Genomic DNA, 144,179 nt, shown 5'->3' with positions numbered 1-144,179 from the left:
GTTGTAAATTCTGGGAATTCCAATAAAAGGTGTGAGGCTCTATTGTTTTGTGGCCATCGGAAAGCAGATTTTTGTTCCCCCCTACAATACCTACCGCTTGTCTGGGAAAGAGAAAAATCCACTGGACGCCTGGGCGATATAGACGCAGAAATGTGGGTTATTTATGAAGAATAATTATGTGCAGATGTTAATTTTTAAAGAGTAACATATCAGGTGCACCCTAATGAAATCTTGAAGTCAAGTGGGAGAGAGAGAGAGAGATGGCAACATGGCTTGGAGCTGGAGTAATGGGTCAGAGGAGCACATGACTTGGCTCACTTGGCTTGTGTCCAGTCCTTGGCTGAGTTTAGCACCGACCCTGGAAGGCTCCTTTTAATAAAGCTGGATACCTGAAGCAACGGTTGAAACTTGCCATACATAGTGGGGCCTCAGGAAATGTTCATAGGAGTGGCCTAGGTGGCGGGGGTGCAGTATTTAGACGGATCAAATCTTTCGATGATCACACCTGTCCATGAATGTTGCACTTTGATGACTGAAAAGTGTGAAACTATAACTTCCAGCTTGCTTTTGGTCAAAGACTGTGATTGGGGTGTACAATTTCTGCTGTACAGACTAGAGACGGACCATTAAACAGTGTTGAATTAGAGATATTGTACTTTTGATATAGTTCCAAGTAGATATTTGGCCGCTTATTCCGTGAGAGGATTCAACGAGAATAAAGGAAATAAATGTTTGGAGAGGATGCATCTTTGTTTGCCAAATTTATATTTAGCAAGTAATAGCTCTGTAGTCTGGGAGGAAGACACAAGGACACATCCAAACACAAACCCGAGGCCTGCCAAGTCATGAGTTGCGAGATTAATTTCAAAGAGATGGCTGTGCCGAAGCCAAAGACCCAATTCCGGTAATCACCTTGCCCCCCCCGCCCCAACACACACACACACACACACGCACTCCTGCCAGAGACTGCAGACACTCAAGCTGCGTCAGGCTCTTTGAGCATAGTATCCTCATGGCTACCGGCCGTGTTGCCTTTCTCCATGGCAACCGCCGTATGTAGTAACCGGTTGGCAAATCATACTTTCCCAACACATCATCTCACTCCCCTGTGCTGTAAACAAATCCAGAGAAACTGTAAACAAATCCAGAGAAATTGTCTTTGGGCAGCAGTTGGCCATCCGCCCACAGCTAGCATTCCTCTCCGGTTCAGTGCGTCTGGCCCTTCGCGCCGCAGCGGGTTTCCTTGTCAGATAAATATAACCGGGGTCATCCGCTGGCATTGTGGCTTCAGATAGTCAAGGTCTGGCCAAGTCCCCACAATAACCAACTTGCGGTGTAACTAAGCCAACAAGGGCCGAGGGCTTTTTGTGGCCTCAAAGCACTTGTGCGCGGGCTGCTGGCTTATACCAGCTGAGCCCTAAAGATGGGGTGCAGGAAGGAGGGGGTGCAGGTTAAGGATAAAGGACTGTCCCATCTAGACTTTTCTGGAATTCATAGCATGGCCCTCAAATTGACCATCCGAGCGAGCTGAATCACATTTCCGAAGGTCATAACATGCTCGCAAACGGATATGTATAATGTGAACATGAAAGTAAAACCGTTTGAACGCCTTTTTGATTGGTGTGTGATTGATATTGCTCAAACATTTGGCTTGCTGACGAACTAAAAAAAAAAAGGATGCTGGGACATGTCCTAGGCAAATTTAGGACAAAACAATATGTCTGGTCAAATCCGTCAGTACTCTGAACACAAGAATGAAATCGGGTGTCTGCCAGTTGAATTGGGGCATCTGATCCCCCCTCCAGTTGTGATTGTTTATCGGGACTAGCAATCATGTTCCCAGTTCAATTTGACCCAGGAAGAAAAATTATTCGATGAAAACAGTGTTTGTCCATACACTTTTGTATCACTCTATGCTTGGATCGATTATCCTTTATTCTTAATAAAGCCACTCACTGCAGGAAATTGACTCTCAAACCATGTTGGGTTGTGCAGTTTTCAACCAACTGTCACTAGTGGCTTGAGGGAATAACACAGGCAGGCACCTCATGCGCTGTTCGAGCAGATGTTTATCTTGAACGAAGAGAAGGGCTGTGCTTGACAGCAGATTTGCGGGAGAAATGTTTATTTTGGAAGCCTTGCGTCAGATGTAGTTCATCACCTGTCGATAGAGCTCGCGTGTCTAAGAAACAACACCTATTTTCTTATTCAACAAAATGGCAGTCACAGTTTTAGACCAAGGAATAAGAAAACACTTCCTGTGCATCACACGGGACAAAATTAAATGAATATGATCCATATTTATTTCATGGGGGCATCCATTTCATAGTATTTTCCAGCGGAGCTTGACTTGGATGAAAAAATGCAATACTGTACTTGTTAACTTTTTTTTTTTACGGGGTCTGCTTTTAGATCGCGAGTCTCATGAGGACCCAATTGCCACAGAAATTACGGAAGACCTGCAGCCGGCAAAAATTCCACTCCTGACCAAAGACATTGTCAATAGTAAAAAAGTGCACGCCATGCGCAAGGAACTGAAGAGGAAGTTGGGGAAGCAGCGCTCCATGGGCTCCCCCATGGACTACTCCCCGCTGCCCGTGGACAAACACGAACCCGAATTTGTGAGCATCCGAAAACATACGCGTGAATCCAATAAATTCCAAATGTATCGGTGTGAAGTGTGGTCTTCTCATCTCAAAAGGGACCCTGCCGGAGAAAACTGGACGGCATCATTCAGGGAATGAAAGATACTTCGCGAGTAATGGCTCTCTCTTTGTACCTTCCCAACTGTGACAGAAAAGGATTCTTCAAACGTAAACAGGTGAGCCTTTCACTTTTAGATCCTTACATACCACTCAACAGAAGCGTGGTGATGCCACTGTGGAGTAAACTGTTGAAACGAACAAACACGTTTGAATGTACGTGTACTTGCAAATACATATGAACATATTTTGTAAATACGTTTGAACGTAAAACAAAGGCGCTACATCCAGTTAAAGTTCCATACTTGTAGAAATGATCAAACACCTAAAATATATGCAAATGTATTTGCAAATACAATTGCACATACTTGCAAATACTTTCGAACATATCATGATACGCGCGAGCTTCAGCCAGTTAAAGTTCTGTACTTACAAAAAGTTTCGTAACATGTATTTGCAAATACAATTGTACATACTTACACATACTTTTAAACGTATTATGGATGAGCTTCAGCCAATTAAAGTTCTGTCCTTACTAAAAGGTTCAAAAATCCTTGCAAAATTCTTTTAGACGTATTTGCAATATAATTGTGTGTACTTGTAAAAAATACATTTTGTACAGTGTAATGGTTTCAAACATACTAAAAGAATACATTAAAATGTATGTGTGAATATGTTTTCATGTACATGCAAAAACCTTTGAAAATATGCGAAGGTACTACACAATGTACAGAGATTTTGCAGCAGGTTAAAGTTCCATACATGCAAATACATTCAAACGTACTGGAAAAAATGTATTTGCAAATATTTTGAGCGTACTTGCAAATATGTTTGGAAGTATGTGCAACTATCTTCAAATGTATTACAAAGATGCTGCAGCTGGTTAAAATTTCATACAGGGAAATGTATTCAAATATACCGAAAGAATACGTTCAAATGTATTTGTGAACGTTTTCACATGCATACAGTATAAACCTTTGGACATATTTGGAGGTACTATAGAATGCATTACAGAGCCTCTGCAGCAGGTTAAAGTTCCATACATGCAAATACGTTTAAACGTAATAGCAAAATACTTTGTGTATGTGTAAACTTTTGGATGTATTTGCAAAGATGTTCAAACGTACTTGCAAATTATGTTTGTGTGTATTTGCAAATTAATTTGAATGGACTCGTAGGCCGAATGCTAAAAACAAGGTCGTTGTTGTCATCATCCTACGGGGACTTGCACATGCACAAAAAAAATGCTGAGTGGTCAAATGGAAAAAGAGTTCCACCGATAATGTATAATTATAGTGACGAGCAGAACAGTTATCCGGTTTTTCATAACTTTTTTTGAAATGTGTCACCACAGTGCAAGCCGTCCCGCGGGCGCAAGCGGGGTATCTGTTGGTGCGTGGACAAGTATGGTGTTCAACTCCCCGGCACAGATTACAGCGGTGGAGACATTCAGTGTAAAGACCTGGAGAGCACCAATAACAACAATGAGTAAAAGACAAAAATAATACATGGACTACAATCAGACGACACCCCCCAACCCCCACCACCACCACTCCTAACTCCTACGAGACGCATGGTCCATATTTCCTCTCTGAATGACACGTGTATCCTCCCATCTCACCTCAAGAGTTATGAACCCTCCTGTTACGTTGGATTCTCGGGAACAGCCGCAATTTTCCGGGGTCAATTTCACCCAGGCTGGGTGAAATCGTACAATAAAAGATCCATCCTAACGTCTTTTTATAGAATTGCAAACATGTGAAAAGAATTGATTCCACATAGTAAGCCAAGCGGCAGGAAGGACTTTACATGGGTCGATTGAATAAGTGGCGTAACAGGAGGGTTGAGCTATGCTTTGAAAGGCACAAAAATGAAAAGAACACCTGTATATTTTTTCCTGTCCGTTGTTGTCCAAACGCTCATCTTCAAATGAGGCTGGCTAAAATCGCAAAATATCCCGTGACTGCAGCCCCCTTCGTTGGCTGACCTTTTGCGGAAATACAGTATATGCGCCTAATGGATATATTTTTATAACTGGTAGGGGATGGGTCACTGGCTTTCAGGGAGTTGGGGCAGTGCAGCAAATGTATTCACAAATTGAATGCAAAAACACAGAATCTCAAATCTGTCATGTGGGGTAAAACAATGATGGCTACAGAAATGAGATCATGTGCACACAAAATGCTAATTTGTGGCCACTAAATAAAAAAAAAAAAAATGCACTTCGTTTGCTCGGCCGGATGTCATACGTCGTTCAAAGAAACGGCATAAAAACCACAACTTAGTATTTTAGGAGTACGAATGAGCATTTTGTGCACGCAGTTTGATGTATATTGTCAGGGGCTCCATACGCAAGTCCAAACAATAAAATAAGGGAAGTGGGCGTGATTCTAAGCGCTGCAGCAGTTCTATGCTTATGTGCTTGTGTTGGAGCACTTCAATAAGAGCAAACTTTGTGTAATGGCAACGCGTGGATGTTTACAGTGTGTTAGCCTGCTTTACTGTATAATGGAGAGAGCCTATTACAGGAAAAAAAGGTTCAATTTATTTCTCTCATTTGATTTTTTTTTTTTTTGTCTCAAGAACTCCTCCGTTGTAAAATCCGATTTGATGTTCGGCAACACAAAAAGGACTCTGATTGTTCCAGGTGGACTTGTGCAAGTGTAGGTAGCCTGAGATGCCAATTGTGCCTATTTTGAACGGACGCTGCCAAGCAGGGGCGCTGAGTTAGCCGGTGATATAAAAGGCAAGAGAGGGGAAAAAAAAAAAAAAGCTTTTTCACCTGACGGAACTCACTCTTGACTTTTTGAGTCGAGTGCACAATGAAACTTATAAAGTCAGGAGTGGCGTTTCCTCGGTTTCTTTTGTTGCGTGTGTGAGGTGTTTTGTTTGTGCTGTTTTATTTGCCTTCAGTGAAGAACAGATAGCCCACTTTTTCCGAGCCATTTTCCATTTCTTTTTTTTTTCGGTGTAACCGTGCTTTGGAATATAGTCATTGAATGTGTTTTTTTGTTTATTTCGAGGTTTGCTTAAAAAACTGGAGGAAACCTACATCAAGCAAAGGCAATTATCATTTCAAACGAGTCACTCTTCCTCTGTGAAAATTGTTCGTCCCCTCCAGTGCCTTCCTTGATGCAAATATGTTTCACTCTTTGAATTGCCAGCCCAGTTATAATCCTTGACGTCTACAGTCATCAGCGAAGGCGGGTAAAAATGGATTTTTGACATCTATAGTCATCACTGACGCCGAATGAGTTAAATAGTGATGCCTCAGTGATAGAGACATCACAGAGATGACATGAGCTTTTTCAGACAGCCCCTCGCAAGGACTGACACTTCATACGGGAGCAAAAGGTCAAGGATCGGCACTTGTACAATGAGAGGAACAATTCCGTTTGATTAGAAGTACGACAGACGGGCAGTTCGAATTGGAGGTCATGCCCAAAATGTTCTATGCCGCTCTACTAGGTTAACGAGACATTCAGTTTAATTTCGCACTCGTGCAATACGAACGAAGCAGCAAATGCGCACTCGTTTTTAATCCCTCTCAGAGCGTGGCCGTTTTGCCACTTGCCGTTTATGAACGTGACGTCACAGTTGCTGAGGACTCAGGTAACAACCAAACACGACTTACCTGATAATGTGATTTTGTTAATGTGATGTTCACAAGTTGTGATTGGTTGTTACTTGAGCCCATATTCCACAAATGTGATGTGAATGTGAATACCGCGTTTAGCGTATTGGGGCTGCATAGAACATATTGATATAAGAAAATGTGGCATGCTTTCCCTTCTACAATTATTTTCTCATTGTTTGACAAGTGATAAGCTAAGATTCATGTAAGCTTGTTTGTTATTGTTGTTGTTGTGAATGCCAATGTATAGTATTGCTTGAGTGCTCAAGCGAAAAACAATGGTACATTCACAGGCTTCCAGTTGTGAACGTCTGATAATTCCAGGCACTGCCCCACTCCCAGCACCCCATCCCCCACTACAACTTCAAAAGAAAATCATTATTAATAGCAACTTGCACTTATTTCAGGTAGCCACAATTGATTTTGATCCAATGTGGTGGTATCATTGTCAGTGTAAGGACCCTCCCACAAAAAAACTAACAAACAACCAACCTTGATGTTGTGTAATGTTGTGCATACCTTCGAAAAATTTATAGGTAATATTTGTTGACAGGGGCTCTGCAAGCCCATGCCTGGGACCGCCACTAGAACAGAAAAACTACACAGCAACAGGTGTTCTCTTTCCATCTTTCACAGAGATGAGAATTAAGCTCAAGTGGTTGCGGGGCTGATTATTTGTTTTGTTTTCTTTTTTTGTCTCAAGGCAGCAACATAGGAAGAGTGATCACCTTGTACAGTGGACATATTCAGGGCCTAGCCACTCGACCCCCTCATGGGGTCTCCGACAGCATATCAGTAGATGCAACTTAGTAAGACAGCATGACAGGAGGCAAGGAAATCTCGAGAATTCACCACAGCATCCAGTTCTGGATGACAATATTTGTTTTCAAGATTATGCTGATGGAACTAATTGGGCATGCATCTTGATGTACTGACAAGTGGCTGTCAGTGGTGAGGTTCTCAGATTTTCTTCGCGTCTCCTGATTTGGTTTTTAACTCACATTTCATACTTGGCTAGTACAGTAACGACAGATTTTTCTGAACACATAACACATTCTGGATGTAATGACACAGTACGATTGGTTACGATCGATTTGATGTTGTGAAACGGACCGAGGACGAAGGGGGGAATCGAAATGGTCAGTATTTGGAATGACAGTAAAAGACAAATAAGAATAAACGTCAAATTATTCAAGCGAATATCACTGTGTAATATTTATTCTACTTGTAATTTATATGTACTCTTGTAACCTTTGTCTTTTTTTTTGTTATGGCAAAGCATTTATTTAAATAAAGTTATGTATTCATTTATGCATCCGGGTGAGATTTTTATTTTTACCCATTGAAGGAAAGTAAGGTGGCGAGCAAAGATAAACCTTTGATGGGCCAGTCAGTCACCGATTAATGTCCGTTTGACCGAAGAATGACGAGGAAAAAAAAGATGAGTCAATCAGTGATGGAAAGGGGTTGTAATACATCATTGGAATTCATTTCATTGGTCCGTCGCTGGTGGACACCTGTTTTCCCAGCAAACCATGGACCAGTGAAACGCCCACTTGGTGGTGATGAAGTGACGATGAAAGCACGCGTAAAATTAAACGATTGACTTACAGCTTTGTCTGGCCTGAAAAAATGCTGACGTGACAAGGAAGACGATGAAGCGCAGACCAGAAAAAAATTGTAAAGCGCCCATCTCTGATGAGGTCTCAAATGATCATCAAGCCTGCTCTACTGCGTCCACATTACAGGGCAAAGTCAAGCCATATTTGGGCAGGATGAAAAATAATTCAGTGAAAATAATTTTGGCTCTTCTTCAAGTCAAAGCTCTCATTATGATACTAAAGTGAAACAAAGTAAAAGTCAACTCAATTTCAAAATGCATGTTACTCTTGCAATATTACATATTTTATACCCAAGAGAAAAATCCATGCTTTGCGAAATACTACTGAGTGTAAATATTGGGACACTAATGATAGGGACTCATTTTCACCAGGCTACACCACACTTGCAAAAAAAAAAAAAAAAAAGCGCCCAGTATGGCGCCTATTTGTTGGAAAAATAATTATAAACCTTGGTCACAGGAAGGCTAATAAGTAGCCTGAGATTGTCTTCAAATGCACAGTTTAAAGTTGATTCATCCCTGCAGTAAGCGGTGTCTAATCTCCCAGGCTAGAGCTGATAAACCTCTTAGACTTGAGTCTGAGACATCAGGGCTTGCCCACAAGGATATCATAGCGCATGCAGGATGTGACTTTGGAAAGCCTGAGGCCAAGTCACCTGCTTTGCAACACCATATAGTCAAAAATATTGCACAGGAACAAGGATGTCATTGAACACAAGTTTCAACTTCAAGAAGGGCTGTGATTAAAAAAAAAAAAAAAAAATGGAGATTTGGTGTTTTGACGCCCCCTAAACATACATCAATTACCACATCACTGACTGCTTTCAAGCGATTGCAATTCTTTAACTCAATAATTTCAAAATATTGTAAAATCAATCATAATTAGTCATCTTTTTCACCAGCCATAACAGATGGACTGTATTTACTTGAGGTAAATTTTAGAATACATGTAGTAATAATCATATATATATATATATATATATATATATATATATATATATATATATATATATATATATATATATATATATATATATATAATTTTTTTTTTGACCAAAGGACAGTGCAGGACAGTGGTCAGACTTGATTCTGATCATGGCTGCTTATTTTTGCATGCAGGTGTCTGGTCAGTTTTTCCTCTGCATGGACTGAATGTGACAGATTTGGTGGGCTGCAAAAATCGTAATACCCAAAGGGATGTGAAGAACTTTTGACCAAGTCCAGATGTGACTGATTGAGGTGAGGGTCATTAAAGGATACAGGTCCAACCCATTTCAGTCCAGTGAGCAGATCAAGGCTCTCAATGGTATGTGTCTGAAGGCAGTGCCTTTGACTTGAGGATAAACATGTTGAAGATTTGATTTGTGTGACCAATTAGGATTTCCCTCCAAAGCAACTGGTTACTGCACAGTACAACTTCAAAGCGTGCAAGGGCCTTTTATAACATTAATGAGGGCAACCATGTCGAAGGGCTCCGTCTAATCTCCGTGCATGCAACATGTCCAATGGAAGGGCCTTTGATGAGCATTCGCCTACGCTTGCGTCTTCTGCATCTGTATGTTTGCACTCGTGCGATGAAGGAATGGCTGGTTGTAACATGGGCATAATGTCGAACTTGCCGAAATTTTTCCAGAATAGCATGCCCTTTTCTCAACCCCAAAACCCGCCCTTTTTCCCAGTTCTGTACTTCCTAGTTTGAGAAAAAGCCCACTCTCTGAACATTATAGATGTGACAATAGCATAAGATTATATTATCCGAGCATATTATAAAAGAGAGAGAGCACTGACTTTGGAAAATATTTCTGGCTGTGTCGCCACATTGTTCACAGCATGCAGAAAAAAGGGTTTATCACAAGACACTATTTCATTTTAAATAATACAGGAAGTCACTTTTAAAAGTAAATGCAGAGACACAGGTCTGGATTTGTGGTCGAAGAAGCCATAACACGAGCCCATAAGCGCTCCCCTAATTATTGACAAAATTTGAGGTCTGTCTATTTTCCCTACACATAGTGTGTGACAATGGCGGCATGAGTCCATTGGGCATGCTCATGCAATTATGGTGGAAAAGCCATCCGAATGTTGAAACCATAAAGTGCTTTCACATTTACCACGTGTTGACATACAGTTTGCCAAATAGTGGTACTTTCATCAGGTAAGGAGTGTTTACTTTGTCAATGGTATTCTTTATTCCAATCAATCATTTGTAATTCAGTCTCTCCATTCTACAAAGAATGCTACATAGTGTCACCACCTCATTAGTGAATACACACACTCATGCACACACACAGGCATGACATGTAATGTCTACTGTCAGTAAACGAACCACTGGGTGCACTTTTAAAACAAACACTGCAATCACGCTTTTTGTGAATTATCATCTATACTAACGGATCTCCAAAAATGAAGGGCAAAAACATTTAAATTCAGTAGTTTTTGCTGTCTTGTGTGATCTATTACAAATAGAACAACACCTGAAATTATTACAAATCCTGAATCCATCATGAATTACTCTGATTAATTATTGTTATCTGAATGGCAATTGATTCTGTAGCTGTCAACAGTCTCACCAGAACAGTATAATAATAATTTGTGAAATAGGTCACCTCAGATAAAAGAGGAGAAAAAAAAACAAACTTTGAGCTTTGGAGTTTCCCGCAGTGCCGGACCTTTAAATGTCTTTCAGCTCATTGTTTTCAATTTCCTGCCAGCAACTCCACCTTGGGAAATGTTAAGCATCAACTCTAGTCCATAAAGGCAAAACACTACCTGCCCCAGTTATTTGGATAACAGAAAGATGCATTAGATCATGGCTCATCTGTCATGTGCCCTACTCCCCTCTCAATATAACAGACTTCAAGTGAACACCACTTCATAACCCAAGTTCAATAATCAAAACTCACACCAATACTCAACATGTCTCAGGTCAAATTTGTACTTACTTTCAATTACGTTTGAACGTACTTGAAGACTAAATGCTGAAATTATTTATGTCCATAATGCCAAGAACTATGTTGACTCACACATGTGCATTATCCCCTGGCATTATAGGAAAAAATAACAAACAGACTACATAATAAAAATCATAAAAATTACTAATGCCCAATGTCGTATGTCAAATAGGCAAAGAGCTTGGAAATACAGTATGTTTGCGAATGCTTGTCAAGCTACCCCAAAAAACAAAATGCGATCGAGTCTCCAATATGTGCATGCTGCCATCAGTTTTACCGGTGAAAAAAAATCAGTACTGAGACGAGGTATGTATGTGGTGCAAAAGAGGCTTAATGTGTACTTTATTAGCAGAAGGCGGTATGGTGGGTGTCGCTCCAAACTCTTCCTGAAGTTGACTACAGTTGAGATCTCCTTACTTTGGGTGTCGCCGGAATTTCCAGCCTGGCTATTGGGTTAACGCGTCAACATTCACCCCACTGGTCGTCCGTGGAGATGTTACACTGGTCAGGGCAAAGAAAAACACACAGGACAAGTCATGAAAAAATGAGAAAAAAAAGGGAGGGGTAAAGCCACACAGGACAATGGGGTGTGTTAATGAAGCATAGCGTATGGTGGCTTGAGAAGTGGGTGTGCAAGTTTGCGTGCGCATAATTCTTGGTGTCGGGAAGAGGGTGGGCAACCAAATGGATTGGGTAGAATCGGCCACGCCCAAAAACAAGCCATCTGTAGATCATGCCCCCCGCTTACAAGCCATCTACTAACACACGTACGTGACGGCGCTCACTATTTAGCCCAAGTAACCGTCCTGGCCCTAACCCGCCCTGTCGCCCCCGTGCGCCCTAGCCGAGCTGACGTCTACTCAGAAACCAGCTCGTGATTGAAGTGGACACAGTTTACGCCGCACGCCCAGGGTGGTCGGGAAGGGGACGACAAAAAGAATGAAGGGACAAGGGAGGTTTGGGGGGGGGGGGGGGGTGGTGGTTTCCAAAGAACTTTCCATTTTCTTCCTTCGATGAGAAAGAACAAAGATGTGACAGTTACAGTAATTACCCGGCGACAAGGAGGGACGAGTCCAAAAGGGAAGCGAGTGTTGAGGAGGTACAGTGTTCCTTCATGGGAACAGCGGAAACAATGCTGTTGTTTGTGACCAGTGATGAAAATTGGCCAAGTGGTTAAGAGCCCCGCTTTAGCAAATGCTGGCATCTGCTCAAATCTTCTTTTCTGCACGAGAAAACACTCCAAAGGTGACCCCATTTGTGCTTCTCCGTCACATTTGGGTGGACGAGCCTAAATTCGAATTCGAGCCCCTGTCGGAAGGAAGCACGCTTTGTTTCCTACCTTAACAAAAGACTTCCCGTGAAGTCCGCCAAACGCTTGCGGTGCCTTGTAACCGTGTGCTTCGAAGCTGTTACCGCGTGTGCGCGGAGACGCGGCCCCATACGTGTGCGTCTCATTGATTTCCCGGAAAGGGAAATGGCCTGATTTTTCGTGGCCAGGTGTTTCAAAAAAAAAAAAAAAAAAAAAAAAAAAAAAAAAAATATATATATATATATATATATATATATATATATATATATATATATATATATATATATATATATCACTAAAAACAAGTCATGACATCATAGCAAATACATTGGTGTCATGTGTTATCACCTGAGCTAATAAAAAAAATTCAAGTCTCATCATTTCTAATATATGGCCCAGATGTTGACTCCTGCTCATCGGAAAACACTTTTACCTGATTTTACCTGTGCTGAGCAGTAGCATGACAAGGTGAGATGCTAACGCTAACGGTGAATGTTCCACTTTCTGCCGCTGACGCAATCACAATCATCTTTGTTTATTACTTTTTTTAAGACAGTGTAGCTTGTGGCAGTTCTCGATGGCTGGTAAAACTAAAATTACATGTTTACATGTTACATCATATGTGATGTTTTTTTCCCAATTGTAACTAATAGCATAACATTTTATTTGACTGCAGAAACTGCTTAACTTATACCTGCCGTTTTACCTTTATTTGCATTTTGCAGTAATCAATTTCAAACAGCCGGATTAAGACAATGATGTGTGTTCTTTTTGACAAATTTATAAATAGATAGCAAGGTAAAGTGGAACATTTCAGCATGTCAACTTCAATGAAGAACTGTGTGAGCTGGAGCCACTCTTATCAAAGTCTTGTGTGGAGACGCCTCAACCCGGCACCTGCATATTTATCTGAAAGTGAGCAGACATACAAATGATTCGCTCCTATACAAGTACATATAGACACATAGTGTGCTTGTAACATACTCTACGGCTTGTGTCGGGCTGTGAGTGGGTTCAAAGAGATGAAGTCTTATGATTAGTTGGCTCGGGATGAGACGAAAGCCAAGGCGAGCAGATGCCTTTTGCTCATCTTGTACATGTTGTACACTTGAGCTTATCAGGCTGGAATCAAATCGTTGGTCCCTGTTAAACCAAAAGTGTTGACTCGCTCTTTAGCTTTGACCATGGTGCTTTTGTGATGAGAGACAGACCGTTTTGTGTCCTTCAGTGAGAGTAGTGTCTAAGGCTTTTTTTTAAAAGAACTTTCAAGGGTCCCTCAAATACGTTGCTTTTCACTGGGATAGAAGCACTGACAAGAAACAGGCAAGACCTATAGACATGTCGAGGCACACTAATGTAAATCCATACCGCTTAGATAGAATCAATTGACAGTTCACTGTATATAACAGGAGTGGTTAGCAACCTTTTTTAATGACATACTGTTCACCCCGTAAAAAAAATAAAAGAAAGCTAAGCAAGCCCTAACCAGTGCCAAGTACTTTTGCAGAAAAATACATATATGTGATGTGTTTTCACAAAACCAGGCTTATGTCTCAGAAAGTGAAAACTGAACTTAACATGTTCGAATTCTACACTTCATTCCCTTTAAGATTATATTCTACCTGTAGTTTTTAAGGGGTCATTTGGTGACAACTTCAAAGGGAAGCACTAGCGAGCTTGTTGGATTAAGAAACTCCTTAGCAATGGTGCACATGTCCTGTACGTTAACAAAATAATGTATATGTTAAACAACATAGCAATTAATGCAAACACATATTGTCCAAAAGCTATTCGTTAAACAAAATTGCAGTATTCAGGAGAGGCCTATCCATCCACGCCTGATTTATTATTGTATTGTATGTGCTGCATTTCTAGTCATATTCAGCAACTACACATGATAGAGCATGAAAAGAATGAATGCATCAGTAATCCGTATGAAATGTAAGAGAATTTACAAAATCTATTTGAGAGTTGTATCACAAAGGCTTGTAGTGAATTGATGTAAAGTACAAGTAGAGAAACATTTTTTTCTCTGTAAAAAGATGAATAATATTTTTTTTCTCTCTCATTAGTTCAATTGAATTTCAAATTTTTAGTAAGAATAACTGGGCTCACGGAATATTTGCTTCAACTTACTTACACCATTAAAAAAAAGAATACAGTCAAAGTGATGCGTAGACGGGATGCGGTTTTCCCCACTAAGAAGGCTAACTCCCACACTTGGGTTTACAACTGCTTCCTGTCCCACTCAAGTTTGCCTGCCGCTTTACGCCAATGCAGTTTGTCAAGCAAACAAAAAAATTAAAAGAATGACGTCTGTGGCCATATTTTTATAGTCTAGTTGTGCGGTGGTGTTGTCCGACTGGGTTTCAGGCTTGTAAATATATACTGTAGCAGACCGGCCAAATTCCAGATGTTGAGCCCATTCTACTTGACGGTCTGTGGTTCCGACTGTCAATATGTTGCAGGAGAATGCTTGGAAATGGTCACGCTGGCCACAGAACCTGCTATCACGCTAGCATCCCGGCCAAGCCGCCCCAGAATCCCCCATTGCACGGATCGCAAAAACATGACGCTGAAGGAATCTCCGGAGGTGCCAATTCGCAGTCTTCACATCAGTGGTTGTGGCTTCTGGATTTAGCCTGGCCAATCCCTCTAGGGTACCTGATTCCGACGAGTTTGCTTTTCTGACTTGAGTTTGTCAAAGAATCAACGCACCCCAATGGACTTTTTTGGCTTGTACTTTTACAAAGTCTGATTAGATCTTAAGTCATCCGGTTTGCAGGAATCAGCAAAGGTTGTAGCAGGGCAACTGGACTGTTCTTTTGGTTGAAGCCGTACTAAAGGGTGTGCCCAGAAGTTTCGGTTTTGGGCCTTGTGTTCTGTGTTGGACGGATTTTGCCAGCCCCGTTGTTTTGTCTGTGTTTTACGTAGGTTGCATTCCAACGCTGCGTTTATTTTTTGTTTGTTTGTTTGTTTTAGTCCGGTCAACAAGTCATTTGTTTGGGCCTTGTCTGTGTCAATCTTACAGAGGCCATATAAAGGCTGTGGTACTGCCAGGTATCACATTCATCTGACATCCTTGCATGCACACTGTATTTCTTGCTTTTATCACATAGAGTTGTACGAATCAGGCAAGGCAACATGGGTAAAATATTTGCTGCCTTGAAGCTCAAACTGTGCCCTGGGGCAAACGTTACCAACATGTGGATAAATAAGTGCTTTTGGTACAGATTCAGTAAATGGGCAACCTGCCTGTAGCGGGCAATTGTCAGCATGCTTGGAACACCATGTCCACTCATATTAATTCTCTTTTCAAGTTTGTTTTACTGTAACAAATAATAATAACAATAATAACCACAATGAAAATGAATATATAATTGTTTAAATTTCATGATAAGTGAAATTAAATAAGTGGCAAACTGAATCAAATGTCTGGTTTTGATCTTTCTACACATCTTGAAGCCCTGTGTAATACTTCTGAGTTATCCGTCCCCCAACTCCCATAATTTTCCTCCTTGTCATCAGTACTAATGCCATTGTAGGAAGGAATAACCACAGTCTTCCCCCTTTTTGCAATATATTAAAAGTTGTATTTATAAGTGCAGATATATTTTACAGAAGGAATGTAATACCTGCTGCTAAGGTATGTACTGTGTACCATCTGTGAACTGGGTTAGACTGAGATGAATAAAACTTAAACCACATGCAATAAAACCAAACCAATGAGATATACAACTTTAAATTGTAAAACCACCGTTAAGTGATGGATTCATTTTGTTTGACATGGTGTATATTTGAAAGAAAAATGTAAACATGAAGTATTTTGGCAGAGTTTTTTTTTTTTTTTTGCTGAAGATTACTAACAATTCTCTTGACTCAAACAGATGCTCAATGGATAATATAGCAATGTACACATGGAACGGTGGGGGACACCTTTGATAACTTTTTTCCAGTAAAGTTCCAATGCAGGTCGGAAAGATGTCTAGGTCAGGGCAAAGCAGTCGAAGCCCAAGTGTGCCTGGATTTTACATGTCAAAACATGTCACAGATTTCTCAATGCAAACACTAATGAAGAACGTCTCAGGTCAGACTAAGCTACTGCCTCAGGGTTCCACCACCACACCATGATCATCATCATCATCATCATCATCTTGAGTTCGAGGAAAAACATCACACTGGTGCAGGCGTGTCATTTCAAGAGAAAGAATGCAAGGTCGGCACTATTAATGGAAACAACTTGGCAACGTGGTAACATCTCCACAACAATGTATTTTATTAGCAGCAATGTTTCTCTTTCATTATTTTCTGTGGGGAGGCTAGCTATCGTGCACACACACCCTCAGATAATGACTGATTAGCACCGATAACATTTGTGAGAATTTCACAAGAGCAGCAGTAGTTTTCAGTAGAGATGTGAGATTTCAATTTTTTAATGCCCATGCGTAGCTGAATTCACTTCTGTTTGAGGGTGGTGACATGATCAGTATGTTTTTCTTTTCAAATCAATGAAAAAATGGTATTACAAAATCCAAGTTGATTGTTACTTTTTCTTGAAGACACTGTGGCTGACATCAGGTACTGATGGATGACAAAATCCAATTTTACAACCCCGCACATGGCTGATACGACTGATTTAAAAAAAAAAAAAGTTATTGCCTACTTTTATTATTTGCTCGATTATGGTAGTTTGCACAGGGAAGGGAACCGAATATGAATTTTATTGTGTGGTATTGCTATGCATATGACAATCAAACTCTTGAATCTTGAAATAATACAACTTTGATGACAGTCGGGTTAACGATTCATATTTTGATCTTCTGAAACACATTATAACAATTCTATTTTGGAGGACATAAATTAATCAGAAATAAAAACATAAGGCATTAGAACATTAGAATCAGTCAATAAAAAAGCTTTTTGCGAGTCAAATGGCAGGGTCTGCTTGGAAGCACAAGTCCGAGTCGAATACCAAGGAGTCGGAGTTGAATCTGAGACAAAACAAACAAACAAAAAAATAGCATTGAGTCAAGGCTGGAGATCAAACGGAAAACAGTGGTTTTAAGTAAACTGCCTGAGTTTCTTTGAACTTTGCAGTTTTAGGGGGACTGTTTTGAGAAGTTCATGCAGCTTGTTTGTTTTGGGTGAATACGTTTTCTTTGCATTTTTATTTTGTTTCTCTCAATGTCTGTCATTTGGAGTCTAATAGTGCTCCCCCCTCTTGGGGAGGAAAAATAAAACCAAACAAAACATCGGAGCAGAGAGCAAGCCCCTTTAACCGCCCTCATGTTTTGGCCTGTCTCTGGGTATTGCAGCTGTTTGGCCGTGTCCTGCCCGAGGAGAGTCGCTACCTGATTTTCTGCCGTGGGGTATGGCGCCACATTGGTCTATGTCACTCTGATTGCTGTTTTGTCATTTTAACATCGAGTCAACATAAAACCTGAGAGCAAACATTGTAAATCAGACCAATGATGAAGACGTTGGATGCTGACAAAGCAACATTTGCTATCTGCCTCCGGCTATGTGCGTGTGTGTGTGTGTGTGTGGTTGTGTGTCTGTAATTAGGCCTGCAAAAACAGAGGCAATCCTCTTGGGTTGTAAATTGAACATGCCTAGGAGGGACAAGCAAGCGCTGCGACAAGCAAAAAGTTAAGTGAAGCACGCTCGTGTGCCTGCTTGCAGGTGCTGAGGGTGGAAGTTGCCCTTCGCACCAAATAGTTGTCTTAACAAATCACAGGCAGCTCATTCTCATCTAATTAGATGTCATTATTTTCTGCCAATGAGGTGTCAAATAGCAATTTGTCCCTGGCGTTCAGGAAATGAGGACAGGCAGCCCCGTAAGCAGCACCAAATGGCATTTGTGTCGTGATTCAGTTTTTGACTCACTCGGCAGTGGCGGGTCGAAGTCGGAATAAATTCACATCACACATGCAATTGTCACCGTGTCAATCGTCACCTAAAACCTCATCTCATTGCAAAACGAAGCAAGTGTGTCACAGATGCAAAAAGCGCAGATGTTTTGGTTGTGTTTGACCGCCATACAAATACAGTAAACATAATTTTAAAAGTACCTGTGAGGTTGAAATGATAAAAAAAAAAAAATAATAACATAGAGAGTAAGGTCAACAACCATCAAAACGATAATTACAAAATGACAAATATAGGAAAAGAGATAAGGGTGGCGAACTTTTATAAATGCAAATACAGTGCACCCACCACCGTACTAGGACAGAAATTGGGTCTAGGAATATTTGGGGACTGGTGATAGGGGTGTTCACATACCTTCAGTGGGGCATGGACTTCTCCCAGTCCGCTCTGTAATTTTGCAGCCTTTTGAGTTTGTCTTTGTTCATGGGGTTGTGCTGCTGTTGGAATTACGCTCAAGATATCTGTGCCTCGAAAGGCGTGCCTGTGTCCTTGCATTATTGTCTTTTTCCAGAACAATAACGAGCTTGGCCCAATGACACGCGACTTCCCAGGAGTGAATGAGACTGAGATGCAATGATTGACGCTTGATCTGCTGTTGAATTGATATCCGATCTCGGATCAGGAGTGTGCAGTTTGCTGTACTTAATAGTGATGGATAATCACTATAGCGGGCATTTGAGGTTCCGTAAGGGACAAATCAGTTCTGCCCAATTAACAAGACCCTCCACGTAATACAAAACAGCTGGCAAGCCTACGAGAGATATCAAGCTGTTGTCACTGCTCTCCGTTTTCTCAAAAATAGATGCTATTTTTTTTCTTAGGCTAATGCATTCCTACATGAAATATTTACACGTATGGACTCCGGTGAAAGGAATATAACCTGCCGGGTCAACGCAGTACTTATCAAGGCCTCCGAAATCCTATAGACAGCTATCAAGGATCCGAGGTTCATGAATAGAAACAAGTCTTCAGCTTTACTGAGTGACAGTTCTCAAACTTTTCTTCGAAAACAGTGCTAGTATTAGATGTGTTTCATAATGCACGCTCACATTGTTAGGAATTCCTTGGCAAAGCTCCCGGGTACAACCTCTTCAGGGGAAAACGGATCCTTCTCACCCTTGCCCGTTTAATATAAGTAGTACGAGACAAAAACGATGATTGAGTAGAAACAGCAGTGTTGGGTTGTACCACCACTTTCCCTGGCAAGGTATTTATTTGTATTTCCTGAATTCTTCCATAAACGCCTCTCAAAGGTGGTTTTAGGGGTGGCTAAGGCATAGATGATGTTTTTGTGTGTGTGTGTTTCACTGTTAAATTCCCTTTCATGATCATTTGCTCTTATTGAATTACTGAATTTGGCTTCAAAGGTTATATATATATATATATATATATATATATATATATATATATATATATATATGGGAACAAAGAACCCCCCCCCCAAAAAAAAAATAAAAATAAAAAGCAAACAAAAGCAAAAAAACTAACATCCAGAGAACAGGCTATTTTGTGTCATACTAAGCCAACATTTGAGTACAATGAATCCCTCTGGCTCAACATTGTGAACAAATTACACAGCATGTTTTGCTTTTGGTTTTAATTACTGTTCAAATGATAAAGGAGGAGGGCTTTGCTTGCTCTTCTCCTCAGGGAGCGTATTCCCAGAACTGCAAGCACGAACGTGCACTCATCCACACTGCAAATTCAATGTTGCCTATTGAATACACATACCCATACATTTGTAGCACAGGGACCGATAAGCGAGCAAGTCGGAGCAGGCGATGACCTGACGGGCAATGGCTGTTCATGACAGCAGAAATGGAACAAAACATAATGAAGAAAATTAGACTTTTCTTCAAGAAAAATTGAAAAACACAAGTCTTAAGGAGTGATGTCTTTGTTTTGAATCCCACAGGAGAATGCAAAGACAAGGTCATGTAGCGGTCATTCAGATTAGAGTTGCTAAATAAAACAAAAGCTCCTGTTCAAATTTTTGCATGATTTTTTTCCCCCTTTTTGTCTAGTCATAATAGACCAAATGTATTTCATGTTTTATTCTTAAAATAAACACGGAGATTAGTGATTCATTGCAATTCGTGTCAAAGTGTGAAGTGAAGGGTTAGTTTTCTTGTGAGAAGTCCATTTAGACATAATGGGAATTGTGCCAAAATGGCTTCATTTAAGCCGCATGGAAAAATCTAAAAAAATCAATAACCTCTTAATGTCTTTAGAACATAAGCAAATATAAACATGCAGAACACTTTACACATTGGCCAGCAAACGTGTGTACACAGAATCTGAAATGTTTTGACAAAAGCTATTACAGCTATCAAATCTTGTCTGTAACCACTCATGCCTACACGAGGTCTTCGGCAGCTCCTCCACCCCACCTCTGCCCCCGCCTTCCTTCTACGTCGCTGTGTGACACTTTTTTAAGGTTTGATCCAGAGCTGAAAAACATCTGCAGTTGAATGGCGGAAGGGATGAGTTAAATGGCTCCTTACATTCAAAATATTTGATTCGTTAGCGGATGTCATATCAAAACTACTCGTTTACAACTTTCTAAACTTTGCTACTGAGTGAAAGATTTTAATGCTATAATCCAACAGTTGAGAACGAAAAAAAAACTCCTGCCATCTTGTTGAATTCCATGTTGATGGGGAGGCTTTTCAGTGGGATGAGCACGCTTAAGTTTACTGACATGTTAGGTCCATCCAAAAAGCGATTCCAAGATGGCCTTCGCCTCATGCGAGGAGCCTCATAAATCACGCTAAAGTAGAGGAAAAAGCTTGCGGCAAAAAAAATAATGGAAAAGTTTGTTGGCCTGATAGCTGTGAGGCAACTGGTAGAGGTGAATGATACCACAATGATTACACTGGCAGCGCAGTGTACTAAAACGTTCTTAGAATTGTACGGCGTGAACTCGAAGCGCGGCGTTTTGAAGAGTCGAATTTGAACAGCGGTCTGTTTACTCACGCGATTCTGCTTGAAAAATGAAAACCATCACAAACCTGAGAATACAAGGCTCTCAGTGCAGTCGAGTCTTGAGGTGAATAGCGTGTAGGCATTTACAATAGACGGCAACCTCAAATTGTACATTATATCAGCACTTGCTCACAGGGGAAGCCAAATCAAATAAAGTGAACAGAGGACAAACCGCACTGATATTTAGCGCTCATTTTCGGAGCTTTTTCACGCAAGTCAGACAGGATTGTTTTCAACACTGGCAACCATAAATCACCACTCTTACAGTATGTGCCATAGCCCATGCCAGCTGTGAGGTTAGTCCAGGTCTCCACGTTGCTTTGTTTTTCTCTCCGTGATTGACATGTGCGTGCAATTGGACGCGCCAACGTGGGATTTGACACAAACACAATGCGCTCGAATAAACGTCAATGTCGTTTTGGATGATATTTGTGTAACCGCAAGTGTAGTGTAGTTATACCTTATTGTTATTGTTACACTCATAAAAACTGGCACTTGGTTCTGGACACCGATTGGATTGCGATGATTGTGTGAGAACACACAGAAAAATGTTCATGTTTATGCTATCGAAACACACAAACATACAACAATGTAAGTGCCGCAAATACTGTGAACAGGGTTAAGATTATTTTCAGGTAAATTTAAAAAAAGGTCCACCCAACTTTTTCAAATAAGACTGATAGTTTTTGAAACCCTGAAGCTGTTGCTTTTTAGACTGACAAGAAACACACATCATTCTTCAACATGAGATATCTAACATCAGGCCACGATAGGGAAATATCTTGCTTCTCTGAAAGTTGCGTTATTGTTGGTAATCTTAGTCTAATACATTCCAAAGATATAAATCGATCGAAAATCTGTGTTTTCAGGGTTGACATCTTTTTTACAACTTGCTGTCTGCTAAAACTGACAAATGTACCATTTTGAGTAATTAAGCAGTTGAAAGTGCACATATCTGTTTCCCGGGTGTATGGAATAATCGTAAAATACTGTCTCAAAGATATATATGAGATCTGAAAAATCTAGTGCAGTAATGAAGTAGTTGTACTTCTCAACACTGTGATTCAGCTTTCTGTGATTGTAGTTATACAGCAATAAAGTACACATGAAGGCAACCATCTAAAATGGGATATGTGACCATTTGTACAAGGTCTGTAAATAATCAAGTACAAAATCACTAAAGCCATGTCTCGGCTGTTGGACACCAGTTAATAAAACATAACAACAACATGACATGGTACCATATCGATCATAGTGTGAATAATGCCAACAAGCATCTTTCAGCACATGCAGTTTCATGTACTGTATTCCCTACGTTGTAACTTCTCCCAGCTGCGCTGGACCACGTGGAATATTAGGGCTGTTTAAGGACGCAAAGCTCTCATTCTCTCACAAGCCAATAAATGAACTCAAGATTTACCCCACTTTCAATCAGAACCAGATGCCTGGCTAAATGGACAGCAACTTTATAGTAGGTGGAGATCAAGCTAGACTTGTCCAATTAAGTTCATGGAATGATGACATTTGAAATGGAATTCCACACTATGTAATTTATAATGTGCCTACACCAGAAAACAAAGGTGAATGATGGAGGAGCCATTATAATAGCAATGATCTATGAAGCAGGGATGAAGTCAATTCCACCTTTGGCAGTCACAGTCAGGTTCGAGTCAGAGGTCAGGGTCTGAGTCATGTCCGAGTCGTAAAGGTCCAAGTCCACGCCATTAAGGTCTGGGGCCAAGCCACAATGGTCAAAGTGCTTTATTAACCTTGTAAAGATAAGCAAAAGGAAAACAAACATACAAAGTAAAATCAATGCCATTTGTGTCTGAAAGTGTCTTCACAGGGAATCTGTAGCTTGTTTCATGTTTAATTGTATGCTGTAATTCATTGTGCCTGACGCCAGTTCTCAATAATTGGTGAATTCACCTGACGTGACCGCAAGAATATGGATTTATGCTTTGGTCTACTCAATCAGAAGGCTATTTTGAATCTGAATTCCAAAATGTGAAGACAAAGATGTTAATTTTCAGGAAAAAAAACAGTTGAACACATATTTCTGCTCAAATATCCCCATTGAACTGTGTCTGTTTGCATACTTTCCAGGTATTTACCATATGGACCTGTTGGTCTTTTTGAATTGTCTGTCTTCACTTGGTGTCCACATTGAGCCAACCTTTGAAGTAACTTGCAAGGGTATGTTTATCTCTGCACTGTGGTAGCCCCTGAGGCCTGGAAGCACCTCGCCAAGTGGACTCTACACAGCTCCCCTTCCAGTCACAGCCGCAGCCTGGCTAGCGGACTAATTCTGCGCACGAGGAGGTCATCTCGAGACATTCGTCCAAAAGCTCAGCCGTGCAACTGGGATGTTGCAAGTAAGGCTCCAACTAAGCAAAAGCGTGCCAGCTGGAGGCCTGGGCAAGCATTTAACCAAAGTGGCCTTTGGGAGTGCTGACCTCAAGAACAGTGCTTCTCAGATGGGGGTACGGGTACCCCTGGGGGCACTTGAAGGAACTCCAGGGGGTACTTGAGCTTTGCAAATAAATGAATAAATTAAATGTTTCAGGACAATATAAGTTCAGAAAACAAATGTTACGCTCAGTAGGTTATTCAATTTCATGATTTTCTTTTTGAGAACAGCAAATATTTATTTAAGTTTTTTTCCACTTTCATTTTATGTCGATTATTATTGTGTTGTTACCTATTATTTTTTTTTATTACTTTGCACTCATTAACCTTACTCTGCCTCGGCCAAGTAGGATTTTGCTCGATACTTATGCCTCGCGCATATCATAAACTTTTTTCACGCCTTGCCTTAACAAGTGATATTTGAGACCAGTTATACCTCTTCAAAAACTTACGCTGACTCAGCATTTCTTTATCAAATTCATACAACAGAAAACCACCATAAAGACTGCTGCTCCTTTCGTGTTGTTTTAGCAGCAGTACTTGAAATATATTTTACTCTGAGAGAGATGTGCTCGACCAGAAGCGTGTGGAAAAACAAAGTGATTATGCTGTGGTTTTTCTTAGGGTTGGGACAAGAAAGTGTTGACTTCCTGACTTCCCGATAGTGAAACAAAAGTTATGACATGAGGCTTTCCTCTTGGATACTCTGTTTCTTCTTCTTTCCTCCAAATCAGAATCATTTATTGGCACAAAGAAGCCGTGGAAATGATGGCAAAGTGTCAGTGCTCCAGGGATGACTGTATTAATCATAAAACAACCCAAGTGAAAAAAAAAAAAAAAAAAAAAAAACACGCCAAAGTGTCACAGAAAACTTACGAGTCGATTGTTTATGATGTTCCTGGCCATAGAAGCTATCAGAATGTCTGGTGATTTTGGTGTATGGTGTTTAATAGACCCTAGCAAAGGCAACAAGTCGCCAAAAGGTCAAATATCTGTCATAAAAAGATGACAAGTATCAAAAATCCCAAAGAGACACAACAAGGCAATTGGAGCTTTTAAGGTCTTTGGATACCCAACATAGGATCCACCAAAGACTTATTGTCTTGCATGGCCATCCCAAGGATACGCGCACAAAGATCACAAGCGTGTTTTTGACATCTTCCTGACCAAAGATGTCAAACACTACAATATCTGAAGTGTTATCCAGTAAGGCAAAACAGCATTTGTACGGTGCTGTCCAAAACGTGCCAGGCTGACAAAATTCCCTACTACGTCAAGCCAGAAGTCTTCATGTGCGTGGGGAAAGCCGGCAACTCCTGAGTCATGACTCCGGGAATTGTGACATGAAATGGAATATAGCCACTCAAGAAAAGAATTGACTTTAGACCAAGGAAGCAACTGTAAATAAAAACAGGCTTATATTTATTATTAGCGTGCTCCCCAGATGGCAAGAAGTACTTTCCAAAGCAAGACTTTTTTGATGACATCACTATTTTAGAACATTGTGGAAACGGCACAATTTATCTGGTAGGCCTTCATCATTGTCATTCTGCATACATTTGAATCAAATTGTCAGTACTGTAAATGTGTGTCATACATATCAAATCGTCTTCAGTGGGAGAGATTTATAACGATATATTTCATTATGGTTTTGTGATGTGACTGCCTGTGACTGGTTCTTCCTTGATGTATGTTTGCTTTGTTGTTATGCCATAAAGGTTTGACGCCTGACAGTATTTAAAGTCCCAAGTTCACAACGTCAGTCAGAACGGCAGGTCTATGGAAGTTCTCCAAAATTGTCCTTGTGTACTCTCCATTGTTTCTTGGTGGCTCCCCCTCCAACTGTACAACTTCCATGCCGATGGAACGATTTGAATTGATCTGACTTGATGCGTTTTCATCTTGTCCTGGTGTCAAATGAGTTTTGTTTTCATTTTTTACATCATTAATGTAAATACAATAATTTATTTGACATAAAATTAAAGTTGTTTTTTTTTTAATGGCGGTGTGTTGATGTTGTAGCCATGTAATATGTTGGCCAATAATTTGGGAAAAAGGAATTGTGAGCACAAGTTAAGCTAATCTGTACGGTAACACCACTCTGAGGAATAAACATGAAAATAAAAGCTTGCTAAAGCTATTGTACTATTTGGTGCGTTTATTTTGAAGTTGACCTACTGTACATAGCACATTGGTGGCGTGGTACATGATGTTTTGGGTATGCTAGTGCGCATCAAATCGATGTAAACTTTGCAATATAAAGTTTTTAAAATCCTCACATATTTTTCAAGCGGTTTTACACTAGTTGGCACAATCCTCCTAAACTTGTGGCTTACACGACCGATTGACATGACCACTACTCCAGACGGCGAACGCGCAATGTCAACTGAACACGAGAATGCATATATTTTTTTTCACCCACAAAACATTCGGGACATTCGGCGGGTGCTTGATTGATTCCCTGTTTAGCGATTCTTCGTGTTTACATGAGACATAAAGTCCTAAATTTACCAAACAAACAGCAATGTGAAACTGCTTGAGCCTTCTGTACACACAATCTTGAGCAAATATCCAAGCGCAACCTGCAGTGTGCATAATGTTATCGCATGATGAACTTTTTCAGCCAAGCCGATGTGGAGAACGCAGGCACATCTATCCTCAGCTTGCATGAATTAATTTTGGGGTGTGTTATAAAAAAGGAAAAAGAAAACAAAACACTGGGTCAGTAGAAATTGGTGCAGTCAGTAACGCTGACTTGATTTGAATCCACAGCCTCTTTGCCTGCATTAAAATTCTGACGCATCACTGTTGTGTTCCTAACCCATGGAAGTGTTTTCCATGAGCAGTAGAGACTGTTGCGTAGACGTCACTTAACACGCTTCTATTTGCACCGTTGCCTTGACCTAGCCATTAATTTGAGGCTGATGGAAATGTTTTCTTATGACCACTGTGCAAAAATTTCTCCACTCATTAAATGCATGATGGTGAAATTGTGGCTGTGCGTTGCTCGGCGACCCCCGAAAGAGCGGGCGACGGCCAAACAAGCTTGGAAATGAACACACGCTGCTGAGGGGCAATCATCCAATGCGGCGATGAGTGAGACGTTCTGACTGGCCTGCAGAAGGAACAACCTTTCACATGAGCCATTAGAGGCAACGTGAATAAAATATTGCTCAAATGCGGTGTCGTTTTCCACGCCATCAACAACAGGATTTGATTTGGTAAGGTTACGTACCCTGGAGAGGATCCACCATGACAAGATTCGAACCCCGAACTTTGGAACTGTGAGTATAACTTACTAAGCTTACTGAACCCATACAGCTAAATTTGTATTCTATGGGAAAGAACATGCAAAAACGCCTGAACCCTCCAAATGATTCCATTGAGGAGATGGGACCGCGTTGGCTTGTTGACATTGAGGCCTCTTGGTTCAAGTGTCTCCAGGGTGGCTAGGGGGGATGGGGCTGCATATGGAACATGACTTTGCGTAGCATGGGAATATTTGGGCCTGGTCTGGGAAAGGAAGCAGGCTGTCCGGGGCTGTTGCGCAATTCAATTAGCTCCGAGTTGCAGTGATAAGACCAGAAGCGCACAGGGGCTGCGAATGACCGCCTGGCCATCTGTTGCTGGTCCCGAATCAAGCAAAACAGCTAAACAAATGGTATGTATATTTTCCATTTTCCTACGCTTTATATGAGTATTTTTTTTTCCAATGACTTGTGTGATTCCACTCCAAGATATATGTAATCACTATTCCTCATATGACTCAATTAATTCACGGAATAAATAACGAGTCACCCGCGTTTCACATCTTGACTGAGGGAGTCTTGGCCACTTAAAAAGGTAATGTAATGACACTGTTGAACATTGAACAAAGATGACCGATGATTCGGCTACTCCTGACCCATGACCTCACTTTTACTAGTCAGTGTGCAACATTAAATGTGAGCCAAGGCTAGTGCACTAACTATATCTTTATTTCGAGGAATATGGTGTCAACCAGCATTGCCACGGAATGGGTTGTTAGAGCTGCAGCTAGGCAATATTTTTAGATTATCACTTTGATCAATGGAACAAAATATCTTTCACATTGAATTTTATTGAAAAATCGTATTTATTTTCCCAGATTGCTGTTTATCAACTAATTACTGTTGTTTATTTGGAATCTATCGTAATTCTTCTGAACAATGAGGTGCATGAGACTGTTGATTTTGGCGTATCGACTGGAACTACTGTGGCTCTTGCCACTGGGGAAGGTGCATCAGTTCTTAATCGAAACAACACATGCACATTTTTTACATATGGTTTCAATGTCTGCTTCTCACTCGATATGTTCATTATTACAAGGGAATATTCAGGAAGCAGGTGCTCATCATTTCAGGGTCTTGTTTTTCCACATCCCTGCATATGTTGTTTCTTTAGTTTGTTTATACTGCTGATTTTGATCTCAGACATGTTTATGAATCGGCTTCACAGGTGATCCTCCTTAAAGGAAAACTACTTAAGAAGGTTTTCCAACATAGTTAAGCGAGTCACAATTTTTATGCCTTCTTTGCCGGGAAAATCTTTATGCAGACGAGAAGCACAGAGGAGTCTAATGCAGATTGAGAAGAAAATTTTACTGTAAAAAAATACATATATAGAGAGAGAGAGGGGGCAAGAGTGGCATATAATGAATAATAATACAAAGAAGAATAATTTGGTCTGTCTCTGGATATATTTGTTGTTTTCAGTCCAAAATAGGAAATTGTATATATATACGAATGTGTGTAAAGGTTGGTATCTGATTGCTATACAGAACTAGCATTCATTAATAAAAGATCGAGTCCTAAGTATTAACACATTATTAAATCAAGAGTGGACTTCACTGTCACACTTCTGAGTCTACCTGAAAAAAATGACCAATAACGATGATGATGATGATGACGACGGATTGGTAGGTTAGCGTTCGACGAATGATGGACTGGTGACTCTTATTTAGTGTCCCATAAACTTTTTTTTTCGTTTTTCTTTTCCTTTTTTTCTACCGACGGTCTGTAATTAAAAGATGGAAGCTTAGTCAAATGACAGTGACGGAGCGACATGCTGACGGCAGGCAAGACTGGATGTGCTTAAAAATAACGGCAACAACGGATGCGTAGCCTGGCAGCCGGCAAAAACTGAAAGACACGACTGGCAAATTTGACAGTTATATCTGTGAGCTCATGCACTCATAAATATATCAATTATATTTTTGTCCCACCAGAGGATGTTGACTTCCTGCATCCTGGTGCTTGTCTTCTTTTGGACAGGTGAGGCAATGTGAACTACAAATACACACGTCACTTTTGAGCAGTCCAGTCACCATGAGACCATACCAGGCACTTTCAACATTTTCGTATTCTTACGTGATTATTTTTCCCCAAGTGTGTTGTGCAGTCACTCGCATGTGTGTTTAAATTCTCCAGGGTTATCTGGGACAATTATCCATCCATGTGACAAGCACATGTTTGATAGCAACATGCACATCTGCCGGTCAGCTTTTAACAAGAGCATGGAGAAAAGTGGCTACCATCAAGGATGCACATGGCCGGCAGTTAAACGGTAAAATGGATACTCTTTGAAATTCTAAATGATTTTATGGATCTTATGTGGGCATCTCCGCAAGTGACTGGAATAGTCAGTCTAGTTGGAGGACCAAGTTGGGTAAAGGTTAGCCCGTCAACCCTGTCAACCATCCATTACATTATTTTCTCATCAACAATGTTAAAGTTCCAATCGGAGCCACAGTACATTAAATAATGAATAACAGTAATTACATGAATGTTCTTTGAAAAAGATCTAGATATTTAGATGTTTTTAATGTGTGGGTTGAATAAATTATGTTAAAAAAAATAATTCTACTTACAATGTTTCTGGACAGCTATATGATATATGATACACATACCTCTCCCACCCTCCCTGCCCAGACTTTTTTATATAGATCTTTTTAGCTCCTTATGTAATTATGTTTTACAGATGACATAATTTGGGGCTAAGGCTAAAACTGTATGTTAGGGTGGAGTGTCCGTCATCAAAAGGAACCCATCTTGTTGATCAGACTTCCAGCAGTGAGGCTCAGTTTCCTCTTGTGGATGTTGACCTCACTAAATATCATGTCGTGGCAACCTCTCGTGAGATTTACGGCATACAAGTGAGCTCACGCATGTGTCTCCACCCAAAGCAATGGACAAATCCAAATTCTTGGCTTCAAAAGGACCGCTTCCACCGAGCTCCCATGTTTTGGCGGTCAAACTTGTGTCATAATAAAGAAAAAAAACAACAACAACATTTGCACCCCAATATATATATATATACATATATATATATATATATATATATATATATATATATATATATATATATATATATATATATAATATATATATATATATATATATATATATATATATATATATACTTAGTACCTGCTGTTTGTGTATTGCAATTGTGTCAAGACGTTGGCGAAATGTGTGTGCAGCATCTACAATGATCTGAAGCTGTGTGTGGACCACTGGGCTTCAGCATCTTTGTGTCGGAGTCGGGGCTCTCTTGTTGATGACCTCTTCAGTGAAGTTCATCAGAAGTACTTTTCCTCCTGTGGACAGGTGCGGGACCCACCACTCAGCATAGTGGTCATGCTAATTGCTCCACTTGTCATTGCCGCACTCTTTTTGCCACTCCTGTGTGCCAAACTGGCTACATGGAATACGGCCTGATCATTTGGAGTTTCCCAAGATGTCAATTTGAAAACACTGTTCAATTCTTACAGTTTTCGAGTATACCTTTTTTTGTGTTCAGGTTCTCATGGGGCAATAGAAGGGAGAAGAAGGGAGAACAGCTTTTCTTTCTTTATTGGTACACTACCAAGGCGGAGCAAACATTTTCAAGTGGTGAACTTGTTCGAACGTACTTACAAGTACATTTGAAAGTACTAGCCAAAATGTTAAAACATTGCTTAAAACAAAGCATTTTATCCTTTATGATGCCCCAGGATATTGACGAATAAAAAAAACTCTAAACTTTCTAGTGGATCTAATAATAACAGCACAGTTTTTAAACTTATTGTTTTAATAATAATTAGTTTAGGCTTGAAAAACACTTATTATAAGTAAGAATCCTTGCAGCTGCCAAAGTCGGGTAACATTTGCCGGTGACAAAGTTGTTCAAATGTACTTGTAAGTACGTTTGTAGGGCAAATGCTACAAAGATAGCACTTTTCCCCATAAGAGCACAGGGTATTGACTTGTGCATGCGTGTACCCAATAGCATTATAGAAAATATAATATAAATCATAATAATAAAAGTACAACGTTTACTGTTTTAGTTTGTACATATCTTGAATGGTCATATGGGCTAAATACATCACTTATTTTTTTTTAACCACTACTGATGTCATTTTACTACAAAATGGAGCAAAAATGATTACATTGACTACATTGTCCCTTGCAAACCGTTGACCTCCAAATTTGTGCCGGAGCATCTGCCGTTGTACGCATTGCGTGGAAAAGGACATCCTGTTCAACGGATGGAAATGAATAGTTGAAAAGAAGATGACAAGATGCTGCCCTGACCTCCTCGGAACAACGTGGTTTCATTTGCACATGAATGGCGTGCCACCCACGTTGTTATTGGCCAACATATAGCGTCTTACGAAAAGGATTTGTTGACATTGCAGACGCATAAATCAACTGTCGAGAGCCTCTCTTGTTTTGCCCAACTGAGATGGCATCAAACATAAAGAAAATTGACACTTGTAACACAATCGTTCATTTGTGTTGTTTTCCCCCCAAAGCTGGGATGACATATGTGGAATAGAATTTGGTTGTTCTTTTGTGTTGGCCCATGTCAGAATTGTAGATCAAGCAGCCATGCGTGACGCTTTTGACATTTCTTCCAGCGTACAGGCAGTATTTATTTCTGGCCCGCATGCGTCTTTTTTAAATCAATGTCAAACGTTGCTTCACTGCTGGGTGTGTCATTCTGTACATCGGTGCAATAGCTATACTTTGAAATTTGTTAGAACTTTTTATAGTCTCTGTAATGAGAAGCCAAGCTCGATAATCGACCCAGGCCTCGAGACCATCCAGGACTTAAAGGATGCCTATAAATTTTTGCTTTTCAGAAAACATCCAGTTTGACTCGCAGATTTTGTGTGTGTGTGTGTGTGTGTGTGTATGTATTTTGTCCAAATATTTTTATTGTGAAGTCTGACCTCTTAACATGTCTGATTTATGGTGCGACATTGACTGTGGGTTGAATAAAAGAAAACGTTGACAATGATTAACCTTCTTGCAGTGACTAAAGCAGAAAGACAACTATTTGAGTTGTATGCCTTCTAAGGATGGGTGAACACCAATACCAAGTAAAGTTATTGGGCCGATACCTGGCCTTATTTCAAGATATCTGTACTGAACTTCTTGTCTGGCCCTCTCGTGGAGCAGCTTTATGATCACAACTACAAATGACAAACTGGAAGAATTGTAAAATTCTATTATATGACTTTTTCAGGAAAAATCTTTATTGGAATAGAGATATCTTTCTTTAAAATGATTGAAAAAATTACATTTTGTTGCCATGTTTTTTATGTTATTTTTTACCCTGATTGATGTGTCCTGAACTGTGGTTTTAGGGAACTAACTGGAACACAAAAGCACACAGTTCCACTACACGACCGTGAATCGATTTTAAGATGGCAATATTTACGTACAAGAATAGAGTGACTTTCCTGTTACCAACTCTAAAACCAGTTGGGTCAAAAACATCTACTGAAAATGAAGCTTCATAAAGCATTTGTGATTTTTTATTTCTTTCTGTCACAAGTCCTTTTTGAAACTTCATTTATATATCACTAAAAACAAAATTAAAAACGTGACAAAAGGGAGCAAAACAACCGTTTTCTGGGAGGGGAAACAATTTCTTTTTGACTCAACTGTTTAACAATTATGCTCTAGTGTGTTAAATTCTTGCAACAATTAATCAAAAAATGCAATTTTGAAATTCATCACGTGTTTGTTTACCTCTATTTTTTCATAATGTAACAGAATGCAGGGTACTCTGAAATAAAGTGGTTTAGAAAATAACACAAATAGGGTCAAAAGGGGACCAGCTGCTATTTAGGTCAATTTGTACAAAAAATGGGGGCAAATTGTAGCGGTTGGTCCCGTTTTGACCCACAGTGAGGTTATTTTTCAGCCAACTGTTTTTAGAGTGTGGGCTCTGTCTACCGCAGATTTTCATCCACCGCTGATGGGTGTGGAAAGTAAATCCCGCAGTGAACAGACTGCTTATCGAAAGGTACGGCTGAGCTATTGAAACTGAAAGATTAAAACTTCATCACATTGGTCCATATGGACTCGGCGACTCGCAATAAAGAGACGATGCAGCCGTTGTTCTGCGTCCACGAGAAATTCTTTGAATCAAGTCTGTTGCAGAAAATAAAAAGTTGGGAATGGGAGCGGTCCAAAAAGACCAATGTCAAGTATTTCTCTCATCTTGCGGACAGACAAAGCCAAACTTGCACAACAATATACAAACACAACGACCTCATTGCCCTCGTGTTGTTTTTATTGCGCGACGAAACATTTGAACTCGCTGTGGAGATTAAACAAACACTCAATGGTCCTTCAAAAGAACAGAAACATCAAGTCCAATCGTTGGACAAATAGTTAAGGTATTCATATGATGGACAACGTGAGTCCGCACACACTAAAAACACTTTTTAAGTCTCTGGTGAGCATTAAATAGAAGTATTAGGTATTAGCGATGCCATGCAGTTTATGCTATTTATATATATATATATATATATATATATATATATATATATATATATATATATATATATATATATATATATATATAGTGATACCTCTATAAATGTCATTTAAAACATCAGTTTAAAAACATCAAGTAAGAATGTCACAGGACTGTGGTGCTTTTTTTCTGGTATCAGTGAAGCTAGTACAATGCATTTTACTGCTCTTCAATAAAAAGTACTTTTTTCATTGCAAACAGTGCAAATGAATGCAACTTGGAATACCTTATTGCTAAATTGTTTTATAGTGATTCAGTGTTGTAACGGCGTACTCCATCAAGTTTCATAAGTATGTACATTATTTTTAGTGACACAATTTTTCGCACGGTAGGATGATACAGTTGAAGTAAAAGAAAGGATGGTACACAATCTATTTGATGGTGTCGCTGAAAAAATAGAGAAAGCACCGAAGTTTAACAAGTTTTTGCACATATTGCACAACACTGTTTTCTTTTTCATTAAAAAAGGGGAAAAAACACTGTTTTATAGCTTATATGACTATACTTTGTTTCAAGTATCCCCAGCGTATGTTCATGTGAAGATAATTACTGAATTTTTTTTCATGAAAAAACAACAGCAAAAACCGACTTCTATCTAGGTATCTGTTGGACTAGAAGACAGCTCTATATTTGCTCAAATAAAAGAAGCCAGTGTGGGTGGTCCGCACTAATGGAGGCGACAAAATGTGCCCAACAAAGTCCGTTGACAAGGCCGACTTTTTGAGGGTTAAAAGAAACAAAACGCAACTATGTCTCTTTTCAACCTGCATCTTTCAACACCTAACAAGCAGACAGGACAGATTAGCAGCACTGCACATTTTATGATCTGAAATAATACCCACAATTCATCATCGGGCCTTGTGTAAATAATATGTGTATACATTACGTGCGTTACCCTGTGGTTGTGGCTAAAGCAGCACAAATGTACACACACCCGTTATTGTCAGGCGCATAATAAGAGCACGTGGATGTGTTCAACAGATGTAGTGTGCTCTCAAAGCAGTGTGTCTCAAACGTTTTTCCAGGTATGTACCCCCTGTGAAATATTTTACCACCAAGTACCCCCTAAGCAATGCTTTATGGAAAAAAACAAAAACATAAATAAAAGCCCTGTGACATCCTTATAAGGCATTTGAACAACATTTGTAGAGTATCCCTTGGAATTTTTTTACTCAGCAACTCCAGAGCGGGACTGGATGGGAGTTGTTTTCAGCGAAATGGGACAGGGATAGGTCCTCTGTTTTATCGGGAGCGAGATAGGACGAGACTAAAATTCACCCTCTAGTAATCGTACCCCGAAAACAAAAACTCAATGCTTCGTCGGATGCGGAAGGCATTTATTATTATCGTTTGAAGGTTTGTTTCAAAACAGGTTTGTTAAAGCCTGTCCTCTTCTCGTCACGTGGGAATTGTTTACAAATAGTGAACAAAATACATAAGATGTCTGGCTTCACTTTACAACACACTACTGGAATAGCATTGAGTCATTGTAGTAGCTGAGGATTGACTTTTGATTGTTTGGCCTTCCAGTCCGAGAGAGCAATAACGTTTGCTGGCCACATCAGAGTCCATTCCAGTCATTCCGGGCACGCATCTCGTGGCCAGAAATGTGCCATCGAGCCACTGCGCACAACCTGTCCCAACACAAATTGGCTCAGCTAGACGTTATGTCAACATGTCAAACGTGACGGTCACTTTGCGGGCCTTTTTGAAGAAATGCGAAATTTCCATGTCGTTGCTGAACTTTCGTGGACGGCTATCATTTGCACGCCAACGCTCAAAACATTTATGTTCAATAACATTGTGATGAAGCTGTTGTGCCACTCCAGATGGAGCAAAAGTCAAAAACAGAAAAAGGATAGGTCACTCATTGAGGCTTTTTCAGCAGTAACTAAATGATTTTTCATATACAATACACTCCTTAAAACTCTTGTGCAGTATTTTGTCCAATCCTTTGATCATTACATCAAAAGCATTTCACATCAAAGTGAAAGCATTGACAGAAGACTCCAGGGAGCTGAAATTTCACCCAGGTCGTGACAACATGGCACAACGTCTTAGTTATCACGCTACCAGGAGTGTGCAATCTCTTGGCTAAAATACCGCGACAATAATGTGGACGAAAATGGAGCTGAAATCAACATCACGTGACTTAACATGGATACAGGTGAGTTACGATTAATAAATAAGTTATGATAAATAAAGAAACCCTAAAAAAATAAACAGATTGGACTGGCTTTGTTGGATATTCCTTTTGACTCAACATGATTAACCTACAAAACAAACCACAAATCCATTTGACCCAATCTCTGGGTCTAATAAATAAAAGAAATATACTAAAAATGCTTCACATTTTGGGATGATGGAACGAAAGGAACACAGGTACAACATTTCAAAATCATTCAAATTCCAATTCCTCTTACGCATTATTGAAAACAAAACGGCAAACGGAAAGCCAAACATCTGATTTATGTACAAACGTGTCTCAGCTAAATAAAGGCTTGGAAATGTACAGTTGAAAGGTCAATTTCCCCTGAGAGAATAATTGTATGGCTCATAATGTAGGGCATGTTTGTGCCATTCCTCAGGCCCGCAAACATTTCAATACCTTGCTGATTCATAAAAATACGGACGGAAAAAAGGTATTCTTCATAACGGGCGAGCGGGGGGTGAGCTCTCTTGAGTTGATTGTATCCCTGCAGCTATAAAGCCATCTGCTCAGTGCAAGAAAATCGCTTATCTTTTGCCACATGTCAGCTCTTACAAACGCATGCATTTCCTTGTCAAAAAAGTTGAGCACATCATGGAGCAAGAGCGATTTGTATCTGATCTGTGCGTCCAAGCTATCAAAATACCCTCAAGTTATTGTACCAAAAAAAAAACCCACACTTGGATCATTGGGGGGAAAAAAGTTCAAATGCAGTATATGCGTTCCCAATTGTTCAAAACAGGCTCATTTTTACAATAAACAAAACCATCATGACAAATTTTTTCCCCAAAATATAGTTCCCTAATTGTTATGCAAAAATATTTACATAAACAAAAACATGCCGCCAACAAATATGTTTGCCAATGAAGTACACACGATTTTGAACAACTGCTTTCTTAATACAATACATTTTTCGGAAGGTGAATTTGAAGCCAAAAATGGATGGTTGGTTGGTTCCGTGGCCAGCAGAGTTCCTGAAAGTGTGGGCCGGCTAATTGGAATGGTATAGCGAGCTGGCAGAAGCCGTCCGGGGGCGAAGAGCGGATGACAGAACGCAGATGCTCCATTTGAATCTGCAGTGGTACTATACAATCCATCATTCATGCGCGCTGCCAACACTCAAGTGCTCCCTGGCGTGTCGGCTACACGTGTGTTTGCTTAGTTTCTCGGCTTTTGCAGCTGACGTGTTTTGTTATATTATTCATGACATATGTGAAATGTGTACTGGAAATCTTGAGAAGATGAAAGAACCAAAACGAATAAAGACTTTTTTTTTGGAGAGGTGGGGGTTGAGTGTAGCAAATTATACATGGTCCTTTTAAATCTGAGCCAACACCTTATTTGCTCATAAAGATTAAACGTTACTAATCAGCAGCGTTTGCATGAAATGGAAATGTATCAAAAAAAGTTGACAAAAGGGAGAAGATAAAATGGCAGTTATTTGCGAGTGGCCTTTTGTGATGGGCAGCGAAGTTTGGCTTGAATGGGTGTTTATGTTCAAGCTTGTTTTTGCTTGAAGAGTGCACAAAGGGCCCAGGAAGATTAATATACTTAAAATACATTTCAATTTGGGGTCCTTGAAGCCTTCTTTTTGTGTGTGTGTTTTGTGTTTTCAAGGGGACATTATGAAAACTTGACTTTTGAAAAGGTCAAAGACATCTCATGACTTTTCTCTTCAAGCTTTTTGTGCAGATTGTAAAGGAAATGGCAGTTGTCTCAAGGAAGCAAATGTGTTGCATGTCATATCATTTGGCTTGTTTCCTGCGACATCCTTTTTGAATTCGGGGCAAAACGTTCACCTATTATTTCAATATACAGAATACATTTTTCAATGCCCTCCTGTTATTCATCCACATTGCACATATGCCCAAACCCTGCAGAGTAATTAAAGGGATAGATGTGGTCATTGTCTTGCCATGACTTTTTTCTTTACTTACTTGAGGGGAGAAATATGAGTGTGTGTGTGTATATATATATATATATATATATATATATATATATATATATATATATATATATATATATATATATATATATATATATACTGTATATATCATATCAATCTACAGATTACGCCTTTGCTAATGTTTTTTGCCTTCTGGCTCTTGTCCAACTCTTAAAAAGACCGAGATGAAGGAAAAGTGGTCTTGTGGCTCCTTCAGCTTTATACCAGCATGTGAATCTCGTTGTATTCATCCCGTCCATCTTCATCAAAGTTGGGCGAGTCTTCATCACAATCCAGCTGTTGAACATAACAACAATGACTTAAGTTGGATGGCTCAGTTGAACAATTTACATTTTCAGAAAAAAAAAAACGAATACGTTTCAGAACAATTAACTATTTTAGAATGTCTAAGGGCGAATGTTGACGAGTGTCAGAAAAGGTAGTTTCTCTTCTTGTCAAATATTTTTCAAGGTCGTAATGGTTCTTAGGACATTCTGAAACAGTTATCATAAATGGGGTCACAAATGCGAGGTAAATCCAAGGTAAGGTGTGAGCTAAATAATGCCAAGTTTGCCCTCATTTTGGTCCTTTGTGGTCCTTAGGTGTGGTTTACTTTGAAGTTTTTTTGCTGTTTGTGTCAGGGCACAATAATAGATCAAAAAGACCAAGTGAGCGCTTGTAGCTGCGGTGTTATCTCGTCTTGGAAATGGAAATGACTTTACAACAGTTTCATATACACTAAACTGAGATTTGGCTTCAAAATGAAACTGTCTTTTTTACAATCTTCACTTTAAAATCTCACTTTAAGATGTATTCAAATGTATTCTCGAAGAAAAAATAAGTTTAACTGTTGTTTGTTTTGCGAGCGCAGCCACAAAAACATCACCCTGCCGAATAAGTGAACGTTTCCAGGTGGAAACATGAAACAGTTTACATTTGTCATGAAGGAATCCAAAACTCCATATCTGGTTTTGCTTTGGAGGTGTGAGTATTGGACAGGTCCATCCAATTGCGGGAGCGTCAAAAGTTCCAGCAGGGAATGACTGGAAAGCCCCCGCCGCGCCACCTACCGCCTGCAGCTCCCGTTCCTCAAAAATCCTGGAGAGGATGACGCGGCGCAGCGGCACCGTCATGATGAGGACGAAGGGGAATGCCAGGGAGGCGGCCGTGGACTTGACGACCCACAGCGCCACGATGCAGCCCAGCTGAATCAGGGTGAACATGTTCATGCGCCATGTCTTCACCTGTGCAAAGCACAAAAGCTTGATGAATGGGCCGGCTCCGGGTTTTTAGTGCCACCCTGTGGAAGTGGCCCGCTCCTCCGTCCAGGCCTTTCCAACAGCAAAGCTTCTCAAACTTTATCAATAATGTACTTAATCCCAGTATTTTTTTTGACATGCTAAAATCAATTAAGAACTTTATTTGCCAGTTACCTTGGTGACGTAAATGTGGTCGGGGTGGTGCTTGGCCGGCGTGACCATGAGGGTGATACGTTCGTATAACTGGATTCCCGTCAAAGAGGTCACCCCCATGTACAAGAAGATGCCAAACAGCACGGCCAGAGGGATGAGGCGCAGCACGTCCGTCATCACAATCGACATGCCTGATTGGGCGCGACCAAATCCCGTTACGGTAACCTTATCATGAATCTTTGGTAAGGAATGGAAAAGCTACGTGTTTGCAATCATTTTTTACCGACAAGCACGGCGACAAGAAGCCCCGTCAGCCTCTGCTCTTTAACTTCCTGGATCATGGGCTTCTCCCCAGGGGCCGTGGCCTTGCTCATGACGGTGAGGGCGTTGACATGGGTGACCGAGCGCACCGTGGCCGCCGTCAGCCACGGCAGGCCGAACAGCGGGCAGAAGGCTCCAAGGATGACGATCAGCAGCAAGTCCAAGTGGAACCCCGAGCCTTTCACCAGCCGACGCTCCTTCTTGCTGACAATCAGACTGAGCCGGTGAAACAAGAGGTGGAATGGATCATCTTAAGGGTCCCATTTACATACATACATACATACATACATACATATATATATATATATATATATATATATATATATATACATACATATATATATATATATATATATATATATATATATATATATATATATATATATATATATATATATATATATATATATATATATATATATATATATATATATATACACACACACACCATGTAGGACACTTACGAGGTGATCTGAGTCTCCATAAAAATGAGGATGAATACAAGAAGGGCGGGTACAACGGATGCTCCCATCATCCAGGTAGGGAAGGCCTGCTTGTCACCAAAGGGACTGATGAACCAACCTCTCTTTTCCGGGGAAGTGACTGAAAAGCCCGATGGCACATTGAGTTTCTGAAAGCAAATACGAGCCGTTAAGAACCTTTCCAAGGTGACAAATGGTCAAAAGCAATTTTCTGTACTTTTCGGACCATTAGGCCTACTTAAAATCCTTTAATTTCTCAAAAATAAGGAGTGCTCTATAGAAATGCAGCTTTTTCAGTGAGTCACCTTTAATCCAAATTGCTTCCTATTTTTTTACTCTTTATGGTTAAAAAAATATATTTTAAATTTGAAATCTGTCTAAAACATCACTTGTTTTATTCATTTATTTGCGCTGCACTCTCCTGGTCTCTAACCCAAACCCCAATCCCAACCCCTAACCCCAACCACAACCCTAACCCTCTTGGCGCCTACCTAACAAGCGTGTGTACGTTTCATAAGGGAGACGGGCACTCCTACAAGACATGTGATTGGCTCTCGGCACGACCATCGACCAATGTGAGCAGGAGTTGTAATCTACTGTAATCTACATTCTTTGTGTGTGTTTTATGACTGTAAACAGTCATCAGAATATATACATTGAAATATTTACTTGAGGGGCTTTGTAATTTAATTGCGTATTTAGAACTGGAATCTTCGAGAGCCATTTACCTGTGTGTAAGTGTCAGTGATGGAGTAATCCACCAGCACAGAAACTAAAATTGAAATGGGAATACCAAAATCTCCAATGATTCTTCTTGCCTGTGGAAAAAAAAACAACAACAAAATTAGAAAGTCACCTTTTAGTCACAAAAATATCAATCACTCATTGAATGAACAAAAACAATACCACTAGAGGTGTGGAAGAATGGGTCTAAATCATCCTTAGGTAGGTCTTAAACAGACCAATTTAAGACAGAAAAAGATCATAAAAAATGTAATTTTAAAAAGTTGAATGTATGCAATTACTTCTACATGTCCAAATCTACAAAACTTGGTCAAATTGAGCGCAAGGCATTCTCCTTATTCCAGACCTACAAAAGCAATAAGAGGGTTGAGTGTCGGAATTAGCACTCCGTGATTACCTTGCCACCTAGAAATCGACTGTTTCTGAACTTTCTGAGAAAGAAAGCCACAAAGAATGTGCCCATCATGAGGACAAGAGACAACAGAGCTGTGTTGGGTTGGTTCTGGATGTCCTGAAGCTCAGATGGAGGGGTAGCATCCCCTGGGTACCATGCCATCAACGGATGTTCTTGAAACACCTGAAAAAAAAACCCAAAAACTATATCAATCATGTTATCAAAAAGCTCAGTGCGCAAAGGCGGTCGTCATAATGACCTTGATGAGCTTAGAAAAGGTCTCGTAGATGAAGATGAGGGAGATCAGGAACGCAAATATCTCTTGTGTAAAGGGTGAGATGAAGCGAACGAGAAAGCTGCCCTCTGCCGCCACGATCAGCAAGACGATGAAGACCAGCCAGAACCCGATCCACACTCGACCCGTAAGGTACTCAAAATCGTAGGCCTGGCAGAACTGCGCCGTAACACATGACAATGCATCGTATCACAGTGTAGTCAGATAGTATAATGTACGGTGTATTTGGATTGATTTTCGTCAAAATGCTGAAAATCAGTTGTTAGAGAAAAACAATATTTTTACCAAGAACCTCATATTTTACAAACATGATTTTCAATATTCCTGGTCTTCTTTAGAGGTTTGAGTGAGTTTACTCAATCCCAGTTGACTCGAGGCAATAAGCGGGGTACGCCCTGAACTGGACTCCAGTCATTTACATTTTCTTCCTTCTCTTCATAACAATTCGCTGGCTCAATATCGTTCCTACATTTGGCTTCACACTCATTTTGCAAAAGCTCTCTTCGCCTAAATGATATTCACACAGAGTTGGAGTCACGACCACTTTTATCAAGTCCAAGTCAAATCTGAGTAAACAGGAGTCGAGTCAAAGCCAGGATGAATAGAAGACTAAACTTTAAGACAGAAATACTATTTACTAATAATTCTAATACTATTATAGACTACTATTTTCCCAATCAGAAAATTAGGATGAGATGCCACATTTCTCCATTTTTGTAGATTGCTGTTTTATTTTTTCTTAAGATGTTGGTGGCTAATGCCAATTCTCAGTGGTTGGCACAACGCTTTTTTTTTACATTTACAGTTTTGCATACGGATTGTGCTTGTGCGCTACCTTGTAGAATGCTTCCTCAAACACCAGCAAAGGTCCAGAGAATCCAATGATGAGAAGTGGTTGACCAGCCAGGAGTGAGAATAGAACTCCAATTGTTGCAGTGGAAACAATCAGCTCAGTCACACCCATCATGCCTTCAGTTTTTTCCCCTGCATGCGAGGACAACAACGGCACCTGTTAAACTCCAAATTGGTTTGATTCTCCCGAACAGCACTTGTGTCTCTCTGTCATATTGATCCGGGACATTTTTAATTATCCAAGTGTCAGAACTAGCAATTACCCCTACAAAGATGATTAATATCCTGTGATTACATCTATTAGTAAGCAAACTGGTGGTGACTCAAATTTAGATGCAAATCAGTTTCTCAGGAATGTTTGAATGACCGTACTAGAACAAAGGCAGTTTGCAAAATTGGCTCATTAACCAAAAAGATGAACTCTCCCATGTTAGCTTAAGACTGTAGCACTAATTTTTTTAATCAAATCCCACCATTGGAAGCTTCATGCTAAAGAAATACCGCACCAGGTGGATTATTTGATGAGTATGAAACGTGTTGTGGGTTTTGCCGTACCGAGCAAGCCCCCAAACGTTATGGTGGGTGACAGTGCGGCAAAGTAAATGAAGATAACAGCAGCCACGCATTGCATGTCCACGGCATCTTTCAAGTCGCTGATGTAGTTGGGGTAGCGGCGCCGGATATCATGGATCAGTCCTCCGAAAGGAATCCCCGATCGCTTCAACGGGTCTACTTCTTGGTCGCCATCCTCCTCCTCCTCTTGAATCATGTCTGGATGGCGCATGTGACGGTTAGTCCCATGAACGTCTCGTCTGACCAAAGCTGGCATGACTGATTACCTTTGTTGTTCTGCTCAATGCCGGACAAAGAGTGGTGCTTCTTCAGCTCCCGTTCCTTGCGCTTGCGCAGCATCTGCTTCTGGAAGTCAGCTACTGTCTTCAGCAGGTCTTTGCCCGCCACGTCAGATGGCGGGATGACAATGCTGCAGTCTAGGAATTCATTGATTCCATTTAGAAGATCCTGCCTGTTGTCAGCGAAATAAGCCACCTCGTGGAAATTCTGGAATTCACAACATGAACGTATTTTTAGTGCGTTTTATTTGTATTTTCGTTTGCCTTGGGGGGGGGGGCTTGATTTACAGTAGTTTAAAGTCATCTAGGGAATGTGTTTTTGAATTTCATCGTCAAAATCTGGTTTTGTTTCTCACCTTGTCAGACATGAGTGTTGAGAAGGAGCGTCCAATCTCATGGTAGTCCACGTTGGCCTGACTGGGACCGAGAAGGACGAAAAGAAAGCGAACGGGAACCGGAACCTCTAACACGGACTCCAAAAGCACGGCCTCATTCAGCCGAACGAAGGCCATGGCCGGCTGCTCCAGGAATTCCACGCAGCCTGCCAAGACACAAAATGGAAGCTCATGCTTTTCCCACCGAGATTGGTTTTCATTGTTGTGACTTGGTTTGGTGGTCACATTCCAGCTACAATGTCTTGGTAAAAACATTTTGATGAATCAACCAGGATGTTTTAACTTCCCATCTTTCCATTTAAATCTTGTTTTTCTTAGCTCATCCCGGCTGACGATGAAAAGATAACATCATTAAAATATTTGTTGTATGTAATTATGGTCAAAAAAGGCGAAAAAAACAATGAGTGACAAATCCTATTCAACTTGGATTTTTGTTTCTCATTTCTTGAGGTCTCCAGTTTTATTTCAACATCTCAAAGCAGATGTTTGCAAGATTATTTTTGATTAGCGATTGCAAAGAATATAATCCATCTGCTTGGACTTTAAAACCCTGGAATATTTAGCGTCAGGATTGTGAAATCTGAGCATTCGAACAATTTGAAGCTAAATAGCTATAAACAATCGATTCAAAATAGTCGCGGAGTAATTTGATCATCGCTTGGTTTCACCTCTAATCAGCATTTTGTTCTGTCTTTGAAGATGAAACCGATGGGTCCCAACTACGCATACGCAACCAACAGGAAGTTTGAGCCGCTGTAAAAAGTACAATGACATGTCACATGGAGAGAAAACACAAAGGACGACTTTATCTACAGCAGTTTAAAGTCTCGACAGCAGGCGACAAAAGCTGGTTTGAATATATCAAACTGACGTTGACTGTAAAATGACAGCATGTCTTTAATGATGTGCGTGAATCATTCCGATGAGAAAAGAGAGGCCAAAAGCAAATGAAGCGGTATTTTTTTCCAAACGCTTACCCACTAGAACAATGACAGCTTCAGCATCTCTTGGTATCTTGGCCAGGAGTTTCAAAGATCTGGCGGCTGCCGGATGGCTCTCCGGAGATACGGGGTGGAGAGATTTCTTGGAGAAAGAACAGTACACTGTTGATCCACATGATTGTTCGGAACAACCTTCTGTGACAACACAATGCGGCTTTGGACCAATTATGCTGTTTTATTGAGCCAACAGTACCATATGCAGCCTTGCCGCGATATTGCTTATTGACCCCCTCAACCTCTTTTGAATTTTAAAACACATGAAGACAAACGCCAACATTTTACATCATTAAGAACATTAAAAAGTCGTGGTCAATGCATCACAAATTCTTCAAAAGAAGTGCCAGTGTGTTGACTCAGAAAATAATTCGATGCATGTGGTCAAGTGAGCCAGCACCATCACTGCTGGTGACCTGGTCAAGCATTCCAAGTCTCTCGGAGGGACTTCAACCCCCTTTAGAATGATCTGATCGAAGATTGCCATTGATTAGAGCTGAGTTCAATTACACTGAGAGATTCCCGTAAGGAAAAAGACGGAGGGGAGGGACGTGTCTCAACTTTTTTATAGCCTTACGGAACCTCCCGTCTCTAAAACGGGGTCGTACCGGAACATGTAAAAGTCAATATCTGTATGCACGTATCGCAAGAAACCGTTTGTTCCATTTGGACCATTGAGAAGCCATTCAACAAGTCAAGGCAACTTACAAACAGGCTGACAAAGACATCTTGTTTGGGGTCATACACGGGCCCTTTGCCATCCTGGTGATCTTCCATTTCTTCAGCCACAAGGGGCAAGCTGGTGTCCTGGACGTGGTTGTGATTAAAACTGCCGTGAATACTGCTTGACGAGTGGTTGCGGTGAAAACGGTGCTTCATATCACTTGGGTGACTGTCGTAAAACAAAACAAAAAATAGAGTTAATTGATGCATGAGATTTGAAGATTGCAATAGTTCCTCCGCCATGTTTTCCACGTGGTAAAGAAATTCCAGAAGGTACACGTTGCAGAAGATCTGGCTGCGTGGTTGTCAAAATGACGACATTTGACGTGTGGCGCTGCGTGGATCTCGCGGGCACGTCAAACATAAACCAAGCCTAGCTGCTGCCCTTCTCGCCGCTGCTGCTGGATTTGCTGGCTTGCTATTTCTTAAGCTTATTGAAGTCTTAAACTTGTGTTTGCCCCTTGGTTATAGGATGACAAAGTGCTTGATTGGACAAGTATAGGTGGCCGGTTTTTAAATGTTACTATTGCAGAGGATCATCTTAATTAATCACGGCCAATATCGTGATCGCGATTAAAATTCGATTAACTCTGCAGTCGTACACTTCATGGTATTTTTTCTCACCAGTTCCTTTTTAGACAGGGCTATGACACTATTTCATAAAGAGTGTGAAAACCATGACAAGCTATTTAGTGAAAAGCAAACAAAAAACAAAAAATAATACAATTAGCGTTATTTGTGAATAGTGAACCACAAGTTTCACTTAACAAAGTTTCACTCCCTCTAATGTCATCTCAAATTCATTACTGTCCACCAAATCCAATGGTGACATCACCCCCCCACTCATGAGGACCACATGGTCCGTCGGGGATGATGGTAGCAGACTTTGACAAAACAAGCTCTTGTCTAAAGAAGGTGGAACTGTGAAAGAGAATTGAGCACAAGCCGTTCCTGATGAATTGTTCGAGTGGGCCGTGCAAGCGGCAAGCCAAACGCTAACAGCATCTCGATGTGTTTCTTTCCACGTTGTAAATCTGATGTCAGTCTTATAATGAGCGTAATGACGGAGGATTGCTTTCCCTACGGACGCTGCCAGCGATATGCCGGGAATTTACATGGAAAGGCTGACAATGACCGCACGATGGCCCACTTGGAATTTTGGCTGGGTGGCTTTATTTTACTCGCATTAGTTGTGTTGCTTTGTGTGCGCGTGAATTGCTCATTGGGCCCAGCCAAATTTGGGCTGGATCGTTCTCTGAAACATGTTTATTAATGAGATCTCACCATACCATACCGCATTTTCTACCATACAAGTGACATATTCTGTTTTCCCATTGACTCAGCTGTTGTATTTGGATAGGCACGAGTTGTTTTTGTCCCGCTAATTCATTTTGACAGCGTCCATGTGGCTAATGTATTTTCATTACGTAATCCTTAAAATCTATACGTCTAATCAATTACCACTGCGGGGTTTTTTTTGAAGGCAGAATTACGGGGATGTCATTAGAATTCCAAGTCAATAGGCAGGAGAGCCTTTGGGAGAGCAAAAGATTGTCACATAGATTATGTTACATTATGTACAGAACATAACAAATCTATTTGAGCACACATCATGTCCTGACAATGATATGAGACCATTCAGCAAACTTTATCGGCGGGAACAGGGTATTTCAAATAGAATTTAACAAAATACGAGAACTGCATAACTGGCTAAACCAGAATTATTAGTGTCCTGATCCGATACCGGTTTTGGATACCAGTTTAAAAAAAAACAATATTGGATTACGCTGGTCTGCATCCAAAAACTCTGATGTTAGCGCATACACAAGTCATCCATTCCATATTCCATTCATGATCTTCTGTTCCAGAGCATGCAGAACCCAAAACAACTGCATGTGAGAAAGACCTAAGTATAAGGTAGGAGATGTCAGCTGTGGGACCACTGCTGCTGAGGTGCTGTCAGGTGTGCTGCAGGAAATTACTCAAATGAGAGTAAGACAAGGTCTTAAGGTCCTAAGGTTTTTTTTTTTTTTTAATCCATGTTGATTAAGCTTGAAGTAGAATGACTTAAATTGTTATTATAAGCTACAGAGTTTTGAGTAAAGATTTCAAATGGTGGTGCGCCTCGAGATTTTTACAAAGAAAAAAATGTGCCTTGGCTCAAAAAAGGTTGAAAAGCTCTGCTCTGTAGACTACAATATTGGCGTCATATCGGACGTGAAAAAAATTGTAATTGCACACAATCAATCTAAACTAATATATAATACACATTTTCCTCATCATTTACATGATTTACATTAAAACAAAATAGATCTATAAAGGCAAGTCAAATAGCGTTTTTTTTTGTTTCCTTTTGTCCTTTTTATTAGGACACCCCAGAGAAGAAGAGCTGGACTGCCATCGATAATGGCGTTGGCCAGGCACAACCACAGTACAGCTTCAACATCTGCAGCCTTGTCAACCACAGGAAAGTTCAGATGATGGGCCAAGTCTTGTTAAAGCTAACATTCTGGAAATTCCCACTGCGGGTTCCCTGTGTCAGCCTTTTTCTAACACCAAAACCAAAAGAATAAGGAAGAGGGCAGCTCGGATCTTCTCATGTGTCGTCTTACATATGTTAACATGCGGCCAATTCCTTGCCATTGACGAACTGAGGGAAAACGAGATCATTTAATGAAAAAACTGAATGTTTCCTGATCACCCAGACTAACGTTTGAGATGAAGAAGTCTGAGCTCCACTGAAAGCTTCTGGCCAAGGCTGTAAAAACACAGATGAACACTGCGGGTGGGAAATATGATTGAACTTTAGGGCTCGAATTGACAAAGTTACTCACAAATCCCATTGTCTCCTCACTGGGCACTAATTCTTTATGATGGAAATCGGTTTAATATGTCATAGATATAGCCAAAACCAACACACTTGACAATAAACATCCATTTTAGGGGCTAATTTCAGTCAGCTTGCACTTAGAAGCAATACTACACTATTGTAACAAGTTGACAATCCATGCTTCCGTTTTAAATCTTGTTTCTGCTCACGACACTGGGGAACAAATGAGCATCTGCTGAACTTAATACGACCTAGAGATGATGTGTTATTGTTGGTGATGTGTGACAGTGTACCGAGTTTTTCAACAATGCACTTATGGAATCAATTCAGTGTTTTCTCATTGTGAAACCTCAGATTCCATTTGAGACCACGATGATGAGACGTTCATTAATAAATGACCCTGTGGGTAGGGTAGACTAACTTTAACTCAAAGTCGATTAGGCGTTATGTCTAACTTTTAAGCCCCCCTCCCATTGAGGTTCCACAATTTGCGAGCGTTTGCAAAGGTAACGAAAGCGTGGTCACGTCAAGGATTCACCAGGGTTCCTTCATGTTGGCAAACATTTGTCCCTCAGTGGGAGAGAGGCTTCATATTGACATTTGCATGTTTTTACAGAGTAAGAGTTTAAAAACATTTGGTTCTTCAAAATGTATTTTCACTCATTGAGGCCATACTCCATCCACCTATCCATCCATTTTCTCGAAATCACGACCTCGCCGCTGTGTGGCAAATGTGCCAACCAGTCTGCTACTGTCCCGCCCGCTATACTTCATCAAGTTGTCAATGTGTGAGGACTAAGCATGTTGACAGACCTGTGTTTGAGCAGAAGAGCCCTGAGAACGCACGATCTGTCTTCAGCTCTAATCTGATCAGAAATGATCATCGTCTCCACCACCAGATGGGCAATTCCCGGAAGAGAGTTCTGCTCCAGGTCCAGAAGAATTGCACCTTGGAAAGATAGGTATCAAGAATGACATACTGAGGTTTTCGCCGTTCAATGAGCTGTTGTTTGAAAAGATGCTGGAAGAGTCCCTTTACCGTGTGTAATAGTGCGACGAAGCTCCAACAGACTGCGAAATGAGAGCGAAGCCACGTGAGGTTTGCCCCAGCGATCCGTCTCCTCCTCGACATCCTCCTCAAACTTGATCCAGCGAGCACGTTCCTTCCAACGCATTTCATGGTCCTTTTCCACGATCAGCTCGTTGAGTTCCACAAATAACTGGAGATGAAGCAAAGCATGTGACCTACTTTGTCCTCAAAGTGTTTCTATACTGGTAGTAAACATTGATTGGACAAAAAGAAAAAAAAACAAGCTAATTGAGTGTGTTGCATGGACCTCATGAGTCTTCTTGTCTGACGCTCGTTTCTTCTTCTTCAGGCTGGACAACGGCGTGGAACTGTTGCTGGTACGGCCAATCTGAAATCGGGATGACTTCTTCACTAAATGGCGCCTCACTCCGGGGTTGTCTTCGAATCTGTGACCTGGACGAAACCGAAATCTTCCCGTGAGATATCATAGTAGCTCATCGAGTATTAATAAAATACCTGTTGTCGCTGAAAAATGACTAGTTTATATGATGTTATCACCTCAATCTTGCACAGAGTTCCACAGGGTACAATTTTTGGCCCACTGCTGTTTTAATTGTATTTTTGCCGTTGGGTTCTGTTTTAAGAAGTATAAATCCCTCCACTGCTACGTGAATGTCTGTCAGATCTATGATCCAATAATTATATACAGATTAAAACATGTATCCTCACAGTTTGAATGGCGCCCAAAATTCCCAGTGGCAATGGCAATTGGTCCCAATTTGGGGAACGTTGCCTTTTTTCAGCCTGCACACATGCCAGAAACCATCTCTGCTCGCAAGCAGACCTGCAAGTTTGCTAAGTATAAGCAGCAACAGCGCCAATGAAGTGAGTTGTGAATTCTCCAAATATAATCCAATTCACGTTATTTTTTTTCCTTCTTATACAGTACATTTCACGATCGTTGTGCTGAGATAACAAAGGGTCTTATTTTCTGGGATGATCATGTGCGGGTCACCTTAGAACAACGGTGCCCACGTCTGGTCCTTGAGACCCTCCTGCCAGCCTGTTTTTCATGTGACACACCTCCAAAATACCTGATTCACATGATCAGGATTGTCCTTAGGTCTTTGCAAAACCCGGTGAGCATTAAAATCAGGTGTGTAATCATTGAAAAACAGAGTGCATACTGGTTCTCAAAGGCCACACTTGGGCAACCCTGCTTTAGAACCATTTAAACCAAAAATGTAGATGGAAATAGCAGAAGCGGACACACTAAATGTCAATGAAATGTCTTTCCGCTTCAGCTGTAGCTGAGCCCAAAGCCAAATGGATGCCACCGAATCAATGGAAACACAGGAAACCGCACTGGCAGTCGAGCGACCCGTCGATTCACTCGATAGCATGTACCGCCGTAGTCCTCTTTGACACGTGCCCCCCGTAGTATTGCATAGAAGCAGTGGAAACTCATGTCCATTGATTATGAAACTGAATCAAAGGCTTCACAAAAATCTCGTTTTGATGGTGACAGGCTCGGAACCACCATTGTCAAAAGTCCAGCGTTCTACTTACGGATGGAGTCTGTTGGAGACCCCAGTTGAGTGTGAATAGACTCAAGCAAGTCATAGTCATCAAAATCGAAAACAAACTCTTCAAAGTCTTCAAAGCCTTCCACGATGGACAGCGAGCCGTGGTGGTCGTTTTGGCGCTGCCTCGGCGTGTTCGAGCCTTGATGGACGCCGCTCTGTGGCTCGGCTCCATCGTGCGTCTCCTCGGCCTGGTTGTCTTGTCCATCTAGGTCTGTCATCTCCACGGCTGGTACCTCCTCCAGTCCTTCTCTCTCCAGGTGGACTTGCTCATCCAGGGGCTGCTGACACTTTTCAGCTGCGGTGCGTGGTCTGGAATCCTTTTCACAGGTCACTAGTCCACTTCAGTTACCACATAAAGCCAAAGCAAAGTCCAGTCCGGGAGCCGGAAGACAACGCTCTGAAGCCACGGTCAGAGTAGTGCAAGCAACATTGGTAAGGTTTTCGTTGGCAAAAAAAGGCGTGGTCTTTTCTTTGACGACTCAATGGGAATGGCGCTCTTGTTTTGGGTTTGTCCACAGGCTATTGATTTTGAGGCTGTGCCATAAGCATCTATTGAGAGTGAATCAGAGTAAATGGGATGTTTTCATTGGTCTAGTACGTACCAAGCCCTGCCACAGATAACGAAAACACCGGTAATCGAAGCCCCCCGCTAAAATGTTGTAGTCGATGATGATATAACAGTGATTGTGCCGGACTGTTAGCGACTTGTTTCTTTGGCTTTAAGTATCTTTTAAATATTTTGTTTGTAAACGCTTTTCAATGTTGTACTTTTAATTGTGACACTGTTTCCATTTTTGTTCGTTTTCCTGAGCTGTGTGTAGTTGTCCTTTTGCAACAACTTTGTGTCATTTGACTGTCTGTCTGGATTTAGTATTTTTTGTACTTTACATTTGCATGAAGTTTTGATAGACAAAATCCCAGTTGACTGCTCAAGGTTGGTGGAATCTACTTTTTGATCCATTCTTTTGCCTATTTGCCAACCGGTTCACAAATATCCCAAAAAAGACCCAACAATCTGTGGCAATTCAATTTCCAGTATGAAAACTTCCACAAAGGTTATAGCCTGTCGACGGTTCCTTTTATGCTGTGCGTGTGGATGTTGCGTTGCGGTTGTTGTGAACTTTTGAACCGAATTTTTTTAATTCCCAAAAGGAGCGAAAGCAAGGCCTGTCACCATGAAGCATCACTCGCCGGCAGCTGTGATTTTAGTAGCCCTGTTTTGTGTTTCTACACAGTCAATGATTACTCCAGTCTGCTGAGGCAGGAAAGGCCAGAGGCAGGGTCGCTGGTGAAGGGGAATCGACTGCTGCCTGAGTTCATGACTGCCCCTTTTCCTCTTACGACGCTAACACTTTCCCTCCTGCTTTCATATGCCTTTTTTTCTATGTATTGCCGTGCTTAATTACAATTTTTTACACTCTCGTTGAACTTGTTTAGTGGTTTACCGCTGTATTAATTCCATATGGTGTCAAGTGGTTTTGCAAAGTAATTATATGCATACATAATTGTTGGTTTGACATGGAGCCAGACAGTGTCCCCACCTCAAAGAATGCATCCCGGTGGGAGACAGCTGCTACTGAATTGGAGTCAAGTAAAGTGATAGGGACTAAATGGGACACAAAAGCCTTCCATTATGCATTATGGGAAGGTAAGGTCACAAGTGACGATTTATAATTCTTTTTTTCTCTTTGTCATCTTGTAGTATGGTTATTGTTTTGTATTTTTTACCTATGTACAATACTATGTGAATCGGTGAGTAATAAATAGTAGTAAGCAGGGAATGGCAAAGCTAAAGAAAACAAATAAAACTAGTTAAATAAAAATTACATGTGAATACTGAAAGCTGAATTAAAATTAATAATGATTTGGAATGATATTGAAAAATATGGAATTGTGGCAAGATGCTGAATGATACGGAATTATGTTTTATGGTGTTGAACAATTGGGAGGGGGGGGGGGGGGGTTCTCTTTCCTGGGGAGGAGGGCATGGCAAAATATACTTGAGAAGCACTGGAATAAGGGAAGTCATATGTGAATGCTTTCACACCATGAAAGTGATATTGAATATGGGCAGTAGAGCTCGCCGTCTCATCTTTCATTTCATGAAATGAAAGTCGGGCAACATTGCCAGAGATGATCCAAATGAAACGAGGCTCACTTTTCATGTCATCCAAGTCGACACTGGCCAACATCTGCGCCTCAGCTTCATCGGTCGGCACTTGTTGATAGACGGCGGTCTCGGCCGCCGTCATGCTGCCGATGCAAATGCGCTCCCTCAGGTCGTAGTTGCACCGCTGGGCGCCCGCCACGCGATGGTGGGCGGCCTTTCGACAGAACCAGCTCGGACCAGCAGAGGTGGCGGCAGGGGACACACAACCTTGCCTGACGCTGACAAACAACAGGCAAAATTGATTATAGGACTTGTTTGACATATTTTCACTTCGCCTTAAGGTTTTCGTCATTCAACCGTTTTGAAAGAATCTGCATCTTCTGTTGTCATTTTTATTATGAATTCATTCACTGCCACTGACGACTGTAGCCGTCAAAGATCCATTTTTTACTGGTCTGGCACTGAAAGAGTGATTATTACCACAGAGACTTTATGTGGATTATTTTTATGGATAAATATTTATTAATAATCAATTAATTTATTTTCAATAACAGATCTCTTCCATGATCGAAAAGAGGACACTTTACGCTGATTATCTTTTGTGAAGCAAATTAACAAATTAAGTTGAAAAGGTTAACACTGATAGGATTTTTTATTTTTTATTTTATGTTAAAAGTATTGTTTAAGGGGTACTTGACTAAAAACATATTTGACAGGGGGTACATCACTGAAAAAATGTTGAGAACCACTGTTTCAGTATGAAAAACTAAAAATGAGGATCTACCCGTTGCAGGAGGTCTTTGCCTCTTCCTGGTGGTGGTCAGTGACATCATATCCTCCAGAGCCAAGATCCCCCTCGAGAGTCAGTGTGCGTTTCTGAGCCCGGCGCTGCTCTTCATTTTCCGTGTGTACGGTGGCGATTGCAAGAGATTTCTCCAAGTGCTCTTGACTCTCCAAACTAAACTGAGAGTAAGGAGAAGATGGAGGTGAGAGGGCAGCATTGGAAGGCAAAAGCAGCTCAATCACAGAAAGTTACTATTTTGATCATTGATTAACTCATTCAATGCCAGCACAGTCAAAATGCTTCTTTAATATCTATAGTAACTCATTTCCTAGGGATGTTAACAATTCATTTCAGTGAATTATTTAAATATGAAGCAGGACTTCTTCAACCACAAACCTTTTTGATAAGAAAGACAAAACACATCCGATTTTTTTTCTGGTGTCTTCTCATCCTTAAATTACCTGTGCTTCAGCACCACGTAAGTGGCCCAGCACGGAGTTCGGCTGCTGCGTTTCCATTTCCGACTCGGCCTCCTCCTCGTCCACCTCGTGTATGGTGGGCGTGACGTCGGAGGGCGGCAGGGACGTCTTTCTTTTCTTGCGCTTCTTTTTGCGCCTTCGCTCGGCCCCGCGTGCCCTCTTGCGGAGGCATTGGGCTAAGGGCAAGCGGGTGGACAGCGGGTGATGGATGTGATGAACTGTGTGCCTGTGATCTGAATTCAGATAAATGGAATTAAAACGCATTAGGCTAATCTGGACAAACATTTTCCAATCCTGTCAATGAATCGACGGAGGAAACGTCCACAAATATGGAACACAGTAATGTGTCCTTACACTCAAAATCTTTTTCTGTGTAGTTTGGGCCAATCCGATCTCCACTGATGGATGCAGATTCACTGAGGATGTCGGTGAAGTACTTGATAGACAGCGCTTTCTCCCAATCCTCCTCCTCTTCTTCCTCCTCCTCTTCTCCTTTCTGGACAACAGCAGGTGATTCTTCTTCATTGTCGTCATCATCCCTCAGCTTGAAAAAAAAAAAGTCTTGCGTCAACATTTAGTGCAATATCACCACCTGCAGTGGAATCCGTTTTTATAGATGTTGTTACAATTTTATCATCACAACACACACACAAACACACACACATGTGAATAAACTTTCTATGTATGTATACATGAATGTAAACTATAGCATTTTTATAGCGTACCTATTGCAAAAAATTGAATAAAATACCAACACGTGCTCTAAAGATAGCTAGATAGATAGATAGATAGATAGATAGATAGATAGATAGATAGATAGATAGCTAGATAGATAGATAGATAGATAGATAGATAGATAGATAGATAGATAGATAGATAGATAGATAGATAGATAGATAGATAGATAGATAGATAGATAGATAGATAGATAGATAGATAGATAGATCACTTGACTATACAGTACTGTACTTCCTTGCGTCAACATTTTTAACCAGGGCTTTGGCGCCATCTTGTGTAGTATTTGAGTAATAGAGCAAAAAGTAGGTGGTCGTGTAGGAGCGGGGTGTCAACACTACGTTCGGTTGTACCTTAGTTCTCCATTTTGAACATGGTTAGCAGCACCAAAAACTTCTCACCTCCTGAACTTTCAATGCACATTTTAGAGCAGAACACATTTGCAAGCATGCAGGCAAATATGAGCTCAAGCCGCAGTCTACGAGTGCAATAAATTTCCCCTCTCATGTTGTTATTACCGACTCTGATTTGCCCCACATTCATTTTTAGTGATACTGTATGTTGCTCAACCCTGAACATAAATGTATTTCTTGTTTAATAGTGTGGGAGTGTTGGAATCATTTTGTCTTCAATTCTGTGACAGATGGCAAGGAAAACACGCATGAGTCTCAGTCGAAAGCCTTCAAGAGGTGTCAATCAGCACTCATGTCACTTAATTAGCATTGTGGCAAATTGGGTGTTAATACAGCATAGTGCTTGTTGGTCCAGGGGGTGAATGTGAATTTTGAACACAAGGATGAACAAGATTTTCTTAATGTGAGATCATTTTCTGTTCTCAAATCATGATTGCTTTTCGTCACGTTTGCTTAAATTTGCGCATCATGATGGGATCACGACCGAGTAACAGCCACAAACTTGTTTTCACGTTCATCTGCTCGTTTTGCAAAAGTGTTGAATCCAATTTTGAATTCATCTCAGGGAAATGTGGAGGAATAGCTGGCTTCCTTCTTATGAAAAAGCTCAACATGCTCAAAAAACAAATCATTTAAATATATACAAAATAACAAAATTCAAGAAATGTGGGTGGGTGTGTATAATTAAAAGGGAAAAAGATTACCGCAAAACACAGCATTTTTCACTGCATATTTCAAAATATAAACCAAACCAGTGATGCATGTAAAATGCCGTTGAACTATTTGGAATGAAGTGAAGTGTTATTGAATGAACATTTTGTAATTAGAATTTTTGAATGTGTGTACGTGTAGAAACTGCAGGTGAATATTTTTTTTATTGTGTGGTGTTAAGTAGTGATGGGAAAATTAACCATTTTGTTGTTCCTGTAGATGGCACTCTTGTTTTGTTTTGTTTTCCTTAAAACAAGAGGGCCATCTTGAGGTGTAAAAAAAGTGCATCACGAGGCTTCATGTTCATATTACTAGATTTTTGGTAAATCTGAATAATAATTTAAATGGAAATATTTTTGGGGTGAATGATACAGAATTTTGAGAAAACCCTGAATATTTGTGATGAAAAAAAACATAAGCACGCTTGTTGTGAATTTTTGGAATAGGCTGAGGTTTTCCCACACAATTTGTGGGACACAAAAGACTCAAGTCTCACCTGATGAAGGTTGATCAAAACATCGACCTCAGAAGCATGACCGCCTGTAGCCATGGGATTCGACCCTCAGCCGGGAGTGGAATTGCTTGTAACAAGGGCGGAGTCAGCTGCCGGGTCACAGGGGGGTGGAGCCGAGGTGGCGGCGCTTGAGGGAAGGCGGTGACGTGGGGGCGGGTGAGACCCCCGGGAGCTGCGGGAACCTGGGGGCTCAGCCCTTTTCTTTGACAGCCGGGCACCCGGGAAGCCTTTGGGCTGGCATCACCTGCGCAACAAAGGCACATTTGCTTCAACTGCACAAGACACAGACAAAGTCAGGACTTTACACAAGTATGAGATAGATTTGTCTTCCTTTTATGTGACACTAGTCAAAAAAATAGCAATTATTAAAAACAAATTCCATCTCAGATATATATATATATATATATATATATATATATATATATATATATATATATATATATATATATATATATATATATATATATATATATATATATATATATATATATATATATATATATATATATATATATATATATATATATATATATATACACACATCTTTACCTTGCAACTGTTCATGTTAGTTTTCCTTTGTCAGACCAGAAAAAGAAATATAAAAGAAATATCGATTTTAATGTATGTTTTTAACAAAAGAAACACTTTATGAAAAAGGGAATTTGCGGATTTCAGTTGCTGCTGACATTTTTGACAGTGTAGCCCTCACGATAAACAAAGAAAGAGAGTATTAGAATAGATTGGTCTTTCCTTTATTTTATTTATTCATTTATTTATTTTTTGAGGGGGGTGTATATCAAAAGCAACATTGGTATTTATACTTGTATCGGTATTGGGGGATATTCTACATTAGCACCGAACAAATGGTAACAAAATAGAGTAAGCATATAGTCTTAGTTAAAGAATGTGGTGATGCCGACATTGTGCCGGAGTTAAACCCAAAAAGTAACCATAGTATATTGCAGTGCGTGATGTAGGTTACAAGACATTATAGTGACGTCACGTAGTCACGATTGAGACAAGAGAACGCACATGGCGATTTTTTTTTTTTTTTGTCTTTCCACCACTCGTCATACGTGGTGTCTGACGTTCTAACATGGTTCCAAAAACATCTCTCAACATACCACAGGGAAAGGTGTCGTCACCGTGTATTCCTTCTGGAAGTTTCTGCACAATATCCTTGCGTCGCGTATCATCATCGCTCCAGCAACATCCTCATCATCCTCATTCCTGCCGAGTCATTACTACTCGTGCGTGTTTGTGTGTGACCTTCCAGGCAAGGCTGCTCGCGCTTCAACTTGCATCATCACAACACCGCTCATCTCCAGCACTTGCGCCAGCTAGCGCTGTTTTGGTCGATGTGCTAAACGCACGGCAATAAACGAGATCGAACGTCGTCGTCGCCGCCTTTTCGGAAGATGCTGCGATGCACACGATAACAACGCCTGATCGAACGTGCTTCCTCATTGGGAGCGAGCTTAAGAAAGACAAAGCTGCGAAGAATACCTCACAAATAATACTTTTGCAACCATGCGTCTGACATTCTGCAGAAACGTTGCTTTTATTTCTCCATTCGCCCTCTGTGCAAGCTTGGAAAAGGTGCGATTCAGATTCAGCGTTGTATCGACACAACCGTCAAAAATATCAACAAGCTTTCGTTCGCCTTCATACCTGGGATATTTGCAGGGCAATCCAGAGGAAAACGGAATTTTAAGGATGGAGCGGTCCTCCTTCGTCAACACGCTGTGCGTGTGTGTTTTTTTTTTTTTTTTTTTGGGGGGGGGGGGGGGGGGGGGCAAAGAAAATCTTTTCGTGACCACGTGACTGTGGAAGAAAACCTGTTTAAGTGCTGCATGGACAACAGGCATGCACATTGTTTAACTTCGTTGAATTGCATGCTGATTCTCCTGCTAGCTTTCATAATAATCACTTTTAGGCTCAATAATGAATACCAATATGCTGTTTTACCAGCTCACTGCCACCATGTTGGGTGTAAGTGAGAATATACTGGTATGTTCTATCTTTGGTCGAATTTTTAATATCTATTTTTTTACAATCCATATATTCAATGTAAAAAAAAAAAAAGATATAACGTCATGTCAATATTCAGTGGCTAAGCGGACTTGCAGTGTTAGATATTTTTCTACATTCATCTGGTTTCAAATGTTATGTTTTTGTGCAGATCTGTCAGTTTCATGCACCACACATACGGATTGGTGAGTGTTATTTGGCAGAATTGTGATAAAGTGCAGCCTTCATCAGTGAAAGTATCTGGCTTGTTCACTTGTTTGCTTTGAGATCAAGCAACCTCAAGCATCTCTTTGGAAATGAGAAATTCAACTTTTGGTTGGAATCTACTGTTTAGTGTTTTTGTTGTTCAAAACCTTTTCAGTCCATTTTCCTGTCTGTGTGTGTGTTTGTGTGACTCCAGACAATTTCCAGCTGTGTTCTATTATCACGCTCAACCCATTTTGGGCCGCCCCCATCATATCTCCGCCAATCACATCTTTCCTATGCAGCTTGTCCAGGTGGCTCTTGTTGCCTGATGTGTATTAAACTGGCACTTTTCTACTGGCTGTTGCCTTGAACGTGTCCTGCTTGCACTTCATCCTTTTGTTTGAAACTTTCAAATGTTTACAACCTGGCTCAATTTGACCCATGAGTCTTTGTTATTGAACTTCTTTGTTGTGTACTTTAATGTATGTGGTGCGTTCATGTGTGGTTTAAAAACAGTGCATCAGTACAAATGCAAGGAATTCAGATGTCAGTGGGGTCAGTTTGATCCGGAACAAATGAGGAGTCTTGTGTGACTTCATCATTACTTCAAAGTGAAAGTTAGCAATGGAGAAAATCATGAGAAACAATGTTTTGGGGAATATTCTAATTTCCCTGGGTCAGATTCAGAAACGTGATTGCTTTTCTTAACAATCCAGAAGGTTGAGCAAACATACATCACTTCGATGACACATTTTTAGGAATGACACAACAAATGTGTGTTAATGATATGAGGCTATTCTATTAAAAAAAAAAAAAAAAAAAAAAAAATATATATATATATATATATATATATATATATATATATATATATATATATATATATATATATATACATCTCTTCCCTTCAGTTTTTCGGTGGGTCAAATACACCCCTTTTGAAGCTCATTTCTGGTCATTTAATTGATAATTTATGGTTTGAATCAAAAAGCAAACATGTTACACATACAATGGTACTTCTACTGACGCGATTAATTAATTCCAAAAGTTATATTATAATTAGAAACGTTCATAAATCGTGCCGCTTTTAACATGTATATAGCCTGTTAAAATTTCTGGTTATGTTCTAACGAAGCGTATACCTTTTTTTCTGGTTGCAGCGGATGAATCCTTATTCAGCACTGTATTAATTTTAGCAGGTGACTATGTGAATGCAGTTCACGTTTTTGCCTTAAGATGGTGCTAGTGTGTTGGTGATGTGTGCACATTTCCAGTAATCCAGGAATCATTTACAAGTCTACAAAAGCAATACTGTAATGTTTATTTTTTTGTTTATTTTGAACATGTAAATTTGGGGTCATGGAAGTGGTTCCTGTGTGATGTGAGTGCTTCAGTGCTAACGACGTGCTAACCCGGTGCTAACAACGCAAACGTCAAGCCGTGTCAGCCCAAAGTGGTATGTTACATATGTGTTTTTATGTTAATATGTACATTATTAGCCATAGCTAATGTCAATTTTATGTGTGTTTGTCCTAATTGTGTAAATTGGTGGCAAGTGTGGATGAAACGAGTAAAGCTGAAATAGTAATAGCCTAAACTGGTGATTTTTGCCACTTCCGGTGATTACTCTCGTGCTCTGAGTTAAACTGACCCCAAAACATTTTTGCTGTTCTTGAGAAAAATACTCTCTCACACAGAATGTTTAAGAGAACATAAAAATAATGCATACAGGCAAACGAAATTTATGTATGCTTCCACTAGAGGCCACCCTAACTTCAAATATGTTTATTAAAAACAAGCTAGTTTATGAAAGGTCAACACATATCCTGGAAAGATGGGGAAAGAAGGTACATATTATGGTTGGGAGAAAAAAAAATCAATTTAACTTTAATTTAAGTTGTGAACTGCATGGCATTTCGATTGGTGCAGAAAACAAGCGATATAGGTTCCAAGCAGACAGTGTGTAAAAGCAGAGCAAACGCCCCGCAACTGGATGGTCTTCCAGATGGGAGGGTCGTTTTCTTGTCACTCTTTCAAGAAAGGCAAAAAATTGAAAAAGAGCTGTTGCGGCCCCATTGCAAATTTCCTTTGACCGCAAAATCTTTTCTTTAGCTGGTTAAAAAAATATACCCCTCATTGCACATTTGAGTAATTGGCCTATGTGCTGTTATTCTTAAATGATCTTAGATTTCCTTCATGGTGATTTTAGCTGATGTCACATCAGTGCCAATACTTCATTACAGTACTCAAGTGGAGTTTAAAGTTTCACTTTTAAACAAGTGTAAGGTGTTCCCTCCTTTCTTGCAGGGGTTACGTTTTGAAAAATACCCGCAGTAACTGATTTTTTTTTTTTTTTGCTTTTATTCACATTTTTTATATACAGTATATACATTAAATCACTTGTTTTGCCTGGTCCGACAGAAAAAATATCAAGAACAAACGCAAGGCAAACATTTTTTCCTTTTTCCGTTTTCATTCATGTTCACTTAGTAGGAAGAAAATTAGCAGGGTAAACCTGAATTTGAAAAAGTTATGGTCATAAATGAAAATCTGCGATTGAGTGAAGTTGCAATAATCAAACTGCAATGTTGCTTCTTTTTCTGATGACTTTTGACTTTTATTTCTAATCTGTAGTGTCCATTGGTGATTGCTAATTAAGCACTTGTTTATACTTTTTTACTCCTCTGGATGGTGCGCTTGGTTCAAAGATAAAGTCTCACACAATAGAAATGTATTCAATTTCATTTGCTTCTTTGGTGAATTTCCACTGCATTTTTAAACCTAAAGAATAAAAAATATCAAGTGTGGATGAAGAGGCTTCATTTTCCCATCACTATGTCACGGTCCAAACGTTCTCTTCCATGACTTTGACAGTGCGTAGTGGTTTATCTGAGTGCCGTTCTCAGCTCGTCGCTTTGATTATATGGCACCCTGAAGGCACCCTTCTTTGTTCCCAGCAGCTGTTTCTTGTGAAAATGTTCTGACCCAGCCAAAGATTCAACATTGGTCTTCTTGCATTCATTGGGAGTATTTGGCTGCTGAGCTTTGCTATGTTGTCAACTGGGAAGGGATTGCTTTCATTCCACTGCCATACTGTCTCATTTATATGCGTGTTGTAGGTGACTAACTGTTTTATTAATCGAGAAGGATTCAACAGACGGTGACTCTTGTATTTTGATCGTCTGGTGGGGGGAAGCGATCAACTCGTTCTTCTAAAAAATTGTGCGGTTTGCCTTGCTCACCGTGTCACAAGTGTTCTGGCAAACAACAGCGTTGGTACAGTGTTCCCTCGTTTTTATTGGAGACCAAAAAACACTTGTGAGTTTGCTTTTCAAATTAAAAGCAAATTAATTGGAACTTCAGTCAAATTGTTGCTAGATGGTGTTCTGGTCACCCATTTGCAAAATTTTGCTTGTGAGTTTTCTTCGGATGCGAGTTGTCTTTAGAGACATAAATTTCCGAGGAGCCAGAAATCGATCTTATAAACATATAATGTTAGATGATTCTGTGAAGGCTAAAATATGCACTTATATGCATATGAACTTTTATACTTATGTCATAGAATGTCCTTTGTGTTCTAATGCTGCACTCTTATCAGGGAAATGTGTCCATCATTTGGTTGGGACCAGTTGGAACTCGCAGCTTTTCAAACGGATGCTATAGGCCCTTTATCTATATGTTGTAACTGTAGACTTTGCTTGAGATGATTGATCACCCATGGAATCTCTGAGTTGAAGCACCATTAGTCAAATAAAGCAAAGCAGATTTCATCTCATTCCATAGTTCGGCTGACATTTCGCAATATGCTAGTCCAGATTTCAGAGCACACGCTTCCATAGCCAGATAATATATTGAAAGTAAACACGACTGTGCTGGAAAATGGCGGCAAAAGAAGCCAAAGCAGACATTTTGAAGGCGAGTTGGCAGGCTGGAGTCCGCAAGATTTCAAATGATGAAAATCATAACTCCTGGGAGCTCACTTCAACTGCTTGTAACTTTTAAAAGGAGTAATTCCAGCATAGAAAGATGGCTATGTTGTAATGCTTACATGTGATGTAAACAGTGTGAAAGCTTCACCTTGTCCAGATGGGTTTGTGCTTGTGGCATTTATCTCCTCCGGCTGAATAAAAGTAAACAAGGGCTTGAATTACTTGCGTGTCGCTCTTCACTGCATTTGGTGCACGACCTACGATAATGCCAGATATGAGGTTTTGCCTTTGCAATCTTTTTTTTTTTTGAGTCATACACTTGAGTGTATGACGCCAAAGTTTGAAGGGTTAAAGCGATTGAATCAGCAGACCGGGGGATTCCAGGCCACTTGCATGGACAGGAAATGAGCATAATGAGTCTGCCTTCCCAGTCTGATGTGCTGGACGCAACTAAGTCATGATCTCATTGGTTGACTTTAGCTTCAAAGTACATTCGGTGCACACGAAGGCAAACAAACCAAAGAACATAATAGCATGTTGTGTGTGGGATTTATATATATATATATATATATATATATATATATATATATATATATATATATATATATATATATATATATATATATATATATATATATATATATATATATAGCGAGTGGCAACACAAGATGGCGGTGACTTCACTTTTTCCTGATGGTAAGCACCATTGTTTGTTCATTTGTTTAGAAGACCTTGGAAACAATTATTGAACTACACATCGGATGAATCCATTTTAAGCTAACTAGCAGATACGCTGCTTCACAAGGTTCTCCTTTGAGCCTTAACAAGTCCTTACATGATAAAACACTGAGCTCCATGAATTATTGTCAAGCTAGGCCAACAGGCTGCCAGTGCCACACTAGTGAAACAAAAAGATAAGATGCGGGCGCACGTCACCGCAAGCGCTGCTCACACTCCCTACCTGTACTCCAATTCGGGGAGCTGTCATTAGTCATCTCTCAGCTATTTGCAACATTACCTGCCCGAGGTCACGCTTGCTTCCCCATCACTCAGCTTGCTTTCACCGTTCTCTCTATGCAGCAATGGTTGTCTTAACAGGCCTTTCCTGTAGACAAAGGCCATTATACGGCAAACGTTTATGTACGCTGTCGTTCTAGCAGGACAAAAGGGTGGCTCCATGTCAAACTGCTCGATATCCTTTGTGATTTACAAGCGGTTCCGGAGACTTGTCAAGTTTCTTTTTGACGCTCAGCCAATGATCAAACAATTATGCTGGGTAATTTTTTTTTGAACAGAAGCTGCTTTGTATTTTCGCATTGAGCAATGTGCCTTGCACATTTCAATGATCTTTCCTTGGAGAATTATACATCTTGGCTTTTTGGCAGAGTTTGGAGTGATGAAGTACACATTCCAGCTTGGGCTATAGGAACCCGGCCCTCACAGACACATCGACAAAATCTGCCCATCAGCAAGAGACCACTGGAATACAACGGTTGTGATCCCGCCCCCAAACACCCCCCGCCCCCTGCCGCACATCCTTGGCTGTGAAAACCATGAACATAAGATCCAACCAATAAAATTGTGACATCACTGGAGTACTTCATTTTGTTACTTGACGCATTTTGAGTCATTTTAATAAACACAGTTTTTTTGTTTTTTTTAAATATGCTCCAATTCACAAGATGATGAACATGAAATCTACAGACAGTATTTACTTTAGCAAAAACTACAGTTGACCTCATCCACAGTACATTGTAAGACGAGACGCCGTTATTACTGAACCTCCATAAGGCCTGGACTTTTTCTGCCTCCGTTTGCAGAATTGTTTCCAAGATTGTGGTTAACAACGCTTGGATGTGCTCTGCATCGGCTACACCACCATTTTCAACTATTTGAAATGCTTTTGAGCAATAGTGTCTCTATGCATATAGAAAAACTTTATTTTAAGTTAATGAAACTAAGATTTGCCTGGACTGCTTGAGCTTGGGGAAATATTTTAATGTCAGATTGTGAAATATAAGTGTTTAAAACAACTAAAAAAAAAAATGCCAGACAAATAAAAGTACATGCGGTCCTCAATTTAGTTAGGTTTTGTCTAACTGTAACCCAGGGGTGGCTAGATTTCACGCCGATGACTCCCAATCCAAACTGTTTTCTGATTGAAATAATCTGTGACTTTATAAAACTCCTGGAAACGTGCACATAAACTGATCATTCAAATCAGGTGTGTTGGTCGAGAGGAAACATGGAAAACATCCTCCATTGTGCCTCTCAAGGACCAGGATTGGCCACCGATGTCCAATGGTGGTTACGCTACCTGAATTTGTACATAACGTGCAACGCGCCATAGTCTGACATCGAAAGAAGAACTCTGGGAAACAATTCTAAGTGAGGGCTTTCCTACACATGCAGAGTAAAAATAATCTTTATTGGACAGGTACATAAAGCATACAAGGAATTTGTTTCCAGGTTTGAGCCATTCTCGTATTACATTAACAAGCAAATATGGCAAAAAGAACATTTGAGCCCTAAAATATAGCTAGAGGGGGTCATTATGAATTAATGGTGGTTCCACAGCAGGACATGCCAGAGATTGATTTTTGCCGAAGTTTTCAGTAAAACACTCAGCGACAACGTTTCAAGAGTGAATAAGATTTACCTCAAGGCTAAGACTGAATGAGAGCCCTTAACATGGCGCGGAAAGAACATCGGTAATGGCACGTTTCAACGACTCCTTTTTAAAAGTGAGCGGAGGCTGTGTTCCAACAAGTGGGGGATCATTCTCCTGCATATTCCCAAGGAAAACCTATTTCAAAAAAATGGAGGGATGAGTCTATCTATCAACAAACACATTTGGATTGAGGGGAAACTTTCGGGCTTTCCAGCTTGTCATGGAAAAACGGAACAGCCCAATAGATCACCAGGATATTGCAAGCTGTCAGTGGGAGTTTGTTTTATAGACTAAAGGCCTTAATACACCGATCCAACAACAGCGATCTGGAAGACTATGTATCGTAATTAGAAAATACCATTGTAATTTTGGAGTCCATTTTGTTTTCTTTGCTGCATTTTGCATGATGAATTGGCATTAGATCGCTATGACTGGACAGTCTTAAAATGGCTGATATTAAATGAACAAAGTACTGAAGTAATCGATTATTTTAAGTAAATAAGTACTAAAATGATTCATTACTTTAGGTACTTGCTTATAAGTCAACCTTACCCAACGCGGTTATAAGTCTACCCCTGATTTACATTGATCATGGCTGTCCAAATATATCACATGGTGTGTGATATATATAGTAAATGAGTAACGTCTCTGGCATTGAATGAGTTAATAGGCAGTGTCGCTGATATAATTTACATGTTTTTTCTAGCACAATGTGTCAACTGTAGGGTCGATGCCATTGGGTCGCCCTTGTCACAGCTGACCCACATTGAACTGGTGTATCCAAGCCCCCTAAGCACGAATACCTTGACAAAAAAAAATAGACTTGCCAGATAATGCCATTTGCTTCCAACATGACAACTGTGTTCATATTCACAACCCCCTAAACGCAAAGAAGTGGTCATTGCTTTAATCTGCTATCTCCTTGTGCTGGTGTCCCAAACTTTGACGACTTTAGCGTCTACCCATCCTTTTCTTCCCTTCTTGTGCCTCCCAGCTCCTCTGTCTGAAAAGTAAACACGTCCAGCTCGCCAAGGCAAGACTCCCATCCCCCCTGGAAGATAGCTGGCCAATGACTCATGCTCTGTGGCCTCTGTCCTCCTCAAATTTTCCACAAGGTGCAAATCATTTCCTCTCTACCATGTAAAACCAAAGCAACATGTGGCAAAGTGTTTGTAAAACCATTAGCTTGATTGTTGTCCGGTTGGTCTATGACCGGTATACTTCATACACTCGCCAACCCAAAGAGGAAAATACATGCACCATTAATAATTGTGGTCATTTTCTTCTGTATTCATGGGACCAAATACAAGTGAAAACTCTCAGTGAGATGCAATGCATCGCTACCGCGTTGCAATGATAATTAAAATGGAATAACTCTTTAAATAATTTGGTTGACACAGAAATTGATGAATTGACACTTTCGGTTACTTTCCATTTCTTCCTCCCACATTGCTGAGGAAATCCATTCCACTGGTGGTTTGCTTTTAGCTTGGAGGAGCTTCTGTGAATGATGACTGCAGTGTTAAGGGTATGCTTTATCATTTGTCACCCAGCAATTCTGTTTACTGCTGTGAATGGGAAGTTCACCGTGACTTGTTCTGTTAACTTATTGTTTTTTCAAGCAGCTGTCATTGGGTAGGAATGAAAAAGGGGCTAAGAGAACATGGGCTAACTGGATGCAAATGTCTTTTATTGGAGTTGACTAAAATATGTTTGTAAGCAACACCAAGTGTTGTCACTTCTGAATTTGATTGAAAGGAAAAGAGGAAGATCAGACTTAAACCAAAAAACACTAACAGGAAATGGATCGCCTTGAGCAACAATCATATGAATTTGCTGCTTCCGATGGGATGAATATTTCTTCCCCCGGAGACTTGAACAAAGGCCACTCCAGAAGATGCAAACCACTTGTTAGCAAAACGTAAGAACGGGAAGGTCAGGCTAGAATTTGCTGAAAGGTACAAAAGTCTCAAGCTTTGAGAGAAAAAATTCTGCTCAAGATCATCAACTCGGTTTGACAACAAAAAGAAAAATATGGGAGAACCCAGTTTGCATACATTCCAATGAGTATGCACATTCACTGACCAGCCATGACACGAAGATGCTACCCAGAACTACAAACTAGAAACGTTAGAAAAAACATGTCTTGCACTTTCTAACTAAATATTCATTTCCTTTTTCCCCCCAAGTTGTGTTTTGTTGTTGTCTCTATTTAACGGGCCTCAGATGTCTTGTTTGGTGGGGAAGATGGGGGTGGGAGCAAAATGACTTGAACAGATGAGCGCATGTTCGCGAAGCACATCCTTGGCAGTCGAAAGTCAGAATGTAACATGTAACGTCGAGGGAGGATTGCAGAAGTGGGAAAGAGAAGTGGCCCAGAGTTTCCATGCGGAAGTCATGGCTTATATTCTCTTAAGCTCTTGTAGCTCTTTCTTCCAGTCTTTGGGAGAACAGCAGAGCGCGCCTTTGACTTGGCCTCCCGCTCGACCCAATTGAACGCAAGCGGGATGTTTACCGTGACACTGAACGAGTAGTGAAATCCAGGTATGTAGGAGTTTGTTTAAAAGTGGCCGAAACAATGGCAGTCTGGCCCTCCTGCGCCTCCAGCAAACAACAAGAACGTCACCCAATCTCCGTGAAAGACCCACATTCCACATTCTGCTGCTCTCCTTTTTATAAATACGTCTTTGGAATCATTCAAATGTTTTACAAGGATGTTTAAGCCCGAGATAAACTATGTCATGATTTTTCCCTGATGATTGCGTCCTTTTACCGGTTTGTTCTGATTAGAAAGAGACTCAAAGGTTCAGTGTGCTTGAAATTCCATTCCATAAGGGTCGTGAATAGGTCAAACCTGGGTATTTTTCAAAACGCCGATTCAAAGTCATTTTTGTCTGTCTGTCTTTGACATTTGGACATTTTATTTGATCTTTCTCAGTTTGCCCTTTTGCCTGCTTCCCATCCTCTAATCTTGTATAATTTATGCACACACCCACAGACACACACACACACACATGCACACACACAAAAAAGAAAGACTCTCATGAGTATAACACAGTCCAAAGATACAGTAATGCAATTAGACTTGGCACTGTTCTGATAAAAAAAACATATTTTAGCCATTGAACATTTAATCCAAAAAGAGACCAACAAATAACTATTATGCAATCTTCCAATAACTACCCAATAATAGTATATGTTGATTGTACGTTTTACTTTCTACCTGCATTTGGCTGCTAACAAGTTCAGGGTGTTCCCTGCCTACTACCCGAAGCCAGCTGGGATAGGCACCAGCAAGCCTGTGACCCTTGTGAGGATAAGCAGCACTAGAAAGTGGATGGATTTTACTTTGTAAAAACACAGAGAAAATCAGTTGGATTTTTTATTTATGCCATACCTGTAGTTTACAAATCCTTAATATCCTTAGTTTTAGTGTCATCCAGATTGGCATCAATGCGGAGTATGAATCTTTTTAGTGGATGATTCAAAAACGAACCATTCCCTTTTAAGTCCCACCACTATTCGGGATATGTCTGCATATGTTGTTACCCGGCAACATTTTTCGATGATTTCCTTCCAGAACCCAAGTAATGACTTGACTCTACTTGTTGAATTTTAGCAGAAACCTGACTTGACTTGCTTGATATCTGCCAGGCTAATTTGGAACTTGAGACCTACTTACTGTATGACATGCCCATATGTGACTATCACCTCTGGTAAAGTGCCCTTGTATTGCAAGTTTTAAAGTTTTAAGTACATTCAAATGCATTCTTAATCATCACTAATAGAGAGAAATCAGAAGTCATTGCATGTTTGACATGTGGAAATAAATGCTTAATCATCATATAATACGCACATGTTTAAGCCCTCTGAGTGCATATTTTCAACTGTGGTGATGTTTTTTTTTTTTTTTTTGGGTGGTGGTTGGATCACAGCATGGATAGATTCGGTTCGTCCTCATGTAAACGTGTCATCGGAAGCAGCTGGCAGGTCTCCGAAACTCTTAAATCGGGAGGCGACTTTCTAAACGGACACCCTGAATTCCTTTATGTTGACCACCTACTCTGATGGCCACCCACGGTGCTCGTCGTTTTGACGTTTACTTTTCACCAATGGCAACCCTGATTATCAGGACGGGACTACAATTCCTTGGTCTGCTGTGATTGTTCCAAGATTGTTATGCGTTGTAGAGTGTTTATTTTGTTTCATGGGTGTCTGAAGAGAAAGCGGCTCACTGTTTGTTGTGTGGAGCAGTGGCAAAACTCTGCAGTAAAAAGTGCTTTTATGGTCTTGTATAGAAGCCACTTCTGCCAAGAGTCACAATCTCTGGCATCTTTCAAAACTCATGTTTTTTTCAAATACAAGACTATACAATAAATGTGGTTTAGTCCAGGGGTTCTCAATCTTTTTCAAAGGTCTAGCCATCTGATGTATTTTTTGGGGCAAGTACCCAATAACTAGTGCAAAGCATTTTTGCATGAAGAAAAAAAGACTCAAAACACTTTAAAACTGTGCCATTAATTTATGAGTCATTAAAACGAAACAAGATTGGTGGCGGTAACATACTTTATTCATACGTGAAGGCACACCGCAACTTCAGAAAGTAGATTGCGTGGTAAAACGCTTTAGTTTTTTCCCCCAGCCGGAAAATTGCGTCAATGTTGACAATTCACAGCCACATAAAACAACAAAATAAACATATAAAATGTCACTAGAGCATAGCAATAAATTGTTTCATGTTCCTATTAATTTTCTTTTAATTAAAAAAAAAGTGTTGTTTCTGTCATGGCATTAAAAAACATTATAATTGATTTTCAGGCACTTGCACAAAGCATTCTAAAAAACCAAATACATCCTCAAATGTCTTCCAATACCCCAAATCTAAAAAGCATTGATTTTGTAATTAATGTGAAACCAAAAAAAGAGGGTTTTAATAACTTTGCTTATTTGCTATGCCAAATATTAGTATGATGCTTGAACTTGACACTTTTTTTTCTAATGAGCCATCAAGCAACTTTACTACACTAAACCAGATAAAAGTCCACCGTTGCTACGTTGTTGTTGTTTTTTTTTCTTTTTTCCAATGCTCTCCTCAAAGTTTGGTTGCAAAGTTTGCAGTTCAGCAGCCAATAGAAGTAAATAGACTTATACCTATGAAGTTATTTTTTTCCGCTTTATAACATTTAAATGAAAATGAGGCCAGGACATATTAAGCTTGTATACAGTTACCCCAGTTAATTGATTCAGGTCATCTCCATCTCGGGCCTTGAACTGAACATTTCTGCTCATTTTTAAATTGTCCCCCCCTTAAATTTGAGGGCATTAGCAAGGTCATCCATTCTTCAGGAAACGTTAAATCTCCAGTTACATTTGCTTCTCAGGACAGGTCAGGCTAACCCAGCAGGCATGTTTAGTTTATCTAAACGTGTCTGAAACAAGCCTCAAAAGCACTTGAACGTTTTTTTCTATCGCGTAAACTTTTTTTTTTTTTAATCAACTATTTTATTCACAAATATAATGGACAAGACGTTATTTGTCCAAATGATGCATTACCAAGATGTTAAAATGTTTTTCCATGAACCTATTGGGGAAACGAACCATTTTAATTGTTCCAAGATTCTAACCAAAATAAAAATGATTACCATCACAAAGTATTGTTTTCTTCTTTATGATATGGGCCACAAATGATCTGGAGGATGAAGGAGTGCGCTTTCAGCCTTCAGCACAAAGAACGTGTCTGAAGTTGTGAACATGGGTGTAGTTCTCTCAGCCCCTGTGAGAGGGATGGGAGAGGGCTGACAAAAGGGGGAGGAAATTAGGCTGCCCAGCATTCTTCTCATTTAAAGCTGTAACTACAGCAAAAAAAAAAAAAAAAAAAAAAGCACTCAGGCAGTCTGGGTTGGGTCTACTTGCTTGCTGCTTACAACGAGAGGCGCTCTGCTCTTCATGCAGTGATAACCCAGCTCCCCTCTTTCTTTTTGTCCCTTTCCCCCCTTTTCAGGAGTCTCATGTCTTTCTTCTAGACATGATGGACTTTGCGCACTTAAGGATTTTCCTTTTTTTGCTGGTCTCCATCGCTCAGGTTTTGATTGTTACAAGCCAGGATGATGGTAAGTGAGCCCCCCACCTCTCTCTGGCTGTTTGCTGTTTATTTGAACTTCTGATTGCCGTGCGACTGAAAAAGCTGTTTGGTGGCCCTCTAAACAAGCTGAGAGTGCGCTTGTTTTCATTTCAAACACGACTTTTCACAGTGGATCCAGCGCTTGGGGATGGCTTGTCTTGGTTTTCTGAATGTTGGAGTAGAGAACATAAGGGTGCTGAAACTTTGGAGATGTGGATGTTGAGCATGTGAGCAAACGCGGACATCTGTCAGTGATTGCGAGTGATGTCACCCTCAGGCATTGAAAAAAATGTACAAGAAGGGAAACAAGCACCTTTGTGGTTTTCCATGACTCCTGCACAACTTCCATTGGAACGTTCATTAGGTCTTACCCCCCCAACCACACTCCCCACCATTGTGAGACGTACATCTGCAAAGACAATTTCATTGCAAAGGCGTCTGAGAAGGAACACGGACTCACTGCTATGTTAATTTGGGGCAGATGTTGGGGGGGGGGGGGGCTGATCCCGCCTGCTGGAGTCTCTGAGTCACGGGAAGGCCCATGACGCCTCGGGAGGGGGGGGGGGGGGGGGGGGGGGGGGGCTGCTAATGTCTTTAGCTAGCGATCTGAGAAGGTGGAACACCTTAGTGTTCTTGTTTGAGTTGACCTGTGCCTCCCCCGTTTTTTTGTTTTTTTTTTCCCCCTCAGTAGGAGAATTCGATACCCTGATGTCACACAGTGATGATATCACTGGTCTCTTGAAACTTTGCAGCTCATTTGATGGGCTCATACTGTGCTGCTTGAAGAAGCAACTCACAATTGAGTTGAGACTCACAGTTAATGGTTGAGTGAAATTCCAGGACAGTAGTTCTCAAATGGGGGTACAAATACCCCTGGGGGCAATTGGAGGAACTTCAGGGGGTACTCGAGATTTGAAATAAAATGAACAAACATGCAAATATAATTTAAAAAGAATCATTGAATTAATTCATTGTTTGGGGAAAATATAAGTTCATAAAACAATTTTATATTCAGTAGGTTATTCAATTTCATTATAATAAAAAGTCATATTCTCCCGCATACTAGAATAGTTTGACTCAACTTGTCATGTGCCTCCCCTCGTTACCTGTCAAGTTATTGATTTATTTTTGTGAAAACATCGCTATTATGACCGCAAAAGAGGACACTTTAAGTTGAATAAATTTTGTGGACTGATATTTATTTATAAATATTTAATTTTGAGAACAGCTCTGACACTTTATGTTGATTCTTTTGTGGGGGACAATTATTTATTAATAATTCATTTTAAATATATATTAGAACAGGTCTGACACTTTATGTTGATTACTTTTTTGTGTAAAAAATATTTATTAATAATTAAGTTATTTCTTTTTGATTTCTTAGGTTGACTATTTTTTTTTTTTTTTTTGTGAAACAATACAAATGAAGTTTGAAAGGGTATAAGCTAGTAGCAGGTACCAAGGGGGACTTGGCTGAAAAGATATTTTACAGGGGGTACATCACTGAAAAAAGGTCGAGAACCACCGTTCTAGGAAGTTGACTGTGGCTGATAGAGGGCTATCTTGTGGTAAATGGAGGCTAGAAAACTATCGCCAATATTTGATCTGTCTACGTTTGCTCAGTTTTTTTTTTTTTCTGTAAAAATTATATTGCTTTTGGTCAATGTCAAATAATGATTGAAAAGTGGTGGAAACAAAGTTAATTCAATACAACGTTCATTCATTTGTTTTGTACAGTTATTAGAAGCTTTGGAATATTTTATAGATCACCTTTAAACATTTACCATTATTTTAACTGTCCTGTTAAGTTTGTTTTTTTTTTCCTCAATTTGACCTCAGTCAAGTTTAATAATGACTCAAAAGTGATGGAAGCAAAAGCATCCCAAAATTAACTTTTCATTCCACATTACTAGTCTTGAGTAAAAACTTTTTTTTCTTTTCTTTTTTAACCATTTCATATCACTGGAGCGTTTGTAAAATCAAATGAAACCAAAAATCTATTTTTTAGTTAAAGTGGACAAATCTGACCCACAGCTTCACAGAATGCTTAGCTAAATAGAAATGGAAATATTTCTTATTTTCATGATTTAAACCATGACAACATTTGTATGGACACGCCATAACCTCCTGGAAAAAGAATACAAAGAACAAATGCAATGGCACTTTAGCAAAATGAAGATGTCCTGCACAGTTGCTCTTACGTCTTTTTTCCCAAGCTTGTAGAACAACTCGTTCTTTTTGACCTTAAAGGCATCGTTCCACGGAAATTTGCTTTGTGGCCAAACTGTGGAAATCACACTTGGCGTTTTTTTTTCTCAGGAAAATGTGTTTCACTTTTTTAATTCAAGGATCTACTATTGAGGCTCTTGTATTGACAAAATGGACACAACAGTGGACATATTGTAAATTAAGAAGCCGGCTCAGGGGAGTTTAAGAAATTAAGATGATGCTGCAGTTTGATGGCACTTTTCAGACGGAAAACTGTGGTGCGGTTGGCGTACATAGCTGCAAGCTGACACATAATTCTTCCACATCTTTCTTGACATTAAAAAAAGTAAAAAAAAAAAAAAGTTGTCTGGAGGGCAACCAGTTTGCTGGAATGATTTGCGGGGAACTTGGCAGGATTTGAAAACGATGCTTTGAAGGTTCAGTTCACGTACAGTTACAGAGCGCAGGATAAAAGTCATATGCTTGCACATGTGTAGACACTTTGCTTCCACGTGAGGTTTTTTTTTTTTTTTTTGGGTTAGGGTTAAAACTCACAGCAGGAAATGACAGATCAGGCTTTAACTAACTTTTTGAGAAAATCTTGAAACGAATGCCAATTAAATCAAACTACTAAATTTTCATGAATTGTCATTTCATGTTTGTTTTTGATATTTTTTCCATCATTACTAGCTGACTGACAACATGGCTGCTTACAGATAGTAGTAAAGTATTCAAACATTAAAGTCTATTTGTTTTGCAATTTTTCAGGACTGCTCTAGTAACTATTCAAAAAATGAAATCACGTGTAATTCTCAATCAGACAGAGACCAGGATAAACAAGATTTTGAACATTTTTTTTTATACGACAGGAAGGAAGCCCAACGAAAGGCAACTTGGAATCAATCATGCTGAGTAATGCCAGATAGGCGTGTTAGGCCAGGTATTGATGATTTTGCAGATGGGGGAGTCTGCGTCGCTGTGGGAGTGGTCACGGCTGACTGCAGTCATGTCCAATCAAAGTGGTTTATCTCATTTCCTTGAAATGCAGCATGGTGCTTGAGCGTCCGAAATTGCTGGGAGCACATCTCTTCCGTGTAGTGACGGGACTCGTTCCACACTTTGAGAAACGACGATGCTTATTGGGAATTGTAATTCCTAGGTCAAAGTATATTACGAGAGCTCCATAGAAACAAAGGCAAGAAGAGGGGTCAACTTTGGCAGTAGAAGAGCCAAAAGAGTCCAAACTGCTTCTAAACTGCTTTCCAAATTGTTTGCACTTGTTTTGGCCACTTCATCGACATGGCCGCTTTGCACCAGAATTTGCGTCCAAACAAAAATCCAGCAGATCAGCAAAGTTTCCATTAGAAGCACATGTTGCATTTTTCAGCTATGACGCAGAGACATGCGCCTTTTTGGGGGTCTTGTTGCAAACCTTGGTGTTGGGGTCACCATTGTGTCCACAGTCGCTTGGCCCATCAAGGCGGTGTGAGCGGCGACGATGAGGGCCGCGGCTTCATGGGAAACACTTAGGAATGAAATGATTGCAGTCAGCAAATGGAGGCCCGGTCGGAGGGAGGGGGAGGAGGGAATGGGTAGGGGGGATGCTTTCCAGATGTTGGAACCGGTGGCTTTGGCCCTATTTGGAAAATATGAGCGAATGGGCCCCCGTCGCTGGGCAGATATGCGGAAGGCTGACTTGAAATGGACCATTACGGCCCACCGGTGACTGACAAACCCACTTAATAATTTGCAGCATGTTGTTTTTTTTAATGTATATTGATTGTTTATTTTTGGCATATAAATGAACAAATGACATTATACATATGAATCATTGAGGTCATTTGGATGCTCACCACACTAAAAAAAAAAACCTCATGTACAGCATATTGATTATGATTATCATGTTGATGACTGATGTCATCTTCCCTCAAAATAGTAACAGTGTTTTTTTTTTTGTTTGTTTGTTTTTTTGACGTGCCTAATGGCTGTTGATACAGCTGTCTCTGGTTTCCCAGGTCATGTCAGTTTTACCCTCTGGAACTTTTGCGCCATAGGTTGACCAGCTCTTGTAACCGTGCACTCCCTGAGCTCATGCGCATCCGCTCCCATTGATGATTTCAAATGTTGCCTTAATTGCGTTGAACCTTTCCATTGCGTTCCATCCCGGGCACCGCTGGCTTGATGTTATACTTGAGGATTTGGTGTGTGAAGTGCAGAGCCTTTGAAAATGTCTTTTCAAATGGAAAGGCCATCTGAGCAGATGATAATATCCAATGTCAGTCAGTCAACACGTCAAGCTCACTTTGGTGAATGCCGCAAAATGGTGAGGGGAGGCCATAATTGCTGGTTCCACCGTGTAGCACCACCGCCACTGCAGAAGGCCAAAGAGCGCAGCGGCGGTAGCGGGCGCTTGCAGGCCAACCGCGGTTTGCAATGTGGTCTGTCTCTTTAAACCCTGCACAGCTTGTTGGACAAACCAACAGTTTTTTTTCCTTTTTTTTTCCTTGGCTTCCTTCACATGAAAGCTGCCATTTTGCACACTTGATGCCTGACTTGAACAACAATATTTTGTCCCTGGTAAAGGATGCACAAGAAGTAAGGCCAGATAACAGGTGGGCAAAGTATGGCCTGCTAGCTGCATATGCTTTGTTCCCTTTTTCAATTTGGACCTCCCAGCGTTTCGTTACTGAGAGTCTTGCAATATTTGTTACATTTACATCTTACATGACATGTTACATGACATCTTTTCTCCCTAAAATTAAGTGAATACATTATTTTGCATATTTGTAATTAGGAAATTTTAAAAATTAAAATAAAAATGTTTACAAATAGGGCAACTAGTTATATTTTTGTTTTACTTTTGAAAAAATAACACTTACGAGATCTGCTGATAAAAACACAATAAAACATGAAGATGAAAATAAAATTGGCCTTTGACTTTTTTCTAACCTCATCTATGAATGAGCAATGGCCCGTTTTTAAAACTCTATTTTGGCCATGCTCGCTGTGTCATCAGCTAGATTGAACCGAAACAGATTCATTTTTATTTGTTTTTGCTTGCAAAGATGTGGAAGTGAATTTGGTATTGGCTTAACTGAAGTGGACCACACGATGCACAATCCCCCAGAGTTTTATATTTCTTGAGTGAATCCATAAAAAGATACATTTTACAGTGTTTCCTTTTGTGTAATCGGGCAGATGTTCCAGCATGTCGAAGGAACACATGCAAAAGCCATTGGGGCCACTGTCGTCAGGAGGATTCCCTCGTATCGGGCTGAAGTCTTTTCAAGACAATTGGCACACAATCCATATGAATCAAAAACATTCTCATGCTAGTTTTTGTTTGAATGGATGGTCAATTGTTATATTGTGTTATATTGTGTAAGTTTCTGTTTGTTGGGTTAGCTAGTTTCTGTCAGTTACATATTTGGTAATTCATTTATTTAATAGGTTTATTTTATTTCTATGGTCAGTCATAGTGTATATTTGGTGTCTTGCGTCTAGTTTGTCAACGCATTAGCTTGTAGGTCCGTATTTCATCAAGAAGAGTCCCAGAAAAATGCCTGGGTAGAGAACAAGTCAAGTTCAAGTCACAAAGACCCGAATCCGGTTTTTCAGTCACAAAGATTCAAATCAAGTCGGATAAAATTAATATTTTCTTTCTTAATGTAATACGTATCTATCTCTTCTAGGATGTTGTCAACTATAGCCTGATTTTTAACTAGGTTTTAATAATGCATTCAGAGGAGTTCTGAACCTACCAAAGCTTGAGGAGTCTGCGTCCACCACTGGGGCTACCGGAATACAAGCAATACGACTTGCATTGATAATCTGTATTCTTTATTTTGAAGGCTCTTTTGAAGAAGGATTTAAATTTTCATGGATAAAAATGAAGTTATTTTCAATCGAGTCGCTAGTATTATTTTTAAAGTCTATCGGTTGAGTCCAAGACAAGTCCAAAAAGTTCAAGTCAGGTCAGAGAACAAGCAAAAACCATGCCAGAAAATGGACTTGAGTACTACAGCCCTGTGTGTATCAACAACTCCACATTTTAAAGGTTATGTGAATCCAAAATGAATGTTCCGGAGTGTTGTAACAAGCGGTCACGTCAAGAAAGAAGGACTGCATTATTCCAGCACAATGTGTGTCAATGTTTCTGAACAATCCCTTCTCACAATGAGATATGGAAATGTATGTGCTGGGGCTCATTGCCGTTCAGGCGCCGTTCTCCGTGATGACTTCATGCGATAAACTTAGCAAACGTTGGCCAGGGAGGATTTAATGTTTCTGGAAAGAGCTTTGATTTTAGATGTTTTCAGATCTTTTCCTGGACAGCAGCATTTGTCTTCCTTGTGTTAGTTCCTCAGGATCAGCAGTAAAGTGGCTTGGTTTATCTGACCTGCTTGAATTATCCTAAAACGTCAGAAATGTACTGAAAAAGAGAAAACATATATATTCAGATGAATGCAGGTCCCACTTGGAGGTTCCTGAGAAGAAAACACAACAAAGAGGCTATGGCAGAATCATTTATGGCGCTTTTGTGGAATGTTCTTACAGAAAATATGGAGAAGAGTAAGGGTCAATGGGAAAAACAAAACAAAAAAAAAAACGATTGTCAGGATTCTTACTAGTCAGATTTCAGTGTCTGACTTGAAAGTCTCAATTCTGACTACAAAGTGCGAAGTATGACTTTAAAGCGAGAAATTATGACTTTGAAGATTCCGATTTTAATATCTCAGACTCCTGGGAGTAAGTCAAAACTTCTGTGAAATAATTCTGAGAATGAAATAAAAATTCTGAGGCAAATGTGAGAAACCTGCAAACGTTTTTCTCCTTCCTGGCCCTAATCCTCCTCCGTAGGATTGAAAGTCATGAACGTATATAAATCCATATTCAACTTTGTGTTGTAGACTTTCTGAACCCATTTAGTTAACCTTATGTGGAATTTGCTTTGCTAATTTTGGCTAGGGTTGTTCCTCGATGCCGTTTGTACCCTAATAAGTCTCAAAGTGGCTTCTTGGCGCTTGTGTGTATTCAACTTTGTTTTCGATGCGCTTGGAGTCGGCCATGAGGGAAGCGTTGCTGCGGCGCACGCAGATGTGCATGACGTGTTTTGTCAAGTATGTGAGTGTTAGTGATAAGGGGAGGGGCTTCCAACAAATGTTGGGCTGAACAACTCTGCATTCACGCAGGACTTTTTGCAAGCATTTTCGATTTGATCCCATTACTTTCCTGTGTTTCTGTGTCAATAGCAACAAGACTAGGATGTATCCTGTGTCTGGTCCAAAAGTCGAGTGGGACAGATGTGAAATGTAGATATAATTCTGGACAGAAGCTGTTAGTATAAAGCATCCCTCCAATTAAAATATGCAGTGTAACATTTGAAATGTACCAGTGCTTTGGGATATGTGTGCCCTGACTTACAAGTTTTTTGAGATGCTCGGGGGGGGGGGGGGGGTTCGGTCTACATTAATCATGAAAAATAACAAAGGATTACTGTACTTTTTGGGTGGGTGGAACAAAATGGTATTTTAATTCATTTGAATGAAGAAAGATCATTCGAGATATGTGTATCTAGGCACCCTAGCATTCCAACCTATCACAATTCTTTTGCTTTTTTTTCGGTACTGTTATTTACTTGTTATGGTGAATTGTAGGAAAGCTTGAAGATGATAAATGGAAGACGCTCACATTAGCTTGTGTCGCTGTGCAATTAGTGATGAGCTAAATTAGTTTGCTTCGCGAGTCAGTTGGTGTATGCATTATAAAGAATGTGTAACAAGAGAAAGAAGAGGGCCCCAGAATACCGAAGCACCTTTTTTTTTACTCCTGAAAAATAACCAGAAGAGACTCATAATTCTATGTTCATTAATTCAGGGCTTGCATTTTACAAAATTTTCTGTGTATATCTGTGGATATCTTGACTTTTCAGACAGGATCCTGTAGACTTAAGGTATAATATCTACTTGTGTTTATATTGGCTGATAAAAAAATCCCTTCAAGCGCGAGGGCTTTTGTTGCCCAACAACAATCATAAGATTGTGTTTTGGAATCTCTAAACCTAATCATGACTGATCTCCCAGAATAAGAAGGCATATTTGTTAAATCAATTCTAGCTTGAGACTATGGAAGCAAGGAGCTACTAATGTGGAGTAAATACGTACATGTTTTTGGTAAACAAAAGTTTGCAAATATCTGTTTATGTGTTTTTATGTATTACCAAGTATATGTTTGTTTCATAAGTGCATTAATGAATACGTTGTATATCGTTTGATATATTCTAGTATTATTTGGCATTTAACGCCTATTAAATTAGAGAGTAAAAGCTTTCAAAATTCAACTGCAAAGAGGCAACATGAACGTAAACTCCCGCTTCTCGACGAGGGAGCCTCCTGCAAGACATTCCTGGCCTGAGGAGGTTTATATACGAAGCAGAGCAGAGAAACGCTAAATCTCAGCAGCTGCATTTGTTTCTGGGAACCATAAGAATAACAAAATGGAGACCGAAAGAACGAGCCAGTAAGGGAGAAAATGAGCAATGAAATACATTCTTGTGAAAATAAAAGAAGAATGGAGGGGCGGGTATGGGGGCCTGTGTGTTTTAATAGTGAGAAAGAGAATGCAAGTTATGGAAGCTTGATGGAGATGGGGGAAAAAAAAAACATCACATTTTTCAAAAAGGAAAGAGAGGCAAAACTGAAAAAAAAAATCTTTTGGCACTCATCAAGGACGAAGAGGCCTTTAACTGGTGTAGCAAAAGAGGTCAAGACGGGTGTCAAACCTTGTTTGCCTTGAGGGATCATCCCTCCTCATAAATGACTGAGATTTCTTCTGGCACTGAAAACTGACTTACACCGATCCCAGAGGCGACATTTGACTGGTTAGACATTTCCAAATTAGAGGTGAGACATCATGCAAATTGAGCGCCTAAAGGAAGTTTTCAAAACGATATGGCGAACCCACTGCAGTTGAAGGCAAGCCAGGCCCTGCGGCTACATTGCGGAAAGAACAGGCTTAATCAGTGCTTCTCAAATGGGGTTCATGCGATTTCAACAAATATAATAGCATCGATGGAAAAACAACTTTTTTTTTAAACTATGAGTAAAGTATGAAAATATTTGAGAGAAATATACTGTAACTTCATAATAAAAGCTCCATATTTCCTGCGCTATTAAATTTTATGATCCTAAAACTTCCTTCTCCTTTGATATCACAATTGCTCTACCCCAACGCTCATGTCCTAGCATCACCTGTATGTCACTTAACATTTTTATGTAAAATCAAGTGAATTTTTTTAGTTTTGTGAACAGACCATCACCATGTTCCCAAAAGGAGGACATTTTGTTGATTGATTTAATATGAATGTTTTTTCTTTTCATTTTGCTTGCTTGGGTTGCCACTAAAGTTTTGACCCAAAAGGTTGCGGCAGAGAAATGTTTAATGTCATAATTATCGCTTTTTTTTCTGATGTTACTTCAGTGCATATAAACTCCAATATTTCATTACACAGCCCATATACTTATACACATACATGTATTTTTAGTGCATTTCCCTGGATCGTTGTACTGCATTTCATACAAAACACAGGGAGTTGAAGACCATGGCTCATATAAAGGAATGTTTGTGATTTTTCTCGGTTTGATCCAAATGTTCTGGTTTCGGTTTGGGAGGGATACCAACCACACATGTTTGACGTTTCACCACGCTTTGATTTGAAGACACTTCTCAAGTGGAAGTCTGTTGGGCATTTTGTTCTGGAGAATAGAAAAAAAAAGTGTCCAGTTGTTCCTGATTTGTGATATAATGATGATAAACAATGATACATCTCCTAGAAAAGTATACATATAAATACAATACATATTACATTTGATGCCAGGTTCCGCTCACGGTCAATAGTGACGCCAAAAATGAATTCGTACCGGCCCTTCAGATTTTGTCAGACATCCCGGTAGTATGGATGCCCAATGAGTTTTGTGGACTTAAAAAAAATCTTACCAGAGAAACGGTCAGGGGTGATGGATTTATCTTTCCTGTTTATTCTTTTTTTTCTGAGAAAAAATATGAACAGCAATGCTAAGTGAATACCCCCCCTCTCAAAAACGATACTAAGCCTAGTTTAAAAGAACAAAGCCATGCTGTGGTACAAGCCGAACAGATCTTCATGAGTTCTAAATTTGTGAACATTTGAGACGTCATAAATCTCCAGGAGAATTCCTATGGAATTCAATCAATCAGTTTCTGAGTTTGAGAGCTGCCAGCCAGGCCAAAAAGGGTTCAGCGCTTGCTCGGGGTCTCTACTCCTTGCTGCTATCGTCAAGTGTGTTTTATTGTGCTAAGCTTGCATTCTACTGTATGGTGTAGATTAGTTAGCTCAGGGTGTCATTGCTCACAGTGCCAGAGTGGTTTGTATGCCTGCCTTCAAATTTGGAGGTTTGTTGTTTTAACTTTGGATGGATGAATGGATGGATCAATAAAGTAATATACAGTCTAAAAATTGCAAGTGTTTAACAAAAATGCTCTTGAAGATATGCCTTAAAATTACTGTTAGTTAGATTATCTATATTTTCCTGTAAGTGTAATTTAGCAAACCAGATAGAAGAGTGCCATTAGCCATCATATGCGATTGCAATTTCGGAGGTACGGGGGGCATATGTGTAGAAGTCTGGACAAGTAAGCACTTAACCACCATTTCGACTTTCCTGGACGGAGCTTGCCCAGCTCCTCCCTTTCTTGAGACTGAAGTTTTGTTTAGAGAAGTCAAGGAGAGGAGCGTGTTCAAACTGGAGCCGTCCGTTAGCTTATAAGCCTCATCAACACACAGTAATGCAGCAAATCCTGAATGCATTATGAAGCTAAACAGATGGGAGCTTTTCTTGCTTCCAAACAAAGCACTGAGTTGAGCAAATTTTGTTTGCTACAAGCTGGTTTTGACCTTCTGCGTCTCCAGCCTTGTCAGGAATGAAAGCTTTGCGAAGCAGTCATTGGCAGGAATAAAGGTCCCTTCGAGAGGAAAGATTTATGGGTGGCCGTGACACCTCGGGTCTTAGAGCAGGATAGAGCAGCTGGTGTGAAGCCACCCGGCAGGCAGCAGCTGTAAGTCATCTGAATCATGCTGTGTGCGCCTTACACTTTCCATGGTTTTGGTCAGGGAAAGTCTCACCGCAAAGAAAAAGCTGGAGACCAGGAGTTTTTACATTTCTGATACTGCTTTCTGACCCTTGTCAAATCTGTGGTGCGTAAGGTTTAGGGTAGGGTGACCAGACATCCGGGTTTAGCTAAGGCAGTGCTGGTTTTGAGCTTGGGATCCCCAGCCCTGATTTACATCAGACATTTGTTTTCCCGCTTCTATTTCAGTCTCATTCTAGTGTTCAGGGATTTTTTTTTTTTTTAAATCCACTCATCATGTCAATTATTTGGCAAACACCTAATGATATGAAGCCTCGTAAAAATATTGAGGAGGACGGTCTTGCGCAGACCAGATCGATGGATTTAAACCTGCTTCATTCAGTGCTCGGTCTGGGTTTTTCTTTCAAGGCTTTTTATTTTAAAGCACGGACCGAAAATGCAGAAGTGTTCATCAAAGCTAGGTCTTTAGTCGGCGAAAGGTGGATTTGGCAACAGATAGCCCAGCCCTGCAAATTATACTACAAAGGCACAACACCAGAACTGAGCTATAAAATTGGACAATGGTAAATGCATTGACTTGTTAGGTCTGTTACACTATTAAATCCAAAATAGCATTTTGCATTCACCTAAGCAATTTATTACAGATTTTAATTTGAACAAAATTGTTGTGTCCCTGTTTATAATTTTGAAAATCTGGTCCCTCTAAGCTTGAAAAGTTGTTTGATACCACCATTTTATATGTATTTAGCGCGGGTGTTGTTGCAGTAGGTAGCTATCAAAGATGGCTGCCTTGTTGTGCTAGCACACAATCTTTCATTTTGTTTGCATAAAAAGTAGCCAGCTCAAGCTGAGATGCGGCAGACCATGTTTTGTTCAACGCGGGAAAGGAAAATGGCTTCTCTCTGAGCTGACGATTGGAAAATCCACGTCACGCTGACACATGGGAAGGAGGATGGCTTTTGTTCCTTGTCATTAGCAAGCTGTGCTTCATACGTCTATGGAAAAGTGAGGGACGCTCAGAGGGAGGGGGTATATGTCTCTCTCCTCCAGACGTGCGGTTGGGTTTTAGAGACCCCACTGACTCTTCCAAGAAATATCAAATGTACTGGAATACTGGGAATCTCTGAGAACCCAACAGGAAAATTCAGTTTCCAAGCGTGTGGTTTAACATCTCCTCACAAGGTGTTCATGAGATTGCTGCTGTGGTGATTCGAAAATTTGCTGAAAATTTGATTAGCAAAAGATGCAATTCTGACATTTGGAGAGAGTAACATTGAAATATTTGTGCAATATAAAACAAATGTGTGTATTTCTTAGGTTTAAAGGTCACTTTGACTCGCTGTGTTTTTGTCACTGAAGTGTAGCATTAAAATAAAATTGTAGATAATGTATTATTTGTAAAAAAACAAAACAAAAAAAAGCATGCTTTACAAATGACCCATTTAATCATTTGTTTTTCATCTATTTCCTTTGATTTTGAAACTTAAAGCCAATTTTTGAATTGTAATTCACGCCAAGGTTAAAATTCCTAAAGCTGTGGGAATTTCTACTCGCATAAAATAAAGGCAAACAACAACAAACAAGCTAAATGGAATTGACAGAGCAAATCTGGCTGGTTTTAGGGGATTCAAAATAACTTTAGCATTCCTCACGGAGCTGGTTTTCATTTTCAATGTCAAAACACAGCAGAGGCAAATCATCCTGCTACATTCATTTCTCCTGTTCCTGGTTCATTTTGACCTGTGATCCAAAACTGTCCGAAAAACAAAGTCAATCCATAAAACATCTTGTTTACACAAATAGCCACCATTTTATTTGAAATTTGATTTGGATTTTTTTAGCCTCTATTTGGATTGGGTCGGTTTGACCCGCATCGTAACCCTTGTGAGGATAAGCGGCTAAAGACAATGCATGTAACTGTACATTTAAGTCAGAATGTTGGGAGATTTTGGATGACATCAGCACATTTAGACTTATGTTTTGTGATAAGGAACATTTAAGCATGGCAAATATGTTAACTAGGCTTAAAGTGATGACATTTTTTTGTTTAATTGTATTTCATCTAGTGCACTTCACTGCAGTCTTTTGGAACAAAATGTCAAAATATTATTCACCAGTCTGCTCTTATGAATAAGTATTTTTATCATATTGGGCCATGAATATTGGTATTTAATGTACACTTTCTGTGAATGTGTTTTATTAACAATCTAGCACCCTGGATAAATCAGACATGCATTGCATATTTTCCATGTCTGTGCCATGCTTTCATTATAACATCCGAGGATAAATTGATTGTAGGGCATTTTAGAGCAAAGATTTCTTGAGGCTGTCAAAACGAATATTTTTATTTGTTTGTTTATGCCTAGTTTGATTAAATACTAGGTTTTAATGACACTTTCTGAGTGTTTCAGAACATTCCGAAGCTTGAGGCATCACAAGTGTAGTTCCTCAAATCACCACTAAGGCTACTGGAAATGGAGTTAGAATAATTGGATAGCGAACTACACCATAGAGATAATAATTCCCCTCGTTCTACATGGAATACTCAATGGTGAGCAAAGGTTTTGAATTCAAGGAAATTTTGACCCACAGTACCCAACAGCCAGAAACCTTCCCCAGCAGAAGGTGCTAACACACAACTGTGAAATCGCGAGTCACAGGGTTCAAGTCACCTTTACAATTGTATTTAGTGACGCAACTGAGAGTTTTGTCTTATTATATGAATATTTTGTTATGCAAAGCACTTCTAGAGGTCTCAAGAAAAACAAAACGTCAATCTGCACCCTTCATTTTTTGAGAGCTTTACCCTGTGATAGGCTAATGGCAAGAATTGTATTTATTTATTTATTTTTAATTTTGCACTTGATGTTTGTGAAGGCACTCCAGACGCAACTGTATTCATGCATGCGTTTCTAAAGTCAATATCTAAGGGTGTTTTTTTCATTTTGCTTCCCAGGTTTGCTTAACACAATTGTGCTTTTAACAGATGGCCTGTAATTGCCTTGTCTTATCATGTTAAGGCACGTGGAGTTTAAATTCCATTTGCACTCGCATTCCCTTTGTTTGATTCCTTCCCATGGAGATTTGTTCCACCGGATACCACTTTTGAAATGCCTTCCTTTTTAACGTACAGCTAGAATTGTTTAGTTCTGTCAATTGCTCCGATTGTGCAGTCTGGTACGACCGTGAGCTTACTCCTTCAAAGTCAAGATTCAGTTGTATTTGGTTGTGCTTGTGCATGGTAGGCACATTGCATGCTGCTTTGTACAGCCAATATACGATAACTTTTCTGTGTGTGTGCGGTGGCCCAACCCGATTTACCTGCAGTCAAGGCCCAGAGCTGCCCCCTGCTGTTAATGCGGGGAGAAAGATTTAGGTCAGAGGCTTCACATTTTTGACAATACCTGTTCTCGGTCAACAAATCTTTGGATCATTAATACGTTTTACAGTAGTTCGAAGATTTTTTTCATCAGATATTTTGACGAGATGACTGCTAAGTTTGCAATCAGAGATGCCTGTCATAATTACCTTAGTGTGTGTGTACTATGTGCAGTGCATAGCAAATCTTAGTAGAGAGAAAACCGTTTTGTTTTTAAAGACAGTGGCATTAAGTTGTGACCTCCTGAATGCTTTAACAGGTTTTCTCTTGTGCACTTCAATTAATTCACTCTAGAGGCAAGGCCTCAGGAGGAAATGATGTCATGTCTAATGGCTACAGACTGCTGAAACAAAGTATCATATTTTCCACAAGATTTTTTTTTGTTTGTGTTTGTGGCTTTGCATACTGCAGTCGTGGTTGAGTCAATTTTATGTGAGTATGGGTAGTAAAATTGAAGTATCTTTTATTTTATTTTTTTTTCAAGCAGAAAAAGCCTGACTTTTTCACTATGGAGGCAGCATTTCATCTCCCAATCGAGATTGTCTGCAAACATGATGAGCGCGTCACTAGGGGCGTGCTGGCGTCCGGAATGACGGATAAATTCCTCACCTTGTCAACAATTGTTTCGGCTTGCGGTGGCCATTGTCATGCCTGTAAACCCCCTTATATTTTTTTATTTATCGATCTCACACTGATGGCAACCCATCAACGGTCATCGTCAAACACTCCCAGGCTGAATTTTCATCCCAACACAACTCTACACATTGCCAAACAGTCCCACAAATACTCCCGCACCCTTTGTTTGCAATTTCCACAAACATTTGACGTGTCCGGTAAAACCTAGTCCGCGCGAACACTGCAGCTTTGCTTATTTTGAGCTTTTGACGTGATAGTTTTTTCGATCGCTATCTAGCCTTAGCTTAAAAGTGGCGGAAATGTGCCCAAACAAGCGCCCAAGTGATGGGCGGAGACACGCGATGTGGGAGATGTATCACGTAAATGAATTGCTTCAGTCACTATCAGACAAGTCGATGCTTTACTCACTCAAATTTTCTGAAAAAACCAACTCAACTTAAGATTTACTTGGTTGCTTAATTTGACATTTGAATACAGGGAATGTCCCCAAGACACCCAACTAATTCTATCCAAGCAATTAAAGTTTTTGACACAGCTATAATGTCCCCTATTACAGTATGGATGGAGGAATAGGAACACAGTACCGTCTTCTGTTTTTCTACAATGTTTTGAGCGTTACGACTTTTTTTGAACGGCCAGATCCTCCTCTCTGCTGGCTGATATACAAATGGCCTTTTTCTGCTCCTAGGAGATGGCAGCTGCAAAGCAGATGGCCAGGTGTACCCCAACAGGGACATCTGGAAGCCGGAGCCGTGCCGACTCTGCGTCTGCGACAATGGTCAGGTCCTCTGCGACAACATCCAGTGCGAAGAGCTGAGCAACTGTGAGAAAATGGTTGTCCCCGAGGGAGAGTGCTGTCCAATTTGTCAGAGCGAAACCTCTACCGGCGGTGGAGTCACTTATGGTGAGCAATACAGAGATCTTCAAACATATGATACAATGTGGGAAGTCAAAAGATTTGTATTTCTTTCTGTAATTACCAAATGTGTCAGAGGACAAAAGCAAGTGTGGTACTTCTCTAGATCAGTCTCAAGACTACTTATTAAGGATCTCTGTCTTGGTTCTCGTCTTGGTCTCAGACAGGGTGGAATTCTAATCAAGACCGGTTGGAACACAATTAGTACGGCTACTACAGCTGTGATCAGTAAAAAATTGCATAACTTGTAAAGCAAATTAAACAATAAATTGGCTTGGATTTGAAATTTGTTTCATAGTATTTTAAAACCAACATAGAGATTGATTTTGTTGCAGATAGGTCATGGTCATTTTGTTTTGTTTGTGTGTGTGTGTGTGTGTGTGTGTGTGTGTGTGTGTGTGTGTGTGTGTGATTTCTCTTATACACATGCAGTTTTGGTTTTGACCTCCAGAATTCTTGGCGTCTCTAGTTCAGCCACCAAAGGTCTTGGTCTTGTCTCGATAGTCCCGATACTCTCTAGTCTCATTAATGTCTTGGTCTCGGTTATTGTGGTCTTGACAACAACACTAACAAACCACAGGCCAACAGAAACATGGAAGTAGGTTCAAATGCGGCATAAAAACTGTGCGACAAGCTCTGCATGTGCTAGAATTGCAAAATCTTGTCCCAGTTGAAAATTAATAATGTTTGTTTTGTTTTGTTTGTAGGTGGGGGTAGAATTTACAAGGTAGGCAACAGCAATTATTTGAGAAAAGTACAAATTTGGCTTGATTGATAGGTGTCAACTAATTCTCTGTGACTCCAGGGCCAGAAAGGGGAACCTGGTGTTGTCCCACTTGTGAGTATGGTCTTCAATCAAACTTTTATTGGATCTTCTCCGACCAGAAAGAAAAAAGAAAAATACTAACTTGGTATCCTTGCAGGTGACTGGTATCCGAGGTCGTCCTGGACCTATGGTGAGCATCTTAGTTCTGTTGTCAAGCCTTTGACATGCAATGTATCTTTTGATCAAACTTTATAACTATGTCTTTGGTTTACCTAGGGACCACCCGGTTCTCCAGGAGAAAGAGGGCCCAGGGGGAACAAAGGAAGGCCTGTAAGTTGCTCCCATCAAGTCTACCCATCAACCCATTTTCAATTTTCAATTGGGCTGTTTCCCGGAATGGCCGACAGCCAATCAGAGGGCAACACGCAGTACAGCAAAGCAATTGATAGCAAATCAGAAAACGACTAGAAAAACAAATAAACACTCTTACAAATCTTGAATCTGATTAGAGTATTTTTTCTGCTTGCAGGGGGTGAGAGGCTCTCCGGGCTATGACGGAGAGCCGGGAGTTCCTGGTCAACCCGGTGAACCCGGACCTCCAGGACACCCAACTCATCCCGGAGTAAGTGATGACCACCTGCCGCCTTTTAACAGAGAACTAGGGAGAACGCTCTAGCGAATCCATGTGCTCTGACTTTGTCACCTTGATTAAACCCCAAACATGTCAACACCAACTACTCTTCGTCTGCTTCAACTGCAGGGTCTCGGATCGCAGATGGCCGGAGTGTTGGAAGGAAAAAATGCACCTCAAAGCATGTTAAGCGGCTCAAGGGTAAAATCTTAGAAAAATATTTAAGCTTGGTTGTAAAATGGAAAACCTCAGCTAAAACTTATGCATGTAACCACTTTTTTCTTTATTAACTTCATTTTATTGTTACCCATAGTGTGGAAGTTTATTTGATGAATTTTTCAGGGTGAAGCTGGAGCAAGAGGACCACCTGGGCCAACTGGTTCCCCCGTAAGTTCAATATTCAGACAAAAGAGTCACTTTTTGCAGGGCCTCAATATGCCTACAAAGTTGCTAAGTGTTGCAAGAGGCCATGCAGCCTGGTTAACTAATCACACATTACAATAGCTTACATGTGCTGCTTTTTTTGGACGAGAAGTCACTATGGAATATATGATGCGCTTTTTTTTTGGGGGGGGGGGGGGGTACTTTTACAAAAACAAGAGATCAAGAATAGTAGAGCCCACAATCCTTAATTGTGGGCACATTCGGAAATTCGCTCCAAGCATTAGGGTTAGGATCATTGAATCTTGCAGCTTTGATATGACTTGGCTTTTTCTGCTTCTAAAAGGGTCAGTCTGGGCCACAAGGACCTCCCGGAGATGTTGGTGATCCAGGGCATATGGTATAATTCTTTTTATTTTCCATGATCAAATTCACATTTTCACAGATGTTAAAAATGAAAATGTGTATTCGTAGGGTCCGCCTGGGCAAAGAGGACCTGAGGGCCTTTCAGGGAAACCAGGAGAAGACGTATGTCAAGCCTGAGACGTGGCTGCGAAAGATCTTACTGCAAGTGTTGCCAGTAATTGTTTACCCATCATCTCATCACACAGGGTGAGCCGGGCAAGGCAGGAAATACTGGAGAAGTTGGATTCCCGGGTTCGCAAGTAAGATCATGCCCCCTGTGGTGTTACCCTGTTGTGTCATGTGGAAGGCTTCTTTGAGCTAAATGACTATGTTGACTCATAACTTAGGGAGCGAGAGGATTTCCAGGTACACCAGGGCCGCCTGGGCTAAAAGGCCAAAGGGTGAGTGAACATGTTTTCAGTAGTTGATTTGAAATAAAATGAGTTTTTTTAATGTTTTTTTTTTCCTGCATGTGTGTGACTTATTATATATATATATATATATTTTTTTTTTTTAAATTAGGGACATGCAGGACCTCTTGGGCAAAAAGGAGAACATGGTGCCGTTGGATCCAAGGTAAAATGAGGCTACTGTTGAGTTAAAATTTCATGACAACGACCTGAGGGGTTTATGTTGAATTTATATCCTACAACAACATAATTTACCCTTTTGTAATGCTTCCTCAGGGTGCAACAGGTCCACCTGGTCCAATGGGAGCACCGGGACCAATGGTCAGTATTTTTGGTTTGTTAATGCCAACAGATATTACGGGATCCAGCAGTATAGTCCTGAATTTATGCCTTTGATAGCAAAGTACCTTGCCTGTAAATATTCTCATACATCCAGATGGTTGTGTTCTTGTGTTAGAATCGATCAATTGCAGCAGGACCGTTCAAGTTGTCATCATTAAAAGTGTTCTCAAAATCACGGCTTCTATTTAAAGGACCGGTTACCCAATCAATCAAGTTTTATGTTTACAGGGCCCTGCTGGGATGCCTGGGGAAAGGGGCCGCCCTGGACCTGGTGGTACAGCGGTATGCAACAAATCATTCCTGGGGGAAAATTTTACTTCTATTCTAACTCCAGGCCCAAAAGGCCTACTGAGTATAACAATTGTATGATTCAACAAGTTTTTCTTGTTTTTTTTTTTTTTTCTCTTAGGGTAAACGTGGGGTTTCTGGTAACGTTGGAAAACCAGGTCCAATCGTAAGTTTTTTTGTGTAAGATTTTTTAACCCATTTAAAATTACAACCTCCTAAGGCTAAAAATGTATAATATATTAAGGATGTTGATAAAAATACGTTTCAATAGTGGGATTTTTTTTTATTAGATTGATCACAGTACCCTAAAGATCTCATATAAGGGGATGTAAATCCTAACATCTTTTGTGATTGTTGGTTTCTAGGGACCCCTAGGTCTCAGTGGGCCTCCTGGTTATCCGGGAACTCCAGGCATGAAGGCAAGTATAGTCAAAGTGTCCTCCCAATCGCTTGCTTTAAGAAGAAGAAAAAATAACAATTGTTATTTTCATCGTACTTCATATGTGCTTGTGTTTCATAGGGACAACCTGGCCCCACAGGGGTTCGGGGCCCAGAGGGTCCTCAGGGGCAAAGAGGAGAGACCGGTCATCTAGGGAGACCTGGACCAGTTGGGCTAAGGGTAATGTGTTCCTTATGTCACACACCCAATTCACACCAGAAAGATGCCTTTGCAAAAATCTTTATATTTTTAATCATTTGTTAAGACACATATAACATATGAAATTCTTCCATGACATGGTACCCTAATGGTTGTATTCTGAATCCAAAGGGACCCACGGGTACAGATGGTGGGCCAGGAGCCAAAGGGCCTGTGGTATGTAAACTATGCAAATGACATTCAAAATTTGAATACACTTGGATTACAAGGCTGAATTTCAACAGGGAAATCTTGGTCCACAAGGCCAAGGTGGGCACCTTGGACCCCCGGGCCCTCCAGGACCTCAGGGAAGCACCGGTCAGCCCGGCATCAAAGGACAACTGGTAAGTTGGCACCTACTATTTGGATTTTGCCTTTTAGGAGTTGTTGCCTGTGACAACTTCTGATACATTTTCATTTTTTGTCAAAGGGAGAAGTTGGTGTACCAGGATTTAAGGGAGAGGCTGGACCCAAAGGAGAAGTTGTAAGATCATAATAGATTGCTTACACATGTACAATCTCTCAGAAGTAAGAACACATCATATCCTCAGAGTCTGTTGTCAATTTTCCATCATGTGTCACATTTGTAGGGTCCCCCAGGATCCCAGGGTGTGATTGGACCTCAGGGTGAGGAAGGGAAGCGAGGACCTCGGGGAGACCCCGGAACTGTTGGTCCCCCTGGTGCTGTTGGTGAGAGGGTGAGTCATCATTCTTTCCCAAGCTCCAACTTTCCACATTTACAAGTCTTTTATATTATTGTTACTCATAAGGGAATATATGACTACTTTGTCACTGAGTTAATAGAGTGTTTGCCTTACCATCACCCCAGGAAAAACTACATAGCACTTAAATTCTCAAATGGTGAGCTCTGGACAAATTTTCAACTAAATGTCCAACTAAAATGTCACCAAATTGTGACCATTATCAAAGCTATTCTTGTTTCTTGTGTTTGTTTCTGACATGACTGGAAACTGCTTGATCAGCAAAAAATAAAACAAAATAATTGGTTCTGTGCACAGGGTTCCCCAGGTAATCGAGGATTCCCCGGAGCTGATGGTCTGCCTGGACCCAAGGTAGGGTTAGCTCTTTTTATATAATGACATCGATGCAGTAAACTGTCATCACTTTGGACATTTGGATAGAATCTATGTTTTGCATTTGCCTGGAATAAAATGCCATCTTTGTTTTTCTTTGAAGGGTTCTCAAGGGGATCGTGGAATATCAGGCCCATCGGGACCAAAAGGTTCCTTAGGAGACCCAGGCCGTACAGGAGAACCTGGTCTACCAGGTGCAAGGGTAACACTGACAAGTTTGACATTTTAGTTTTTTTGCGACAGTCTTAATTAGTTGTTGCAATTGTGTCTCAAATGTTTCTATCACTAACCTTTCAATGCACTCTCCTAAGGGTCTTACTGGTACTCCTGGAGTCCAAGGGGCAGAGGGAAAGCCAGGGCCACTGGTAATACCAATGTCCTTTATACATTGTGACATCAAGTACACAAATTGGATTACCTCACAGGTATGGCTTTGCTTGTCGTTTAGGGTGCACCCGGTGAAGATGGTCGCCCAGGCCCGGCAGGTTCCATTGGCAACAGAGGGCCTGCAGGGACCATGGGAGTACCAGGCCCCAAAGGATTTAATGTAAGTCCAACTTTGCAACTATCTTTCTCACCTGCATGTTGGTTATGAATTCAAAACGTGTTTTGCCCTTCAAAAGGGTGATCCAGGAAAGACGGGTGAACAAGGATCTGCAGGAGTTGCTGGTCAAAGGGTGAGTAACCCAGAATGATTGAAACTAAAGATTAGATCAGGACATTGATAACATTGTGATTAGGCGTGCAAGACCGATATTGTCTTTTTGTCCTTTAGGGTCCTCCTGGAAAAGATGGAGAAGTTGGGCCTGCTGGCCCACCTGGCCCTCCTGTAAGAACAATCACCTTTTGTAACAAACGATTTCTCTCCAACATTATTATAATTAAAAGATGACCTCAATCAACAGGGTGTTGCAGGTGACAGAGGAGAGCAGGGGCCTCCAGGTGTAAATGGATTCCAGGTGTGCTATTTGTTTATTTTTTTCAAGAAGATATGACACTATTAAGAAGGTATTGATGGGTCATGTTTGATCAGGGTTTGCCAGGTAATCAAGGTCCTCCTGGAGAATCCGGGAAACCAGGTGACCTGGTGAGTATAATTAACATACAAAATTCATGCAAACATATTTCTTTTGTTTGTGTGAAGAACAGGTTTGTTAAGCAATCATATGATTTTTTTTCTTTCAGGGCATTCCTGGAGAGCTTGGTGCCATTGGCCAAATTGGACCCAGGGTAGGTGGACCGCACTTCTTTTTGGACGGCGTACACTTATCTGCATTAGACTATAAGACTAACTATGCTTTCTTCTGTAGGGTGAGCGTGGAATTCCAGGGGAGAGAGGCGAGCTGGGTCCAGTTGGTCTGCAGGGACCCAAAGGAATTCCTGGAGCTCCCGGTCCTGATGGGCCAAAGGTAACTCCCTAAAGTAATTAAAATGCGAAGCAAAATGGATAAAGATTCGTAAATAGTTTTAGGAGTGATAAAATTATTGTTTTCTTGACATGCAAGCAAAGCCACTAAATTAAAAGCACATTTTGTCTTAATAGACTGTCTTCAGTTACCATTGGATGGATTTCCAGCCAAATTTTAGTAAAGTAGCAAAATTGTATGAACAGTCAAGTTTAAAACACTGCAACTCTAACTCTATGTCTGCTTGAATGATGTTTAAGGATGACTTTAACCAAAAAACATTGTCGGTTTAGTTAGCAGTTTCGTTGATAGGTATGACTCAGTATAGCAGAGTAGATACATGAAAGAAGCATCCATGAGCGAAAATCCACAAATACAATAAGTGACAATTTGTGCTTGCCCCTGAAGGGTAGTCCTGGTCCTCCTGGTACCCTCGGTGATGTGGGTCCTCCAGGTCTTCAGGGGATGCCAGGAGAAAGGGGTATCTCTGGACCATCTGGGCCGAAAGGTGACAGAGTAAGTTGTATTTTTCTTTTAGTCTGTTCCTATTTCTTGATCTGTGTTGAAGCTTCAAATTGGGATAAGTAATTCATATTGTATATTGACACAACATGGACAATCTCAATTTTTCTGTGTCTTTTGTACAGGGAGCCATTGGCGAGAAAGGATCAGAAGGTACTCCTGGAAATGACGGAGCAAGGGTGAGCCATCATGAATTTACCTAGCGCTAATTCAGTTCTGCACAAACAAGAATACAGTAGTTGGTAAACAGCAAAACATTATTCGCCTCAGAAAAATTGGAAAAATTAGTCTTATTCGTTTTGATATACTGAGAGAATATTTTGGGTTTTAGATCAAAAGTTGAATATGAGACAAGATCACATGTTCAGCATTTATTTCCACAAGACAGTGTGCATTGGTTTCCATCTTATTAAATATCCTCCTTAGCATGTAAAAAATGTGCTCTACCGGGTTTAAGTCTGGATATCGACTTGCCCCATGCAAATCCTCTGAGTGTTTCCATATCTTACTGTAAAACGGCTGACAGGATTTTTCTGCAGACTTCAGCGTTCATTTAGCTTCTTCCATAAATGTACCGACTGCAAGGCCACGCCCAAAGAACCATGCAAACCCAAGCCATGATATCATCTCCACTGTTTCACTGCTACACTGACAATGGTAAATATTAAATGTCTGTTTCCAGGGTGCACCTGGACCAGTCGGCCCGTTAGGCCCTGCAGGGCCCAGTGGTGAAAAGGTATTGTGTTTTAGAACCTTAGATTGCTATTCACACAATGTATCAAAATCTATTCAACTAAGGATATTACATGTTTCAGGGAGAACCTGGACCTAAAGGACCTGCTGGACCTCCAGGGTCTAGAGGGGTGCCTGTGAGTATATTTTTCCATTTTACTGTCTAGTCTTAGTTAGTGATGGTGACTGACTAACTTTTGATCAACAACTGCAGGGAGCAAGAGGTGACCCTGGCCCAATAGGTGCTGTTGGTTTTGCTGGACCACCTGTAAGTCCTTTTTTGTTGCATCTATAACACAGGAACATATTCCTATGATAAATACACCAATGATCTGCAGTGATTAAATCTGGTTTTGGTGCATCTTCTGCTATCCTATCCCAGGGTCCTGATGGCCAACCTGGAGTAAAAGGAGAGACAGGTGAACCTGGGCAAAAAGGAGATGCTGGATCTCCTGGACCTCAAGGCTTAGCTGGAGCTCATGGTCCTCCTGTACGTTGTGATTATGAATATGTTGTGTGAAAAATGTGCTGTTTCATCACTTGTAAATATTACATAAAGATTTTATGCATATTGGGGAAGTAATTTTCTTTCTCTTTATAGGGGCCAATTGGTGTTGCTGGACTAAAAGGCGGAAGAGGAACACAGGGTGCACCGGTATGGGAATTACATAATCGCAGAAATGTTTTTCATCATGTGACTGTGGAGAGACCACAAAGCCAAATTTAATAGTAACATTTACCCATTCAAAATATGATTTCATGTTATGTATTTTTCCCCAGGGACCCACTGGTTTCCCTGGATCTGCAGGAAGAGTTGGCCCACCAGGTCCAACTGTAAGTTATGTCATAGTGGAACATATTTCATACACCACAGATAAATCTAGTTCAACAAATACATCTCAGATAGTATCTGCGGAAGTGGAGGCATTATAGCTCATGTGATTTCTCTTTTTAAGTTGTGGACAACGACTTAAATTTTGTCTCAAGTACAGTGCAATAACATACATACAATATGGAGACAATCCCACAAAGTAAACTTGAAAATGTTCCCCTTATTGACCACACATGATCCCTTCAGGGTCCAATTGGAGAACCTGGACCACTGGGATTACCTGGAAAGGAGGGTCCTCGCGGTCTTCGTGGTGACCATGGAGCAAATGGAAGACAAGGAGAGCGTGGACCACCAGGACCTCCAGGAAGCCCAGGAGACAAAGGAGACTCTGGAGAAGACGGCCCAACGGTTGTATTGACTCCTTTGATGAGAAAATATTCTTGATTATATTACACCAAGATGAATAACTTAGCTGAACATGTTCTCTATAAAGCATAACAGTATATGCCACCAAGGATTTTTGGGGTTCAAATTTGAAATATGACTGCTTTGAAATTCTTCAGAGGTTTAGGTACAATCAATATTTAGAGACTCAATGAGCACTGGAGATTCTCTATATTAAATATTGGTTTTGTCAACTTTTCTTTCAGGGCCCCGATGGTCCTCCGGGTCCAGCGGGAACGACAGGCCAGAGAGGCATTGTGGGTCTTCCAGGTGGGCGAGGAGAGCGGGGAATGCCAGGTCTCCCAGGGCCAGCAGTCAGTATTCTCTTCGTTCTAACTCTTCCATACAGTGACCTTAGAAAGCTAGATTTGGCCGATGCATTCAATACTTTCCTTCTAATTTTAGGGTCCGCCAGGAAAACAGGGTTCCCCTGGGGCAACTGGAGACAAAGGCCCTCCTGGACCAGTTGGCGTTCCAGGTGCCAATGGACCACGTGGTGATCCTGGTCCTGATGTTAGTGGTTTTGAATTCTGTGTCTCTGGTTGCCTTTTGACTTAACTCCAAGATTGTGTCTTAATGCTTGTCTTTGTTCCCCAGGGCCCTGCTGGCTCTGATGGTCCACCAGGGAAAGAAGGTGTTCTTGGTCAACGGGTAAGAGCAACAGACAAGAGTATAAATGGTTTTAGAAGTTGCAAGAAAACATTTGTGGCTACTTTTACAGGGAGACAGAGGTGATCCTGGTCCAGAGGGGTTGGCCGGTCCTCAGGGACTTCCTGGTCCCCCAGGTCCTGTTGGTGTAGCTGGGGAAGCTGGAAAAAGAGGACATGCCGTAAGATTGCCTTACTCATACGCCATGCCTCTTTTTTTGCCCAGATGTTGTATTATGTGTGTATCAATGTGTCTTTTTCTCATTGATTCCAGCATGTTAGAAGTGTGTAATGTATTTCAAGCCTATCACATTTACAGTGATGAGATAATGACATTCTGTGGACATGTTGGAGCTCGAATTAACTGAACGCTACATGCTGGAAGTGCTTGGGTATTAAAATGTTAGGAGTCAAGGTGGGGCAAACCCAGTTGTCCCTGAGGCCTTTTTTGTTTTGGCAGGGATCCAGAGGACCCGTTGGCCCTCCCGGAGCAGCTGGAAAGAGAGGACTAGTGGTGAGTTCTTACCTGACCTGGAAAGGACCCTTTAGGCTCAATATCTTTGCAGTCTTCAGTTAGGCATGTAGTGATATCCAATTGCATCACAGGGACCTCAAGGACCACGAGGAGATAAGGGTGATTTGGGTGACCATGGAGAGAGAGGGCAGAAGGGTCATCGTGGATTTACTGGTTTACAGGGTCTTCCTGGACCTCCTGTAAGTCAGTTCCCATCACAACAATCACATTCAGTCTAGACTCAAATCTATAGTTATACTTCTTTTAAGACTACCACAAGAAGTATCATTCCTTTTAAGAGTTCTTAATATTTTATCCTTTTAGGGTACAACAGGCGAACAGGGAGCTTCTGGAATCATTGGACCAAATGGGCCACGGGTAAATACAGCCCTTCTTCGCATAGCTTTTGTTATTGCCTAATATGAAATATTGTGGTATAGTTTGCACACTGTTTTTAGTGCTAAAAAAATGTATAAAATTTCAGGGACCTCCTGGTCCTATTGGCCCACCTGGAAAAGAAGGATACATTGGAGAGCCTGGGCCCATGGGACCTCCCGGATCACGTGGAGTCTCAGGAGAAGCTGGACCAGAGGTATTTTTTCATGAGACAATCAAGAAATGTGACTTGGGAGGTGGAACTAATAAAAATAAAACCTCAGACACATTTAACAACCAGACATGTTTTCAACAGATGTTTGGCGGTTTGTTTTTTGTGCATCTTGTATTTATTCTATAAAACAAAGAAAATAAAGTTGAAATAAGATCATTTTTTCTTGATAAACAGGGCCCTCCGGGAGAACCTGGCCCCCCAGGCCTTCCTGGCCCACCGGGACCTCCCGTGGCAGCTATGGATGATCTTTTTGGAGGCCCTCACGATTACGAAGATGCGCCACCTCCTCCGCCAGAGTTCAGTGAGGATGAGGCTTTACCCAACAGCAACTCCACCACACTCTTACCGGTGGACCCTGGCGTGCAAGCAACACTGAAGGCACTCAGCAGCCAGCTTGACAGCATGAAGAGCCCAGACGGCAGCCGAAAGCACCCTGCCAGAACTTGCGATGACCTCAAGAGATGCTACCCCTCCAAAAAGAGCGGTAAATGACCAAAAATTGTACTAATAGTATTAGAGACTGAACTCATAGTCTTATGAAATGTTCACCTTATGTTATTCATTTGACTTGGCAATGTAGGGGAGTACTGGGTGGACCCCAACCAGGGCAGTGCAGAGGATGCCATTCAAGTGTACTGCAACTTGGATACCGGGGAGACATGCATCTCCGCCAACCCGGCCAGCCTACCTCGTAAAAATTGGTGGAGCTCTTCCAAAAACAAACCGGTGTGGTTTGGAGCTGATATCAATAGAGGGACTCAGGTGAGTCCTTGGACATCAAGAGAGAGATATGTTGCTCACTGTTGATCTGTTGATTGCAGATACAGAAACTGCTTGTTTTATGATGCATGCAGGAATTTGGTTACTGTGCATGAGCAATTAAAATGTCCATATCCCGGTATATGTACCCTTCAATCAAAATGTAAACCTGTAGGCCTGCATTGATTCGGCGTATGTTTGCAGTTCACTTATGGAAACAAAGACCAGTCGGTAAATGCCCTGAGAGTACAGATGACCTTCATTCGCCTGCTATCCAAAGAAGCGTCTCAGTCCATCACCTACCACTGCAAGAACTCCGTGGGCTACAAGGACCAGAAGACGGGCAGCCTGAAGAAGGCCGTGCTCCTAAAAGCCTCCAACGACCTGGAGCTCAAAGCCGAGGGAAACAACCGCTTCAGATACACCGTGGTGGAAGACTCCTGCACTGTAGGTTTTCTCTTCCAACCACCATGTCCAATCCCCCGAATTCCCGCGACTGACATGCTTGTCTTTCTTTTTACAGCAAGCAAATGGCAACTGGGGCAAGACGGTGTTTGAGTACAGGACACAGAAAACTGCCAGACTTCCCATTGTGGATATCGCCCCTGTGGACATTGGCGGCCCTAATCAAGAGTTTGGTGTTGATATCGGGCCAGTGTGTTTCTTGTAAAAAAAAAAAAATACAAAGAAAAAAGCAAACGGTCAGCAGGTATATGCACATCCTGAGACTATTGAACTGACAGCTGACCCTGATCAGCCCCATTGTACATACGAGTACTGAGGACTTTTCTGGCCCTGTGGCCAGATATTTATTGTGCCTTTCAACTCAGAACACATCAAAAATGTTACAAAGTTATAAATCGAATGTTTGGAATTTTACTTAAGATTTGGTAACAGACAAATCATTCCCTACCATGTATGTCTTGAATTTCTGCCTCTCTGAGGTCTAAAGTTCCCAAATTCCCTCTCACCCACTAAAGCGTAAATGTCCAAATAAAGATTTATAAATTAGAACTGTTTACCTTATTTATCTCAGCGTAGGTTTTATAAGCAGTGGAGATCATTTGCTTCCATCAAAATACTGCAAGGATCAAGACATACAAGCCTACAAGCATCCTGGAACTTAGCCTGTTTTGAGGGGGCGGCTCTGTGTCATGACATCGTGCCGAAGCCAAGTGGAGTAAAGCTTTGGTTATCTGGGGCGGAGCTAGGGGTGTGAGCGTGGCGACCGGCTTTGACATCCTAGACAAGCAAAAGCGCCACCGATTAAATTCCTCCGTGCTCCCCAAAACATCCCGATTGCCGTTTTCTTTGTTAGCTACCTCGTCACCGAGACTGACATCCACCCGTAAATATATGACGCAACGTGTAACATGTTCTCTCACATGTAGGTGCTGTTTTGTAAAGTAGCATGATGCTAACTACTCCAAGCTAATGGGGTGCAGGCAGGGCAGGGTTTGGGGATGCCAATAAAGATCTTTCTGTCTCGCTACGGAGAGACCATGAATATGATGTCAATGTGTGTCATGAGTGGTGCTCTTTTTTTTACTCCTAATTTTTGCAATATTGAACAGTAAAAGGTAGCACAGGTTATTTTGTTTTTTATGCATGTCAGTTCTCCCTTTTCAGTATCCTGGGTTAATATCTTATCTTGAAAACATTTAACTTTTTTTAATAGACAGAGGTGCCTATTTGCTTTGTATCTCATGCTATGCAACAAATTAAACAAAAAGCTTGTTAATCCCCCAAACTCTTGTCATGTTAATTTAGGAATAGCAAGTTTGTTGTTTAAATGTTAATTGATGTCTTTTGCACACAAATTGATAGGATCTGTATTTCTTACAATAGTATGACTTCTTTGTAACTTGATTTGTTGACTGTGCCGAAAAGTCATTCTATTGTGATCATCTGGTGCTCATTCCGAGTATATTTATTATAGCAGTTTTTTTTTGTTTGTTTGTTTTTAAACGTTTCTGAGGTTTGACTGCCTGATAAGTCCCGGAGGCAGAGAAGGAGAAAGGAGGACCGTACCATTTCCCCCCCCACACTGGATGCATTTGCGTTTCATCCTTTGAAATAAACATTGCAACTCATTCTCTCTGCCTCTTGTTGTTTCAGATGACCGAACGATATTTCAATGTGATACATATTTCCTGAGAAATAGCCTTTTGATTTGTGGACATTTTGTTTTTGGCCTATATTTTTGATCTCATGGAGCTAGCCTACTTAAATCCTACTGTCCTCAGTACGGGACATCCTGGGCTTTCTGATGTCTCGTGCTTGGGTGAGATGCCATTCAATTTCATGAGACAAAATGCACAAGAGATAATACACTGGACACAAATGAAAAGGTTGGCTCTTAGGAGGATATTATGATGTTTCACTATCCAGTGCAACATATGCATATTGATGAAAGCAAGACAAACTGATGAAGCCACTTCACCATCGTGCACCGATTATTTAGGTTCAATAGAATTTTTTCAGTACCACTCGAGGGAACTGACATTCATAAGAAATAAGAAAAAGTAAAACAAATTCTATGTTATTAAGAAAACATTTTTAAAGGCAAAGATTTCCAAACAGGTCAATTGACCGACATCATAACAGGATGTTTGCAGCATTCATCCAAAGATTAAAAATAAACAAGCATAAATTTAATAGAAAGGTTGTACAATTTATTTAAGTGTGGATTGTTTTTTGTTTGTTTGTTTTTACAGTATAAGTGTGAGTGTATTAAACAAAATAATGGACATTATACTGTTTTTCTGACATTTCATAGAGTCATTCCCTCCCTGTCCAAAAAGTGCCTTTTGGTGCAAGAAAGACAAGGTTAGACAGTAAGAACCTAAAGAGCAAATTCATTTGAACTAGTTGAAAAAACAAAAACAAAACAAAAAAACATTATACTACATTTTCACAATATGTGTTAATGATAAGTAAAATATGTCGGGTTACAACAAAGTTAATGATAGACATTCCATGTATGTCATAGCCAGCTTGCATTTTGCAAACAACACATACGTACAAAGTGAGTGTAGCATTGGGCATTAGGACCTAATGTATATATACAACGCTCTCACACTGTGCAAGCAATTGTAGTCAAACTATGCCTTCCAGTTTTTACAAAAATATCTCTCTATAATGCGTCTGATTTGCAAATATTGAACACAAGAAAAAATCTAAATGCAAATTCATGTAGAAACCATGAAAGAATTTAGAAAAAAAAAACAAAAAAAAAAAACGGTGACATCCCAACTCGACCCAGGAGCGGATTTTGGCACTTGTACAATCGTACAAACGATTTCAAAGAAGAGAGAGGGAGAGAGAGAGGGAGAGAGAGAGAGAGAGAGAGAGAGAGAGAGAGAGAGAGAAGAGAGAAAGAAAGAAAGAGAGAGAAACATCTGTATGCGGCAATCAGCAGCGGCCATCTAGCGGGTCCAGAGAGAAGACGGCGCCCTCTAGGGTTAGTCCCATTTTGAACCCCTCCTGCAAATGCACGTGTGCGTCAGTGGATTTCAATATTTGCATTCATGCAAATGGAATTGAAACAACATAGAATGACGAAACAAAAAGTCATCATGCAGTGAAATGAAATATGCTGTACAGAGAAATTCTGTTTTCAGAGCAACAATCAAGCTCCTTGTTGGTTCCTCAGAAATAACAATAATGCACATGGCTCAATTTGAGTCACTGCACTAAAGGGACATTGAACTTATTCAGCCAATTTCAGCAGTAAAAAAGTTAACCAGTTTCATGGCTTTGTTCTTGTGACATTCACAAGCAGAGTCGTGATTGGTCGTTATCTCAGACTTGAGCATGTGATGCTATTTATTGTCTACAGCAAGTGGAAACATTTGTTTTTAAAAGTTTTAATTGAAAATGAAAAATACTTTTGTTATGAAATTAACTACAAACAAAATACAGTAATTAGCTTTTAGTGCTAAACATGGCTGAAAAAAATGAATAAAAAAAATTAAAACCAAGCATGTCCAAACCCAGGCTTCAAGGGCCACCTACTGTATCCGCCATGTTTTTGATGTTTCCGTCTGATTCAAATGATCAGGCTCGTGATGAGGTGTGTTGGAAAAACTGAAACCTCAAAAACATTCAGGATAGGCAGCCCTGGGGATCGAGTTTGGGCATAACCCTTGTGCAGTCACTCCAAAATATACACATTGCATTGTTTTCCCTAATTTTGTAAACATGTTTTAATAATTTGCTGGAAACATCAGCTCCCTTGTGTTGTTGTTTTTTTTAAAAAAAATTTTTACCATTGATTCTTTTATGATATCATAAGAAACTCAAAGGAATTTCAATAGTTTGTAACATAATGCCATAAGGATTAAACCTATATAAAAAAAATAAAAGGATATTACTGCCCCCTTTTGACCAAGCAAGTCACTGCAGGACTCTGGGATAGGTCAAGTTATTAAATACATTTTCATCTTTGAAAATAAAAATAGAACACTTTTGAATACCTATGGCATGGTACTCATTTAACATGATGAAATTAAATCATCCAATGGCAGGTATCCCTGAGCCCAAATTTTGAAAATGTAACAGTCACATTGTCCAACTGTCATGCATCACGGAGACAAAACAAAGGTGCAACACATGGCATGAATGCAGAGAGAGAAAAGTACACACCATCTTTGACACTGCAAGCCAAGTGGGCAGAGACAAAGGTTGAAAAGTCGTCAAGTTAGTCTGGCTTAAAAAATAAAAATAAAAAAAAACATGGCCACCTGGTGGAGAGGATCAGTATAAGCGCAACATTCAGTTTGGGAGGAGTGTCTGCTGCTGGGATTGGACAAGAGTGCTGGCCTATCAGTAGCGAGATGCCAAGAAATGATAGGTCGGTCAGTGAATTGCCAAAAGTGGGCGTTAAAATGTCCCCATTGCTTCCAGCTGCCTTGTAAATGTTTGCTCATTTTCTTGACTGAAGACACATTGATGCTGGTTGAATGTGGATTTCTCTGTTCATTTGTTTTGTAACGCATCGATACCATTTTAGAATGCATAGAGATTCTATTGTAAAAGCAAGAAGAAAAAAATTCTCAAGTACTCAAGTCCAATATTGAAGAAGAAGTTGACAGTCATTTGGGGGAAGACGCTGGCTCCATATTTGACAAACTTTTTGCAAGGGGATTTGCCTAAATGAGCCCACATCCGTAGGCAAAAACCTTGACAGATGGACGGCCTTAAATTGCTAAGCTTATTATCTTGCAGCCCTTTCATACGGCTGGATTATGCTGTCAACCTTAGAGGAACAGTTCAAGGTTTCTGCTTCACTTGCTATCTTATTTCCAGCCTGTTGATATTCTGAAACGAACATTTTTCTTCTTGTATTTTTGACTTCTAATCTTTATCACACATTTAGATTGTAATGTTAGCTTGTTTCACCAAATTAGCAACAACTATGACTGAAGTCTATATGAATAGTTTAAATGTTAAATACACCTTAAAATATGACTTTTCAAATTTAGTCTGAATATTAATAACTCAAAATATTTATGTATTATTTGTTTAAGAAAAAAAATGCAGCGTATACATGCATCTCTCTTGTAACCTTGATTAGGATGAGCTAAGGTTTCAGTTTAACTGGTACAGTCGCAGTTTTCAGCCCGAGTTATGATGGATTTCATCAGCTCCGTTGTTTTGTACCATTTTGACGTAGGGTGTAACACAACGTCGCTTTTTCTTTTTTTTTCATCAGAAGGCCGATTTTTCCAATCACATCTCACCTCTTCCTAGAAATGCTCATGCTGATTGTATTGACTTGTTCTGCGCTATTGACCTGTCATCCGATAGCATTAGCTAAAATAAGAAATGCACACCATATTGACATGTGATTGCAACTTGTAGTTCCCCGGTTTTTCATTTTCAAAATCTGGTTATGCAAAGTAGCTGGGGAAAAAAAAAATAAAACATCAGAATGTTTGCTCACCTGCATCTCATCCAACTTGGACTGAATATCCGGGGGGAATTCGGCCGACCCACACGTGAAGGGATCAAATGGTTCTGCCCCAAACAGGTCCTTCCCTTCAAAGATTCGCAGATGAGATCCAATCACAACATCATCTTGAGGCTGAAAACAAGCAGGAGGGGAGCGGGCACCTATGTTTGGCGGTACGGGGCAGCCGTTGCTAGCTTGCGTGGGCACCAGTACGGTCCCAGGGGAGAAGGGAACCATGTCAAAAATATCCGTCGACTGCGCTTGCATGGAGACGCTCCCGGCCTGGGGAAAGTTGATCAAGAAACGAAGAGCCGTGTAAGACACGTGAAGCGAAAAAGATGTGAAAAAGTGAGGCGAAAGCAAGAGAAGCGGTTTTACACGAGGTCGCGGGACGCCGCATCCCTCGGGAGCTTTAGGAGGAAAGAAAGTTGCTTTGGCAGGCGGGGGGGTTAGTAGGCCGGCCGACAGGTTGGACTCTGGTGAGCTCATAGGTGTGAGGGTGACAGAGGAAATCTCCAGACAGGAGTTGAGGTCGTGACACCAGAAGAGAGAAGAAGGCCGATGAAGCATGTACGCTTCGTTTTCTCCAGTTAGATACAACGGCTGAGAAAAAAAAAAGAAAAGACGCCGGTCGCCAGGTTTTATTAGTCGGGTGCTGCAGAAAGCTTGTGAATTTTGCATCTGGGCTCCAATCACACTAGCAAAGCAAATGACTGCTCGCTACTTACTGGGGGCACGTGAGCAATCAGCAACTGTTGTTCCAGATTTTGCAGCTGCTGCTTTAACTCGCAGTTTTCCGTTTCCAGTTCTTGAATCTGCACGAGAAGCGCAAGATACGTAAACATACAGTGCATGCTTTTAAAACTCTCAAACTTAATTAAATTCATCAACAAGTAATTGGTTGCCCAATCAATTGACAACTATTATAGTAATTGAGTGATCATCTAGACATTGTATAACTTAAAATGATATTTGTTCTGATTTTTGTAGTCTTTCATGAAAAGCAGACTGATTATCTTTCGTGTCGATGACCGAAGTTGAATCCGTTTCAAAAAGTTTATTCGATTAATTGAAGAAATAATCGAAAGACTATTTTAAAAATCTGCAAGTGAGCGCCCTACATGCTACAGTAATTTACTGCTATTTTGGGGGAGTCTGTGCCATAAATAATGAATGAAGTTAGACAAATAGACTGTCCCCCTAAATTTTCTGACTTGATTAAGAAAAAGGAAGAAAGTCAATACATGAATAAATGTGGACTCCACTATTCATGATAGGATATGGATGTAAATGTGATGGCATGGTTCTTTTGAAACCGGTCGAGCAATTAATGATTCCAGCCCCGTTTTCTTTATGTCAAGAAAGTTGCTGTGGCTTGACAGGCTAATTACTTTCAATTCACGAATTGTCTTGGCATTGCCGCGGACGTTTCCAACGTTTTTCCTTCAAATTGTTCAGAAATTTGTTCGGAAATCTGAAAAAAACCATTGGAATAGGAAACATGTTCAGATTTGCTACAAAAAAAAAGTTTCCCTCTCATAAAATCAATGCAAAAATAAGCTGAACCTCAGCACTTTAAATGGTAGAATTGTGCCGTTCATCCCTAATGGTGTTTAATGAGCTTGACTTTTTCATCATTTATCCACAGATGATTGTTGAGCTGCCAAATAATCTGCCTCAAGAGCTCACTCACATGCATCCTGCTCACATGACACATCGTTAAAGGGCAATTAGTGATGGTTGCGTGTCAAAGTCAATTAGGCTTATTAATAAGGCTAAATGAGATGAAAGACGTACTCTCTTCTGCAGACTTCCAATCTGCTTTCTGGTTTCCACATCTTTTCCTCCTGACTCCAGGAACTTCTTGTAGGCCAGGTCAAAGGCCTGACCGATGGTTAGCGTGATTTCTTCGGCCTGCAATGCCACACGGCGGCGCTCAAACAAATGCCACCGCTGAAAGTCAAGACGGCCACTTTGGCACTTACACACTTTTCACTGTCAAACACGTAGCACAGGTGTTTGTTGGACTCGGAATCCTTGCAGATAAACGTGAATATCCTTTTGTCGGTTTTGTCATCTGCACAGAAGGAGATTCGGTGTAACTGACAGTTGTGCAGCACTTCCTGAAAAAACAAAATTCAAAATGTCATGAATTAACTTACCGAAGCAGCATACGCATACAAAAAATGAGCAAAATTTGCTTCGCGGTATGCATCATGTTTCCCTTTTAGTCAAAACACAGTACATACTGATGACTGCATTTTTCTGGCTATAAGGCACACCAGTTTATTAGTGGGAGTCTCAATGATCACCATGTTATATAGGGTGCATTAATCTTCATGAAACGAAAAATAAAAACTGGTACAGTACAATATATAGTCAAACTTGTTTCAACTTCGATTATAGATTTATCCCAATTAAAATTGTATTTTCGGTAATGTATAATAATTTGTAGACAGGTTTGTAGAATTGTATTTTCCGGTCATAAAGTAAAGTAAATGGGAAGTAATTTTGGAATGGAAAAGAAATCTCAAGTCCAGGTCGAAGCACTTACTTTTGTCTTGGGATCTAGAATCTTTACGCCGTAAATGGAAATCTGCAGCTCGACTTTTGGGGTTTTCTGTCCCTCGGACTTCTTGATATGCCTGTGAAACTTGAAAGAGTTGAATTACCTGCGTTAGTTCACAAACAATGAGGAGCAATGTGAGAGCATAAGCGAGTCTGCTGTGCTGTTGTCATGGCGCCGGCATCAGCTGTTTCGGGAGGCCTTTTCATTATCCGCTAATGATAATAATGAAACGAGGCTGTGTTTGAGTGCATTCTGGGACTTCTTGTGTGATCACAGACTAGAGTGAAAAGAAGATAACATTTTTAGTCCAAAGCAAGGTGTGGCCATGTTATGGTGTATTTTTCTCTGTTGTCTGGATAAAACCACGCTCAACAGTAAGTTGAGCACCAAAGTATGCCTCCCCATCAATAATGCAGCTCAGTAAGCGCACCTTTTTGATTTACTGGCTCCACTATGTACACTGTACTTTTTTAAAATCACTCTGGGACGCAAGTTGAGAATTTGAAAACAGTTTTACGGTAGATAAATAATGTCTTTTATCGGCCGGCGCACCGAGTCACTAAATATCATCCATGCTTGGATGGTAAAGTGCAAAGGCACCTTGCCAGTGGCTGACGGGCTAAATATTTATCACAGCGACCGTCTGCTCCCAGTTTTTAATCTTGATCTTAGCTAGGGTTTTTTTCCCCCTCCTCCAGGCGACAGTCTGGAGTCAACCTTTTACCTTGAGCTTTCTCACGGCATCCTTGACGACCTCCGTTCCTTTTGGGGCCTCCACCTCCGTGTTACCAAGGAACTGAGGAAAAAAAAGAAAATCCACAAGTCACATGTTAAGTTGAGTTTCTAATGTGAAATGAGCCCAAAGTAAGCTTGGAAAGTCAAGTTTAAGGCCTACTTATTTAATTTTGTTCAAAGAACAAATGATTGCAATCATTGATCAATATTCTTTGTTGTTCAAACCACTGGTCTATCAAAAAGATGGTTCAAGAAAACAGGACCAAACCACCAGAGAGATTCATGGGAAACAAAATGTAACATAATGCTTCATATGCGTTGTCACATCGTGCTTTTGAAACAGTTTAAAACCAAATGCATTAGCACTTGTTGCTAAATCCTGACAATGTTGTACTGTATACTGACAATAGCGATTTAAGTGCTGTGCAACTGTATCAACAGTTCAGATGTAAATACAATATCCTCAAAGAAAAGTGGTTGAAATGTTCTGCACTATATTTCAGTCGAATCTCCCCCACCCATAGAAAAACAAGAATGAAAAGAAATGCGTTGCAGTTGAACGTGCTCCACCCCAATCTTGTGCCTGTAACACCATCGTTCTCCAACAGATAGAGCCATTTGACACCCTGTGCGAATGCAGGGGGAGCAGCAAACGCTTAAGCATCATCATCAGTGAGCTGAATCGCTAGTTTCCTCCAATCTCAGGGATCATCAACACAGGAGTTGGTCCGGAATACCCTAAAGTGTCCAAAAGGCCAGATCCAGCAGACGGCGATGGCTCGGATCTCTGCCTCAAATCCATGTGAATCATTCCTAGGCTTGGTTTTGTTTGCTGCTTGGTTTGCCGACTAATGATCCTGCACTCATGCAGCACAAAGCCCAACTCTAAATGTGGATTCTTGTCTCGCATGCCCTATTTAACCCTGTAAAAGATGCCTCGCTGCCCAAGCCGCACGCCGTATTACTTCTTTTTATTCCCACAGTAATTCCCTGTTCCTGCCCGAGCGTTTGAAACCATCGTAGGGAAGATAATCGGTTTTCTCGTCTAACAGCGATAAAACCAAGAGGAATCAAGAGACGTCCTGAAATATCCCCTAATTAAAATCAGCCATGCTGCAAACAGACAGCAAGAAACTGCTCCTCCAAAGACTTGCATCTGTGGAAACATGGCATTGTGCACAAATCAAGAAAAAAGGAAGGTAAACACTCTGCAATATAAATGTGGTGCACTAAGTGACAAATGGCCAGAATAGAAAAGGACAAGTGACGGCTCTTGACTGAGGCCGTTTGAGGGGGCAAAAACCCAGATGACCCTCATTCATCACTGACTCATCCGGCGGGAAAATAAACCAGCCCTGTCTTGGAACTGTCAAGGCTAACAGCTCAGCATTATTAACACAAAAATGAGAGCAAAACTGCACAGAAAAGCCACAGTTTTACACCTCGTGATAGTCCATTCAAAGTCCAACGTCTTAATTGAAAGCTTTTTACAATGTCTTTTCAGAATTTGTCATTGAAAAGAAGCAGAATTGATATTGTGTCGTAGTAGTATTGCAGATGTGAATGATTGATTGAGTGAGGTATTCGTGATAAAGTAGAAGGGATAAATATTGGTTCGCTTGCACAGGACAGGACCTTCACTTACAAAAGCAGCTTCATTCAGCCAGACTCCAAACAGAGCGTGAAAGTTCTTGAATAGGGCCCGGGAGATGAACTCATTTAGTGCCATTCACATGTTGAATCTTTTTTTTTTTTTTTCTCCAATTGTTTATTCGCGAGTTACCTCGTTCACTCATTAAACGCTAATGGCACGCACTGACATCAGAAGCATAAAACTGGGAAGCTGATTCGGTTGATTATGGCCCTTCAAACATCAGCCTTAAAAAATGTACGGGCTACTGGGCAAATGGCTTACTTTTTTACCTTTATGTAGTTAAACTGTTTACAGAAGTTGAAGACATGTAATGCTGCTCTAGGGCTAGGCAATAAAAAAAAAAAAAGGATTAATTTGTTATTTTAAGAATCGAGACAATGATTTACAAAAATTATGAACTACGAGTGGAACTTAAGCAAGTTATACACAAGCTACAAAAAGCTACTCCTTTTTTTCCCCAAAAAGCTAAAAATACAATTACCTTAAAAAAAATGTAAAATCCCTTCACATGTTTTGTCAGATTTTACTCCACAGAATGTTTTTTTTTTTTTTTGTTTTTTTTAATAGCAAATCAAATTTAAGTAATTGTTTTTGGGGGTATATTTAATTAAACATCAATTACAATCAATTTACACAAACTTAAAGCAACAGTTTATTTAAAAAGCCTCTAATACTAAGATACAACATTAATCATGTAAACAGTACATGTGTTAAAAATGACACAAATTCAACTAATGGAAACAATAACTAAAAGGTCAATGCAACTGTTGCGAACGCATATGACAATTAATAACTCATGCTTAAAATGTCTTGTACCGTTAATGCATTCTAGGAACCGAAAGGAAACTTGAATTGAGCCAATGAATTGTAAAACTCTACCTATAATGGAGGTAAACCATACCTTGGCGTTGTAGGCGATGTAATGCTTGGCCAGAGCCTCGGGGGTGTGCATCCATGACTTTTCTGAACACAAAAACACATACACACAACTTACATTAGTACGCATGGCTCATATAAGTCCATGAGTATGCTGCACCAAAACTCCCAGAATTAAAAAAAAAAAAAACAACAATAAATTATAAGTAGAAATACAAATCAATAGATAAAATATAATTGAAAAATGACATAAAACAGATAAGTGCAAATAAAAACTAAATAAACAAATAAACAATAGATGCAAAATTTTAAAATGAATTAGGGAAATAATTTTAAAAAATACATCTATAAATGGACATCCATCAATTTTTCTTGCCTGATGTAGAGTCACTTTTCATCAAAAATGGCCCATTAATCATTGTGTCGCAAAAACACGGTCATTTATCAGCAAGCAATAAGAGCTCCTTTTTCCCCCCTATTCATCCATGAGTAGCTTATCGGTGTTTAGATGCAGTTGAGTCCCACGTGGTGCTCGCCGAAGTTATGAACTCTTACAAGGTGAAAACAAATCACCGGCCCCTCCCTCTGTATACAGTATGTGTGCTGGTGGTTTTATCATATTTAGTGTTCTATTTGCAAATCTTAATTTGTCATTAGCCTTCATTGTGAAGGGTAACATGGCATGGCAACCACAGCCCTTGGAATGCATCCTGATGGAAACGCAAGAGATGGCATACTTGCAATCATAAAAGGTTCTCCGAGTCCGGTTGCTGAGTGCTGATCGGCCCTCGCCATACACTAGTCGTTCGGGTTAATCATACATTTTCTTTAAATTGCCGACTACCTCCGGGGCCCTCTCGGAGCATTTCCAATTACAAACGTGTGATGTTATAAGGGGTGTCACTTAAACTGGTTTGAATTGTAAATTTGCTTCTGTTATACATGGTCGCTGAGAGATGCTACGCCAAAGATGTACAACAAATGCGGAGTTCGAACTTGCCTGTGCAAACCACACAGATTTTTTGTAGTTTTCGAATGAGCCTTCAAGCAACTTTAGAAAGTAAAACTATGCCCATCTTTGTTTCTCTGGGCTGGTGACTCTGGTTTCTTGCAAAGTTAGCAAAGTTCAGTTGCCATAGGAACCCATTCTAAATGTTAAATTTACCTGCAGTTAATTTTTTGATTATGCTGTTCTTTCATTCATATATATATATATATATATATATATATATATATATATATATATATATATATATATACACACACAGAATATAGACTATGAGAAAATGTAATACGGCTTAGAGATGCATGCGCTGAATGACTAGACGTTAAAAAAAAAAAAGGCACAGGAAATAAGGTTGCAATGGGATTCTATGTGATTTTTCCTGTTGATTTCAATCTTGGGTCCTGTGTAGCAATCAGGAGAAGAGGGCAGCAGGGACATACTAAGGAGATATACTGCACGGACTCGACTGTCTGCTCTCGGGCTCCAAGCCGACACGCCTGAGAAATATCAGAGACAGATTTCCATTCTGAGTCTAGTTTGGATTGTTTTTCCGTTTGCATTCATTTGCCCTTTCAGTTGCATTCCCACATGGATCCTATTGTTTATGTTGTCTAATTCATGGCGCTTTTAAAAATTTATTTCCAGGCTCAATCTACTCCACGGGTGCCGAACTCCAGTCCTCGAGGGCCAGTTCCTGCATGTTTTCTCGCCCTCTCTCTCTAACACACCTGATTGAAATGATTAGCTCATTAGCAAGCTGTGCATGATCTTGAAAATGAACCTAATCCTTTGAATCAGGTGTGTTTGAGAGTGTTTGGAGTTGGACAACTATGCTCTGCTCCTTCTGTGCTGTGGCAACGGGCTGCCTGAATTTCCTCGGGTCCTTAGTCCTTTGGGTCCTTTGTTTGAGGTCAGTCTTATCCGTGGCTAACGTTATGCAGTCAGTTTTGGTAATGATTGCTTTAGAGAGCTAATTACAGTCACAGCAGGGCTACATATCCACTTAAAGTCAAGGTTGCGTCGGTCACGGCTATCAGTCACGCCAGCTTTTGTCAAAGCGCACATATATTCATCTTGAAACATAGCTGAAATACTGGATGAACGGTGAAATTTGGTTCTTAGCCCTGCTACACTTGTAACAAACCTACAGCGACACTATACTTGTGTGTGGGTGTGTGTGAGAGAATATATATCAGGGGGAGGGAACGTCAGTTCCTCGAGTGCCATATCCTGCCTATTTTCGATGACTCCCTCGCCTTTTACACTTCATCACTAATGAAAATGCACAGCTCAAAAAAACTTGGGTTTAAAATGTTTGTGGAGGAGCCCTTGAAACACAAAAAAGCTGGTTTATGTTCCATCTAATTTTCTCTTATGTGTGTGTGTGTGTATATGTATATAAAAGGGCGGATGAGAACAGCTATACAGTAAATTGGGTCAATCAGAGAAACATTAAAAACCTGGTCAATGTGTATACTACCACATTAAAACCCAATTTAGCAATGAATTGTTTTGTTCCACTTAATTTACTCTTAGTTTGAAAATGCACTGTTCCAGTCATAGCCTTAAAAAGCATTACATTTGGTTTTCCTGAACCCACAGAGGCTCTATTAAAATTCCACGCACTTGAAGAACAGGCATTTTACGTTACAATTCATTTTCTATGTGAAAAGAAAAATACTGTAAAGTGTTCCTATTACAGCATTAATATGCATTAAACTTGCAGAAACCCTTAAAATGTCAGGTGCCCCCTTAAGTGCCTTCACGTAGCCCCGTTTGAGAACCACAGTTATATGCGACTCACTCTTACTTTTGTTTTTATTGGACAGTACTCTAGGCAGCAATATTGGGATCATATCATAAATCAAGAAGTTGTATAGTGGCACAGCTTTGTGCGATGTCTTTTGTCATCAAGGAGATGCCTTTTCTCTTGGATTGGATTTCCATGTGGAACTTTGCCAGGTGTTTAATAAACTTAGCAATGACTAACCCATTTGGACATGAGTATTTTCTTGGGCAGGTAGAAAATGGCACTGATACATCCCTTTGCGTACAGATGATAAGTTGCAAACTGAATCCACAGAGGTTGATGGAGGGCAAGGTGGGGTGTGAATTATGACGCCCAAAATATCATTAACGCTTTGTGGGCCACCTGGGCCCCGTCCAATTTCTCTAAAACTCCTCCTGCCTTGATGACTTCCAGCTGAAGAGTGAGATTCAGCACATATGGTGCTAAACACATCAAGCTGTTTTCCCCAAAATGGACCCCCAAATTTTCTTTGATCTGCCCTTGGGCAGGGTCACCTCAAAAGTTTGTGTCGTATCAACATTCCAGTTTGGTTCCTCGTAATTAGTCCGGATGTTATTCTCTTCAGTGCCCATTTCTTGAAATCATTGTATGTTGCTTCATCGTCTCATCAGTCAATTTTTGTTTGCGAGTCTGTTATTAGTCATGCTACTGGGCAAAATACATCCCAGCTGAATGCATTTTTTTAGAGGAGGTCAAGAAGCATTTAAAATTCACAACATAGGGCGTTTATTTACTTGCAAGGAATATGCACATTGTTTTTGTGGCATAGTAATGGGCCACAGGGGCCCTGTGCAAAAGGTATTGGGGTCCACAACACACAACCACTCATAGTATGCATATTGTTTCATACTAAAGTTGCACACTCACATCTTCAATAAGTGACTTGTTGAATCAAAAACAGTAACATAGCAAAGGGCATAAATACATTTGTTTAAAAAATACTTTTTTGGATGATCATTGTCTATGTACTATTCTTGAACTGTTTGAGCCTATTAAGTGAACTTTTGCTGCCTTGTATTTGTGCAAGTGAAAATAGAAAAAACCTTCATAAATTCCATACCACAGTCATATAATAGAAAAAGTCTAAGTGTTAGCATGATTGTATTACTTTCTACGTCAATACGTAGCATTAGCAGGCAGAAGCTAGCCAATATAGGTTATGGACTGAATTAAACACCACACAGTAACACAAGCAATCAGAAACAAATTCAACTTATATCACTCACTGCCTCTTTTTTTTTTCATTTTTCACTTCAACATACTAATTTTGAGATGTGATGAATTGGGAGAGTCACTCAGCCTAGCGCAGAGCGTGCAAGACCGTCACAAGGCAGGAATTAGTTAGGGGCCCCTTCTGTCACTGGGGGCCCCAAGAAATTGCCTGCCTCACCTATTGGGAAGTTATGCCTCCGGTGTCTCCTCACCTTTTTTCCTGTTGAAGGCACGATTCATAGTGGAAAATGTACGCCGCTGTTCCTCCCGAACAGATTCCGATATTCCACCTATGAGAGTGAGAGGAAAAACATCAAACTAACAGTCTTGTGAAAAGGGGAAAAAAACACTTTGTCAGCTTTCTAATCTCTCACGGGGGCAACATTTTACAAAAGTGGCAGGATGAGTGGTTTACAAAACATGTTTACATTAGGCAATAACTACTTTATTGTGGCATTTAAAGACATAATCCACTTATCCAACAATTGTTAGCAACAAAAATAATTAGTACCAATCATAGCTCAGACTATAAATGTCACAGTGACATCAGGTGAGCCATGATTGGTCGTTACTCAAGTTGTGAGCACAGGTGATGTCATTTTCATTTCGCAGTAAGTAGGACAAAAAGTTTTTAAAGTCATCACTTAGACCAAACTGTACATGGCTCGAACCCCTACAATCATTATTCTTGATCCTTTCACTTTCAGCCACACTGTTGCAAACAAATTCGCTTTTGCCCTGGCAATTTAAAAACATGGAAATATGTTCAGCATTGACTAGCATTTTCCATTTACTTTGACTATTATCGGGTCCAAGTTAATATGAAAAATGCCAAATAGTAATATCCTGAAGAGACAAAATCTTACTACCACAGTAGTAGTAAAAATGCCAGATGTCGTTCGTCAGACTTTTGACTTTATTCTTAGAATTCTGACTATGATTACAGAATTTTGACTTTGATTGTGAAATCCTCCTGCGTTCATGTTGCTGTGACAAAACAACAACTTCTTGTTGGCATGAGAGTGACTGCGGCATGTTCAACAATGTCACGCAAGCAAACGCTACGGAGCCATAATTTTCAAGGATGGTCCATGGCGGGTAAGTGAAAAGCTCGGAGGGACACGGGAGCGTGAAATCACTGGGCATGATTGGCAGGCGCAGCGTTTGGTCGGCTTTAATGGCATCCCGTCTGGTGACGAGAGACCTGGCAGGCTTGACGCTCCTCTGCTAACTTTCCAGAGTGTTTACCCAGGGAAGCCAACTTCCAGCATAACTTGCTTGCTTCTGACTCTTTTTGTTATGTGCAGTCCAACACTAGATTGCCTCAACCATGTTATGTTTTTATGGAAAGAAGGCAAATGGCTTGCAGTCCCTCTCACCATCCCTAATCAAGTGGCCATTGCTTACAGATACGAGTGACTCACTACTTAAAATATGGGCAAAAAAAAAACATTATGCTGGTGGATTTTTTTGTCGAGTCTTTGCTAGTTCAATGTCAATCATTGTGCGGTCTTTAATGAATTCTTTAGAATGGAAAATTAAAACAGATTTTGCGTGACGATTCTGCCCAAAACCTTTCCAGCAAGCAGTGCTTTTGTTTACATTTTTGATCGTTCGAATTTGTTAAACATATTCTATTTTAATGTAGCGCTGCAATGATTAAGTGATTATTCCATAGCTATTCTATGATCACTATCATTGATAGCCATTTTTGATAATCCATTAATCCTCCATTAAATTCTCTTAATTTCAAACTCCAATCTTTGTCATGTCAGCCTCTCACCAGTAAATTTTCCCATAATTCTCTAGTCCTCAAAGTAAACAGACCTATGATCTTGTATAATAATAATAATAATAATAATAATAATAATAATAACAACAGTAAAAATAACAATAATAATAATAATAATATAAAAACCTTCATATGAAAACAATATTTTTATGACAATACGGACCAATTTCCAAAACGGAATCTTGGTTCATTTGTTATTTCAGCCAGTTTCCATTATTCCATATTTTTTTATCTTTTTATAATCGAAATAGTCCATTGTCAAAATTGTCAGTAGATTAGTCAGTTATTAAAATGACTCTTAAATGCTGAGAGAAAAGTTAGTGTCTTCATCATGCACAAAACATACAGTACCTGACCATCCCCCCAAAAAGCGCTAAGAACCTTATCTTAATGATCAATTGGTGTGAGGATTACTCATCAATCCTCGGGAATAAAAAATGTCCCCGAAGAGCCTCTTTTTGGGCTATACCTCCAAACTGTGACAAATCATGAATCCCTTTGGCTTTTCTAAAACCAGTTGTATGCACCTCCAAATTTACAGTGTCCAGCAATTCAGCTCAAAATGAGTAAAACATTTGGAATTTAGCTAGAAGCCGAATGTTATTGGCAAACAGCCACGCCCACTGTAAAGACTTCTCCACAGCAAGCCCCATGTGGGCCACTTTTTCTCAATAATGACGCCACCAAGAAATGTCTAATTAAAACCAAGACAGAAAAACAGGTTAATGCATAAAGACATGTAACTTACTCAGAGGACCCAAATGCAGCAAACAAACACCAACAGTGAGAGCTGAGGTTGTGACATCCTTCCAAGTGAAAGAAAATCAACAAAGATCTTATTTTTTTCTTTCTTTTCAGCGTACTCACTGTGGCTAGGAGAGGAACATGACTTTGTATTGAGACGTCTGAAACAAATAGCTCCCTTGCAAGCCCTGGCAAAAATGTCAAATCCAGCAGCTGACCTATGTCAGATAGCAACGTTTTTGTCGAAAGGATGCAAAAAACAACTTACTTGCCTGGAGGGTGCAAAGGAAGCGATCCTAATGGATTTCAGCTGTTGGCCAGATGCTGTCAGACCGAGGACGTCCACGGGCTTTGCAAACTCAACAAGAAACGTTCGCCTAGACACGCGATACTTCGCGTCCGACTTCCTCCGCCCACTGTTTGTCCGGAATTCGCATGTGTGAAATAGAGAGCCCTTTGGCTTTCGCTCAGATGGATTGTGGCATTCCAGACCTCACCTAGAAAAAAAAAAAAAAAAACACGCGCCAAATGTTGCAGTCTCACCACCCCTAAAGTGTGACACCTTGCCAGCAGCCTTTTGTCAACATTTTTGGCATAATTCTAAACGGAAGAAAAATATAAAAATTGAAAACATGCCAGGCAGACATATGTAGTACTCATTTGTAAAACTATAGCAATGCAGCGTTCCCTTGTTATAAGGCAGTTCTGTTGTGGTATCAATATTTTTTTTTCTACAAAGGTTTGACCTTTGAGCGCGTTTAAACAGAGAAATATGAGAAAAATGTTCATGCCTGTCTGAGAAAGGTGTATTGAGTGTGTGCTGTGCGGTTTTAAAGCCTCAAATTGAACATAATAAACAAAAAAGATTAATGAAAAAATTAATGAAAAAAAAGTTCAACAAACAAGAAACATAAAGTACAAAAATCAACAAAACGTATATAATAACAAAGAATGTATGATTTAAAAAAAATAAAAAAGATACATTCAATATAATGAACTAAAAAAATAATTACATAGGGTATAATGAATGAAAATGTAATAGAAAATAGAGGACAAACATAAAATGAAGAAAAAATCAAAGAATACAGTATAAATAAAACAAATGAAAAAAAACTAAAATGAAAAAAACAATAAGTGAAACACTTTTAATAGACTAAAAAAATGAATGGAAAATATATGAAAAAAAAAACATGTCATAAACAGACATGACAAAAAACACTAACAATAAGGTTACCATGCTGAAATCCAATCATGATTTGAGCATAAACGTGTGATTGGTCACATGTGCTTTGTTGCGCGCTCGCTCAGACTTTTGGGTGCGGGCGTGCTTTTGTTGGCACGCCACACAAACTGCCAGTCTGTCCGTTCACACTGGACTTACTTTGTTTTCCTTTTTTGTATGATTCCATTTTTGAAACGTGTATACACAGGTGTGGCCGGTCTCCTCGCCACACGTTCAAAAGCGCAGCCCATGAAAAATAGAAAAATATTTGGAATCAAAACAGAAAAGTCCTTTTTTTGATGAGGTGAATGAGTGTTCAGCGCTTTTTACAAATGTACGTTGTGTAATGTAAGCAACATTCAGGGAGACGTTAGACATGCGTTCTTGTCTTGAATTCTTAAAGAACATTTTTGAACTACTGGTGTTAAGTGGTTGGCTTGAGGGAGGTCTGAAATTGCTAGTCGAAATGAATAAAGCGCTAAAGTAATCCATTACTTTAGGACTGTACTTAATTAAATACATTAATTGATTACTTAAATACTCACTTTAGGTACCCAACTACTTAATTATTGTTTTTTTGTTTTGTTTTTTTAAGTTCATTTAGTTCCAGCCAGTTTCAAAACGTCCTGTGCTCAAGTACTTCAAAATAAAATGTAAAAAGATCTAAATGAATCTCTGGGAATGAATATCTGGACTGAGTACACCTACTATAAATATGAAAAGGATGTAGAAAAATTCTAATACTGTATTCATTTTAAGATTAACAAAAAAAAAGCAAGAAAAATCAAATTTCAAAAACTATTTACTACCTTTATTACGACGTTAAAACAGATTACAGCTGGTTAGTCTAAAACAGAAAACAAGTGCGTCAAAAGGTCCGAAAAATAAAATGATGCTAAATCAGCTTATTTTGTTTCAATAATACTTCACATGGCAAAATCAAAGCCTTTTCCCTGGGGTGAGATCTTTCCTTAAAATGTTATTTTGTTAAAAGTACTACAGTATTTATATCTGTATCGATGTCCCAAACGGTTGAAATCCTTCACCTTTGCGAGGCCTTGAATTCAGACAGAAAGAGAGACTTGCAATGTTATTTGTGCCGCTAACAATATTACGTAGCAAAAGTGTGCCTCATGCACTGATGCTTTCAAAGCGGCCGGGGACATTTGAGTTTAGCAAGTACACAAATGGCGGCTCCAATTATTTTGACTTCTTGCTGGGTGGGTGCATGTGTTGGTGGGCGGAGAAGAAGGATGGGAAATATTTATGAATGTTTGGAGCCCGCTGCACATCATATGCGGCCTGTATCGTCAGAATATGAAAACACGCAATCATTTGATCTGTCAAACAAACAAAAAAAGTAATAAACGAGAGCAAAGAGGGTGGGCTTGCTGCATAACTTCGTGATGGGTTGTGATGATATTCAGCTGCGTTTGTGCGGCTGTGGATCGATGATTTGCGACAAGGCGAGTTGTGCAAGTTGAATGTGACAGGAGGCAAAGGGAAGTGAAATCAAAAAACAGGAATCTCACTTTATTGGTGGAATTCGAAATGATAGGATTAGCCATACTACAGCTGTAGCTATAGATATATTTAGACCTATAGCTGCTAAAGGCATAGATCTAAATAGGAATAGCTTTTTTTTCAATATCAATCAAATTTATCAATTATTTGCCAAGTCCAGGGGGCAGCGGTGCTACATCGTATTCCGCACTTTTATAGGCTTTACTCCTGATACTCTCAATACTTCCTCAATGGTTTGTGATGACCTGATTTCACAATAAAAGTTCACCAAACATTACGATAGACCAAAATAAGCTTCCAGTGGCAAAGTAGGACAACCAGGGGTGGAGCTAGGGTATTGCGAGGGCAGCGTGAAGGCCACAATTAAGCGGAGAGTGGTGCAAGCTCGAATCTGAATCAATGAGTCATGAAATGAAATTAATCAGTAACCAAAGTTTTTCACAGAGTGACTCGAAAGGTTGTGGACGTGATGTACAGTACAGTTTTTTTTTTTTTTTTTTTAATGGATAGCTAAAGGAAAAAATATCATTGGGGACAAAACAGAATGCAAAAGGACATCACAAAGTAATGTTCCTCTGCTTGTGATTTCCTTTTTTTCAATTCATCTGTTTCAAAACTCACATCTCTTAGCAGCAGGAATCCGGCAGACGTAAAAAGATCCTCTCATCAGTGGTCAAACAAACACAAGGGTGCGTTTCACAGCAACGCTCTCACAGAAGAATCGTGTCCAAAATAAATTACCTTAAAAGTCACAGCTGTATCAGTTTCTCCCTTTTCCTGGGAGTCTGACAATACGCGCCTGACAAAACAATAGCAGTGGCCCTTTATTACAGTGAGATTTACAGTGGTTTTACGAGACATTCGAAATGCGCCCAAGAAATTGTCAATGCCAAAAATCACTTGACAGGGGCTTTATATTTAACCCATTTGCAGTATCTTTATCATGTTTGGATCATTTACTTCCACTGGAGAAACCCTGACCCTAACCTCTAACCCTAACCCTAACTCTGTTTACAAGTATCCCGGCTATGTGTAGAGTATGCAGGCAGCTACAGTATCCTACTGGGTCCTAGTGTGCTCAGTAGAAGACGTTTTTGATTTTTAAATCATCTTTCACGTTCTTAGCTGGGTCACAATGCACTTTGGTGAGACAAAATGGACATAAGAGCTGACGCAAATGAATAAGATGGCTCTCAGGAGGTTAAACCATACTTTCAGGGTGTGACAAGTGTGCCTACTCCAAACATGCAACAAAAGGTAGATGCAGCTCTGTCAATTGACATGCTAGCGAGATGCTAACAGGTGAGATCGCCAGTTGGCTGGAGGCTAAGTGGCTAATGGCTGCGAGCTTTGTGCCTCAGAGAAAACAGCACATCGGTGAGGTCGAAATGTGTTTTCACAAGTTGGTTCCACACCTTTCACCTAATTAATTCTCTTCCCCTTGGTTGGCCTGAAACCTGCTGTCACAACTGACAGCACAATAGGAGGAAGGTTGATCAAAATGCACAAAAAGCATGAGTATTTTTTAATTGACAATATTTTCCTCTCCCCAAAAAAAAATGATAGATAATTTCAAAGAAAGACATACTCATTCAATTTCGTTCCATTTCATTTCCCTCCGAATTTCATGACATGATATGTATGGCAAATTTCTATTCTTCAAATTTGTCACTTTTAGCCTTTTTGGCCACTTTTATGGCCATAAATTTGCTCTAAGAAAGCAACCGATGTATATGAACCGCTGCTCGAGCCTGCTGCAAAGTACAATAAATAAATAAATAAGCGCTTTGAGGTGACAAGGTAAATTTATGTGAAAGGCTGCCAAAATTTAAGGAGGAAGTAGCAAGGAGCGAGTGTGATATACAGTTTGTAGCGGCAAACTAATTGGCCTAAGTGTCAGCGGCGTGAAGTGTACAGTAGTGCTGCAGTCATTTTTAAAATGCAACTGCAACACAGGAAGTCACGACGTTCATTCATTCACTTGCTATTATAATATTTTTCACGTCAAATTGTGTCACATTATAGAAAATTACTCATACTTAAGTACATTTTTGGTTGCTCTATCCAACCCCCATGGTAGTCTAAAAAGTCTAAAAAAAATACATCCTGAACTCTCTCACAAGTCTCCATGACTCATAGCTCCTTCAAATTTGTTCTCCGGCAGAAGCAAGGCAATGCCGGCTGTCTGAGAGTTGACACAAAGAGCAAATTTACGCTTGCAATCGCCTCCGATTCACAGGTGATATAAATGCTCCCTCAATCACTGTGACAAACTCATTACTTTTGACGAAGGATTTTGATGGCCTCCCATTAACGGCCCGAATCTACTTGGATATTTCACTCGGCGTCCAAAGCTATTTTTCAGTGTCTCCGGCATTGCAATAATGAAGGGAGGGCAGGCTCTATTTGCAAGCTTGTTTGCGCTCACTCAAAAATAATGTCAGAAAAAATACCCATCCATCGACAGCATTTCAGAGAAGATTGAAGTCCCACGTCCTCGTGATGCATTTGCTGTCTTATTAGTCTGCGGTGGAAATGTCCCGTGGCAATCTGCGGCCGGTCCTCCGAGGTATAAATGTCACTGACAGGCCTATCCGTCTTTCCGTTTCTGGCCGAGCGTACAAGCAAGAATAAAAAAACATCCCGTCACTCGGGTTTATGGGGCCGTGCGCATCCGCCAGATGATAGGAGACAAGGGCTTGTGTAGTTGGAAACGTTTCCATCACCGCTGCTGTCTTTTCATTCCCACATTAACAAAGATGGAGTTATCACAGCCTGAGGACGGATAATAGCACACCTCCAAAGACAGTTTTGTAGGGGGTATAGAGGCTACGATGCTGAGTTTTTCTTTCCTGACTCGTCCAAAGGCTCCCGCGAGTGCAGGCGGAAGGAGACATGAGAAATCACTTAGCGTGCGGCCTATGGGAAATGAATGAGCACTGCAGCAGGTGGCCTTTCTCTTGTGATTGCATTAAGCTAATACAAGCTATAGGCTCGTGCGTCACATCTGAATGATCTACATCAATTGACTCCGTTTCAATTATTTATCCGCCCTACCGTTTTGGCTTTTATTGTACACCTGGACATTCGTCTCGTTTGCCACGCATCCGTACATTTGCGGGTCGCGGGTGAGCTAGAGCCTATCCCAGCGGACTTGGTGTGAAAAATCAGGGACATCTTGGAATGAACTTGCAGGGAACATCAAGGCAAACACACGGATACATACAGATTAGGAACGGGCGAGTGGAACCGATACCAATTATGGGTATCGGATTGTTATCTGACCTTATTTCAAGGTATTGGTACTCGTAAGATATATACCTATCTATATACATATACCTTCAAAAAAAACATAAAAAAACAGTGCCATTAAAAATGATGGGGGTGAAATGACATGGACATTTTCCTTAATTACAACAAATGGTCCATTAGTCACTTGATGTTTACTATACTTAAGCAAATAACTATGCTTCTGTCGTCCATTCTGTCATTGCTCTGTTACTGAATCATAACAAATAATGAAACTGCCTTTGTTGTATAAATATGTAAAAAAAAAACACAAAAACCACAAACACAGGAAACTGGAGCACTTAGAAGACACATTAATACATTGACCAAAATTAATATTCAGAACCATAATATGCAATTTTATTCTGTTTTTATTAATCATTTGGAGTGTGTTCGCAATGCCAATTGGTTGCCATGAGGCAAAAATGTGTTTTAAAAATTTTTTTCCTCATTTTCCATTTACGGTTTCAGCCATTTTCATTTCAGTCGATCACTAATAAATAAATCTAAAACGTTGGAAAAAGTCCTTGTGCGCTAGTTCATAGCAAAGGAGCAACTTATTCAAATTAAAAAACATAGCTGTCATAAAACTAGCAAGACTCGCCTGTGTTTATCCTCCACTTGGTTTATATTTGGCAGTGTGGATGGCATTTGAGAGCAAAGCTGGGTGATTGTGAGCTTAAAAGCACAGGACCCCCTTGGGGGGTTATCTGTGGAACGCCAGCAGACACAAGAGAGCTGACTTAACATCAATACTTTGAAGTGAATTCATTTTGTCAAAACCAAGCAAAAACTGATTCTGGAAACACAAATCCCAGAGTTGAAAGTGCTTTCTGTGCCTACTTGCTGCTTCTTCACAACTTCTTAAGGCGCCGCATGGCAGAAAATAACACGAAAAATCAGTTGCGACATTAACTGGGTCAGGTGCAACACTAAAAGGATTTTTGTTTTTTCTCCAAAAGATTTCCCCGAGTTATGTTTATGTTTTTCTAGGTGGGCGAGCTGTATGACAACAACGTATTGTGTGCACCTCACCTTTCAGAGAGGGTTTAAATGATCATAACCACATTAATTTTGAGACATTGCTGCCAATCGTCTTGCTCACTTAATGAGTCACTTGAATTTCTCCCGAGGTAATTTTTAATTAAATGATGAATCGCGTCAGATTATACAGATTCTTGATATGGAGGCAATGTTTTGTAAAGATTTCAAAATGGGTCTTTCAGAATGAGCAAATCAAGGCTGCTTGAAAAAAGAAATGTTTTTTGCTTATGTTTGAAAATGTTCAATCACCAGATGTGACGTGTGCGCCAATGAGAATAAAATGGACACGACTACATGTCGCATGGTCCCCACGAGACCTCTCGTCAGCTTGATTTGGTGGCTACTGCGCAGACTTGACAGGAAACTCAATTTGGTCCGTATCATACACTCTAGATCTATATTTTTTAAAGCTTCAAGCTTACAGCAGGTTCCACGTTATATACGAATTATGTGACCGACCCCGAAACCTGTGAGGCAAAAAATGACTGGTCCAATTACTGTCTGCCACACGTTCACTCAGCTGTTGACTGAGGCGATTCTCAAAAACGGGTACGTGACATGTCAACAGGGTTTCTCCAAGTATGTTTTTAGTAACAGATAGACCAAAATGGTTTATTCAAGGTTGATAAGGATTATTAGTAGAAGATAAAGCCGATAACTGATATTTGGAGCTGATGGTCATTTTTATACTCATTCAAACTTTTATTCAAACTGCAGTCCAAAATGGCCTGTGTCCTGCATGTTTTTTTTCTGATTCAAATGACCAAATCATTATGAAGCTTCTGCAACACTCGCTGATGAGCTAACCATTTAAATTAAGTGTGTTGAAAAGGAAAACCTGGAAAACATGCAGTCCTTGTGGACCAGACTATGACGGCTCAGACTAAGAAATGTCTTTAACGATATATTTGTTCAATAAACTTTTAAAATCTAATAAAGATTGTTTTTTAATCAGTTTAGGAAAGAAACGAGAAAGTTCAAGGAGCTCCCAGGATCATCGGCTTAAAGTTAAATGAAAAAGTAAATATGCTCTTGAATGTTTCCTACCATCAACCAAGTTCTCCAAATTGTAAGTCACAGAAATGTTAAAATTACACTTGTTTTGTTTTCAAAGTAAACATAAAGTGCAGCATATTCCCAGGGTGAGGAGCCAGTTCTAAAGTTAACTGGAAACAGAAATAAATACTTCAATGAAGTTAACGCACATTGAAACTCATCCATTGTCATCAATGGAATTTAAAAAATGCCAATGTTAATGTACGTCAAAATGACATATCGGTGCCGTTTATTAGCCTGCTCAATAATCGGTTCCATGCTTACAGTATTTAGAATGTTATGGCAGAACAGTGCATTTTTCTTTTCATTAAAGAGCAAATTAATTAGAAGATGAAACAACGTATTGTTATAGGGACTTTGAAAATATGTATGCCTTTATTGTGATTTTTTTTATTCTTAATCCAAAAATGATTGCATTGGTTTTGGGTTCTGTCTGAATAATATGTATTACAGTGATACAGCATTGGAAAATGGTTGAAAACTCAATAACCACGCTTATTGAAGTATAACTGCACAATGTGACATGACAAAAGACCCTCATTAAAACGACGCAGATTCTCTATACTCTCCTGTATTTACTCGCTTGTGTTCAAATGAAACTTGCAGCAAATTAATTATGGCGCACAAGAGCAACAACAAATCCTGGGCGCCGTGTGAGACCGCGGTCCCGAGAAGTGTTTTCTTGGGAGACTGCAGTTAGCGTAGGCTGTCAAGTTTCGATTTCAGCGTGATGCAGCAAGCCGGCAACCGGGGAGTCCGTATGGTGATAGAAGGAAGTCATAAAGATAGAACTCAGCGTGAAGCGGAACAGGAGGGGCACACGAAGGCTGGAGCGAGCGAGGTCCTCTGCATTAAACGGGTGCCAACAAACAATACGGATGTGCACGCTGATGATGGCAAACAGCAGGATAGCTTAGGCATCAAGAAACAAGATCTATGCGAGATTCATGATTTAAGCGAGTTTGCCTGCCCATATGTCACATGAGAAATGGAACAAGCAAGTAAATTAAAGTCAATTATGGCCGTAATTTCAATATAAAATGCTCATTTGGTGTCACAAAATGCAAATGTTTACTACAAAAGTAGGCATAAGGTGTATACAAAAGACTTATTTGTGGCTTAGTGCACTGCTTCTCATTTATACTTTGCAAAGCTCCCCAAGGAGAGAAAACAAAGAGAAAACAGTTCCCTGAAGTTAAGTCAGCTTTAGAGTGATCTATCGGCTATGCGATTTTTACCAAAAATCGCCTAGACGTGTTTTTGGAGGCCTGTGTGGGTACGGCCCCACCCTGACAAAGACTTGACTCAAGGCTGCTCATCGGCTGCTCTACAATGTTAAATCCAAAAGGTAAGCAAAGCTGCTCAGTTGTAATCTGGACTCTTCTTTAGTTATGTCAATCAATATAATACAAACAATGAAAATAAAGCCAGAAACACATACAAGAAAATAGACAGAAGGAAGCCAATGCAGATCTTGTCCTACTTCATTCTTACAATCCAAAAAATGTGTTGCTATTACCTAAATTTTGTTTCCTCTGCTCTTTTTCTGATTAGTTTTTTTTTTTTTAAACACTTTGGGCTGTTTAAGAACAGATGCAATGCACTGCTCATGGTTGCCATGGTGACAAAAGTAGATTCGCTGAGCAGAATTGGGTGGGCAAGGACAGTGGTGGCCCCCTCAGAATTGACTGAAAAAAAAGTTATGTTCAATCCATACTGTCTTCATCCTGTGATTTTATTTTGACTCTGACTGCAAGATAAAAATATTAAACTAGCTTCCAAATTGCTAATCCTAGTTATATTTATTTTGCGAGACAGTACTTCATTGCAATACTATCTTGTCTCAAAGCTCTTCAAAGCATCAGAATGCTTTTCATTGATGTGCCGATGCACAGATTTCACCCCGGAACCACAACCCGCTTCCTAACAGGGAGAAGCGCTGCTGTTATCTAAAACACACAAAATGTAGCCCACTATTTAATGCAGTGTGACAGCCCTAATGTGCCATGACGCTCGGGTCGTTTCGAAACACCCCGCAGTCATTTTAAAACCATCTCACTCGCTCACTTTTTTTTAAAATTTCACTCCGCATAAAGCTATATTTCAACTTCCTGCAACGTCGGTGTCGGTTAACGCCCACGTCGCATATTTGTGCTGCCTTGCCTCGTAGGATGTTGTGATGCCGGCAAGCTTTGGTTTGTATGTCCTGTTTTTCCTTATCTAGGCCTTCCAGCATGTTACATGCTGCAGCGAAGCTATACTTCTTCTCAGATAGTTCTATCAAGATGTTCACAGCTAAAGCAATGTGACCGTTTTAAGTGTAGTAGAACCAGCTTTTTGCTCCTTCATGCGCCTCCTTCAAAGCCCGCTGTTTTTGAGGAAGTGTACATTTCTAGATGGAAAATAGTGCATTTTTAGTGCTTTTGTTTTTTGGTTGTTGCAGATCTGGTTCATGTTTTGCTGGACTAATGTCAAGGTAAAACGGATGCTTTCGTTTTGAAGGGTGATCAAAAAAGGAAGTGTTGTTCATCATAAGCAACAAATGTAAACCACGGAGAAACTTTCAGAAGCAGGTATGATTATTTTGGGGAGGGGGTGGGGACACTTTGGAGACAGAAGTGATGACAGAAGTGTAAGAAGTGTTGTAACATTTCGCTGACCGACCGACGAACCCTGCAGTGCTCATTGGTCAGGTTGCATGCAAGTAGTACTAAACTACAGTGTCATTTTTTTTTTTTAAATCTTTGATCCTACATGATGTTGTGTGAATGCATCACATCAATACGGCAACTTGTTTACTTCATCATGTTGTCAAACTGGCCTGACAGCACACACATTGTTGTAGTGACAAGGCTGTCCTTCATAATATTTCTACAAAAGGATCTTATGAGTGAAAAGAATGGTCCACTCTTCTTCTCCAGGCAACCGTTGAGTCGCCGGCGCTATGTCGGCCCAGCTTGACGGAGCAACATTTGAATGGGCCTCAAGGCATGATGAGAAGAGCTACAGTAGCTAAAGTTACATGCAACTGATGTGTTGACATAATCACACTTTTGACTTTACATCTCCTAGGAGGGCTAGATTCTTCTGCAAAGCTATTTAAAAATGATTGGCCTTGTGGTTGCTGCGCTTGAATTGTACAGCTCAAACCATCTTGTAGTTATGGAGGGTGATCAATCTTCAGCCTTGTCAGAACCGTTGGACTTGTCAGGATTGACTTTACAGTAGATATAAGGAGTTCTCGAGTTTGGGACGGAAACTTCGCTGGAGTGAGCAGTGCTTGAAACTCGCAGTATTAGCATACAGGCTGGCAACGGCAAACGTTTGCCTTTTAAAGGCAGATGAATTCATATAAAAGACAAAACTGATAGAATTGCTGTTCCTACTGATCACCTTTGAACAAAGTGCTCAGGTGGTGCAACAAAAATCACTTTGTGTGGTTTTGACCTCACTTTGTTTCATAAGATAAAGCTTTGTCTGAAATCTCACTCCTGTTTTGAGAGAACAAAACTCTGCCGTTGCACACATTTTATATTTAATAATATATATAAATATATATATATATATATATTTTTTTTTTTACTAATTAAACATGTACATTTGTTTTATTGTCTTCTGTTGTCACTATTCTGTTCTCTAAACAGGCAAAAATATTTATTTTTATTTGAATACTCTATTATTTGATCCTATTTTCAGTAGGATACCAAATAAGAACTATCTGTGGAAAAAAAATATACTGTATATCCTCTAATTCAGGCTGCCAGACGACAATGAGGGGAAAAACCACCCGAAATCCAGAGTCATTGTCTAACTGCTCAGTCAGTGTCAGTCATTCCAAAAACTAACCCGGCCAATGCATGATCCATCACAGACATGCTGACTGATTGGTGGCTTCTGTCAATCATTACACTCCTCAGCAGTGAGTTTTGTCAGCAGCAGTCTATTTTCACGCTTGCTAAGTCACTGATATTCCTCAGGGCTAAAAGTTGATTAAAAAGAATTATTAAGCTTGTTTGGCCAAAAGGCATCTTGGTGAAGTAGGCCGCGCATGGCGCAGCTTATCTGCGGGCCTGAAATTGAAACCGTTTGAGCGGCTGACTTTATGCTTTGATGTGGACATTAAAAGAAAAGCTTATTGTTTGATTGGCTGGAAAAGTGGGCTTATTAAGATTTTTGGCCCATAAAGCATTTATTGGACGGCCATGGTTCTGCATGTTATAATTCAATATCCAACCTTCATTTTGCAATGGTTAGCGCTTGTAAATGGAGAACTTTTCAATGACATCAATTCTTAGGCACAATCACTCGCCACGAGACCGAGCAGCAGACAACTGACTTGATAGCTGGAACCGTCTGGTCCATGCATGCTGCTGGCCAAGTGTTTGAAAGGATAAATGTTATTGAAGGATCAAGTCAATAAACGCTGAGTTTTCTCCTTCGGATATGTTGTCATGTCTACACTGCCGCCTCCCTTGCTTGTCTCTTAATTGCATGTCAATATTCAGCATTGGAATAGCATGTCATGTTTGAAGCACAAGCCACCAATTACAATGAACTTCTTGGCAGAGCCAGCGTTTCTAAATGTCAATCAAGTCAGAAAAGCAATACAAGGCCCGTATTGAAGTGAGTGAATTCCACACACGCAGAGGGACAGACCTCATACCGGCTTTGTATGGGACACGGGCCAAAACAATCTAAGCAAGGGGCTATCCTTCTCTGTCACACTCGTGACAGACAAATGGTCTTGCGAGTAACTAAGCAAGCGAAACACATTTTCGGACTCCCTCTGGCTCATTTTGATGAAGTGGTTCAACAGAGAGGTCAAGATCCTTCCACTTCTATAATCAGCAACAACTAACTATGAGGCAGAAAAGAGACAGGCAAAAACGAACTCAAAAGAACTTTAGTTTAATGCGGATCCTTGTTATAGCAAACGTGTTTTGTTTTTTGTGAAAAATTAACAATGACTCTCATATCTGTGAAACACACGCAGAGTAATTATATGTTAATGCTTTGTTTGAGACATGTTTACCTATTAAGAGTGCAAAAATTGAATAAATAAAAAAAAAAAAAAACAGGGCAACATACTTCCACAAGAATTGGGACCAACAAAAAGTTTGATCTGCTGCGATCGACTCACCCACAAATTTGGCCATCTTTAAAGCATGCATAAAAATTGAATCCAGTTGCACGACGTACATGTTTTGATTGGTAGTGATCTTTGATCCATATCTACATATATTTATTGAAATGTGAAAAGACATATCAAGTAAAACGCAACAACATAAGGGCCAACATACTGTGACCAATGCAATAACCTTAAGAGGTATTATTTTGAAGTTAGCCTGCAGTGATGGTGGTGTAGCAACCAACGACCCCTCCTCCCAATAAAATGACAAATAAACTTTGGAATGCAGGTATATAATTCTCCATTGCATTGGAGGATATGATCCTCGGCAAAGTTGAGGGGCCAGGCTTAATTTCATTAAAAAAGCTAAGCAGGCTCTGAAGCTTTGGCTTTCCAAAAGTAAAAGAATTGATGGGTCTTTCTAACCCTAACCTTTGTTGCAGCAAAAATATTTAATATAATATCCTGAGTCACTGTCACTCAGGGCCATGTGAAATTAGGGTAACGCACTATACATCAGCAAATATGATTATGCGCTACCTTCCCAAAAAACTGTGCGACCAAATCCTACGCACCAGTGCTACCAGTGCAAAAGTTGAACTTCGATTTAAATAACCTTCAAGCAAATGAAAATTTAAGTTACATAAATTGTTCAGTCGTGCAAGTAGCTCCTCCTCTTTGCTCCTCTCGCTACCACAATGAATACATCCAATTTTTTCACAGCATATTCAACCTAAACGATACAAATGTGCACGATAGTATGCAACGTCACATGAGGGAAACAATCAGCGCTTTTGCATTTTTTAGGCAAAGCTTGAGCAGTGAGGTTGGATGGACTCGCAGGCAAAGTGATTAGCATCCATCACTGTCTGTTCCTCCCAGACTGCAGGGGCAAGCATGACAGATGAATTGGCCACAATCAGGGCTGAAATGGCAACGCAAGGCAGCAAAAGCGGGCTGTGAGGCAGCGCACCAGGCTCAGTCATCTGAAACTCATGAAACCATTTTTTTTAAAGGTCAACAGACAGAGGAAAAGTGTACTTTGGGAAAAGGTCTTACTTCCCATTGTGAGTTTGTTAAGAAATGAAGGCCTGTACTCGTAAAAGCTAGACACCAAAGAGGTCACAATTTGAACATTGCGGAAATATGCCTGAGGTACAGTACTGCATGCGGCAGGTCCTTCTCATAGCTCCTCTTGCTAGCAAGAAGTATATTTCTCTTTTTGGTTCTCCAATGAGGGTATGTGGAGGTATTTCAGGGGGTATGTGAGATTTGAACGGGATTCCTGCATATTTTAGCAAATCAAATGTGCAATGTTTTTTAATGCAGTGACAGAAATCGTATATCTGTTTTCAAATTAAAACCAAATTGATTGGAACATGAAGGAACTTATGACTTATTTCAAAAACATACAAATGCACATTGTCATTAGTGATGCACAATTTGGAAAAAACAAAAAAAAAAAAAACTTGAGACTTGGTAAGACTTGAGCAAAAATTCAGTAATAATCAAAATAAGTCTAAAAGGTTCATTCCAGTTGCGTCTTAGGCTGACCAGACTGGCTCCTTTGAATGCGTAATAAAAAATAAAAGAGCTATCAAAAGCCGTCTGTTAGCGGCCGCAATGGGACTCCGTGAGTGAATGTTGGACAAGGTTGAAACAGTCATTTACTTTTAAGACATTTTGTAAAGATGTCAGTGCAAAATAAAGGGCAGAATCGCTAAAAAGCATGGATAACACACACGCCAACTTGTATGATAACTGCAATATGGGCTACACATAAGTTACAAGAACTTGTATCACTATAACATTTTAAGGTCAAATAAGACATGTTGTCAGATGATTACAGCAATATTTCAGGAGATAGACTATTTAACCAAAAAAGTAATATCGGACTATATCCATCTTTATCCCAAATCGTCGATATTAGCATTGACATACAAGCAGTTCATTCCAGTGTCTGCTCCTGCATTTCTGTCCAGCAGCATTTGGCAGATTTGAAATATTGCATGATCTCACACTTGCTGTTGCTGACTATTGTTCTTTGTCTGAAAAAATACAGGTGTCTTCCATCCAACATTTCATACTGAAAAAAAAAATATATATATTCCTGCTGATATCGAATCGTACTAGACTGAAATAGTGGTATCTTATTGGGAGTGAACAGCACTAATGATGAACAGCATGTATATAAACCTCAAAAAAAGAGGCATACAATCTTTTGCCAAGATTATTTTCATATATTTTATTATATGAATTTGAATGTTGTTATGCAGTTAAACAACTGGACGTTGTCAAGGGTTTAAGAATACAGCATTTCCCTAGTCATGGCCGTGGCCACCATGTAGCTCCGCCCCTGATAGGAGCCAGCGTTACATTAACTCTGCTTAATTTTCCAATTAATTTCCTCTTAATTTGAAAAAAAAAACTTGTGTTCTGTTACAGCGTTCAGCAGCAATTCTCTTAAACACCCCCCCCCCCCCCCCGCCGTGACTTCATGTACCCCCATTTGAGGTAATTCCTGTTAGCACGTGTTGCGCCACTTCCAATTCCAGAGATTCCGTTTTCCAACAAACTGTGACTCATCCTGAGATTGGCAGACTACACAAAGCAGGAAAATTTGATCAACAGCTTTGTTAAATACAAATACAGGCAACGAACCAGTCCAAATCTCAACAGAGAAGGCATTAGTCATGCAATGTCGGCGGCCAAAAAGACCGTTACTGAGTGAGCTCCTGATTTCTCATGGCGCGCTTTTCTCCGACGGTCAACGCCGCCCTTGACAATTGATTGCGTTAGCCATCACAATTCAGATGACAAGTTAAGAATTTTCCCGGCAGCTCACAAAAATTCATTATCTCGACTGGGGCCAGGCTTGGGTGGGCGTCGCACTTATTACAAGCCTTTGTGCTTTGACGTAAATCATGATTAGAGGCATACAGCGGAGGCCGACGTCAGCCGCCCTCTTATCTTGCCGTTTTAATTTTCAGCAAGTAACAGATGCAAAATCTTGGAGGATTAGAAGCGCTTTCATGTATGCCAACGCGCGCACGTCAGCTTCGGCGAGCAGACATCAATCCGCTTAAGGATGCAACGCTGAAGCCGTTGCCACGCAGCTTTGGGGTGACAGAGAAGAAATGGTGAACACCGACTCGGTCCAACCGTCTTATCAGTCACCCTGTGATCTTGTTGATGGATGAAGCTACTGCGTAAAGTCCACAAGCAAGGCGGCGACAGGAAATCTCAACACCTATTTGACTTGAGGAATCCATCAATATGCCACCGCTATCACCCAGCTAGGCTGTGAGAACGCAGTTAAATGTCCAAAATATGTCGGAAAATGAGTTCTGATCCACTGCCTTTCTTCAACCTGTTTTTCAGTGATGTACCCTGTGAAATGTTTTTCAGCCAAGCTCCCCAAAACTAATGTCATTAATGACACCCCTAATGGAACTTAACAAAATAGCTACTACGTTTTACAAAGGAGTCACTCTCTCACATTTTTGTGAAAATAAAACTGTAGCATCCCTATCCCGGCATTCAAAAGCATTAAATTTGTTTTCTAACACCTTCAGAAATCCTATTAAAATCTCAAGTGCCCCCTGAAGTGACTCATTTCCTCATTTCAGAACCACCGTTGTAGTTTAATGAAAGTTAAACATTTTGAACGACATGCATGCAGTGCAATACGGATAACACTGGGGCCATAGTCAAGGTGGAGGAAATTTTGAACAGGTCAACATGTCAAAAAGCCAACTAGAACAGCTCATACTTATTTCGAGTAAAACAAACACCATTCGCATGTGTTTTAATATTATTGGTACATTTTAAACACGGCCACATCCCCATGTATACGTGGGTGTGCACATTTATGCAAAGACATTATTTTTACATCCCCTCATTTTTTATAGAGCTTTTTGTTGAATCTTTTAAGTTGCAAGTGTGGCAAATGTACAATTGAAGCTTGTATCTCAAGGCACCACTGCAAAGCAATGCAACATAGCACACAAGTCAGAGGGTACTTTCATCCAAAATCTTTCATATGTGAGGCACAAAATTGCTTGTCCAATATGTGAGCAGAATAACATGTTGATGCAGCCTATACTATACTATACTATACTATACTATACTATACTATACTATACTATACTATACTATACTATAGCTGGAGGCAAAAGTTGTCTTCCTGCGTGCAGTTTGCAAGCTCTCCCCGTGCTTGGGACCCTATTGTCTTTGCGTGCACTTGACTGTGATTGATCCTTTGTGTATGTATCCTGCGATTGGCCGGCGACCAATCCAGGGTTTACCCCGCTTCCTTCACAAAGGCAAACTGGAATAGGCTGCAGCTCAACCTCGAGCCTAACGCATATGGGAAATACATGGATGGATGGACGCAAATAGTGAGAGAGAAACTCATACTCAATGCACGCCGCACTCTACCTCTTCGTTTTATATTTTTTATTTGTTTTAATTACGTTGACGAGATCGACTCGCTTTCCACATTCCTCAAAAAGACAATCGGAGACAAGAGCAAGGGAGAGCAAAGCTGTCGTTCTTCAACTGCTTCTGTTATATGCGCTCGAATAACGATGCCGTAACTACATAAAATGTAGCTATAATAAAACACATACAAATAAGCAACTCGTCCACCTCTTGCCGGACTTGCGCAACAAAACTTTCCCCGGTTCTGCAAAGGCGGTCGTCGCTCGAGCCGTGTCGAAACAAACGTGTACAACTTGCAACTTGTGCATTTTTCCCACAAGACACGCTCGAACCGAAAGAGACTCGCCTTGACTTACGTTTGCTTTCAGTTTATCCCAGCAGTTAAAAAAACAAAACAAAATTGGAAAAAAAAAAAAAAACAATCCAGTGAGCCTCTCCGGTCCGGTCCGGTGTCTCCCGCCCCTGCTCGAAGGGCACATCCAACCAACAGTGTCACTCGTACTCTCTCCTCCTCCTCTTCTCCCTCTTCTCCCTCCTCCCTCGCCCTTTTCCTCCGCTCAGGGTTCGTGACGTCATTTAGCGTTCAGCCTCCATCAGCGGAGCAACTTGAATAAATACATGGACATGAACATATCTTATTTTCACACGAAAATAAGTGGCTTCACAATCAAATCCAGATGTGAAGAGTTGAAAAGAAAATATAATTGATTATATATTTCATATGTTTTGTTTCAAATATCTGTAGGTGTTCATTTTTTTTTTTATGTGGCACAATTGCTCTGAGAGCACTCTCGACCATTGTGTAATTTTTGAAACAGAATAGCATTTCAATAACAGTGGTACTTAAACGTTTTTTCAATGGTCTCCCCCCTAGTGACATATTTCTCTTCAGCTTCAGCGCAAAGTTTTTTTGGCCAAAAATAAAAAATAATAATGTAGAGTACTTTTTGATATATTACATTTTGGGCTACATTTGAAGTGATATGTGTACTTCTTCTACTCGTACTAAAAAGTCATTAAGACAATAAGTTGCAAATTCCTATCAATTGAAAAGAAAACAGTACTGTTCATCTTGCGACAATGAATATTATTTAATTAGATTTGATGATTCACAGACCACACACCTCCATTTGAGAATGGCTGATCTGAATTTTGTCAGTATGCAACATGCACTGAACATTTCAGAACCATTTTATATCCATTATAATGTCAATAGCCCCAAATGTCTTGTACATTGCAACCCTGGACTATTCAATTTACTGGCAAAGATTATTTACTTCATGTAATAATTTGGTCATATCATTTTTCTGGACATGGACAGTAATTAAAGATATGGAGTTCCTCCAAGGCACAGTGTAGCGCTACATGTCGCTGACTTTTATGGAGCCAAGTCAAAACCCAAACCCCTACAACTGTGAGGCAGACATGCTCACCCAATAATATATTTTCAAACAATCTGACAATCTGTCAATAAATTTCAATAAAGGTGATGCTCATAGAATGCCACAGACATCCAAGTCATTCTCCACTATAAAAGCTCCGCGATAATATTTGTGCAAATCAATGTGAAAGCTTCCCAGTGAATCGCAAAATGCCAAACAGGTTTGAAGCTGTCCTTTTAGACATAATGGGAAGCAGCATTAGGACAGTTGAATCCTTGCTGTGTGTGCTGCGGCGCCAACAAAGCAAAAGCCTGAGCTGAATGAATGCTCTTTCTTTCTGAGGGAAGCCATGTCAGAACCCATGGTGCTGTCACATGACCGCACACCTTTCTTTGGCTCATGGACGATAAATTCTGCGTGGCTCTGAGGTTTGCACACACCGGTCGAGTATCCCTGGGGGTATTTGTGATCTTAACACACCTTCTGCAGGTATCAGAAAAGCTAATGTGTTCCAGTTTAATGCTGTATGGTACATTTTTACAAATTAATAGCAATGAATTGACACATGAGTCAACATTACTGAATGTCTTCAAGTGTCAAAAAAAAAAAGTGCCTTTATTTTGGTAAATTATACACGTGTGTGAATTGTCATCAGTTTCATCATATATCTTCTGGAGTTGCTGAATAAAATGGACATGTTCCTACTCTGTCTCCGCCTCCCTAATGCTTCGCCCTGCTTGTAGAGGCTGGCGTTTCATTGATGAGGGGGCGGAGTCTTCAGTCCTACACCTGATGTCCATCAGTTATTGCCTGAACTCTTAAGTGTGGCAGGAGCAGGAAGAGGTTTGCGGGTTATGCCACTCCTTCAGTATCCTATGTGTTACAAACATTAAAAATAAAAACATTGAGTGTCTTGAAATATTTCAACTTTTTGCAAGAAATATATCATTCACACTTGCGCAAAGGTGACACCACATTTACGACGGAAAAGAATCTTTGCTTGTAAAACTTTCTTCCTTCACGAAACATCAGGTGTTCAAGAAGCGCTTGTCAGCGCGTCCTCCTGTGGACACAACTAGCAATTTTTGGAAAAAAAAAATTGCTTGAAACGTGTTCTCAGCTTGACTGTGCAAGCCAGTGTTGTGTGCTTGTGCACTTCTTAATTATTCAATTGAAAGAGGAAGTGCATCATTTCCAATATCCACATGGGAGTGCAAGGAAGCTGGCAGATGGCCAACTTGACTTGCGGTTTGCCAAAGCTGCATTATTATCATGATGACCCTCCCTCCCTCCCTCCCTCCCACCCCCGGCCCTCTCCCAGTGCTGTCACCACGCTGGCCAACTTCACAGAGAATAGCGATGACGTTGCAGTTTCAGAATATTGTCTCCTGGGCTCGTACACTACACTCACAACAGTATTGGGACACTAATGCAAGGTTTTTTTTTTGTTTGTTTTTTTTGTATTTGAAGTAGCTGACTTGTCTTGAGCCCCTTCATTTTCCATCCATCCATCCATAACTAATGTGCATGTTCATGGAACATAGGAGAAGACCACAGTATGCACATAAGCACGAGGAGAGCATGCAAACTCCACACAGGAAGTTTTTAATAGGCTTGATATGTGTAAAAACACAAAAAATGAGTTCAGCCCATCATCTTTTTACCCCTAATTAATTTTTTTAGCCAAAGAAAACCAATATCACTTATCGGCATTTTTATAATCAAGATTATTGCTAAATCCTTCCCGATTCCTTTCTTTGACCCATCAGGAGATCCCGCTTCTTTTTTTCCCCAAAGGCTCATCCTTCTGCAGTTTGGCAAATCCCAGCCTGATTTTGAATCTTAAATCTTTGTTGATTGTCACACACCTTTTTTTTTTTTTTTTTTCATGTAGTAGACTACAACATGTGCTAATCCTTCTCTTATGCACCCTGGGTGCCTTTTTCTTTTTTCTTTTGATGATGAACACTTCAGAATTAGACAAACATGCGTGCAAGCGGAACGAACACATTCGTGAGCTTGCTCGTTACATTTTGCATCTCCCGTTTCTTTGCGGTGGCATAATAGGCTTACGTCAGGCCATGTTTGCAATTTAGTTACATGATTTTGGGAATTCACAAGGTTTTTAAAATGCCGCTGCAGTAATTGGATTCCCACTCCATGAAGCGGCATTACGAGATAGAGCGCCACCATGTTACGCTGCAGCTCTTGCTGACCTCATGTTTTAGGCACACAATGACAACTTACAAAGACACTATATTTGTCTCGTGCCTTTGTGAATGATTTCACTGTGCTGCTCGGGAACATAAACGGAAATTTGTGCCAAGCAAGCCCCCCCCCCAAAAAAAATCAATGGCAGTGACCCTGGTCGCTGTACTTCGGGTGAGAGCAGTATGAGCAAAGCTTGGTGAAGTGGCAGGATACTAATAGCGAGGCCGGCTGAAAAATAATACCCTTGCGAGAAAGCGATGAATTAGAGAGCACTAACACAGCGGCAGCCAGCAAAAGTAGAGCACTGAGCAAAGAGGAATACGTCTCCGCCAGCAGGCTCCTTGAGTATCTGTCAGTCCTTCTTGCTATGCCGTTCTGGTTTTGCAATGTTATCTTGTCGCAAAACATCTTATTCAGATGTTGTTCGTCTGTTTTGTCAACAGACATCTTTTTGAGGCCGTGGGAGAAAGCTGTCAAAGCCCGGGGATGCTGGGGCTGTGAGCAAGTCATAAATAATCTTCTTATCTCATCTACTGGATTTATTTATAAATATTCTTTATGTACTTCAAATAATAAATATGCTATCTTCTGTCAATGTGTAGTTCAAATTCATATTTTTTTAACCTAGTCTTTGTAATGGACTGAAAAACAGGTACATGGGATACAAACAGTGTTTCCGCAGGTATAAGCACCTAATTAAGTCTGTTTTTTTTTTTAATTGCAGTGACAGCGATTTCTTTTCAAATTAAGAGTAAATGGATTGGAACATGATGCAGCTTTAGCTAAATTATGTCATTTTGTGCTGGAGCAAAACAACACTGGGACACACACTGATCAGTAGGATCATCTGTTATGTGCTAGGAAGGCAGTGGAGTACCCTGTGAAAAAGTACAAGCAAATTGCAGTGTCAAGCGATGCAAATCAGATGCGATAAAGTGAGCACAATCGCTTTTAGCATGAGCTAGTGCTAGCATTTGGAATTCAGCTTTGCTTCTCCAATTTCTGTCATTAGACATGTCTCATTAGGAAGTGGATCTGAGACAAGCGTTTTTAATGTATTAGACAAAGTAATTAGACCGGCTTATTCTATTACACGGCCTCATCAAACAGTCTTTGTTTGAAGACCAAATCATTGTTTCGCTGACCTGCATTTTAATCAGCCCAAATTAACTCAAGTTCGACCTCTTTCAGTCTCTCTTTTCACTCGCTCCTTCAAATTGTTACAGAGGACCTCGACCATGATGTGAAGAGCAAGAGTTGGGCACAAAAGCAGACAGGACACGCAAGTGGAAAACAAGAAAGCCTATACAGAAAAATCAAACTAGAGCAAAGCTGGCATCGGAGCCTAGAGTTGTAAACTGTGGTCAGAATCCAAACTGAGAAAACAGACTCAGAAACTAGACTCGGAAAGAAACTAGAAAGGTCAACATTCTGACACTAAAGTCAAATTCTCTTTTTCGGGTGAGAATTCTGACAATTAAGTGACCATTCTAAGAATAAAGTAGGGACCCTGCTTTTTTTTTTCTCAATTTTCAGATGCTACCTGTAAATTAACGTAATATTCTGCAGTTGAATAAATACATAAATGGCAGTCATCATAATCACCAGCAACAGCTCAAAATCCAACACCTGATTGAAGTGGTTGACATGCACTCCCAACATATAAACACAATAAACACACATGCTTTAATTTGATGGTAGATAGGAAATGCATGGTTTTATTACTGGATTGAGTAAAAGCTTGCAACCAAAGCAGATGAGTGAGCGAGAGCCTTTTTATAGGATAGCCGGCCCTTTCATTTCTACTGACATGTTAAGCGCATTGCCAATGATATTCTTGTTATCACAGGCCCGCAGGCACCGCGTGCTAATGAAACCTCATCTTGTGATAAGCGCAGCAGTGACAGAGACACACACCTCTGAACAATTACAGTGGAGATCATCACACGCAGGGGATAGCCAGATCACCTTTTTTTCATTTGATATAAATATATATATATATATATATATATATATATATATATATATATATATATATATATATATATATATATATATATATATATAAAATACTTGTCAATACAAAAGCATACAGCTTTTCTGCAAAGGAATCACTTTGATAAAATTTATCAATAGTTTGCTTTGTGTTCCAGTTAATTTGCTCTCAATTTGAAAAGAAAAAAACGTACTGCTCTTGTCTCTTTATCCCAGAATTAGTTCTGGACATGAAGTACGAATACCACTAGTGGTATGTGGGCTTCATCTAGTGCTGGTTCCCCGAAACCAGCCCAAAGCATTTTTCGATTCAAAATTTTGCTGAAGACTTAAAACTTTGGAACTCCATTTGTGGTGGTATCTCTAGGTATATTTTATTCACCAACGACTCAGTATAGATGGCGTCACATCATGGTTTTTTTTTTTTTTTTTGCAGCACCAATACACCTCTACATAAAACTTAGCAAAATAAGGAGTCACTATACCACACAATAGGAATAAATTGTTTCATGTTCCAATTAATTTGCTTTAAATTACCAAAAAAGACAGGTTGCTCCTGCCACACAATGAAAAATGTTCAATTCGATCCGCTGATACCCGCGACCCTATTAAAATCTCTCCTTATTGTCGGAACGCTAATAGATGGGTTCTCTCGTACACTTGTGTGACTTTAGAACGACACATGAACCTTGAATTTTTGAATGCTGTAAGGTGAAATATTGAAAGCGCTAAAAGCATTTGCAAACTCTTGGATTTACTGAAGTCCAAAGAATGAATAATTTGAAGGCTCCTTCCTCTCAAATTGCTTCCAAAAATGAGCCTGGTCATCTTGTAACTCTTCAACGTGGCCTCTCGCTCACCACCAGCCAGCGTGATTCACATTACTGAGTGTGATTTTTTTTTTTTTCCCCCAACAGATGCCAGCAGATTGTCTCATTAGGAGTAATCAGCGTATCAGACTTCATCAAAAGGAAATTTGTGCTCAACCGTGAAGGGAACGAAACGGAGGAACGCTGTTGACGCTCGGATCCGCTCACTGAAGCTAGCTCCACCACCGCCGCCGCAATAAAAATCTCCATAATAAAAATCCTATTAGATTTCCTCCCTGTCATTTAGTTTATGGCGGGTGATGATGGAGCCGAGCAAGTTTCAGCGTTTATTAAAGGGGACTAGGAATGGTGGGGGATGCGCGTTATGTGTGCCACTTTTGGTGTTGACTGCTTGGCTACATAGTAGCAAATTATTTATTCATATCATGCACCTATTTACGGTGCCTTGAGATATGCGATTCATTCCTTTCATGGTTACACTCATCACTCCAAACATATCTCAAATAATACCTTTTAAAATGAATTGAAAGGGGATTACTCGAATCCATGCTACAAAATGGTCAAAATCCCACGGTATGCTGCAGTTATATTTGTTGTTTTTCATAGAACATAAATAATATATCTCTGTCAGTTTTTGTATTGTCTGTCTATGTGTTGCTCCATTATTTGTGGTCAGCCCGTGAGTAAATGGTTGCAAAAACACACCACAGATGATTTTTATTAGTCGTCTATTGCAAAGTTAGCAATTAGCTTTTGTTACTCTCAAACAAAGCTATGTGGTTGTTTTATATGCACAGCATTTCCATTATTTTTTACTTTATACTGGGACTCTCTAAATACAGCTGGATGGAAAAAAGAAACCCCTAAATTATGGGGTTGAGAAAAGGAGCGACAATATGTTCATTTTCAATCGGTCAATTTAACTCAACTTTGTTTTCTTACACTACGCAATACAGGAAGTGGATCATTTGTGATGGCCCCAAAGTGCAAATAATAAAAACAAATAGCTAAGCAAACAAAACTTGGAGCACTGTGTAATTGGCGCCTGATATCTTCAATTTTGCAACTACTTAGTAGTAGTGGCGTCTCGGATCAAATCATATTTTATATATATCAGATACACCATGATCATTGGTTTATTTCTGGCTCATATGATAGAAAATTCCATCACTAATGTACATTTGTGTAAAAGTTAACAAAATAAAAGGCAATGTTTTCATAGTCACAATAACGTAACCAAGCAATAGGTCGCCTATTATTCCAATTAATTTGCCATTAATTTGAAAAGAAAAAAAAAGTTCCTGTCACAGCATTAATAAGCATTGAACCAGATTTGCTGATACATGAAGATACCGTTTACATCTCAAGTACTTCCTAGAGAGTCTCCAGCTCACCTCCGTTTGAGAAATGTTAATTTAAATCACTGATGTAAATTTTAAACTGGTTTGATAATGACTTTTCCAGCTGAGCCTAATTAAATGGAAATGACTTCAGGGGATGTTCCACATTGTTAAGCAAGTCATCAGAGTTATTATGCTTAATGAGAGGGGGGAAAACAAATCTGCTGAAACTGGACAGTTCAAGAATATCATCGTACTGATGTGGACTTCTGTGCCCTTCCATGGTACAGCTTCTTAAGGAAATGTATTGGAAAAAGATGCATTGTGTTGAGAAGAGATGAGCAGATTTGAAGCTGCTGGTGTCTCTGGTGTCCTGAAATCCTCCAAAGGTTGCCACTCAAGCGTGAAACAGTATTTCGGCCTCACTGAGAAATATTTGCAGTGGGCTTGGGAGTCCTACTTGATAAATTGCCTGCATATCTGCAAGTAATGATTCGTACTTTATATTCATATTTCAGGATATACTGTACCTTTTGCCTCCATCCATTTCGTGTGGTGGAATGCTGTGAGATTATTCTCATCCCAATTTGTTCTTTCTCGCTTGCTTCTTGCTGGATTTAATCACGTAGTTAGCACTTGCTATCATCTGTGGGTTTTTTTTTTTTTTTTTAATCGAGCAGCCAGGCCTTGGGCTCGTCTCGGATACTGAGGAGATTGGTCGATAGTTGCCCGCATTTGTAAACTGCTAAGAGGAGCATGGACGGATATCTCCTTTCACAGGTTCTCTTAGGGGATCAACAAAGGCAATTTTCGACTCTATCAACATTTTCCAATGAACAGATAGCCAACGCCGCTCAGGCATGTCTCCCAAAACAAACGAGAAAAAAACAGTGAACAGCAACACAACAAAGACCGAATGCCGTAATGAATGTTGGTAGCCCCCCCGCAGCCCAATATGTGAATTGACCCGCGAGCAACAAAAACAAAAGCGCGCCGCACACATTCTTTGTTAGGCCCACAGGCATGCGGAAGAATGAGGTATTCTCGCTTTTGGCTTTGGCCAGCGGTCGGAACTGCTCCAAACCTCAAGTAGAAAGTGCGCTGCTTATTATCTTACTTCATGGAAAGTGCAACATTCTGGACGTGACCCAACCGACGAGGTTGTGATTAAGGCTGGGGAGAAATGGGCGATAAAGGACACGATGATATTTTCTTGCATTGAATCACTGTTTTTCAAGCCCTTTTTTTTTTTTATCAAATACCACAAAAAAAATCACAGCCAAAGTTGAAAAACAAATGAAACTTTTTTTTTTTCAGGAAAACTGTTTCCTAAAAACATTCATTTAAATTGAATTTTATCAATCTTTATCAAACGTGCCAGCACTGTCGATGCTTGGTATTGGTATCGGTGAATGCATTTTAATACTGTGACAGGAACGGTAGAATTTTTTTTTCAAATTAACAGCAAATTAACAGGAACATGTTTAAATTTATTGTTAAATTAGGCTAAGTTGTTGAAATCTTCTACCATCTAACATGTGCGAGGTATGATGTCCTAAGGT

At 40.2% G+C, this 144,179-nt stretch overlaps 5 protein-coding genes across 13 annotated transcripts in view; 3 read left to right on the top strand and 2 right to left on the bottom strand.

Annotated features, from left to right (window-relative positions):
- Positions 1 to 7,651, top strand: part of igfbp5b (insulin-like growth factor binding protein 5b) — a 12,944-nt gene extending 5,293 nt beyond the window's left edge. Inside the window, exons 2-4 of the mRNA XM_088415226.1 lie at positions 2,413 to 2,621; positions 2,702 to 2,821; positions 4,057 to 7,651. Of these exons, the coding sequence (XP_088271352.1) occupies positions 2,413 to 2,621; positions 2,702 to 2,821; positions 4,057 to 4,194 (467 nt within the window). The 3' untranslated portion in view covers positions 4,195 to 7,651. The remainder of the gene's footprint in view (positions 1 to 2,412; positions 2,622 to 2,701; positions 2,822 to 4,056) is intronic.
- A 19,456-nt stretch (positions 7,652 to 27,107) lies between these two features.
- On the top strand, positions 27,108 to 32,948 carry LOC148423673 (receptor activity-modifying protein 1). 2 transcript variants are annotated; one of them, XM_088415543.1, is made up of 5 exons: positions 27,108 to 27,200; positions 28,785 to 28,830; positions 28,987 to 29,122; positions 30,039 to 30,165; positions 32,790 to 32,948. In XM_088415543.1, the coding sequence occupies exons 1-5, from the start codon at positions 27,144 to 27,146 to the stop codon at positions 32,805 to 32,807; spliced, it is 384 nt and encodes a 127-aa protein (XP_088271669.1). In that variant the 5' UTR covers positions 27,108 to 27,143; the 3' UTR covers positions 32,808 to 32,948. The 2 variants fall into 2 exon arrangements, with proteins under 2 accessions (XP_088271669.1, XP_088271668.1); XM_088415542.1 differs by lacking the exon at positions 32,790 to 32,948 and having other exon boundaries at positions 30,039 to 31,806.
- Positions 32,949 to 37,636: 4,688 nt separating this feature from the next.
- On the bottom strand, positions 37,637 to 57,922 carry slc4a3 (solute carrier family 4 member 3). 2 transcript variants are annotated; one of them, XM_088414411.1, is made up of 23 exons: positions 57,852 to 57,922; positions 56,163 to 56,424; positions 54,162 to 54,351; positions 53,790 to 54,040; positions 53,329 to 53,507; positions 52,593 to 52,822; positions 49,156 to 49,301; positions 48,858 to 49,038; positions 48,632 to 48,767; positions 44,974 to 45,157; positions 44,248 to 44,353; positions 43,232 to 43,416; positions 42,864 to 43,083; positions 42,580 to 42,795; positions 42,008 to 42,156; positions 41,137 to 41,331; positions 40,881 to 41,060; positions 40,468 to 40,557; positions 39,722 to 39,888; positions 39,220 to 39,473; positions 38,958 to 39,127; positions 38,595 to 38,768; positions 37,637 to 37,821 (listed from the first exon to the last, which is right to left on the bottom strand). In XM_088414411.1, exons 2-23 carry the CDS (start codon positions 56,214 to 56,216, stop codon positions 37,744 to 37,746), a joined length of 3,735 nt encoding a protein of 1,244 aa, XP_088270537.1. In that variant the 5' UTR covers positions 56,217 to 56,424; positions 57,852 to 57,922; the 3' UTR covers positions 37,637 to 37,743. The 2 variants fall into 2 exon arrangements, with proteins under 2 accessions (XP_088270537.1, XP_088270538.1); XM_088414412.1 differs by lacking the exons at positions 52,593 to 52,822; positions 53,329 to 53,507; positions 53,790 to 54,040; ... (1 more) ...; positions 56,163 to 56,424; positions 57,852 to 57,922 and adding an exon at positions 50,418 to 50,795.
- Positions 57,923 to 70,924: 13,002 nt separating this feature from the next.
- Positions 70,925 to 100,895, top strand: col5a2a (collagen, type V, alpha 2a). Its single transcript, XM_088415361.1, has 54 exons — positions 70,925 to 71,104; positions 87,153 to 87,368; positions 88,088 to 88,107; positions 88,186 to 88,218; positions 88,304 to 88,336; positions 88,423 to 88,476; positions 88,676 to 88,768; positions 88,907 to 88,978; positions 89,120 to 89,164; positions 89,505 to 89,558; positions 89,633 to 89,686; positions 89,770 to 89,823; positions 89,911 to 89,964; positions 90,086 to 90,139; positions 90,250 to 90,294; positions 90,544 to 90,597; positions 90,725 to 90,769; positions 90,969 to 91,022; positions 91,124 to 91,222; positions 91,373 to 91,417; positions 91,486 to 91,584; positions 91,671 to 91,724; positions 91,831 to 91,938; positions 92,260 to 92,313; positions 92,438 to 92,536; positions 92,646 to 92,699; positions 92,783 to 92,881; positions 92,958 to 93,011; positions 93,110 to 93,163; positions 93,240 to 93,293; positions 93,368 to 93,421; positions 93,520 to 93,564; positions 93,645 to 93,743; positions 94,149 to 94,256; positions 94,388 to 94,441; positions 94,945 to 94,998; positions 95,078 to 95,131; positions 95,209 to 95,262; positions 95,377 to 95,484; positions 95,596 to 95,649; positions 95,775 to 95,828; positions 96,073 to 96,234; positions 96,477 to 96,584; positions 96,676 to 96,783; positions 96,868 to 96,921; positions 96,992 to 97,099; positions 97,378 to 97,431; positions 97,524 to 97,631; positions 97,756 to 97,809; positions 97,916 to 98,023; positions 98,216 to 98,525; positions 98,622 to 98,803; positions 99,005 to 99,247; positions 99,324 to 100,895. Exons 1-54 carry the CDS (start codon positions 71,020 to 71,022, stop codon positions 99,468 to 99,470), a joined length of 4,476 nt encoding a protein of 1,491 aa, XP_088271487.1. The 5' UTR covers positions 70,925 to 71,019; the 3' UTR covers positions 99,471 to 100,895.
- A 558-nt stretch (positions 100,896 to 101,453) lies between these two features.
- Positions 101,454 to 135,363, bottom strand: gulp1a (GULP PTB domain containing engulfment adaptor 1a). Of its 7 annotated transcripts, XM_088414167.1 has the most exons (13): positions 135,216 to 135,363; positions 114,831 to 114,908; positions 110,616 to 110,677; positions 108,050 to 108,121; positions 107,311 to 107,409; positions 106,742 to 106,879; positions 106,554 to 106,670; positions 105,485 to 105,571; positions 105,135 to 105,359; positions 104,918 to 105,038; positions 104,748 to 104,842; positions 103,448 to 103,458; positions 101,454 to 102,286 (listed from the first exon to the last, which is right to left on the bottom strand). In XM_088414167.1, exons 2-13 carry the CDS (start codon positions 114,856 to 114,858, stop codon positions 102,265 to 102,267), a joined length of 1,077 nt encoding a protein of 358 aa, XP_088270293.1. In that variant the 5' UTR covers positions 114,859 to 114,908; positions 135,216 to 135,363; the 3' UTR covers positions 101,454 to 102,264. The 7 variants fall into 7 exon arrangements, with proteins under 7 accessions (XP_088270293.1, XP_088270290.1, XP_088270291.1 ...); XM_088414164.1 differs by lacking the exon at positions 103,448 to 103,458 and adding an exon at positions 117,423 to 117,651 and having other exon boundaries at positions 104,748 to 105,038; XM_088414165.1 differs by lacking the exon at positions 103,448 to 103,458 and adding an exon at positions 117,427 to 117,651 and having other exon boundaries at positions 104,748 to 105,038.
- Between the last annotated feature and the right edge of the window lie 8,816 nt (positions 135,364 to 144,179).

This window comes from Hippichthys cyanospilos, chromosome 5 (assembly GCF_059441005.1).
Source record: "Hippichthys cyanospilos isolate Australia breed blue-spotted pipefish chromosome 5, RoL_Hcya_1.0, whole genome shotgun sequence".
NCBI classification, from domain to species: Eukaryota; Metazoa; Chordata; class Actinopteri; order Syngnathiformes; family Syngnathidae; genus Hippichthys; species Hippichthys cyanospilos.
The sequence above is the reverse complement of the archived record's forward strand: the minus strand, read 5'-3'. Positions and strand labels throughout refer to the sequence as shown.

Bases quoted from the DNA above. Each gene is read 5' to 3' on its own strand.
- col5a2a (XM_088415361.1), top strand. From the start codon at position 71,020: ATGATGGACTTTGCGCACTTAAGGATTTTCCTTTTTTTGCTGGTCTCC. The intron at 91,725-91,830 runs GTAAGATCATAA...TCACATTTGTAG, and splicing joins CTGGACCCAAAGGAGAAGTT to GGTCCCCCAGGATCCCAGGG. The intron at 96,235-96,476 runs GTTGTATTGACT...CTTTTCTTTCAG, and splicing joins CTGGAGAAGACGGCCCAACG to GGCCCCGATGGTCCTCCGGG.
- slc4a3 (XM_088414411.1), bottom strand. From the start codon at position 56,216: ATGGCTACAGGCGGTCATGCTTCTGAGGTCGATGTTTTGATCAACCTT. The intron at 54,352-56,162 runs GTGAGACTTGAG...TTTTTTTTCAAG, and splicing joins TTTTGATCAACCTTCATCAG to CTGAGGGATGATGACGACAA. The intron at 43,417-44,247 runs GTAAGCGTTTGG...GTGTCTTGGCAG, and splicing joins AGCTGTCATTGTTCTAGTGG to GCTGCGTGGAATTCCTGGAG.
- gulp1a (XM_088414164.1), bottom strand. From the start codon at position 114,858: ATGAATCGTGCCTTCAACAGGAAAAAAG. The intron at 108,122-110,615 runs GTATGGTTTACC...TTTTTTCCTCAG, and splicing joins ACATCGCCTACAACGCCAAG to TTCCTTGGTAACACGGAGGT. The intron at 106,880-107,310 runs GTAAGTGCTTCG...TTGTTTTTTCAG, and splicing joins TTCTAGATCCCAAGACAAAA to GAAGTGCTGCACAACTGTCA.
- LOC148423673 (XM_088415542.1), top strand. From the start codon at position 27,144: ATGACCGCCTGGCCATCTGTTGCTGGTCCCGAATCAAGCAAAACAGCT. The intron at 27,201-28,784 runs GTATGTATATTT...TTGTCCCACCAG, and splicing joins GCAAAACAGCTAAACAAATG to AGGATGTTGACTTCCTGCAT. The intron at 29,123-30,038 runs GTAAAATGGATA...ATGTGTGTGCAG, and splicing joins ACATGGCCGGCAGTTAAACG to CATCTACAATGATCTGAAGC.